Raw genomic sequence first — 144,179 nt, forward strand, 5'->3', positions numbered from 1 at the left:
CTCCATGCAGGTCCTATATTCCCAGTATAGTCTTTCTGGGAGGAGACTGGGCACCACCCTTCTCTCTGGGCTGATCTAATCCCATATAATTAATAATTTCTGCTGTCACATTTTCATAGTAAGAAATATCACTGTTTTGGTTCATATAGCAATATTCACATCTCATCGGATTGTTATCAGACAGGACTATATATTTACCACAATGTGTGTGTGTGTAAAGTGCCGTCAATTCACAGCCGATTTATGGTGACCCCTTTTGGGGGTTTTCATGGCAAGAGACTAACAGAGGTGGTTTGCCAGTGCCTTCCTCGGCACAGCAACCGTGGTATTTGTTGGTGGTCTCCCATCCAAATACTAACCAGGGCTGACCCTGCTTAGCTTCTGGGATCTGACGAGATCAGGCTAGCCTGGGCCATCCAGGTCAGGGCATTTATCACAATACTACTATATTAAGATTTTGGAGATGGTAGTGTATTGTTTGAGGCAATTTTATATTATACAAATTCAGTTTGCCTCTTTTCTATAAAGTTTTGCAAATAAGCAATGCATGGTCAACGTTCAAGCTGTTGATCTTATGAATCATATATTTTTGGCTTTTCTTATTCATTTGTTGAGATCTGCAAAGAAGACTGGGCTTCTACCCATAATATCAGATTGGTAGAGACATGAGCCCAGGAGATCCTCAGATGTGGTGCCTGCTCTGTGGGACTTTCTCTGGAGGGGGTTGTTTGAGCTCTTCCCTTAAGTTTCCTGGAGGCACACAAAAACTTTCAAGTTTAGGTCAATAGTCAGAATACGTTTGCTCTGCTCTATTTTAGGTTTATTCCATTTGTTGGCTTTTATAACTGTTTTATTGTATTTTTATCATACATCATCTTGGGAAGAGTTTTCTTTGGAAAGGGGGCTATTTGTTTAAACAAGTAACTAAACGTGGTGATTCAGTGGGGTTTTGCTAAGCCTATTTCACACTAATTTCCTAAGGTTAAACATTAGTATCTGGAAGTCAGTCCCAATGATTTCAATGGAAATTCATTGGGTTACAGCTGTGCTTTGGAGCGCAGTCTAAAATGCTTTAGACTCAGAGTTTGGCACCCTGATCCTAAATACATATATGTGGCATACAGTCCACTGAATTCATAGCATTTATTGCTGAACAAGTTGCAGGTACTGTACGAACACAGCCCTAGTAGGCACCCTATCTGAAACAAAAATCCCAGCAACAATGTAAATACTGCAGACTGGGCAGTGTTGACTAGACAGTCAATGGAAATAAGAACAGGAAAAACATGAGGCCATGTAAGTTAATGGAGCCCCTCCCCCCATGTTGTGTGAAATATAGAAAATCAGGTTGCAAAGTCATAAAAAAGGGAAACCTTAGTTGGCGTAAACATAACTCATAGTGAAATCAAATTGTGCTTATTTTAATCTGTTGAAAATCTGGACACTAGTAGCAGTAGTATAACAGAAAGGAAGTACAGCAACTTTGTTGATTGGATGGCAGTGCATTAAAACAGTAACGTTTATGCTGAACACATTTTGCAGATGTTCCTGAAAACATTGAATAATGTAAAATAGTTATTCAGTCCAATATATTTCTGATAGAGTCCTATGGCAGTGACAAAGCTGACATATTTAATCTGTAATTGCATCATGCAGGTATCACTGCTTTAGTAAAAGATCATTACAATATTCACAGAAAACTCTCTTGAAAATCCAATAGATTTATTTTTTAAAGCTGTATATATCTATCTCATGTAGAATACCAGTTGGAAAAGTAGCTACTTCCCTGTCAACACTTGTAAAATAAATTGGTATATGCATGATTTTAATGTAGATAACTTCAGATTGAATTAATCAGGCAAATTCCAATTGATGGGCACAAAAGAACAATTGGAAGCAATATTGACTAACATCTATTGTGAAACTTCTAAATGTACTGATGTAACCCGATCTGAGACTGGCCTTGGCCAGGAATAGAGGGCGGGCTAGAAGTCCAAATATAAATAAGATAAATGAAATAAATAAACTATTCATACAAATGAGCCTGTAAAAACAGTATATTTGTGCAACAGAATTTCTGTGCTTTCCCCTCCCCCTTTCTTGTCTGTTTCTAAAGTTATTTTGAGCACAAGGCTATAAAATACATAGCCATTCTTTTTAATAAATACCTTCATTGTAGCAGCATATCTTTCTTTACTCAAGAAACAAGTATTTTAATATGTTTTTAATATTGGTATATAGCAATAATATTTTAACTGTTAATCATGTTTAAAAAGACCCCCAAACCATGACTAGTGTTTATGTCATGTTTTAGACAGAATCATTTTATCTTAGTAAAGGCTCCGTTTACAGAGTTAAGATACTGCGAGTAATGTTGTTTCTACTGCAGTTTAAACCAGGCATTAGAAATAGTACTTTTAGCATGATGTTGGAGGAATACAAAGAAGGCAACTCATTCTGTTTATACTGGCTTCATGAACCCAATAGAAATATGTGCATTTTGACCTTAACCTTCCATATATGGTAGGTGTCTATCTCATGAATATTTTCCGGTGCAGAGCAACGTGAGATCCTAGGTGTATCATCTCAAGTCTGTCAGGGAAAAAAAACTTTGTGCTTAGTGGGACGTTTTGTTTAAAATATATTTTCATGAGAAAATGAGTCAGTTGGGTATTGCAGCTGCCAGAAGATACTTTGCATTTATAAAAATTGCTTTTATTCCCAAAATCTGTTTACTGAAGGTAAGACGATATAGTTAATTACAACAAAAATTAAGACAAAATTATAAACTTTAGCCCTAAATTAATCTTATTTTGGGCATTTGAACTGTCTGTTCAATGTCTATATAGAAGTCAAGGGATGTGCATTTGTATTTGTAGAGGAAGATGAACCAATTAGAAATGTTTCTGTGCATAATGATTGTATAAATAGATCAGTTTCCACATATCTTGGTCAGAGCTTTTCATGGCATTTATTTTGAGTTTTAGGTTGGTTATATTAATAAATCGTACCAAGTTACTTTTCGAATGATCAGATGTTAAATATTCCCAACCAAAATCAAACTGTCCCATCTATCATCTTGGCCTGAACTTTATGCACAAAAAAGGAACCAGACCAAAAAAAAAAAAAAAAAAACCCTTCAGGGGCTGTAAAGGGACCCAGTAACAAAGTCTGGAGAAGTCTAAACATCCAATGCAAACAGAAGCATGGTGAAAAAGATTAATTTTGCACGCTATCATTTGCATCTACACCTTAGGAACTGTTGAAAGGTTTGTGGTTATCGTGTCAGACGTGCTTGATGCTGGCACTGGGCTCATTGAGTGCAGGTTCAACATTTCCGGACTGGCTTTCCCTCTCCCTCCTCTTCTTTTGGCACGCAAGTGCCGTCGCTTTGTTTTACCCTTCCGTCGGCAGCTCGACCCAAACCTATTCCACGATCCGCTTCGGGCGCGAGCGCTGCCTGTTCCGAAGAGAGCCGCTCGGACCCCCAACCTGCCTCCGAGCTCCGTGGATGGGGGCTCGAATGGGTCGGATTCCGCGGCGGCCGCCTCGGGCTCCCCTCTCCTGCCCCGCTCCCCCTACCCCTTCCCCGGCTTGAGCAGGCTCAGGCTCGCTAGGGGCAAGGGAGGCTCTGCGGTGCCTGCAGCCCCAGCAAGCTATAAAAGGCTTGGCGGAGGTGCCGGAGAGAGAGAGAGAGAGAAGCCCGCCCGCTCGCTCTTCTTGACAGGGCGCGCTCGGGGCGGCATTCTTCCCCCACAGCTGTTGGTTCGCATACCGCGGGATCCTTCATTTGCATACCCCCAAAATCGCCCTCTCGCAAGTCCAGAGGTTGCTTCAGACAAGCCGGCCCCGAGGGCTCCGTTCGATGGTTCGCATTCTCTCTCCCCCTTTAAACCAATAAGGACAAGAGAATAGCTGCGGTTTGCATTACAAATAAACAAGGGGGGGGGGAGAAGGGAAGAGCGGCGGGGGGAGCCCCGAGGCGAGGCTGGGGCAGGCCGACAAGACCGGGCAAACAAACAGGCAGCCAGGGACGAGAGAGAGAGAGAGAGAGAGAGAGAGAGGAAGAGCCGTCCCTTTCTTTGTCTGCTCCAGCTCTCCTGCGATCCTATCTGCGGCCCCGTCCGCCTAGGGGGGATAGAGGGGAGCCAGAGAGAGCGCGCGAGGGCGCGCGCGCCTTGCCGGCCCGAAGTGGGCTTTGAGCGGGAATTTAGGAGCGGCGAGTTTGGATTTGGGTGCTGCTGGAGACGGAGCCCTCGGGGCCACTTCCGACTTTAAGCCTTCCTGGGAAAGACCTCGGTGGCTGGTCTTAATTTCTCCCTGAAGACCCATCCCCCCCTTCCCCTGACACACGCTCGCTCACACACACACACACACACACACACACACGTTTGGCAGGCACAGCCCGCGGCGGTAGCAGCAGCAGCAGAAGTCACTCACCCACGCTCTGCTCTCAACTCGGATTTGCCCTCCAGAGCGAGCTGCGCTTCTGGTCTGCTTGTTGGAGTGGGAAGGGGATTGCTGGGTGGTGGTGGTGGTGGTGGGTTTCCCCCACCCCCCCGCTTTACAAATCAGGGCAGGCCATAGAGCTCCCATCCAGGAATAAAACTATATGAGCCTCGGTGGTTGGTTGAGTCGGAGCGACCGCTCGGGGGATGCTGCAGAGCCCTTCACTGTAAGTACGAGCCCGGCTGTTTCGAAGAGTGCCTGGGGTTGGGCCAGGGTTGCCCCGTCTTGTGAAACCGTGGTGGGAGAGGACACGCGCTCGCGCTTTTCTCTTGGCCTGGGTTGAAGCTTTTCGACGACACAAAAAGCCAAACCGCCTCTCTGACCTGTTTGCAAAAACGAGGTTGTACTTTTCCAAAGATCTGAGTAATCTTCCACGACGGGATATCTACTGTACGCTTCTCTCTCTCTCTCTCTCTCTCTCTCGTCCCTATTAATATCTAAACTACGTCACCATTTTTTTTGATGGTTCGTGCTGGCTGTGTTTCACGGTTCGCTACGTAGGCTTCCCACAACTCAGATGTTACGTGGCTCGAAACCATTTATTTGTATCCAACTTGCCTTTTGCGACTTGTGTCTGGTTTTCTGAAGTGTCAGGGCGTCACGAAAAAGAATAAGTGATTTCTTGAAGCCTTGGTGTTGTTATTTTTTTTATTATTTTTTTACATACCTGAATAAAACTTACAGGCGTGCAAAGGGGGAAAAAAGCACCGTAAGAAATGTGGAGGAAGACATATGGCAAAGATTTGACAGCTCTTTTTGAAGCAGCAAATCCTGGTTAAAGTGTTTAATTTTTTGCAAATACCGGCAAGACTCTGCTGGATCTGAAAGGGTGGGGGCTTATCAAAATGTCAAAATAATCAACTCCACTACCATACTATGTGAAGTTTGGTTTTACAGAGAGCTGAACATTTAGAAGTAAGAAATGAAACCTCTTTGGGGTGTTACCATGCTTTATGTCACACTTATGGATCTCATTCTTTATGAAGTTTATTTCAATTTTTTTTGTTTCTTAAAGTTATTTTATAAATTTCAAAATACCGTTTTTAAACTCAGAAGCATCAAATCATGTTAAATTATCCCCAACTTCAAATTTTTGATACACAGAGAAAAACACCAAACCATAAAGTTAATATTGGAGCATTTTTTAAACTGACGCAATTTATTTGTTAATAAAAATGTATGTTGCAAAGATATAATTTCGTATTTAGATATAATTTCAGACTTTTTTTTGTTTCAGCAATTCTTGCTGTAAGCAGCATTTTAACATTCCTAAGTGACCTTCATTTAAGGGCAGATTATTATTATTATCATCATCATCGTTATCCTTATAATTAACAACATTTTTTTGGTAATATGTCAACTTCCACTTTTGGCTACTATTAACTCACACAGTGACAGATACAGAAAACCAGCCACTGTTTCATGTTTTGTGCTCACGTGGGGGCTGGGGAGTTCATTACAAATGAAACAGAAATAATTAATAGTACTTTGGTACATATATCAATACTTCACAGTGACTAGTGGCTCAAGAAAGTGTAACTTCATGCTTAACAATTACGTTTTCTTGTTCCACACATTATCACAGAATGGCACTTGTCTTTTGTTTAAAATTTCAGCATTCTGTCAAAACATTTCATAAGTGTTTAAACAACAAATAATCATAACGTGTTGTTTGAAGGAAAAGAGGGAGACGTGTTAATTACATTTTTTTACAAATTGATGGTTCCATTTTAAAATTAGTATTAATTTGATCTCTCTCTCTCTCTCTCTCTCTCTCTCTCTCTCTCTCTCTCTCTCTCTCTCTCTCTCTCTCTATATATATATATATATGCAGTAGTCTACATTGAAAATTGACGGAAGTTGGTAGTACTTTGAAGTTGTAGATAGGAGTTTCTTCCACTTAGTTCAAAGTTTGTGAATGTTTTATGGAGAAAATTAAAACTCCTTAGAGAAATGTTATGTTTAGAAAGTTGTTATTGTCTTCAAGATTCTGGTTTAGATCACAACTGCGGTTGAAAATAAGTTTCTATCTCACATGTGAGATATATTTGAATAAGCATAGTGTTTTTTACTTTCAAAATTTCCTTTCAGCTGAAAGAAATGTTTTAAATTATAGTCGCTTTATAAGAATTGCTTCTAGCAAGAGAAAAAAATGCCTGGAAAACCCATAATTTAGACAAGTACCTACATTTTATTTGCTCTGTGCTGCTGAGATTTAGAATCCCTTCCCATTTACAGTTTACTTTTCACGGAATATTATTAACTTTTTGGCTTCATACATGATTTTCTGTCAGATGCTTTTGATTTGTAATTTAGCAAAGTATAATAAACAGTGCAAAAGTCATGAATTTTCTCCTGCATCCTGAGCTCTGTGGTAGGGAAAATGTGATAAAATGTGTACCTTAAGTCTTGTTTGATGATCTCTCAAAGCAAGTTTGCCTTCTGGAAATAATTTCTGGGGTTGAAGAGCATGGTATTAACAGATTTAATGTGGCTATTCAGTGGATTGGTGGAGTACTATGTGAGGTTTAACAAAATGAGAGAGACAAATTGAACATCAACAATACTACATCTGTAAAGAATTATAAATTTAATTATAGAAAAAAGGCAAAATTAAAAGATTTCATTAACTAATCAGAGTTAGATGTTACTGGTTTAAGATACTTAAAATGTCATTTCGGTGTTACTTGTTTAAGATGCTAGTAACTCATCCTTTTTCATGATGCAAATACTAAGAGTTGCAGTATCTGTAGTATGTGTGAAAGTTTAGCATTTGATTAGTCTACAGTCACTTCCTAAATAGTGATCTTATAGTGACTATTTTAAGGAGGATCTATATTACTTGCCATTTAAAAGATAGTTGGTTTGTTTCAACTGTGCATGATATTCGCCTATTGCCCGCGTTTCCCACCCACCCGCCTCCATTTTATAGTGTCCGTTCTTGAATTAATTCTAATTATCACTTAGACCTTGCTCCTTGAGGTTAATTAATGAGCCATTAAACTATATTTTGAACATACTATAGTTTATGAGTAAGGTTGTGTTAGACAACAATAGATTCTGAAGCACCACCCATACACTTTCTCTATAAACTAGGCATCCTAAGTGCAGTTCATCGCTGCACTGCAGATTTGTATGCCACATAAAAAACTGAAAGCATATGAAGTGTAGCATTTTGTAAATTGTAACTAATTTCAGCAACATCTGTATCTAATTGTTGTATGCATTTGCATTCTTGAGAGTAGATTTATTTTTCCTGTACCACTATGTGGATTCAGTTGACCAGTCTAAGTGAAGATTAGTAGTTTTAAAGTTATTTTGATTAAAGAATCATTTTTAAATACCATAACACACAACACATGGTTTAAATAATTCTTAATAGGCAAAGGACTGTAACTGAAGCATGACTAATGAAAATGAAGATCTTGGACATGAAGTCTTACAGTTTATGGAGCATTAAAAAGGCATGCAAATATTTGCATCATATAAGATATCACCTATGCAAATATCTGCTAGTTGTAGCTTTAGGAAAGATAGCAGTGGTGGGATATTTTATTATTGTTTATTTTCAGAGCCAGGTTTTGTTGATTAGTGGTCTGGAATGAATAAATTATATTCTATATGTTATTATAATATCATCGTAAATAATATACAAAATTAATTTATGTTACTACTGCTTTGCTTTAAATTATTGTTTTTAAATGTTCTTCCACATTTTTAACCTGAGATAGTCCTTATGTATGCTTAGTTACCACCTATAATTTATTCAAGGTGTACAGGAGTAGCAAGAGAGAGCATATCCTGAAGGCATTCTACTGCAATGTCTAGGGTTAAGAGTAAAAAGTTTAAATCTTAACAGTTTTTCTCTTCATTTCTAAAAAAATTGGCTTAGTAGATACAAATACACAATTGATACTCCAGTTTGAGTTGGCTTGCTATGGTCTATTAAAAAACACACTATGGAGCATTTTAAATACTGTTCAGGAAAAACATAGCAGGGTGTTTTTTTCCTGTGTGTTACTGAGCACTTTTTGCCATTGTGTGTAACATTATATGTTGTCTGGCTGCTTATAGGAATGGTATACTCTGGCTCAAGCAGTAATTCTGCCAGTGATTAAAAATAACAAAAACTACAGACACGTAAGTGAGATTTGCCTGAATGACTTTTATGGCACTTAAAATGCTTCATCTCTCTTGGCTTTGTTCTGTGATCATCTAAGAGATGTCAGTTCAGGTTGAGTGGAATTCTGAATTCAGACATTTGGACAATGTATGTCCTAGCTGGGGAAGTTTTGTTTGGGCTTTCAAGCTAGCAGCCAGTCTTCACCTGGGCTTTATCACCTGCTGGCAGTGGTTATTGAGGAAACTGGTATCAAAGGCTATTTGTTAAATGCAGCCCAACAGAAAACATTTTCTGATAACAAGAAACCATGCAATATAAGTCTGCAAAATATTTTGGGTTTTTTTTTAAAGTTGCCCCTAAACAGCCCACATTTATTACTAAGAATGCACAAATGCTGTTAACGATCACCCTGTTTATCCAAATGATAACATGCAAATTTTTTGGTACGATATACATATTTTGAAACTTTTTTTGGTAAATGTTTTTCCATATTTGGTTATTTCTAGTTTTTACTTCTGTTAGGAGGGTGAAATTGGAGGAAGAGGCATTTCTGGCCTGGTTAAACCTATTATCTCAATTTATAGGTGTATAACCTTAGCATTATACTTTGAATCTGTCAGCATTGCTTTGCAGCCTTCCAAAATTGACTGGAGGCTGGACACACAAACATAAATGACAGTGAGTGGGGAAAGAAGATGAAAACCAACATGATTAAAGATAAAGAGACAGTCAAGAGTTAAAGGAGTGGGAGGGGAAAGTATTTCAGCCAGTGATAACAAAAGCTGAAAGATCTTCAGAGGCTACTGGGGGGGGGGGTAATGCTAGAGATTCTGCTTCTCTTCGATATGCCTTCTTGAGCTACCTTACCCAGGCACTTATTCCTAAACTACCTTAGCAAGACTACTTTACATGTTGATTAGGGGAGGGGTAATCCAGTGTGCAGCTGTCATAGGCGAATGATGAATCACTATCCCGTCATTTGGCTGCCTTCCTTATGACATGGGCAGGAGGGGGATAGACCTGCTGGAGGAAACAACAGTTGAGGCTTCAATTTAAAGACAATATGTCTTTCACTGCAGCAGTAACCCCCTCCTTCTCTTTTGGTTAAAAGACAGCATTACCTTCCCAAAGAAGATTTCTTTGTTTAGTTAGATTAAGACCTGACATGAAAATAGAATAACAGAGGCTTCTATTTGTGTCCCTGGTTTGCAGGTGCAAAAATCCCAAACCAGTTCAGATGTTGCTGTTTCCTCAGTTTGCAGGTAAGGATAAGATCAAGTTGGCTTTTCAGTGAATTTTTTTTAAATTTCAGGTGAGACATATGAATGATACTTGCTTGTAAACTTTAATCTGGAGAATGCGATTTTTGTTGTTTGGAGAAGTAATTTAGATATTTGCCTAATGTATAGACGGCTCTATTCAGCAACAAACATTTTTACATTGTGTGTATTGAGATAATTCCTTCTTTTTTAATTACCAGGAATTTTGTATTTAAATCTATTCCAGTTAGAACTTTAGAAAGTCAGTGTCATGTATGAAAACAATCGTAGCATGGAATACTACTGTTGAAGTAAAATATGTTTTCCTAGGAAAAAACTGTACAGTGTAAGCTCATCCATGTTTACTTGGAAGTAAATCCCACTGACATCCTTGGGATTTTCTCCCAGGTAAAGCTGAATACTTTTTCAGATGTAGTTGACCTGCTTCTGTAAACTTCATGTGTACTATATAAACCTTTACTAAGAATGTAGGACTTCACAACAAAATATTTTAAAAGTGTGAAATTCATTAGCATTTGGAAACCTTGGGCTTTTTCTTCATTCCTGAAGTGTTTTCAATCAGCATCTATATGCAGAAGTCCCATTTTTCTAGAATGTGTTATTTGACTATTGCCTCTTAATTGCCAAATAAGTATATTCTATTTAATAGAAATGGAAGTTAATATTTTCAAGTATTATTTTGATCAGGAATCGTTGTGTTTTATTTAAGCACAATTAAGATATAGAGAAATAATATAGTCAGTAAAATATTGACTTTTTAAACTAATTCTCAGTCATTTTATTTTGTTTAAGTGACAGTTCAAGTACTGCTAAGTGTGAAGGCATACTAATGCCTGTATAGATTCACTGTATGTTGGCCTTATCCCTTTTCAATTGGGCACGCTTTATGTAATCCACAAAGCAAACAAGAGAGCAGACATAATAATGTTTTAATGCTGCATTTGTTTCAACGGAAACAGAGGAACAATTAAGTAGTGTGCCAGAGTAAACACATACATCAGGAATATCTCATTCCTTGTCAGTGGACTGTAGATTCAACTATTACTTCATGTGTTTTGTTTGGTTTGGAAGCCCATTAAATTGCAATTGGGTGGTAAATTACATGCAAGCAAACAGTATATGTTTATTGCTCTTGGGCCGTAGTTTTTAATGCATTTTTATTTTTGTCACCCGTGCATACTTTATAAAAATATAATTTGGTATGGGTTGACAATATGTGTTTTTAGTCTGTTAGAGCTTGAATTTTATAAATATTAGCATTAATCATGAATTGATTATATGGAATTACCCAAAACAATTGAGACAGACTATTTTGAGAATGTAATCATGCATATAAAATAGTATAATTGGTCATATAGTTGATAAGTGGAAAGGCATAGGTTGTCCTTTAATAGTCAGATTGAATGCATTAGTCAAATTTGCTTCTTCTTCTTTTTTTAGGTCTATGGAAATGCAGGATCTAGCCAGTCCGCATAGCCGTCTAAGTGGTAGTAGCGAATCCCCTAATGGTCCAAAACTTGATAATTCTCACATAAATAATAATTCCATGACACCCAATGGCACAGAAGGTGAGTTCTTATTTGTCTCTGAATACTCCTAATATATTATTTTGAATACTTCTAATATATTAGGCCTAGTTCTGATGTCAAACCTGTGTCTAGTTAAGTACCACTTCATATAGCAAATGGAAGCCCCACAGGATGGAATGCTGTTCAATGTAAAAATATCTGAACATAAAAAACAACAGAATGGCGGGGGGGGGGGATAAAATCTTGTTCATTCCCTAACATCTCATTGGCTACGTGGAAAGTTTTTTTTTTTTATGGTGATAACATCCCCTCCCTCAAAGAGTCTGAAGATTTACCAACTCAGTGATGGTTTACTGTGCAATCCTATGCAGCATTACTGCTGAATTGAGTCATGCTGCATAGGACTGTTAGTTTTCTGTTATATATTAAGTAATTTGTCTAAATTCACAAAATGCTGATACTGTGTAGCAATATAGTTTAATGCAATATGGTGTCAAAAACTGGCAGCTGTCAGTATTATCAGTTTCCTTGGTTTGATTATAAACATAATTTATGGTAGATTGACTATAGTAATAACAGTGGCTTCAGGATCATATAATATATATTTACATTATGCTTTTCACTTTGCATTGTTATATCACTAATACGGCAAAAATTTGTGATACAGGCAAGTTAAGTAATACAGGCCTCAGTACTGTTGTCTCCCATTGTAGCATGTTTACCTCTCGGAAAGGTAGCTCAGTAGTGGAAAGTTTAAAGAGCTGTAGTTTGTGCAGTGCACATGTACTACACTGTGGGAGATGAGAATATAAAAGGTATGCTAAAAATGAGTAGGATGGTCTTGGCATATCAATAGTGACAGGACAATCCATCTGAGATTTTCTGAGGAATGTTGAAATGTTCGTATAATTATTTGTAATAAATGTCAGTTCTGAATCTAAGTAACAGAACATGTCTGGAATAAAAAACACTTTAGCATTTCTTTATCATTAGAAAGTATTGTATGTTAAAAACAAAAGTATTAAAATTAGAAGTTTTTGTTAGACTGGTTATGCATTTTGGTCTTCTAAGAAAATACATCAATCAAACAAATGATGTTGTTTGTTCACCAATTACTTACATGCACCTTCTTCCAAACATTTCTGCTCTTATTTCTTAATTGAAAAGAAGTTGAGATGACACATGTAATAGCAGTCTATCCTTCATTCCACCGAATCTGATAGAGCTACATGCTCTTCTAATTCCTTTTCTCAAAACTATAATCTGCACATTAAAGCAGCATTGTTTTGGTCAGATTAACTGCTTTATCTGCTCTTTTCACAAAGTATATATATTGTATTAATTATAAATGTAGTGATGAGTTTAGTCTTGTAATTTACTTTGAAACCTTTTACTTCAGGTTTTGAAACCTAAGCATACTTAACGCATCCTAGTGATCAACCCATAAGATTTGCTTCCTGTTCCTAAATAAACAGACTTAGAAGTTAAGTCAATGGAATGGATTGATTTAAGTGGAACTTATTTCCCAGTAAAGTGTGCTTAGGATCAGAGCCGGCAGTACTGCCTAGGTTAATGTCGTTTTTTAAAGGAAATAGTTTTTGATGGACTTTTTCTACATATGCTTATGGGATGTATGTAAAAAAGTACTAGCACTTTATTTTCTTTGTAATTTTCCTTCAGGTGACATGACTCTGCTCAGCACTGCAGACTGGTTGTTAAATACTAATACACAGACCACTGCAGGTTTGTGTAGCCTTGGTGAATGCACAATTGTTAGCATGCATGTTAAGGTTTTGCAAACTGTCAGAAAGTTCTGACTAAAAGTGTAAATGCTGTGAATTGTTTTCAATGGTGAGCCTGATTTTGGGGTGGGGGGGAGAGATATAAACCAGCTTTAATTCCCATGCGCTAGGGAGGCCAAACTTGCTTTACATATACAATTTTCACTGAATACAGTGGGAGCTGTTCTATCTCCTTAATGTGAATTAACGTTACTTTAGTTTGCAGAATATTGAAGATAGACTATAGCAACTTAAAACTAAAAGACAAACTATTATAAATACTCTTATAGTAGATAGTGTCTACTTTTATTTTCCATATGCTTGAATCAGACAGAGCTGCTGGTTCATTGCATGTGCAATAAAATATGTCATGGAAGAGACAGGTGGTCAGTGTTTGATAATGGCTAAGGATAGAATGGGCCAGATTCTTAACATGTACTGTGACCTTATCACTGCTACAGCATTGCAGTCATGTCTTAATTTAAATGAAAATAGGCCTTGCACTTTGTATGGGGTTGTTTTTGCATGTTAATGAATTAATTCAGAAGCAATTTTTACATTAGTAAGGAACGTTACTACACACTAAGGAACTTTTTTGTAGGGAAAAATGTGTTCTCTACGGTAAAAAAAACATACCAAAATGAAATGGCGCTGTGTCAAACCCATATTTACTTCTTTTCAAATGTGCCTCTTATTAATGTATTGCAGGAGGATGTGGTTGATAGATGTCTATCTGTTGTTAGCTAATATTTTTCCCTTCACACTTAGTGGTTAACCTTTTTAGAGCAAGGAATTTGAGTTTAGTTGTGTGAAGGAATACCTTGGTACAATTTGTTAGTACATTTTTATGTATTACACTGTTAGAAGTCTTTATGCTACTTACATGACACCCATATTTGTGGGAACAAAAGATCTACCCAGAAGTGACAGAATAGGTGAACCAAATTAATACAATACACCTTAACATTTTGTGGTACAATGGGGAGAAATGCTATTTATTTATGGTAGTTTAGGGGGGAATGCTATTTATTTATCCTGATGGTTAATATGTTTACTCAGAAAAAGTTCCAATCAATTCAGAAGGATTTATTTCCAAATTAAGTTTATATTTGGGATTACTGTTTATTATTTTATTTTAGTAAATTTCAGGATTTAATTTAGTATTCTTGCCTCACAAGTTACAGTTGTTGTTTTATGTCATACCTACATTCCTTCAATTCATGTTGGGGGGAAATGAAAGTATTGCTGAAGTTTATGACTTGTTACCTTTGTCCTAAACTCTGCTTTGATCCTAGATGGGGAACTACTATTAACAGATAAGGATGGGTAGGGAAAGGTAATCTTGACTGATAGCAGAACTGTTTAGGCACCTACCAAAAATGAACTGTTATCTACAAAAACAATTTTTATAGATCGTAATAGCAAATACAGTGTACCAACATGATTTAATGCTGTGACTGGCTCAAGAAACGTTAATTATTTAGCTATATAGTATTTTTCAATTTCAGTTTCAATACCTTTATTGGCATACCATCAAGCAGTTGATACATATAGTATTTTTGCAATCAGCACTGTTTCAAAGCAAAACAGAGGTTGCTAGCAAGGAAAAGTTAGGACTGTGCTGTGTATGACTACTGAAGTAAATAAGCAAATTCGATGTTTAGTCACATTTTTAATGATATCAAGTGTTTTAGGTTGCACTCATTTGGAGTTTTCCTTCACGTCATCTATACATTGTATATTATAAAGGTTTAAATTGTTATAGTACTGGGATATATGTGTTGGTATTAACAGGTGTCTGTCACTATAATAGAATAAGGTTATATGCTGTTGTGAAAGATGGCAGTGAGGTAGGTTTTTGTGTCTACTTTTATTTATTCTTTTTTCATATAAAACAATGATTTTATAGCATTCTTTTTTAATGCAGTAAGAAAGGTACAATGAACTGATTATCCAAGCATATTTCTGCAACTTTGGGTTGCCAGATGATGAACCCATTTGATGAAGATCCTATGTTAGGGCAGGAAGCTTGCTTATTGGAATTCAGAGTTTAATACCAATAAAGCCCTGTTCTGATATTAGTGAATTTGTGAAGTATTTTTGTGTCCTCTAATTTTGGAGAAAGTGTTCACATATTTGCATCTGTATAGGTGGCTGATATAGAAATACTTTATTTAATGTGGTGGAATTGTAGGTAGACTTAGCACCAATAACACAATCTACTGCAAAGATCATTTGGTAGAGGGTAAACTATCATGGCAGATTTGGCTGCCTTCCTTTTAAGTTTGTGCATATTTGAATTCAGGGTATATGTGTAATCTTTGCATTTTTGACATTTTGTGCATTGTTTAATCTGATTTTTTTTTTCATTTTGTTAATGGACTGCGAAGTTTGTGGTGTTGCGTCGTTAGCTGCCTTGAGTCTGAACAGATAAGGAAAGATACAAATGTATTAAATAAATAACAGTGAACACTTGGTAATGTGGGCAGGTTGTGTACTTATCACTGGGGCTTCTGAGAGCCCCCTTTTTATGAAAGCACTCCACATTGCCAAAACACAATTTCTGAAAGTGGGAGATCCACTGAAGTAGCATTCCAATTCTGTGCAAGGTGCTGCAACTGGAGGAGAAAACTGTGGAAGCTCATAGGTCTTACCTCATACATGGATCTCAGCCATTGGATAAAATCCAAAGAATGTCTGGGATATCTAAATCCTGTGCAAATTAATGGGCAATGTATTAGGTTTCTTATTTCAGTAGAATTTAAGAGCATCTAATTTCCTATGCTTTATATCCATTTGATTTAGCTTACCTTCAAGTGAGCACGTTTAGTATTATAATATTTCAGATAGCTCTTGGTAGGTTTGGGTTAGTTTATAAAGGAGCGAATCTTTTAAAATGATCTGGCTGTGGCTGTGAGAACGTTAATGTTCCTTATATGTACGCATTCTATGTGAATTGAACATGCTATATAAGCATTTTATTTGTTGCATTATGACCTGTCATTTTCTAAATGTTTGTGATGGGTTATGATTGGCTCAGATGTATAATGTTTTAGTGATCCTAATTTTTATACTTTACCTATTGCCAGTCTTTGATAACTTCAGTCTATCAATGCCATTTTGCATTTTTTTTGTTCACCTCTTCCGTTGGTTCTTTACTCTTCTTTCTTTGTTGTCTCCTGATTATCTTGTTTTATTAGATTATTCTTATGTTTCCACTTTAAAGGAAAAGAATTAAGAAACTCATTGTTCGCAAAACCTTTTCACTATCGTTTAGATGTGAGAGGGGTTGAATAGTGAGTAGATATTAGTTCTGATATGTCATGCAGTCATTAACTTGGGTGACAGTAAGATAACTCTTTGCTAAAGCAGTAACGTACTATTTCTGTCTTAGTAGAGCAGCTAGCAGGTATTTTCACACTTCCCACCTTGTTTAAATTGGGATAGATGAATCTGGAAGTCATTTTGCTATCAGGCAGTGGCCATACATGGGAAGAATTTGCTGAACAAGGAAATCTTGGGATCTTCATGGTACTCTGGATGGGTTGTTTTTTCAGTATGTTATGCTATATGAAAGACATGTCCCAAGGCCCATCTTTGGTTGACAGAAGACATAGATGCAGTGGTGGATCTACATTTTTGGGTACCTGAAGCTTGAACTGTTATGGGGCCCCCTTTGCAACCAGCAACAATAGGGCAACATCCAACAAGGTCCAAAGGGCCTTGCTGCCCTTGCAAGGACCTTTAGGCCCAAATGGTGGAGAACAGGGTGGTGGGGTGGAGCCCTTAAAAATGGGCCATACAGTGAGCCCCTTCCCACCAGCAACGAGGGCTCCTGGCACTAGGCCTCAGGCTAACTCACTTGTCCCTAGCCGTCTCCTGGCACTAGGCCTCAGGGCTAACTCACCCCTTCCTGGATGAGGGATCCCTCTGTCTGCAGCAGCCTCTCCCCAACCCCCTCCCTTTTCAGCTAAAGCCTTTTATTCCTTCTCCCCAGGCACCAATCCCTTACCCCCGATTGGCCCCATACTTCCCCCCAAATCCTCTTCCACCAGTCACAAGGCCCAGAGGGTACCTGGGAGATGTAGGCCAGGTAACTACTTTAATAGAGGCCACCCTGTAGGGCGCACTTGAGGCCTAGGATCCTGACACCTGCCCTGAGCCCGGCTTTGACTGGGAATGAGGGTGGGCTATAAATGTAACTAATAAATAAATAATAATAATAGGGAGGTAGAAGGTCATCAGAGGAGGCTTGTTAGGATAAAGAGGTGAAAATCTGATTTTTGGTGTTAAAATGTACAAGCGGGATGAGTTCAGCCTGAATTGAGAATTCAGATGTCTTTTTATGGTTCCAATTGGCTCTAGCCTAAGGACTGAGCTACAGAACTATTAAGCCAAACACCAACGAAGAATTCTAGGATCCAGCTGCCAAAATGTAGGCTATGAATAGATTCTGATGAGCTCAGTAAACCCTTACATCTGGGGGTTCGAGCACTGAAAGCCCCCAAGAAAATTTTAAAATTTGATCAATTACAGGGACATTTTGAGGCCATATGAAATGGGTATTAGAGCATATTCTAAAGTCAATATTAATTACTTCAGCCCATTAGTTTATGATTATATCCCTAAAAAACTCCCATCGATTTTGTTGAGAAATTCACTTATTTAAAAAAAAAGTTGCTTCAGGGGGCCCCTCCAGGATGGGGGGCCCTGAAGCTTAAGCTTCATTAGTTTCACAGTAGATCCGCCTTTGCACAGATGGTTATATTCTACTATGTATATTTAGGAAAAGGTAAGCCTGACATTTATTTTCACTGGAGAAATTATATTTTTGTAACAGAAGTTGTTCTTTTAAATTATCTACTCCAATTTAGAACCTGTATTCATGATATAGCAGTTAATATAGAGAAGTTAATAAGTCAAACAGGCTTCCTTGAGAGATGGTAGGCTCTCCTTTGGAGGTTTTTAAGCAGAGGCAATGCTGATTCTGTGAACGTAGGCAGTTCATGAGGGGGAGGGCAGGAAGGGTTGCGTCGGTGTCATGGCCCTTTCTTACAAGCCCAGGGTAATGCCAGTTGCCACTTTGGGGTCAGGAAACATTTTTCCTCCAGGCCAGTTTGGCCCCAGATCCTGGAGGGGTGTTTTTTTGGCCATCTTCTGCGCATGGAATAGGGGTCACTGGGTGTGTGTGAGGGGGGAGGAAATTGTAAATTTCCTTCATTGCGTAGGGCCGTGTTGGCGAACCTGTGGCACGCGTGCCGGAGTCGGCACGTTGAGCCCTCTCTGTGGGCACGCGCGGGGTTGCGTGAGAGGGCCGGGCGCACGGCAGCAGCATCCGCCCCCTCCCGAGCCTCCCGTCCTTCACTTCCAGGGCTCCAAAAGGCCTCCCGGGTCTGCTTCTGGGCCCCTCCCTCTCTTAGATGAGCTGCGGGTGCAGCTCAGCTGTTCCTCTGAGCCCGCTCGCCTCTCCGGCTCTGCCCCGCTCTTCCAGGGCTCCAAAAGGCGTCCAGGGTCTGCGTCTGGGCCCCTTCCTCTCTCAGCTGAGCTGCGGCCGTTGCTCAGCTGTTCCTCAGGGCCAGCTCGCCTCTCCGGCTCTGCCCTGCCCGTGTCCACCTCAGACGGGTGAGGCTGGGGCCGTGCGCCTCGGTGGGCAGCTGGGTCAGGAGTGGAGTGGACGAGCTGCAGGGGCGAGCAGCGGTGGGCCCGGCTTCAAGCCCTCCTCTGCCGGCCTGAGCAGTGCGCTTTGAGTGATGGCGCAGAGCCCTCTTTCTTCTCAGATCCCCCCCTTCCTGTTCGGGTTGGCGTGGGAGAGGCACCTTCGTCTTCCTCTGGCTTCCCTCTGGGCTGGGGGAAGTGGCCAGGCGGGCCCCTTCCAGTCCAGCGCTCTCTTTGCAAGCTCTCCTCTCTCAGTGGGGAAGGGTTGTCCTTAGCTAGTTCTCCGCTGTCCACTCTTTCCCCCTAAAGTTGGGACTGATTGGTGTGAGATCCGCCTCCTAGTTCAACTTGGATCCCTGCAGCAAGATGGTACAGGGGACACCCACACACACACACACACATTTTCTTGCTTCAGGCCCCTGGGATAGTAAATTCTCACTATGACCATATATGCATAGGAGGTTTTGCCGCTCTCTAGATGCACATTTCCCCCATCCGAATTCTGAAAACTCTGCATGGGACTTATTGTCGTGTTTTGAGAACCTGGGTGAGAAAAATATGCATCTAAAGAGTGGCAAATCCAAGGCAAAACCTCCTATGCATAAAAGCTTTCAAGCTATGATTGTCTTAAGAAAACTTCACATTGCTAGTTCAGCTAGTAACTAGTGGATGGCCTCTGTATTTCTCCTGATTAGATTTGAGCTTTTCAGAGTTGCATTTCGCTCTGTATGCCAGGGACCCCTCTTGGCTGAGCTAAGTGAGTACATGTTTTCTTCAAACCATAGTGAAGATCTAGCTGCTTGGTGCATCTAAGAAGCGGAGTTTTAGCCACAGGGGTTTCTGCTGAAATAAAATTTTGCTAGCCTGCAACGTGTTGAGCAGGGACTAATGTTTGCTTTTGCTGGAATAGACGGATAGGGCGACCCTTCTTATAGTTCTTTTCCATGTTCTTTTATTTAACGGTACCCTCCAAGATGGATTTATAGTGGGGTCTTGCTCCTTTCCTTTAAAAGCCTTTTAAAAAAGTTTTCTGCTACCAAAATTCTTCCTCTTCCCCTAGATTCCAGGTTAAATTGCCGTGTTGTCACTTTGCGATAAATAAGTGGGCTTTGGGTTGCAGTTTGGGCACTCGGTCTCTAAAAGGTTCTCCATCACTGGACTAGATGACCCTGGTAGTCCCACCTCTATGATTCTAATAACTGCAACTGTAGACCAGTTTTCACCAATAATTAAATTTAGTCCTTTCATTATTTATTCAGTTTTTTAAAAAGCATGAAATGTAAATATAGACTGCCTACATGGCCTCTTCAACTCTATGATTCTATATAACTAGATGTGGGAGGCCTCTCATTTCTCCTCCCTCACTTTTTACTTTTTCCCTTCCCTGACAGCCCCCATAGCTTATCCCCTTTTCCTGCTTCCTTCTCTCCTTCCCACCCACCAGCCCCCCTGTCTTCAACTTTCCCTCCTCCTGGCAGTCTCTACCCAGGAAAACTCTAGCCAAGTTATGCAGTACAGGTTTAGCTGATCTTAGTTGCATGATGGGAAAACTGCAAGGGCTTGTGGGTGTACTTTACTTTCCTCTGTATCTCCTCCCCTCACTATTTTGTCTTTCTTGGCAGCCTCCATATCCTCACATTTCCCTGCTTTCTTTCCTTCCCACCCACCCGCCAGCCTACCTGCCTTCTATCTTCAGCAACATTATTTATTTACTTCACTTGTGCCATGCCTTTTTCCACATCGGGGATCCAAATCAGTATACATGGTTCTCCTCTCCTCCATTTTATCCTCACAACAACTTTATGAGATAGGTGAGGTTGAGTATGACTTGTCCAAAGACACTTAGTGAGCTTCCAAAGTAGAGTGGGGATTTGAACCTGGGTCTCCCAGATCCTAGTCTGCAACTCTAGCCATTATACCACACTGGCTTTTTTGGCTGATGTTGGACAGTAGCAAGCAGCCAGAAATGGGCAAATCATGCATTGTAGCATGATTTCATTGTAGCATGACACCCTCGTGTTTGCTGCTGATCCTAGACTAGATCAGTCCTCCTTCAAAGGCCCTTTTCCCTCCCCCTGCCTTCTACTGACAGAAGCCAAGCCCGGAATACTGTTATGATTGCCTAGAAAGGGCCATTGAGAGGCATTGGTTTCTTAATGGTACAGGTGTTCCTTTTATCATTCGGGGGGGGGGAGTTAACCCTCCAATGTATTTTATTTTAGATTTCATATTTTTCTGAAAACCTGGGGCTTTTCTCATGTGCATAGAAAGTTTTTCTTGTCTGTCCATGGCCCTGGTCTCTGTATTAAGGTATCCACAGGTGGGGACATATCGAAAAATAGATATTTTTCTGTGTTGTATGCCAGAGTGCAATATTAATGTGAAACAGCAGACTTGAAAGGGAAATTCTGAATTTTCAAGAGGTTTTATGTGGTGTGAAGGCAAAGCCTTTTCAGTACAGTCTTACTGGTTAAACTCGCAGATAACAAGGAAAATATAGCACAATTATATTACAAATACGATATATATGATGCTTTCACTACAGAAATGTTTGAAATCATAGAAATTTATTATAGGTGGGCAAAATGTATGTAATACATACTATGCAATTCTGCTTAGTTTTCAGAAAATTCTTTAATGGTTTCATTGTAGTAACAACAGCAAAGACTCTTAGAGCAGCACCAATTTTCTACGATGAAACTCTAGCCCAGCTGCATTTTTTTGTTTCTTTGAGGTTTTTTGCACAAAGCATAGACAAGTGGCTCTACAACTTTTTTAGGGCACTGTCACCTATACATTAGTAAATAGTATCACTGTAACTTGCAGCTTATAGTTGAATATTGTCACTTGCAGCTTATAGTTTTCTTTCTGTAAACAAAAAAACACCAGGGTCATAAAACAACTTGGGGAAAAGACTAGGGTTGCCAACCTCCAGGTGGTAGCTGGAGTTTTCCTGCTATTACAAGCAATAGAGATCAGTTCAGCTGGAGAAAATGGCTGCTTTGGAAAGTAGGCTCTATGGCATTATACTCCATTGAAGTCCCCTCCCCTCCCTAAACCCCACCCTCCTCAGGCTCCACCCCAAAAATCTCCAGGTATTTCCCAACCTGTACCTGGCATCCCGAGAAAAGACTAATTTTGCATTGGGATGTTTTTTGTCCCTGAAAGTGTAACATAGTGGGAATATGGAGATAAACAAATGCACCATGAGTTTTTTTCAGAAAACATAGATCCAAAGAAGCTGGAGAAGGATTTCTTAAATACTCCGGAGCGATACAGCTCATCTCTCTTTTCACAGAAAGACAACCTCCTAACATTCCATAGAACTGACATGTTGGTAATTATGAAAAAGAGGGTGGAGTCTAAAGAAAAGGAACATTCTATCTCATGTTCATGAAGGCTTTGGGTGTTTGAAACAGGCTGTAGGTGTTGAAAGTTTCTTTGTGGGACATGTGACTACCCTGAGATACAATGGTCTTTGAGTTTGGGTAGTAAATACACCCAAATACAATTGGGTAAGGTGTTTCACAGAGATGTCATATTGGTTGAAATTTATTGTGGCATATGCTTTTGTGGTCGAGAGTCAGTTTATGCATCTCTAAGCTGCCGTAAGAATCTTTGTTGGTTTTTCTAAACACACTTGCAAGAGTATCTTCTGGGATTTATGTCAGTGAATTCAATCAATATGAAATCTATTTAAGATAATTGAATATAAAACAATAAATATTACACCCAGTACTTCAGTTTCACTTATCTGACCAGTGATCTTTATGAATGCAAAGGTCTGTTTGCATAAATTGTTCAAAGGTTGCTAAAACAAAACATATTTACATTACCTATAAGTATAATCCAAAACCTCAAGTGCCCATTTGTTTTGTTTTTTTGTACAAAATAATCTGTACTTACGTGTAAGAGGGATAATTATAAAATTCATGGATTTTCATATGGCCCTGTCTGTACACATGCATATTAAGCAAGATCACTTATTTTGAGACAAGTGCTAAATTCATTATGTCATAAACAAACAGGCTTTTGTGCTCCTTCCCTTCTCTCCCCTCAGTTTTCGCTACGAATGGGACACTGAAACATCCCATTAAGCCTCTGTTAAAGGGTCAGGACATTTTTCTCCAGGTTGTTGGAAGCCCTACTGACCTTCCCAACCATTTATGCTTCAAATTATGATTTCTAACTTTAATGAGCTATAGCCCATTTGACCATACCCCCCGCCCAGTCTCCTTCCACAAATGTACAAATGACCATGGAGCATTAAAAACAGCATCAAACAATATTCAGCAGCCTAAATTGAAAACAAAATAGCCTCTGGTTAAATGTAGACCATAAAAATACTTTTTAAAGATTGAATCTTCAATTAAAATCCTGGGTAAAGTGAAATATTTTGTGCTGAGATCTAAAGTACAGTAAAGTGGGGAGGGCATTCCTCTTCCTCTGTAAAGGCCCTGATTCTGGTTCCTAAAAAAAAAAAAAACACCTCTGATTCTGGTTGAAATACACTTTACCTCTGCAGGTAGGATACTGAGCACAGGGCTTGAGAAGAGGATGTTAACTGCCAGGCAGGACACTACAGAAGGACGCAGAACATCAAGTACCCTGGCGCCAGACTAGATCTGGGCAACTTCACTGTGCCTTCTTTTGCATTCACATTTTAGGCGTTCTTCTCTTGCCATCAGAATTGGCTTCTCCCATTACATTTTTCCTAAATACAAATAAGTTTATACACATATAGAAGCATATATTTATTATGGCTTATTGAATGAATAGGGATACAGACAGCTGTTCAGCTGTAAAAACCTGGCATTTACATGGCATCCCTACAATGCAAGCATGTGCCATTTTGCTGCAGAGGGGTAAGCTAACCTTCATGGAAAATATAATGTGATAAGTGATCCAGGCTGTTTCTTGAACAAGAGTTAAAGCTGTTGCTGTATCTAATATTGAGTTGGACTACCCTGTGTATGGGCAGTGAAAACAAAACAAGACTACCTAGAGAAAACATAGTGGTTTCTACATACTGGTAGAAGCCTATTCAGGTATGCAGAAAAATATAACTTTGTAAACAGAAAAGAAAAAAAAATAACCTGATGAGAACTAAATATGTTCCAGAAGGGACAGAATATTGAGAGCAACTGAATATCAGTTAAAAGGAAAAGGGGAGGGGTATGACTGATCAAACCTCTGAGAGAATCCAACATTGAGAGATTTTGAAGGGTGGGATGACACCCTTCCCCCCATGATTCCTCATGGTCCCCCACCTGTTACCAGATATAATAATAAAGATGACGGCCCTCATGCCAGTGCCAAAAGCAGAAATTGGACCCACCCACAAACAAGTAAGGGGTCTTCCTAGCCATGCAGAAAAATAGGTGTCTCCCGGAACAAAACATGTTGAGCACATCTGAAAGAGGAAAAATGAAAGGAGGGATGGAGAAATTGGCTTGTTCAAGTGCCCAGGAACTTAAATAATTCTGCAGGGGAGATTTTGAAGAGTGTTGGATTTCCAAATTGTTCTCTTCTTTGGTAGTTTCTCACAGGCGCACAATGTATAGTCCCGCTAGTTAAAGAAACAATTTCACAATACATTTAAATGTTAGTAATCAAACTTTAGTGATTTTTTAAAAAAGAAATCTAGTGTGACTGCTGCATAAAATTTTACTGAGTCTGGAAGTAACAAAAACAGATGCTGAGGAGACTGAAGAGTAAATGAGTGCTGATCTGTATGTTTTGATGGTTGCACAACTTGAAGCAGCCACAGCATGCCAATTGCTCCAGAAGTACATTAAAACATTAGTGGAGTTTGCTGGATCAGACCAGTGGTCCATCCAGTGACACATTCTGTTTCACACAGTGGCCAGCTAGTGGCCCCGGAGAGCCATACGTATAGGGCATAGAGACCAAGGTTTTCCCCAGATGCTGCCTGCCAGCACGGGCATTCAGAAGTTTGTTACCTCTGTATATGGAGGTTCCTTTTACTCACCACAGCTAGTAGCCATTGATAGACCTATCCTCCATGAATCTGCCTAACCCTCTTTTAAAGTCATCACTATGTACGCTTACATACAGTGATTTCAAAGTTTAATTACTCATTGAATAAAGAAGTATTTCCTTTTGTCTGTACTGAATGTGGCACTTGTAATGTATAACATAGCTTACCATATAGATTGCCCCAATATTGGGAGATTCTCCATCCTGCTGCCAAGAATCTGTTGGTACTGTGGCACTTTGCACATGTTGTAGATGAACCGCATCATGAGCTGCTCCCAATGTTAAGGGTGCAGGCTTGGATCCAACTATATGCAAGCAAAAGTATAAATGGACTTAACACAGTTTCACTTGTGTAAGATTTTGTGCAATACCTAGTACTTCCCTCCCTATATGTTATATTGCCCAGAAATTGATTGCACAAAGTCTTGTACAAGTAGGGACACAACAAGTTTCACTTAGCACAAGCGACTGTTGGAGTCTATCCACTGTATGGATAAGGTCCAAGCAGAATCCATGTCACATGACAATCGTAACAGGCAGAGTATGATAAGAGCCACAGAAATAGGCTTGTAAACCACTTAATATTCTAATGTTTATATTAATGAGATAGGTTTGGCTTGCATGATTGTCTAATTCTCTGACTCTTGCTACTGTCTATAAAATATACTGGCTTGAACAATTCTGTGCACACTAGTCTTCGCTACAGAAAACACCTCCTCTTCTGCTAAAACTTCCATTTGTGTAAGGACCCACAGAAAACCACTTATCTTGTACAAATGAAAATTTTAGTAGAAGAGGAAACACACTCTCTGTAGAGAGAGCAGAGACTACCATGAATGGAACTCATGCCTTCAGTAGAGGTATTTAGGTTTCTTTCTGCCTGTAAGTAAAGGTGAAGAAGTTTTCGTAGAAGTAAGGAGACAGCGTGCTCACAAAGTGAAAAAGTGTTCATGCATTTCTCTTTGACAGCGTTTCTAAAATTTCATATGGAATTATTACATTAGAAAAGAATGCTTTAATCATTTGGTGCTTGTGGGTTGTTTTATCACAATATTGCTATCATATTGTTTTAACAGCTCTACATATTTTATTTTATCATCCCATTAAAATATAACCGTACTTCGTTTTATTTTAAAATAAAAATGTGAAAATATTACATCTGATGGATTGGATCCAAAAAGTTGAGCTGCAAATGAAGTGGATCTTTCTTGCCTGCCTGTTCCTGTTGCAACCCATGGTGCTCCCAGAGGTACTGCTTCTGGGGGATCATTGAGGGGGTCTGTGTAACAGTCAGGCTGTGTAACACCCGCAGTCAAAGAGCGTGTGGGGGAGGGGGAGGGGGGGAAAGAAGATGGGGAAGCCGACAATGATGTATAACTTGTATAACGTGTAAAACTCTTCCTCACACAATGTCATTTCCCCTATTTTTTGTCCTGTTGGCAGAATGTGGGTTTGCCACTTAAAGGGCTTGCTGTTTTAAGCAAACTAGCAAACTGTGTTTGTGCACTTTTCATTCAAACCAGGATTACATACCTGAATTGAATTAATTCTTGGAGTCCTGGTCAAAAGCAAACCATAGTTTGTCAGTTTTGATATAATGGCAAACTAATTTGCTGCAAAACTGCATGTGGCACGAAAGTAAGATTTGTATGAGTATTTCTGAAACGCAAGGCTGATTGTGGCAAACCATGGTGTGCCATCTGAACCACACTAAAGATTCATGCTTCAGGGATCATTTACCTGGGAAACTGTTACTTCATTATCCTTAAGATCAAATTAATTTTCTAAAAACAATCAAGGGTTCAGTAAATACTTCATGAGTATAAATAATGAATTCATGCTGCAGAATATTGCGGAGTTAAAGTCACAGTGCCTTTTGCTCTTCACTATTGACAAACGGGGTGGTGATAGTGGTGAGATTAGGATTGTTCTGGCCACAGGGGCAGCTCCACTTGAGGAGGCAGTGGCTGCAGTAAACGCTTTCTCTCTTTGGAGTCACTCACACATTTAACTGGCAACCTCCCTTGCCTGTATCACAGTCTGAATGCCCTGAGCAACAATCCTGCTTGCTTGCCACTACAGCAACAACCACTGGAGTAGGACCATTGGCGCTGGAGGTGAGCCAGAAGTAGCTCCAGTTGATAACATCTCCATTCCAGGTTTGGAAAAAGGCCTACAGTTGTGCTCCATCCTGGACTGGCTTGATGACACCCATCTTTTTGGGTGGAACAATGGAACTACTGCATAAAAATGGTGTGATGTGCCGCCATTAGACTCATGGTTTAGCAGTTGCGTGCTCCTACTTGACTTGATCATTGTGTGGCCACCAATCAAGCAGCCTTTTGTTCAGTACCTTCTTTATTGGGATCCATTAATTCTCTTGTGATTCTTCCAAATGTTTAGTGTGGATGTTGTTGTCCAACTAGATCTTAAATAATTAGTTGTTCTTGGGTATGTTTGTTTTGGAAGGAGTGAATGAATTTTAGAGTGTCTTTCCACTTATGGTTGGTCCTTTGGGGTGAGTGCACAGCAGGTTAAATTTAATTACAATTCCTCGGGGAAAATACAGCAATGCACATGTGTGGGGAACCTTCAGTGTACATGCACCATCATTATGAGTTGGCAGAGAACTTTTTTTTTTTCAAGTGCAAACATTCAGGCTCAATTCTAGGCAGCTGTGTACATGAGCAGAGGAGAAACCTGCATATAGCCAGAGCAGTTTTGAAAATGCTTACTGCAGTCTGTTATCCAGCTGGACAGACAAGCTGGTTTTAAATGAAAAGTGGCTTTCCTAGCCTGTTGCAATAAAAACCTTCAAAATAACTCCAGCTGTACACAAGCCTTCCCCTCTGGTACTTACAGCTCTCTAGGATTATGGCCTTGTCTCAGAAGTTACATCCAAATTTGGTCCTTAGCATTACAGTTTTGTTCTATGCAAATAGAATCATGTTGAAACAAATGCCTCGTTTGGCAACTATCCGGATGCTCTTGGGGATTATGGATAAATGTCACTATAGGATAATGTTCCAGTCAGCAGCATTTTTGAAAATTGACAAGCAGTTGTGAATGAACCATGCCTTTGTATGTGAACCATGTGTTTGTGTCTTGCTTCAGTTATGAGAAACTGAGTGTTCAGCAGTGTGAGTGCTTGAGTCCTTAGCACTTTGAGCTAAGCTCCACACTTGTTTCTCCTACACGTCTTGCTACGGTATCTTGAATTGACTACACAATGAAGCAAAACAGACAATAATCAGTTTGGCAATTTGTTGTGTATTTATATGACTAGTGCATTTTGAAGGTTGCAGCTTCTATGTCTCCCCCCCCCTCGTGTATTGATGTCCAGTAGAAGTATTTAAGCAATAAAAAATGGCAATGCAAGCTAGTGATGTGGAAAGACTATAGAGAACTGGTAGGCCGATAGAGAAGAATTATGCAGAGATACGTCTGAAATAGCAAACAATGGCAACACAGAGAAAACATTATAGTGAAATATGGACCAAAGTCCTTCAGTGCTTTAGAAAAATTTCAGTATACTTGAATAGTGGGGTTTCTGAAGCACAGCAGAAGTGATTTCAATACACATTCATGGCATATGGGGGATCATTTTGACAGCTAGAACGAGAGGAACAGTGCTATCCTAAGCAGAGGAACACTCTTCTGTGGTGCATCACACAAATTAGGGAACAACCATGGCACATTAGTTTACCTAAACTTTAGATTCCAGAAAAAGATTTTTCTTGTCTCTAAAGCTTTCCATTGAGTTTGATTTCTTTGATTTGCTGCTGAGATTTTAAGAATTGTTTGTTTTCTCCCTTATAGTGTCTGTGTGTGTGTGTGTGTGTGTGCACGCGCGCACTCGCGCACATGTATTGAATGGAGAGAGAGAGAGAATGGGAGTTAAGTCTGACAAAACAACCTGATTGGGTTGAACTCCATTTAAAGTGTGATACGATCCCTTCTCATTATATGTGTTAGATGTTAAAACAAAGACTGACAGTGCAATCCTAAGGGGGAGGGAGCCCTCAGGAGGCAGCGTGACCCCGGTGCTGGCGTAAATGCCACTTGTTCTGGTGAAATGGACATTTATGTCGGCGCAGGGCCACTTTAAGCCGGCACTGGGGAGCGGCGCAGCAGAACATGCACGGGTGCCGGTGCAGCTGTGGTGGCAGCTTACCTCCGGCGTAGGGGCTTGCCAGGGCACTTTAGTCAGCTCCTTGAGCTCTTTCGTCCTGTGAACACCCACTTTTGCTGGTGCGAACTTACTCCAGCAAAAATGGTGGCACAGCTCATGGAATTGCAAAGAGCAGTTTCACAGATGTTGGGGGAGCTTTCATTTTTGCCTTGCTGGGTGTGGCACAGCAAGCCTCTCAGGGGGTGGCTTGGCTGCGCCGTGAGTGTGCCATCCCCAGCCACAGTGCAACTACCCCCTCCCCCCACACACACTCAGGATAGTGCTGCCCGGTGTACATTGTATACATTGTTTTTCATTAGTCTTGTCCAGATCTGGCAGTATATTCCATTTTGTTGTAATGTCTTTTAATTATTTTGTCAAGAAGTAAATGTTTTATATCTTTTCTAATGCCATATATATCTGTAAAATATCCAAAATAAGCTGTTTTAGATGAAACTGTTAAAAGGAATTTTATTTAAAGCCCTAAGCAGTTAAAATATTTATTTGTTTATTTAATAAAACATTTTGCCTCTCAGCCTAGAAACAGTTTACAAGGTGGTGTACAATATTAATTTAAACTATAACAAATCATCAAGGAAACAATTAAAGTATCACAGCATAACAATTGCAAAAAAAAAACCATAATAAGACGTTAAAATAACCTTAAGTAGAAAGAACAAGGGTTAAAATTTCATATAGTGTGTGTGTGTGTGTGCGTGTATGCATGCATGGGTATTAGTTCACATGCATTAGTATATATAGAACATATTTTATTTATATTTCTAGTTAAAACAGAGCCAATGAGCAGCAGTGAGATTGCTACTACCACAGCAGACGGGTCTTTAGACAGTTTCTCAGGATCAGGTAAGGAAAGAGGAGTAAAATAGCCATAAGAAAAATATTGAATTTTTATTTGTTTTTTTGTTTCTTTCAGCGTAAAGGCTACACTGCACTCAGTGAATTTTTATGTATATATTCGTTTTGCCAGCTGTTTCAACCTTCAGCTGTCAAATCTGTCTTCAAATTCAATTGCTTCATACTATCTAGCAGTTTTTCTTAGTTCAAATATAGGGATGTTATTGCTGGCATTTTACAAGCACTTTTTAGATCTAGTTCTTAAATCTGTACTTTCCTTTAAAATATTTTTGTCTCAAATGCATTGTTGTGAGTACAAAGAGACATGATATAGTAGTAATTATTTTTAAAAAAACACACATGTATTTTATCCATTTACTAACTATAACATTTTTAGTTAAAACAAGCAAGATTTTTTTAATTAACTGCTCCAGGTATTACAGGTGGAATTTTATTGATGAATATATGTGCACTACCCGGTCAGCAATAGCCATAGCAAATTTCTGCTGAAAATGTGCAGGACCTTTTCCCCTCATCAGAGCTCAGCCATGGAAAATAAAGGTGTATTTGGCTGGAACTTAATGAGAGTGCTTCCAAATCAGCCTTGTGATTATAAAATATCCTTAGAACATGATGTTGGGTCAGCAAAGAATTTTCCTGGTAACCTTTGGCTTATCGTGTCTACAGATTGAAGAATACTAAAGACAATAATAACGGACACTCCTCACCAAAAGACTTATGCCTTTTATCATTGAAAAAGGAAGAAATGTCACCAGTTAGAACATGATCATGTACTGAATGAAAGGTGGCCATGATGTAAAATGGTTCACTTTTTAACATTTTACCATTCGTAAAGTATGTAATCAGTTTGGGAATGGTGATGTCGAATGGCGCAGTTCTGTCAAAGGAAGAATTCCGCATTGGTTCAACGGGAACAAAAAATGAGAGAGATTGTTAAAAGGACCTTTAATTATGACATAGCTTTATGTATGACATATTTTACGAATGGTCCCTTAGGACCAATTTTAAAATGGCTAATTTGTAATGAAGAAATTGAAAATTGTTGTGCTAGTCTGGACCCAAATGAAATATTACTTGGCACTAATTTAATTTAATTAAACTTTGTTAAATTTCTTGAGTTCCCTTAGTAAAAATAATATTTAGATTAGATGTGTGTGTGTGTTTACACTTCCATATGCTTTCTTTCCTCCTCCATGCAGCAATTGGAAGCAGTGGCTTCAGCCCAAGACAAACTCACCAGTTTTCCCCACCACAGATATACCCTTCCAAGTAAGATGTCTGTTTCTTTAAGAAAATAAAAAGAAGTAAAGTAAAACTCTGTTTATAATTATAATTGAATCCATCTGTTAAATCCAAATTGAAATCAGTTTACCCTTGAGAGAGACTAAAGTATGAACAATCTGAAAATGTATTTTTAGACATAGAAAATTGGTTAATTAATTAATTAGTGTTGCACAGTGACCAAGGAATTTGGTTTAACCAAAATGGTTGCATGCTTCTATCTAATGCAAAGGCTTTCCTGTTTTCTGTCATTGTGCAACAAATAGCAGACCATACCCACATATTCTTCCTACTCCTTCTTCACAAACTATGGCTGCATATGGGCAGACTCAGTTTACTACAGGGATGCAGCAAGCCACAGCTTATTCAACATACCCACAACCTGGCCAGCCATATGGAATTCCATCATATGGTGAGTAGAGCTATTTGAAAGAGAAACATACATTTATGAAGTTACGTTGGACTAGGAAGTTAGTTTGCTGCTGGTAGTAGTATTATCTGTGATGACAGAGTTACATTTTAGTAGCAGTGCCTAATTACCAAGTTACTATGATAGGGCATAAATATTTTAGAAGACAGCTTAGGTCTGGAAAGTAGTAGGTCACTGTTCCAGGATTTTAGAAACATGTCATTGGATGTGCTGTGTGTCTACTTTTACTGGCACATCTCAGGAGTACTGTCCTAAAGGTTTTGAGCTGCCTCTCTGCTGATCTTACCTTTTATTTTATCAAAAGAACAGGGCCAGTTCCAGGTTTTCATGGGCCCCTGCCAACAGGTATAACTGGGCTCCCTTCCCCCTTTAGTGCAGCCCCTTTCTCCTTACCACGCCCCTTGCATTTGGCCCCTTTCCTTTGGCTCTTCTTTATCCACAACCTTTTCCATTTCAGTTTACTCAATCTTGTAGAAAAAAATCATACCAAACTTTTGCTCAGGATGATTGGCAGCAAAGACACACACACACACACACACACACACACACACATGCTTTGTTCCCAGCTGCCATCTCTCCATACCCTACAGTCACCTGATTCTTCCCTCAGCCTGTTCATTAGAAGCAACTCTTCAGTCTCCGCAGCCCAAACATGTAGCCCTGAGGTTTGGCTCCTACTTAATTTGCAGGCGTGCCAGTGTGGTGTCATGGTCAGAGTGTTGCCCCAGGAGGACAAATTCTGTGTCCAAGATGCCCCTGAGGTGCTGACCGTGCCACTGAAGCTCGGCTGGCTTATAGGGTGTTCTAGTCAAGTACAACCCTCATCTTTCTCTTTCACTTTTGTTTGTTGGCACACCAACATCTTCACAAGCTTTTACCTTGAAATGTTAGTTCATCCCTGGCTATAAAGCATGGTTATATAGCAACTGCTAGAAGAAGTAATTATGAATAAGTAAGTGGTCTTATTGTGTGGGCAGAACACATAAACAAAAGAAGTTGGAATGGTCACTTATCTTAGAGATATTTAATGTATAATTCATAATTTCAAGCTGAAAATTGAGTGTATCCAACCATCTATGGACTTTGCAGAGCAGCACTTTCCTGCTTCCCCCTCCCACTGCATTCTACTGCCCCCTCTGAAATGTTGTTATTGGTAGATCAGCATACCCTTAATAACAGCATCGGGGCAATGGGTGGGAATTGCTGCCTCCTCTTCTGAAGACTTAAGTGTCGTTAAGTCTTTGAAGCTGCATGGTTGGTTACACCCCATTGTGTTTTGCCAATGTAAGTTCACACAGTCTGCCTTTTCTCTGCATTATTTAGCAACATTTCTAAAATAATTATGTATGATTATGAAATAGTTCAGTCTATAGTTTATGGCAGTTGAACTACTAGGAGGATCATATTGTTTTAAATCCCAATTAAATGGAATATAGATTGGTATGACTCAGGATACTTAAAGTGCATGAATACATGTATGTGATATATTTAATACCCTGTCAGTGTTTAAATATGAACAAATAGCTTTGCTATCACTAACTGATTTAGGTGCATTGTGGGCAGGCATCAAGACAGAAGGTGGATTGACACAAACACAGTCACCTGGACAGACAGGCTTTCTAAGCTATGGTGCTAGCTTTGGCACTCCCCAACCAGGGCAAGCTCCATATAGTTACCAGATGCAAGGTCAGTATAAATAACTAGTATCAATTGGGTTTAAATATGATTTTAGTTTCTTTTATTTATTTTTAAAAAGCATGAATGAAAAATGTATGTTTACCAGCTGATGCTGATATCTTCTTTTAATGATGATATTTTTGTTTTTGTTTTTTTAAGATGTGTGTAATTCAGCTGATTATAAACATCTTTTAAAATTACTGTTGTGGTTAAAATTTAGTATTTTGTATTCTATGAATGATAACCTACAATTAACCCCTTCAAAGTAACATATTAATGTTCTTTCTTTAGTCAAAATGAACATTTTAACATAGAAATTCTATGTTTAAAATAATAGTTCACTGCTGTGATTGAAAACAGAACTGCATTAAATTTATATCAAGATTATAAATATAAACTGATGTAGTTTCATCTGTTAGGATTATGTTCTGTATCTGTAAATTTAAGATGACATCCCCTACAAGCTTGTCAGAATGATTGTCCCCTACTTGTCAGAATGATTTAGTTAATGTTTGCCGTATACTTGGGAAGCTGTATGAATGTTTAGATGTTATCAGTTGTAGATTACCCACCCCCCCAAGCAGTTTTGTTTACTTGATATTTCACATTACGGCTAATATATTTTATGTTTTTTCTCTGTCAGTACATCAGTAATCTAATTCTCCTTAGAAAGATTTTTAAAAGATTTAAAACTCACCAGAAATATAATTTCTTATTTTAGATGTGTTAGTGAAAGACATGGTTGCTGAGCCTCTGGAAACTTTAGAACAGATGTTATGAAGCAGACTAATGTTAATGTAGTAGATGGATCATACTTCATTGATACTGAATAGCTTTTAGGATGTATTGATCTGGTCTTTTGCTAGTAAGCGAGGGAAACTTTTACCTTTTGAATTGATAACAAAACTGCATGACATAGGAGACTATCTGACATAAGGTCTGCATTAAGACCAGCCATTTTACAACACAGAGAATGGGATTTTAAATAATCCGTTTCAGCTATGTGAAGTTTTTTTTACTTAAAATTAAGGCATTTTTAGAACAAACATAAGTGCTTTTTCAGAGTCTTTAATAGTCCCCTAAGTCTGCAGAAACATCTGTTGAGGGTCAGTGTCCCCCCAACTGCGGATTTAGGTATCCACAGGAAGGGGCACAGCTGGGAATTAAATATATAAATAGTAGGCATGCATGTATATATGCTCTGACCTGGATAGCCCCAGGCTCGCCTGATCTCTTCAGATCTTAGACACTAAGCAGAGTTAGCCCTGGCTAGTATTTGGATGGGCGATCTCCAAGGAATACCAGGGTATTGACACGGAGGTAGGCAATGGCAAGCCACCTTTGAACATCTCTTGCCTTGAAAACCCTACAGGGTTACCATAAGTCAGCTGTGACTTGACAGCAAACACACAAAAATGTGTATATAGAACTAGCAAGTTAGTGGTTCAGCTCCTATCTGAGAATGATACAGAACAGATAATAGATTCTCTTTTTTGTTGTTGTTTTGGTATTTTCATTCTTTGATTAGCTTCTTATTTAAGGATTTTTAGTATATTTCTATATAAATCTTCTGTATAACTTGCAACTAAGTGTTTTTAGGATTGCAGGCTAACAGTGCAGTCCTGAACAGAGTTGCACCCTTCTAAGTATATTGCAGTCCATTGACTTAGAAGGGTGTAACTCTGTTTAGGATTGCACTGTTAACTAATGACTCCTGTAAAAAATATCAAGGGGATTTTTTTTTTGAAATGGTGAACAAAACCTTTCCATGTGGAAACTGTCTCAATTATAGCATCATTTGTGAACAGGCTATTTCAGTATATTTCTCACATTTTATATGATACAGGTTTAATTTAGTTGCAGAGTTTATAATTTTGTGGCACTAATATTCTATGTACCATAATGTTAGATGCCAGAGTGATTACTATCTTTTTCTCTTTTTGTAATCTAATGCAATAATAGTGTGCCTTTGTGCTATGACATACCTTGTTAAAATGTTGTGAACTCTGAAGAATTTTGAAGCACTTCTAAGCTGGTGTCCCTGGGTGGCCCACATAACAATTTTCAGAAACCTGTTTCATGTTTGTTACGGTCTGAAAGACCCCAGTATTTCTCCAGAGGAGACAATAGTTACCATGAGATTAAAGAGATATTTCATATAATATGCTGGCCTAGATGCAGTAGCAGTTGGCTTGTGAACTTTCTGATAATATTTATGTGTACAAAAATAATAAGCACTTATTTTAAGTATGCTTTCTGCATTTCTATTAAAACTTATCAGATATACTTGTTACTTTATTTATATGCTATTGTTACTTTATTTATATGTGTGTATACAAAATACAAAAATAGTTAATTTTTTAATTAAAGGGAATATTGAAATATTATACAAAGTAGCTACATGTGTAGTGTGATTCTATGCATGCTTTCTCAGAAGTCCTTCAAAGTTTAGTGGTACATTCCTTAATAACTGTACTTAGGGTTGAAGTCTTAGTTCCAAAAGGTTTTCATAGCTGCAAATTCTGATCTGTAGTTTCAGATTTAATTTATTTTCCTGTTAGCTGTGTTTTCTTGCACTAAACCTCGAAAGAGATGCAAGTCATCTTGTTTAAAGGTTATGAACATCTCTTAACCCATCTCCCAGAATTTGTTTGAGCTAAAAATGGAAACCCCCTTCATGTTTGCCATGCTCAGCATATGAAGTCTGGCATATAATGAGGATATATGTATGAATCTTTCTTGGGTTGTTACACACACACAAAATGTGAACAAGGCATATTTAACTAGCTTGTGTCTTCCTTCATTACTTAAATATATTGCTTATTGCTATCAGGTGCTGGCACTCAGTTATGTGTGTCCAAAATCTTCGACCAAACACCTATTATAGAGAGACAGCATCTCAGAACAAATATTTAGTAAAGAGCAGCGTAGGACTACACAAAGCACTACCAAGTACAAAGCTAGACAGGGGTTGAAAGATCATAACACAAGGACCATTCCCCTGCTCCCCATGCTTTCCCCCTCCCTTCACCCCCTGGTGTTTCCAAAAAGACTAATTACAATAATATTAATAACAATGACAACCAAAGCAGAAATGTAGACGGGGTTTGACGGACACGGACACACAACAAATTGTACAACTTTCCCCAATCGGTCCCCCCAATTTTTTCCTTTCCTGTACCCTTTTCAAAAAAAGAATAAATATTTATTTTAAAAAAGCATCCAATCTGTATGTCTTGCAAAAATATTGATGCTTGTATCAAAGCTGTTCTTTGATACCTCCAGTCAATGGAGCTTACCTTAGTCAGTAGACAGTTCTCTTTACAGCTTCTTTACTAACCCAACTGTACATACTGTACAAAGGCTATTTTAAAGCATGACAACAAATAAGTTAGGCAATTTGAAGTTATGAATACAACAAACCTGACCAGAATGATTCATTTTCATTTTAGTCAGTCATATCTCTTGTTCAATCACTAATCATCCTTTAGCTCCTCTTTGCTTTTTATCATTCTTAAATCCTAAAACAAGCAACCGTGTCTGCTCTCTGCTCTAAGGATGTGTGCCAATAGGCTATCCCTTTGAAATAACTCTTCCTATGTCCCTGGCAACACTTTGTTTTGCTAAAACATTTCAGGCATGTATGTTTATAAATATTCAGAAAGCCAATAGATATGTACATTGCTCCAAAGAGGTTTTTCTTCCGGGAGCCATAGGCTGCAATCCTGAAGGAGGTGGGGGCGAAGCTCCTTAGGTGCCAGCATGATCCCATGCCGGGTAAGTGCCAATTTAATCCATGATAAAGGGGCACTTACACCAACACGGGTGGCATTCATGCCAGTGCCAGGACGTCGCAGCTCGGGACTCAGGCACAGGCACTGCCTTCTGGCAGCATTCCAGTGGAGCAAGTCCTCACGCCAGGATTCTGGGAGGTGTTCCTGAGGGTGGAGCTGCCTTTAGGCAGCTTCCTAACCCCTTTCGCCCGGGGATGCCCCTTCCCTCAGCAGCGTAGCTACGACACCTTTTTATGGTGTCGTATCCCCATTGGAGTCTATGGGAGCATTTTCCTAATTTTAATTTTTTTACAGAAGCTAAATTTCTTTCCGGTGGCCGGAAGCCTCTGAGAAGGCAGCGTGGCAGTGCCATTCCCAGCCACCATCGTAACACACGTCCCCTTAGAAATAGGCTGATAGCTCCTGAGATGCTTGGGAGGAAGGCAGCATATAAGTATTTTAAATACATATCTTCAGCTTTGAATGAGGTTTCTGCATCAATGTAGTGTTTGTAGTGGTGGATCATGGAGAGTACTGGTCACTGTACCAGGCACTGCTGTCTACTCTACGGCCACATGCCTGTACAGTGCACAGGCAGGGGCACCTACGACTCCAACACCTGTTGACGCCCTCCAGAAACAGATACCTGCTCCATTCAACAGTGCTAACTGTAAGAGTCCTGCAGTGAATGGCCATTTGAGCTGCTGCTGAGCTTTGGGTAGAAGAAGAGTTGGTTTTCTGTACCCTGCTTTTCTCTACCTTAAGGAGTCTCAAAGTGGCTTACAATCACCTTCCCTTCCTTTCCCCACAACAGACACCTTGTGAGATAGATGGGGCTGAGAGAGTTCTGAGAGGCATGTGACTGGCCCAAAGTCTCCCAGCAGGCTTTATGTGGAGGAGTGAGGAATCAAACCCAGTTCTCCATATTAGAGTCTGCCACTCGTAACCACTACGCCACACTGTATTGTTACATCCATAGGTATTTAAAATAAGAATTGATAGCCAAAGACTGCAGTTTTAGACATGGCATTTTAAAAATTATGGACAATTTCAAGACTGCTATGTATTTCAGGTTTTCTTTTTCCACTGCTTCCTAAAAAGCAGTTGTACACCAACAACTTAGAATTTATTAATGTTTCACAAGTGCTTAGAAGTTATTCTGTATCACTCAAATCACAGATAGGTTCATGGAGGGTAAAAGGTTGTTGCTCTGATTTCACCATTGATTTACAAAATTATTTTGAGAGAGACCAAGAGAGTTGGGAGGGAAACATACTTTTTTGGAAAAGAGACACAAGTTTGCGACACAGCAGGGAATGGAACTCTTGTATTCTGATCCATCACCTTAGGCCCATTTCCCACTCATCTTGTCTTTTTCTGTACCTCATGAACTAGTCTACTATTATCCCATAATGATGATAAATTACCGGGGCAGATTATGGCAATATTTTGCTATCTCAATGCATCTTTATCCTCCTGGCAATTGCAGCTTTTTGATTTCCCTTTGCCCTACCCCCTCCTCCACACAATTGCACTCTAAGTGTCCATATGTTCAAATTTGCTTTTGGGTCTAACAGGAGGTTGCTGCCCTTTCGAAAGTATAGCTTTTGTAGATAAAGGCATTAAGACAGAGGGCCCATCTGTCCATTTTGGGCAGCCAGGGTTGAGAGAGCATTGCAGTGTCCAGACACATTTAAGCAATGGCCTTTCTATTCAGATGTCATGTAATAATGCTCTTAGTGTTGGGGCAACAGCAACTTCATGCAAGAGAAAATTGCTGCCCAAGGCTGTATTTAAGGAACTGCTAAAGTACTATAATTGCATGTGACACTATTGGAGAAGCACATATGCTCCAGAGAGATTTGAGTGAAAACTTCCCTATTGCTTCTATAGCGTGAGGAAAATGTAATAGCAGTAGTACTCAGAGATGCACATTCTATATATCTTCAGTTATATTGAAAAGAACATTCAGATCTGAAAACTTTTTATAGTCTAGTACATGATCAGAAGAGACACTGTGTGCAGCTATTTCTTTGGACTGTACCTCTTTAGACAATAGGTGGTCAATCACATGCCTGTTTTCTGTGGGTTCCTCAAGCTCTTCATATAACAGAATATTCTGTCATGAATCCCTTACCTGAGGGCAGAACCCACGAAATGCACCATGTAGCTATTATGGTTATCTCAAAGAAACCTGAATGATTATAAATTTTAATTCTGCTCTCAATGTATTTGATTGGAACAACTTTGTAACCTTCATATAATGCAGAGTTCTGGCATCACTGGACAACCTCCAATGAGGCAGCAGAGTGAGCAAAAAGCACTTAGACTCATGAAAGGGGGGGGCTTTGATTTCTGCTATTTTTCTGACCAGCTATGGCTTTCTGTGCTGTCTCTCACAGTATTAGGGCTTTTATGGGGAGCAAGAGGTTGCAGCCAGAAGGAAGAGATGGAAAAGCTCCATTGCATGTGGAACTCTGCTTCTGGTTTTCTTAATCTCTTCCTCCATAGTGTATCACTTCATTCATACAATATGTTCATGACAACCAAAGCATGATTCATTTTTGCATTAACATAGAGAAAATATTTACAAATATATCAAGCCAACTACCATATATGTTCTTATTAAATACACTGTTTTGGTGATTCATACAAGCTTTGTATTTGTTTATTTCAGGAAGCAGTTTCACAACATCATCTGGAATATATGCTGGAAATAATTCACTCACAAATTCTAGTGGATTTAATAGTTCACAACAGGTAATTATATAAAAAAGTACCAAATGACAGTGTGCAAAAAAAAAAAAAAATGAGGAGGGAAGGTTTTCTCAGTAAGCAAATGTCATATGTACCCTCATTCTTCATAAAAAGTTGAGAAGTACTTTAATAGTACCATCCTATGCAGGATTACACTTTCCTAAACCCATTGACTTCAGTGGGTTTAGAAGAAGGTACTTTTGTTAGGATGCCACGGTAAATTTTGGGGTTTTGTTGCTCCCTTACTTTTCTACATTTTTCTTTTAAAAAAATCCAACAGTACAGTTATTTTACAGATTTATTTCCAACTTTACATTTTATCTAAAATTTAGTTTCCTGTTTATGCAAATGAATTCTGAGGGTAGTTAGGACATTCCAAAATTTGCATCCAATACTCATGATGTCTACTGAGCAAAATCCAAGAGGGCAGAGAAACTGAGGCATTTGTTCATATTTAGATTCTAGAACAGGGGTCCCCAACCTTTTTGAGTCTGTGGGCCGGGCACCTTTGGAATTCTGACAAAATGGTGGGTGCAGCCACAAAATGGTTGCCACAAAATGTCTGCTGCAGGAGACAGAGCCATCCACAAAATGGCTGCTGCATTTTATATTCAGTTACACATTGAAGATCCTGGTGCTTTGGTGACAGCTACTGCCAAAGTAATGTTTTAAAAAATTTGCACAGCCAATCAGAAGCCTTGCCAGGCAGAAGCCCCGTGTGGCCCAAAACTTTCTAAAAACACTTGGTAGGCACCAGGAAATGGGTTGTTGGCTGCCATGGCACCCATGGGCTCCACGCTGCTGACCCCTGTTCTAGAAATATACACTGAAACATAGCAGCATATTAATGGGAAAGTCTAATACAGCTTTTTTCCCCACTCTGTTAGGAATATCCATCTTACCCCAGCTTTGGCCAGGGTCAATATGCACAGTATTATAACAGTTCTCCGTATCCTTCACATTATATGGCAAGCAGCAATACCAGTCCAACAACCCCTTCCTCCAATGCGACATACCAGCTTCAAGAACCACCATCTGGCATTGCAAGTCAACCAGTTACAGATCCTACAGCAGGTAATTACACAGATTTTATTACCCCTGTGGGCCACATTTTTTGGTACTTGAAGGGTATTTTTAAAAGAATCCTGAATTTATGGTGCCACTAGCACAGTATTGACAAAGGGTACACTTAGGTTAAAAAATGAAGATCATTGAATTTTTAAGCACAGATTTTACTGTTATTTTAGTGAGAGCACAAAAAAAATTAAGAACACAAATGAGCTGCATGGAATTCTTTACAGGTTATTACTAAAACATTTCTAGATACTAGTTTACAGCATTGAGACATGATTGAAAGTTGAATTGAGAATCCTCATATTTAGGTCGTTAACTTGTTCTGTTTCTCTGTATGAAGAGAAATGTAGATTAGTACAGGTGGAGTATCCCTTATCTGGACTGCTTGGGACTAAAAGTGGTCCGTATTTCGGATCTTTCGATATTTTGAAATACTTTGGAATTTTTGCATAAATATAATGAGATATCTTGGGGATGGGACCCAAGTTTAAACATACAATTCGTTTATGTTTTATATATATGCACATAGCCTGAATGTTATTTTAAACAATATTTTTAATAACTTTGTGTACATTGTACCATCAATGGCGCTGCTGAGGACCTGTGAGTAATGCCTGCATGCCAGCTCAAAAGGTCCAATTTTTGGATCAGTCCAGATATCAGATGTCCAGATAAGGGATACTCAGCCTGAGAGCCAGCATGGTGTAGTGGTTAAGAGCAGTTGTTTGGAGCAGTGAACTCTAATCTGGAGAACTAGATTTAATTCCCCACTCCTCCACATGAGCGGCGGATGCTAATCTGGTGAACCACTCCTCCAAATTAAGCCAGCTGGGTGACCTTGGGCTAGTCACAGCTCTCAGCTCTCTCAGCCCTACCAACCTCACAGGGTGATTGTTGTGGGAAGAGGAAAGGAAGGTGATTGTAAGTGATTGTAAGCCAGTTTGATTCTTCCTTACGTGGTAGAGAAAGTCGGCATTTAAAAACCAACTCTTCTCCTTCTTCTAATAGTAATATTAAGCAATTGCAAAAAAACAAAATCAAAAAAATATTTCCCTATTGATTTTTTAAAGAAGTACTAAGTTTATTTTTGGTGTCCAATAAATACCTTCTTAGACAAAAAGATGTTTTATTTTTAAAAATCCTAGCCACACCTAGACATTTTACGACTTGCAGTTTTGGAAGGCCACTTCAATGGGATTTCATATAGTGACAGAGTTTGCCCCTGTGACTATAGGTCCATTGAGGACTTGGCCCACGTAACATCCCAGTGCCCAAGATTTGAAGTTGAGTGTAAAAGATTTCTGATAACCATTATAGCTCGTTTTCTGGGAAGGTCACATCAGGATAAATTAATATTGCTACTGGCAGATAAGGATAAATTTATTGCTTTCCAAATGGCAAGGTTTGTTGTTTCTGTCATAAAAATAAAGATGACGATGAGGCATGCCAATGTAAGTATGGTTGACCTGCACACTGACTGCTCTACTCTAGGTCATTAGCTGTTTGGATTGTAAGGAAGTTTTGTTTTGAGATATTTTAAACAATCATTATGCATTTTAATCTTTCTTGTGAAAATGGATTTTTTTTATTATTATTTTTATTGAATCATTGTTGCTAAGGCTTATTTGCTGATTCAGTAAAGACAGACTTGACTTAAAAATCCTGTCTGAATGAGTGCAGTAAAAAAAACATATTGAAGGGGAACAACCCAGCAGCCATGTTCAAAGGGAACTCCACAAAGCTTAACAAGCCCCTGTTTTATTGTGTTTCTTGGTTAGACAGATGGAATGGGTTGGGTAAGAATAGGAGAGATGTGCATAAGCTGCCAGTTTCTTCTAGTGGCCTACTGTGTACATGCTCTGTTAATGATCTACATGGAGCCTTGTTCACTGGGCACCACAGGGCAGAGGAATGGGTCAACCCAAAATTTTTATATCTTAAAAGCATTTTAATTTTTAGTTGTTCGATCAGCCATGAAGGGAGCGATGCTGGGCAGCTCTGCTCAGAATTATGTACTGTTTCATTCAATGGATCCTGCTCACAGGAAAGTGTTCTTTCAGGTTTAGTGATATAGCCCCAAACATTATTTGTTAAAGCTGAAGAAAGATGGTAACTCTTGTGTAAGGCATAGCACACATGTAGCCAGGTTTTGTATTGTTTTTAAATAGCAGGGCATCCCTTGCCTCTCCGTGTTGTACTTTTGAAAAGTACACAGAAAAGTTTTGAAAAGTACACAGAAGGGGTGGTGTTGTTCCAAGAAAATAGAAAAGCCTGGCTTCGCATACGTATCTGCAGGCACTCACTTTGTTGCATTGCAGCTCCTGACTGTTGCAACATTACCAAAGTGAACTCGTTTTCCTTTTGGTTTCTGCATGTGTGCCATGGCAAACACCCCTACCCACCCAAATACCTGTATGGGTTATGAGTGTGTTATGGAAGAAGTGAAATTAAAGTTGGCTTGATAAAGTTAAGCAATGGTTGTTAAAACACATGCAAACAAGAGCAAAACGATATGTTATTCTCTAAAATTAATTTGGTTTTTTTTTCACATTTTGCCTGTCTTGTAGTAACTGAGAGATATGAAACAATTTTAGTTCAGTTAAGTTCATCAGTAGTGATGTGCCACTGCAATAGCACAATAACAGTGATGCAGATGTACTTAATGGTGCACCCTATGCAGAATTACTCTAAGTTCGCCGAAATCATTGGGCTTTGACTAGAGTAGCTCTGCATAAGATTGCACAAGCATCTAAGTCTATATAATAAGTCTATATAATAAAGTCTATATAATAAAAAATCTGCAACCAGCAAATAAATAAAAAAGAATGTTATCTAAAATACAAAACTATTATTAAATGGAAAGTAATCTTTATTTTTATTTTTTTGTATTTCACTTGCCATAACAAAATTTAGTGTGAATATGAGAACCTATGAAGCTGCTTTATGATGTCAGACCAATATGTAGTGTTGCCAGGTCTGGGCTGGGAAATACCTGGAAATTTGGGGGATGGAGCCTGAGGAGGGGAGGGGAGGTAGGGGCCTCAACAGGCTATAATGCCATAGAGTCCACCTTTCAATGTGGCCATTTTCTCCAGGTGAACTGATCTCTGTCACCTGGAGATCAGTTGTAATACCAGTACGGCCTGCTGAACTCTGACTGGAAGCTGATTTCCAGTGTTTCAGACAGAAAAAGGTCTTTCCAGCATTCATTTTCTGAAAAGCAAATTAGACATGACCTTTTTAAATGAAGTGGGTCTAAGCCTCCCCCCCCCACCCCCACCCACCCCCACCCCGACCCAACATGCTTTCCACACAGCAGCAATAAGGACATTGTAGAGGAGGAGGAGGAGGGGCTTTTGCTTCCCCCGCCATCCTGTTTTCCCAAACCAAAATGTCCCAAGGGGTGTCATTTGCCCCATTTTGGAGCTGCATGGGCATGGAATACTGCTTTAATCCACAGCTGCCTATTGGCTGTGGGGAAAGTGAGTCAGGTCTGGGGGAACATGATTCGTTGCAAAACATCATGTCTAGTCTGGCCATAAATTCCTTTGATGCTAGGGATTAAACCTGGTAACCCCTTCATGCAAACCATTTAGTCACATTCTGTAGTCTACAGCTTTTATGTTTATGTTAAGTACCACTTCTACTTCTGAAGCTTTGGCATGTAAAATTCCTTTTCATTTGATTAACAGGAGCATTTCATGGCACATTTGAATATTTAGGGCAAAGCCTTTTTTGAGAAGTCAAGAATATTTGGAAAGTATCCATTTCATTTTATCAACTTTGTTTTTAATAATAGCCACAGTGATATTAATTAGATAAAATATCTTTTTCATATTCTTTGTTTTGGAATCTATATGCAAAATAGAATAGGGCTAGAGAAATTCTAGGTTTAGTGTTAACATGACCCACAGAAAAGTCACTACTAGCACCAGGAAATGTTTCAGGCATTCAGTGTAAGCACCCTTTTCTACCTTAACTGCATGTGGGGAAGTCGCATTCTTCTTTGCTACAGCATAGTTTAGATCAAAGCTTCTTAAACTGTGGGTCACGACCCCATATGGGGTCGTGTAACTGAATGTGGGGGTTGCGAAAAATTTGGCAACATTAAATGGTAAAATTATATGTATAACCAAGAATTGTTTTAAAATAAATTTCTTTGAGTTATTATCAGTAAATGTTTGATTTGTATACCTATTTTATATACCTATATACCCGGGGTCATGTAAATATTTCTCGGGCGAAAAGGAGACGCAAGTGGGAAAAGTTTAAGAAGCCCTGGATTAGACCATGAGGATCTAGAAAACAGTCTCTCAGGACTCACTACATGTGACATTGGGAGTTTTATAAAATTCCACATGCAGGGATCCAATTTAGATCAGAGGGGAAGTTGAAGCCTTCTCCTAGCCATTTTCCCAAGCTGAAATGGATACAGGCCGGGGAGCCAATGTATTCAAACACATAAGACCTGCATCAGAACCTGTATGTTTACCTCTAGAGGGGAAATAGCTGTTTCCAGGACCATTTCAGACTGGAAAAATGGCATGAGTCTTAACCTCCACCCCCATGACATCATGGGCTTGGATTGGGCCCGGGTGCATGTGATTTTTAAAAAGTGCTGCCCTCAGGCAATGTCTGCATTTTTCTGTTTGAAGAGGCTGATATTTTAATACACCAGAACAAATATGCACTGTATAGTAAACACAGTGTTTTCTCTAGTCCTATGATCTGCCTGGATAATGATGTCACTTAAAGTTGTAGAGTCTGAATGTTTGGCTTCTTTGCAAATATGGATAAAGGGCAGGGGAGGAGCTACTGCTTGCATGTACTCTTGGTTGGTCTGCGAGCCGTTAATGACAATAGAACATCAGACTATGTCCCTGATTGCTCTCCTGGGCCCATAGTTAGACTTGGACTCCTTCTTTTTCCCCACGCTTGCACGCTTTTGTGCTTTCAAACTGACATAAAGCTTTCCTTAACATTTATCTTTCTGCTGCTAAAAGCTTCAGAATTTAATTTTTGTGTATCAGGCAGCTTCTATAGGCATAGGAGAATCGCTGTGTGTGCTTAACTGGGATCAGTTGCTTAATTGTATTTCCAAGTTGGCTTTGCATGCTTTCTGTTCTCCATTGTCCATGTAGAACAGCATGTGCAAAGAAGTATCACTACTGCTTTCCTTGGAAGGTCATTGTGTGTTACAGTTCAAGATCCTTCCAGTTTTGCCTGTTGGGAGATTTTGGAAAACAAGCTTTGGAAGTACAGTCATTTGAACAGCCAACCTGGGCAATTCCCAAAAAGCCACTCGCTCAGACTGTCAGGTCAGAAGCAGGTAAACTTTATTGAAGAAGCAACAGGTACAGCTAAGGTAACTTGCAGGTTCAAAGCTGCTAATGAGGAGCCAGGCTACTAGGCATAACTTAAAAGCATGATTACATCACAGGTGCAGTTTCAAACGGCCTGGGAAATGACTAGATAACGGTGCTTGGCAGGAAGGAGGAAGACGGAGCCTAAATACGGTGCTGCTCGTTGGCCGCTCAAGGCCAAGGCAAGGGAGGGGGGAATGGACAGGGAGTGGGAATAACAGAGCAAGTGAACATCAAAGCAAAAATGCAAACACTGGCCTAACTCATGTCAGGAGCCTAACCGCTTGTACGGGTCAGCCCAAGCATGGCTAGGCAAGGACTCAGAAGACATTCAGTGAAGAACCAAAAGGCAATCGAAAGGCAATCTCTGACATTAGGCAACAATCAAAAGGCTACTTCTCAAAGGCAACCTCTGACATTCTGCCCCCCTTAAGACCCCCCTCCTCCATCCGAACTCGGTTGGGGTTTTAAAGGGTAGGCACTGTGAAACTCACGAACCAGCCAAGGAGCTGCAACATGAGGGGCTGCCACCCACTCATCATGGGCCGGTCCCAGATGTTTCCACCGAACCAAATAAAACAACTCCCCGTTTCAGTTTGGAGTCGAGAATTTTAGACACTTCCAGATGCATCTCCCCCACCCCACCTCTGGGGACAGGGATACGTTTCCAAAAGGACCAAATTCCCTGCCATATACTACCCAAAAGGGGCTGAACCCTGTGGACGAATGGGGAGCATTATTGTAAGCATATTCAGCAAAAGGTAACAAATCAACCCAGTTGTCTTGATGGTAATTCACATAACACCATAAATAACATTCTATCACAGCATTGACTCTTTCAGTTTGTCCATCCGGTTGAGGGTGGTAGGCTGACGGCAAACCTTGTTCCACCCCCATTAATTTCAGGAAGGCCCTCCAAAATTGCGCCACTGGAACCTTTAAGCGCCTCCAGATTTTTGTGATCAGTCCAGACCTCAAAGGGCACCTCAACCCCCTCAAGAAAATGTCTCCAGATCGTGAGAGCATGTTTCACTGCAGCCGCCTCTTTTTCCCAAATAGCCCAGTTAATTTCAGCTTGTGAAAACTTCTCAGAGCAGTAAGCCCACGGCTTTAAATGTCCCTTTTCATCCTTTTGTAATAGACCCCCCCCCCATAGCAACATCGGAAGTGTCCACTTGTACGATAAAGGGTCTTTCACAGTCTGGATGCTGAAGCACTGGTTCAGATGTGAACAACTGTTTGAGCATATCAAATGCCTGTTTGCATTCGAGAGACCACTGAAGCCGGGCGGAGGACAACGTGGCTGCGGGTCCCTTCCCTTTCCTTCGTAGTAGGGAGGTGAGGGGTAAGGCTACTTGGGCAAAGTCAGGAATACAATTTCGATAAAAATTAGCAAACCTGAGGAATTGCTGTAGCTGCTTGCGCGTAGTGGGGGCTTCCCACTCCACCACGGCCCGAACCTTTTCGGGATCCATCTCAAGCCCCTGTTGCGATACAATATAACCCAGGAAAGTTATAGACGGCTGATGGAAGTCGCACTTGGACACCTACATTTATGTAGGGTTCCCCTACATAAAGGCCCAGTGCTGCAATTCGGGGTTAAGTCCTTCACGGAAATATTGTACTCGGGTGGCCTCGCTCCAGTCCAGGATTTTACTTGAAAGCAATTGAAACTCGCTTGCATATTGCTGATGGTGTTTGGAAGAAGTATCAGACACCCCAGAGGCAAGTGAATACCGCAGAGACCAGCACATATATAAAAGTGCTATTTTATTTCACTGTGTCAAAGTGCTTCGCAAAGCAACCACTTCTCTCAACCCACAACCAAATACACACATAGAACACTTATATACATAACTGGCATAGTCTCCCAGCCAATCAACTGTTGGCAGCCTAGTTGCCAGGATCATCTAGCTCAGTCCAGTTCAAGCCAGTTTTTCTGCTCAGTCATCGAGCTGTCATGTGACACCACCTATCACCTGGCTGTCACTTAGATCTTTCCTATCTGCTTGCCATGTGCAGTCTTTCATGTCAACAATTGCACCACCAATTTAGTCCCCTGGCGCAGTTGCAGCAGAGCTGTCTTGGCCTGCTCCCCCCGGTGCGGGTCTTCGAACCGGTTCCGGAGAGCAATCATGAAGTCATCCAGACTCCGCAAAACACAAGAGCATAGTTCATACTGTTGCACCATCCACGCTGCGGCCTCTCCTTGCAGCAGCGAAGCAACATACTGAACCCGGCTTTCGTCAGAGGTGAAAGTTTCCCCCTGCTCCCGCATAAAAACACCCACTTGGATCAGAAAATAAGACAACAGGTCACTCGACCCATCGAAAGTCACCTTCAATTCCCGCCGGTGCGGCGGGACTTAAGCAGGATGGTCCCCCGGTGGCAGCAGAGGTACAACGGGCTGCCCTGCCCCCACGGGCTGTCCAGCCCCCACGGGCTGCTGTGGCCGCGGCGGTCTCTGCCGCAAGTCATCCAATTCCCGTTCCATGTCTTGCATCAAGGTGTACATGGCGCCCATTCGTTCTGCCATCTCCTGCCTCTCAAACTGCAGGTGCCGACGTTCTTCTTCCCACTCATGCCGTAAGAGGGACTCCCGTCAGGTCGCATCTCCAGCAAACTTCCAAACGAGACCGCTGGCTTCTGCCGCATGGTGATGACCCCCGACAGGGCCCAGGAGCGGGGGGAATCCAGCCAAGTACTGAGACGGGACACTTGCGGTTTGGCGCCCGTGCCCGCCCCGTCCGGTTTCTCTCCCATTGGCTTCTCTTTCTTGGAGTCAGGATGGGCTCACCCAGCGCCGTCTTGTCCTCCTCGTTCTTGTCATCCGCCATAGCCACCCGTGCATTAGGATGGGAGCGGAGATCGGAGTAAGAGGGATTAGCAGCTTAATGTCAGGTTCTCCAGCTAACCTGGGCAATTCCCAAAAAGCCACTCGCTCAGACTGTCAGGTCAGAAGCAGGTAAACTTTATTGAAGAAGCAACAGGTACAGCTAAGGTAACTTGCAGGTTCAAAGCTGCTAATGAGGAGCCAGGCTACTAGGCATAACTTAAAAGCATGATTACATCACAGGTGCAGTTTCAAACAGCCTGGGAAATGACTAGATAACGGTGCTTGGCAGGAAGGAGGAAGACGGAGCCTAAACACGGTGCTGCTCGTTAGCCGCTCAAGGCCAAGGCAAGGGAGGGGGGAATGGACAGGGAGTGGGAATAACAGAGCAAGTGAACATCAAAGCAAAAATGCAAACACTGGCCTAACTCATGTCAGGAGCCTAACCGCTTGTACGGGTCAGCCAAGCATGGCTAGGCAAGGACTCAGAAGACATTCAGAGAAGAACCAAAAGGCAATCAAAAGGCAATCTCTGACATTAGGCAACAATCAAAAGGCTACCTCTGAAAGGCAACCTCTGACAATTTAGTTTGTTCAGAAATGAAAGCTGTAATTTGTAAGATGATTTGCAGATAATTTCATTCTAATTTTAAACATTAGCATTCAGTGCAATTTTTGTCACTAAAATCCCTAATATTATATAGAATTCCTTTTCCAAGAGTAATTACAGATATGTGTGTTGCCAGTTTTCTAGACGGGGCAGGGAATGATATAAATCCTTGTCATGAGCCTTTGTTAAAGTTTATATATTCCTCATGGTGTGGTGTGACGTGTATTTAAATATAATGGGTTGGCTACCATTGAAAAGATCTGCATGCACAAGAGGTTGGGCAATTACATCCTCCTCCTGAATCAGCCCTCCTGTGCCCCCTCTTAGTGCTCCTGGTAGGGTTGCCAGGTCCCTCTTTGCCACCGGCGGGAGGTTTTTGGGGCAGAGCCTGAGGAGGCCATTTTCTCCAGGTGAACTGCTCTCTGTCGGCTGGAGATCAGTTGTAATAGCAGGAGATTGCCAGCTAATACCTGGAGATTGGCAACCCTAGCTCCTAGGGGCTCCCTTGTCCTCCAGGAGCAGCATTGCAAGGGATATTTTGGGATACTTTGAGAGGAGTGGGGTGGGAAAGTTGCACTTCTTTATACAGAATGTAGATGCAAAGCAACCCATTTATAGATTTATATTTAAATATTAACTTTGTGAGGAGGTTGAGTAAAAAGCTGTAATTTTCCAACTGAAAATTAATGATACTTATACCTGATAAACTGTCAAGTTTGGTACAACATATTGATGGGATAGGGACTAAGGTTGCCCCCCCCCCCAATGTACAAATGATTTCCAGATGACAGAGATCAGTTCCGCTGCAGAAAATGGCCTGCTTTGGAGGGTGGGCTCTATGTTATATCCTGCTGAGCTCCCTTCCCTACCCAAACCCTTCCCTCCTCTGGCTCTGCCCCCAAAATCTCCAGGAATTTCTCAACCCGGAGCTGGCAACCCTAAGGATGTCCCATAAAGTACTGCGGGTGTAAGAGAGAGATTATCATATTTCTGTTATGCTTAGACATTAGAGATAGTAGTATTTCAAAGATTTGTTGGAATGTGGTGGTTTTCCTGCACATTTCCCCAATGAGGTATTCAGCACACACATAGGTTTTCACACATAAAAATCCCTCTTTTCTTCCCCGCTCCCAGCTTGCTATTAGATTTCCTTCTTGCCTGAGACTCTAATATTGCTTTTCTTTTTCTCCATTCTCTTTTTCTCCATTTGTGTTGTTTCAACCCCCCATTTTTCATTGAAGCATTAATAAGGATTTTTAGTTTTATCCTCACAATAGTCCTGTAAGATAGGTTAGTCGGGTTAGAGAGTAACTGGCCTAAGGAAACTGAGAACTTCTGGAATAAACGAGGATTCACTCAGACACCAATTACTCTGTCTAGTACACCACCCTGGCTCACTTTGATTTCAACAGCAAAACATGAAAGGAAGCAAAGAGCATGCCTGACTCTTCCAGTTGTGTTTATATATAATAGGAAGAGTTCTGGCTTCCACGAATTAATTAGTGTTCCTGCTTTAAAAATACTAGATGTATATTGTAATGTGTTACTTCAAAACAATTCTGAGACTTTGTGTGTTTATATCAGTGAGTCATACTATTAGTAATAAAATTCAAGTAGTTACAATTAAAATATGAGCAACTTTTTCTTCTGCAGCAGAGTACAGTACAATCCACAGTCCAACGACTCCCATTAAAGATTCAGAGGCAGACAGGTTGCGCCGCAGCTCAGATGGCAAATCACGTGGCCGAGGCAGAAGGAACAATAATCCTTCACCACCACCTGACTCTGACTTAGAGGTATTGTATATACAGTATTATTTATCATCCTAACTTCCCAAAGAGGATTCGGGAGATTACGAAATACCAAAACCAGTTGATGAATAAAAGCACATTCTAGTACCTGCAAGCCCACAAAAACAAAGTAAATTATAATTCCCAGCTAAAACCCATGCCACTCCTTCCCACTCCTACTCTTTTGTGTATACTTCTTACCATTTTTTAATGAGGCCTTCCCCTCCATTTTTCCAAGGGAAAAATTAGAAATTTCGGGAAGTGCTGAAAAATTCCTGTGAATTTCTGCGAAATACCTTTTCTTTTAGAATGAGTGAAATGCTTTTAAAAGCAAGGTGGGCATGCTGTAGACATAGGTCTAAAATGCATGGTCCCTTAGCCCACTTACTTCCCTGTTTATTCCCTGTTTCTCCCAGGATCAAATCTTCATGAACGGATGGTACCTTATTTACTGTTGGCTCAGCCCTGTCTCAACGCCAAACGAACCCGGTTTTTGCAATTCCCGAGTCAAACCGTTATAAACTGAACGAGCGCACACATTACACGGGCTGAGTCTTCCCCCTCCCCGCGCAAGCTCTTCACCTTTTTTCTCTCTCTCTCTCATATTTATTTGAACTGACCGATCACCAGGGGGGCGGGGGCGTTGCAAACTTAACAGGAAGTATGCGTGTCCCGCATTTTCTGTTTTCATGGATGGATCAGCACACAGTTTCATCCCAGATCATTCAAGGTAATGTGTACAGTTCCCCACCACCCAGCCTGGGTTAATTTTATCCTGGCTGGAACGGGGAAGAAAGTGGGTTAAGGGACCATGTGTTTTAGACCATATACAACTCTTCAAGATGTATTGCAACTAGAAGGATACATACTCTTCATTAGGGGAACATAAAGGGCTTTCATTGATTCTCAACAGTTGTATGGCTTCTGTTGCCCTTTTGACCTGATGTGGTTGACCTTTTCACCTCCCCTCAAACCACTGTGTGACACATTCACCCACAGACTGGGTAAAAAGTAGCTTATTGCCCTACCTTACAGGAGAGAGAAAAAAGATCAGAAGGAGGTGGGGGAGAAACCACACCAAAGCCTCAGAGGAAAACTAGAGGTTTCATTGAGAATTTAGCTCCCTCTACCCAGATAGCAAAAATTAAGATACATGTGCTAACGTAGCACAGGGGGCTTTACGTTTTCTCTCTAGTATTGGGACTGTATGCAATTTTGCTTGTACATAACTAACAGCCCGTTACTGAGGGAAGAGGCTGTACTGGTGGCTGGAGGCAGCGCCACGGTGCTGCCTCCAAAGGAGGATTCAGCCCCCTCCCCCAATGAAGCCAAAATCCTGCCCTTTTGACACCTTTTTAGGTGGCGTATCCCCATGGAACCCAATGGAGCGGTTCCACAGGGATACGCCACCTAAAAAGGTGATGTATCTCGAGGTAAGCACAAAGGGGGCATACCCCAGCCCAAAAGGGCTTAAGAGGCTGCCTAAAGGTGGCTCCAGCCCAGGAACGCCCCCTGGGAGGACGGCACACAGACACCAGTGCAAGGTTTTGCCTTTGTCCCTGGGCCGGGCTGCCACGGCACTGCTGGGAGGATGGCCTGATGCTGGCGTCCATGCCTCTCTCGGTGGTGCATGTGGCCCGGGTGCCAGTACAGGGGGCCCAGATGCCAGTGTGGCCACTTCTGCACCTCATAAGCTCTTTCGGCCCCAGAGCTCAGGGATGGGCTGAAAGGCATTATAAGTTAAATTCCATAAATATGTTAAATACTGCAATTTTATATGCAAAGTAAGTTATAAATTATTCATTTTATGTTGTTAAAGCAGTAAAATTAGTTTAGATTTGATAGGACAGTAAGTATTGCATCTATTTCAATTTCCTCCAAAATTTCTGTTTTTTTCTGGGGGCGGGGGGACGACAGGAAAAAAACAGTTTTTTCTCATGGCTTCAAAATTTCTGGAAATTTGACATCTCTCTCTTTACCTCTAAAATTACCCACACACAGCTGCTCTAATTTAATCTCTCACATAAGGCAGCTGCATAACAATTGTACTTACCGTATTTTTTGCTCCATAGGACATACCTTTCCATAAGACACCTAGTTTTTAGAGGAGTAAACAAGAAAAAATCTTGTTTTCCTCCTCTAAAAACTTGTCTTATGGAGCGAATGCTGGCTGGGCGCGTGCGCGTCGGGATGGCGTGAGCCGGCATTCCCCGCCCCGACGGCCAGCTGGGAGGTGGGTGGGGCCACACAGAGCGAGCCGGCACACATGCCCAGCCGGCTCTGTGCGCCCCACCAGCCTCCCAGCTGGCGGGGCACACAGAGCCGGCTGGGCGCGTGCGCGTCCGGATGGCGCGAGCCGGCGTTCCCTGCCCCGACGGCCAGCTGGGAGGCGGGTGGGGCCGCACAGAGCCGGCTGGGCATGTGCGCCGGCTCGCTCTGTGCGGCCCTGCCTTCCTCCCAGCTGGCCGTCAGGATGGGGAACACTGGCTCGCGCTGTCCCAACGCACACGTGCCCAGCCGGCATTCGCTCCATAAGACGCATGGACATTTCCCCTCACTTTTGAGGAGGAAAAAAGTGCGTCTTATGGAGCGAAAAATACGGTATTTCACTTAGAAGGGAATCTTCCTAAATCTATTGCATAGTCAGTCTTATCCATATGTTCTGCTGTTTCACACTAGTTGTCTGATTCCCCCACACACAAACAAAGAGGAGCTACAGAAACCAAGAACCATAATCTCTACCAAAAATTTCTTAATGTCCCTTGAGGGTTTAAATACCTTACAGCTGAAAATGGAAAACGGTAGTGCCACATCCCAATCGCTGTAAAGTCCTGATGCCATTTCCCCTAAATATTTAACATCTAATCTATTTCTATTCCTGAAAATGAATTTGTAAATGTGGAGAACATAAATAGGGGAGGGGGATGAGACAAGCTATAATGGATTTAAATGACTACTCGCTTCTGGGGATGTGCAATATTAATGCTCCTGTACCACTCTGGCAGATTGTCTTGGCTGATGGGTAGCAAGTATAACTTGCTATCCTTCAGCCTGCCAGAAAGAACCACAAAATGAATTTTGAGCCAACATCCTGAGAGTTCTTGGGATCTGCTGCTGGAATTCCCAAGGTTCCCATGCTGCCATTTTCAGTAGAATGGCCATTGAGGGGAATCCAAGGCATTCCTGACACCATATATATCTCCCCATTGACTTCATATATGCCAGATTATGGGGGTACCATAAGAGGACTCCAGAAAGACCAAGCAACATATATCAAGTGTACTCAGGACATAGTGTTAAGCAACCCAGACATCTTCTCACTCACTGGATAAATAATTCTTTCTGTGTCTTTCCAATGGTCCCTATTTGTAATTAAATAAAGTATTCATGCGTTTAAAGGTATTGTAGTAAAAAAAATTGCTACAATTTTAATATGCTATATTCTTCTAATGAAATTATGCTTAATTATATTTCTAAAATAATATAAAAACATAGCTTTAATGCAATATGTCTTTTAGAACAATTTTCGCTATGTGTATTGATCATGTATTTTCTGTTTCACTTACTGACTTTAGAGTGGGGTCCATTGATTTGGTTATCTTTTCACAGAGAGTATTCATTTGGGATTTGGATGAAACGATCATCGTTTTCCATTCCTTGCTTACAGGATCCTATGCTAACCGATATGGGAGAGTAAGTACCATGATACTACTACTTATTTACAATAGTATACTGTTTCATAATGGTTTTTCTATATGCTGAAGAAATCTATAGAACTGTACAAATAAAAGGAATGATTTAGTATTAGTAGTAGAAGCCTAGGTAGATAGACTACCTCTCAAGAGTTGTCTAATGGTCTTTGAGGACTGGTTGCACAAGAATATTCAGTTGTACTATAGATCAGTGGTTCCCAAACTGTACTTGGTGCTCCACGAAACATCTCCTAGTGCTTCGTGAAGAGATTGGAAAATAAAATACTACTTTTGGTTTAGTATACAGGTGTGAAGTGAAAATTAGTGCTCCGTGATGAATTTCTCTCCTGAAAAGTGCTCTATGACTCAAAATATTTGGGAACCTCTGCTACAGATTATGAGCTATTCCAATGTATTTATAAAACTGGCCAAACAACAATTCTGTTACCAGAATTGTTTGATGTTTTTATAAACTAGGAATGATACATCATAGGAGTTACTTTTTTCTTTTTAAAAGAACCAAGTTTTTTTCCCATAAGAACATAAGAGCAGCCATGCTGGATCAGACTAAAAGTTCTGAGTCTGGCATCATATTTTCCATAGAGGTCAGTCAGAAGAAGGATAGCCCTCAGCGGCTTTTGCCCACAGTAACTCATATGCAGTGCCATATTAATCTTCTTACCAGTGGCTGTGAAAAATACCTCAGGGACAAAAATATTCATGAAATGAGTCTTTCTGATGGTTCAAGGGCAGTATCTGGGGTTGCAGCGCCCTTCAGAATTTCTGCAATCGAGCCTCCTGCGGTGCATCAGATCACAAGAAGGAGCTGAGAGTTAGTCTCATGCGCCTCTGAGTTGAGACCTGGCTCTGAGCTGAGACCTGGTTCTTTCTCCCCAGCACTCTCCTGACTCAACCTTAAAAAGCTCTCCTAGGGAAGGAGCATTCCCAGGCTTCTTTAATCCTCCCTCTGGCAGGGTTGGGCCCTCCTGACTGGCAGGGTCCCAGGCCAATGAGGCATTGGCCAGGGAAGCTTTCAACTGCTCCTCGTTAGGCATTATTGGGCCCAAGAGGGGCAGGGCCATTCCTCCTGCATCTCCCCCCTTCTCCCAGAATGCCGCATTCCTCCAATCTTGGGCCCAGCCTGCCATGTGCCTGCCCAGCCTCAACAAGAGTGGCAGGCTGCCAGCACCCTCCTTCCCCGTCCCAGGGCCACCCCCTGCCTCCAACATGGTGTTTAGGTGGGCCCCCTATTGCACCGCCACCTGAGTCACCACAGGCCACTGAGCCATCCTCCACGGTGTACTTGGGCATGGCCTCCTCTTTTTCCCACCTCACCTCCCCCACTACAGACAACCCCACCATGCTTTCCCACAGTTTCAGGCTGGCCTGCCTCTCTCCTTCTATTGCCATGAGCCATAGAGCTGTGTTCCTCAGTGGCTGGCCTGCCTCACTCCTTCTATTGCCATGAGCCATAGAGCTGTGTTCCTCAGTGGCTCCAGTGTCGGTGGCCTGGGGAGAGGTCACCGACATGGTGTCCCAGATTGGTAAGTGCGGGATGGGGAAGGGCTATCCCCTGACAAAGTCCCCAAGTTCACTGAGCACTAAACAAATAAGAATATTGCATGAAATTTATATGAAAAATGTATCAAAGATCTAGCTAAGTCAATGCACTGCATATACTCTTCAGTTTATGCTAGGTTTTACCAATACCAGAAGTCATTTTTGATTTGAAAAACCATGGATACAGTCCAGGATCTACAGAACTAAAATCTAGTCCTGCATATCCAAGAGATAAATAATTTCTCCAATTTGCTGACATATGTATGTCAGATTTATTATACTTTCAATAACTGGGCTGAAATTGAGGTTATTAACCGTATTAGGTTGTGGTAAGGCACTGCATATGAACCTTAAATATTTGAATCTCTGTCCCTCTTTCTGTTTGGTTCTTAAAATGAATTATAATTTTTACAAAACTGAGAGAAATGTGCCAAGGTATTATTAAGGCTTTTTCAATGTTTGATGGTATTGACTTGGTTTTTGTACTTCCTTAATTTGGTGTATTGCATTAGACCATATACAACTTCAGAATATTGGATACGTTGATTAGGAAATTTGCACGTGTCTTCTGAAAAGCATCAAGAACTTGCAATGCACAACATATATTTAAAAAAAACTTTAGTCGGAGATCAGATTTAAAAGTGATGCTGAGTATGTAAAAGAAATTTAGCTGTGTGGGGTTACATGCAGCTGGGATTGTATTTACACTAGGTCATCAACCACAGCATTAGAACACTGTAAATGCAGCATCAGTGCACTAAGAATCCACATGCTGGTGTTCTAATGCTTCCTATATGAACATCTGAAGCCTTATACTGAGTCAGACCATTGATCTACAAGGTCAGTATTACAGGTTGTGTATCCCTTAGCCGGACTGATCCAAAAACCGGACCTTTTGAGCTGGCATACAGGAATTACTCACAGGCCCTAAGCAGTGCCATTGATGGTTCAATGTACACAAAATTATTAAAGTATTGTTGAAAATTACATTCAGGCTATGTGTATGAAGTATATCTAAAATGCATATAAAACATAAATGAATTTCTTGTTTAGACTTGGGTCCCATCCCCAAGATATCTCATTATGTACATGCAAAAATTCTGAAATATTCCAAAATACGGAAAGATCCGAAATATGGACCACTTCTGGACCCAAGCAGTCTGGATAAGGGATACTCGTACTACCACTGGCAGTAGCTTTCCAGAATACCAGGGAAGGCATCTGTTACATCATTTACTACCTGATCCTTTTCAATGAAAATGCCAGGGATTGAACCTGGTATCTTCTGCATGCAAAGCAGATGCTCTAGCACTGAGCCATGGCTCCTCACCATACACCATTAAAACACAATACCTACCTTGAACATGTAGGGATTTTTTTTGTTTACACATTTCAGTCATAGACTGATTATCCATTTTCATGCCATTAGCCATAAGGGCAAAGCAACTCAGTAAATGTCATTGATTAGTTGAGGAGGTGGTGTGGACTGGCCATCTTTTAGCTTTCCCAAGGCCATTTTTATCATGGATATGGTGGTGAAGTGGTGAAGAAACCTTGGTTTGCCATTTTAAATTTGTAGACTCATATCTATAAGCAACTCACACTGATAAAACCAGTAATAACATAGTCAATAAAAACAATGCATTAGTTAAAAAAAAAAAGTTTCACACCATCCTTCTAGTTATTATAAATATCACTATTTATGTATTTGATTAACTATAATAACATAAACACGCAAGACCCTGCTGATATTATGGGCACCTTCGGTAAATGTCCATGAGATTCACCCAACCACATGGCAGTAAATAAGGGGATTTTACATTTTTTTTCAGAAGCAGAGTATTGCTGTTTTGAGTGTTGAGAAGAAGTGATTTCTCCCTATGAATGTGCTATTTGGAATAAAGATGTCTGGATCCTGTGCAACAAATGAATAACAGCTGTGTAGATATCATGCTAAAAGAGAGAGTCTGGAAAGACTCAGTATGTTCTTTGAATATATACAAAGGGAGGTGCCTTCTGCACATTTGTGGTTATTAATTATTTTACTGCTTACAAGATTAGCGGCTCAAACTGGACAGCACCAGTTACCACATGATTAACTCTCAGAAGCTTAAAAAGATTACTGCCAATGGACTGTAGATATTGCATGAAACAGGAAGGAAAGCAGTAAGAGTGCCACTGGATATTTTGCACTGTTGAATTGAAAAAGCAATTTTGCCTTAATTTTTAAAACCTGATTATCTTTTTGTGCTGTAATACTTACTGTAAAGAGTAAAGGAGAAACAACTCCCCCCTTTTTTGCATAAGATTTCAATTGTGGCTTTTCAGATTAACTGGAAAATAAGCCAAGACATGCATAGTGAGTAAACTTACCTGTTTTTCAACTTTTTTCTTGCCCACAGAACAAAGGGAGTGACTGGTGAATGTTCTAGAATGACATGCTGGTAGTGTGTGTTGCTTGACACCCTTGTTCTGTGCAAGAACGCGTGGTTCAGCCCATGTGGTAGTTCCCTTCTTAATTAAAATGAAGTTAATATCCCTCTGGGATTTGGACCTGTTCGGTATGGTTTTCTAGGCATAAACATTGAATTACAAATCATAGTAAACATGCAGCGGATTGCAGTTATTTCAGTACACTGATTATTTAAGAATTATGGTTGTGAATAGCAAAACAAGTTTCAGTCATAGTTAGGGTTGCCAAGTGCCCGGTGGTGGCGGGTAAAATCCTGCCGATCCACCAGGCTGCCCGCCGGCCAACTGATGGCCGATGGGCACCGCGTGCATGCTGCCTGCGTGGTGCGTCCACAGCCCTTTCGATTTTACCCGAAAATGACGTGGACGCTCTGGCAATCTTGAATAAAACTCTGTGGAAACCACAGAGTTTTGGCCGAGATTTCTAGAGCCTCCACGTCACGCAGGGGGGTGTGCGCGTGTCGCAGCCAAGTCCCTGGAAAGCTCTTGCCAGTGGATCTACGGGGCCTGGCAAGCCTAGTCATAGTATTTTATTACTTTATAGCGCAATCCAAAGGGGGGTAGTTTTGACACGGCTGGGAATGGCGCAGCCACAGTACAGCTGGGCTGCCTCCTGATCGGTTTGCTGCGCTGAGGCAAGCAAGCCACATAGGCAGATTCCCCAAACCCCTGAGGAACTGCTGTGTGCTGTTCTATGGGGCTACGCCACCATTTTTTCTGGTGCAAGTTAACGCTGGTAAAAATGGGTGATCCTGAGGCGAAAGGGCTTAGGGAACTGACTAATGTCAGCCCCGTCCCGGGAACATCCCCTTTAGCGGTGGTGTGAGACTCTGTATCAGAGGAGCACTTCTGCCGAGGCTGCACTGGTGCCCACAACTCGCGCTGCTGCACCTCTCCCTGGTGCCACTGTAAGTAGCCCAGCACTGGTGTTAGTGCCCATTCAGACAGCCCAAATGGCACTTAAAGCCTGCACAGGGGTCACACTGCCTCCAGAGGCCTTCCCCCCCCCCGCCCCCCTTAGGATTGTACTGTTCATTTGTCCACTAAAATCCAAGCCACCACTGTATTTGCATTGATTGAATAGTGGGGATTTCAAGCAGAAGAACGTTGTCAAGTTCTTTTCCTGTAGATTGTTTAGATTGAGTGCAGTTTGATTTGGGAATTTTTGTGCTAATTTGTAAATTAGGGTGGGGGGGAATGGAATTAATTTCCAGTACTAAGTCAATGCATTCTTCTTCATGGTGCATTATATTTTAACTGTGTTTTAATTGTTGTTTTTATGTTTTGTGCGTATTTTTGCTCTGATTTTAATTTTGTGCGTGTTGGTTTTAATGTTTTTTAGATGTGGTTTTATTATGTATGTTTTAATTTTTAGGCACTTTGTTGCCCCTTAAGAGGGCAGAAAGGCAGAGCATAATTTTTTTAATCGAGTTTTTATCAGGATACAGAAAAGGGGAAGGGCGGGGAAGTAAGAAAATAAAGAAATAAAGAAAATAAGAAAATAAACATCACATCTTGATCCTTGTCCAGTACAGCCACCACCTCTACCATATCCTGAATAATACACTGACCCTTATTTTGCTAATATTATTGACTATACTCATAATACCTATTTCACTGCAGTTTAAATTATGGTTATCTTACTATCATATTCTGTCCTACGTGTCATAGAGCATAAATTTTGTGAAATAAAATAAACTAAGAAACTGAGCTTGAAAACCCTGTCATGGACTCAGAATAACAGTTAACTATTATCTCGCTGAATTAGCCCATGTAAGAGTCATGTAATTTGCTGATTTCTATTCATCCACTGCCAGGGAATTATGCTAGCAGTCAGTTATAGTTTCATTGTTATTTGCCCATAGCTTTCCTGTAGAGGTAACAAAGGTGCTAGTGCACTGTCCCACTTTGGACTGCAGGTAGAAGATACCATTTTTACAGCTCCTCTATGATTAAAAAAAAACTTGAATCCTCTCTTAGGTTTTTTTTTTCAATTGCAGGTAAAATGTTTTACATAGAAAAGAATTTTAAAATTTGAACAATCCATTCTATTACCTCAGAACTCTACTCATTACTGGTGCATTTGTAAATCTAAACATCTGAACATGAACATTGTTTTTAATTATTATGGCTCAATGCAATTTATAAGTTTTTTCCCTATGCTAGACACCATCACGACATACTATGACAATGAATTTCATCAGTTGCTTATATGTTGCAAGAAGTCCTTTTTTTGGTTTCTCTATACATCTTCTGAATCTGAAGTATGCCAGAAGTTTCAGAGAGAAATCCTCTGTATCAGTAGTTCCCAAACATTTTTGTGCCACTGCCTCCTTGGTTCCATAAATTTATCCCCAGTGCGTCTATCCTACCCTATCAAAAAGCATTATTCAGAATAGCAGTTTGTATGATCCACTAAGGAAGATAACAATAGAATTCAGAAGAGTGACAATTTATTTCTCATGTATTCAAAATCCAATTAAAATGTTGTAATTTATTCAACAAAATTGATGAATGTGATCCAGTGATACCAGCTTTTCAAAGTCTAATAGTCATTTAGCAAGAATTTTAGATACCACATTTAGTAACCACTTGATGAAGGGATGCCAGGTTCCCAATGTTTGGTTTAAAGTCACTTAGCAGAAGTCTTAAATTACCACATCTAGTAATCTGGAGTTGATTTCTTTGCTTGGAGAGAAGTCATATAACCACACTAAAACCACGTTCCACCAAATATGATGTTGGAATGCAACAAAGAGCTTCTTAATAACTGTGCATAGAGCAGGATCGCGATCAGACATTTCCTTCTATAACCAAAACTCTTAGTACAATTTCTTAAACTTTGGCTTCAGCCCAATGTCATTTTGTAGCACAACTGGTTCTCCCCCCCACTACCCCAACTTCCTCAATATCTGAAAATGGATTTATCACCCAGTCTGGAATTTCCTTCAAAAAATATCCTCAAATTTCTCAGACATGTCTTCATGAAGCATATCCAAATGATCACAAAAAACTTGCTGATCATGATCTTGTATCCCACCTTTCTCTTCTAGCTCAGGCAGGCTCAGAAATTGGTATAGTTCACAATGACCTATATTACGTTTGAAGAGTGTTAACTTTGAAATAAATGTAGAGACAATAGATTTTGCCTTTAAAAGATTGACTTGAACACATGAACACATGAAGCTGCCTTATGCTGATGGAAGAAAAAAGAGGGGAATAAAACCCAACCTGAAAACATACATATATATATATTTTCTTTCTACCCAACCTTGGGTACCCAGCTGCCTTATACTGAATCAGACGCTTGGTCCATCAAAGTCAGTATTGTCTACTCAATCCTGCAGCGGTTTTCCAAGGCCTCAGGCTGAAGTCTTTCACATCACCTACTTTCCTGGTCCCTTTAACTGGAGATGCCGGGGATTGAACCTGGGACCATCTACACGCCAAGCAGATGCTCTACCACTGAGCCAAAGCTCCTCCCCTTAAATTTGTTTAAACTTCATTTCCTTGCAACTGCAAATTCATGTCACTGAACCTTGCAAACAGTTCTGATAAATAAGCAATATCATACCTGATCTCTTTGAGTTTATCAATGAGCAAAACATTTGTGTCTTCAAAACACTCCACAATGGTGTCAAAAAGGTCATAAAAATGTCTCACACAGTTGCCTTTTGATAGCCAACAAACTTCAGTATGAAGCAGTAAATGTTCAAAATCTTCATCATTCTCAAGACAGAGCTCCCAGAATAGTCGATCATTGAGAGCATGGGTTTTAATTTTATTCACTGCAGTAATTATAGTGTATGAAGACCTGTGCAGGCAATCACAGTTTTTTTACAACCAGATGTTGGTGATGAATGACACAGTGAATGGTAAAGGCATCTGGCACAGCCTGGTTGATCATAAATAAGCAAACAACATGGTCAAAAGGGCCCATCTCCCGTGCCTCCCAATGCTCCCTTGCTTCTTAGCACCCCCTAGGCATTCCTACCACCCTAGGTGGTGGTACCATCCACTTTGGAAACCAGTGCTATATATCCAGTCTTTCCATATCGTTCTTAATTTTATGAACCTCTGCTGTGTCTCTGCTATGTCTTTTTCTACCCATTCTCCTAAAGCCTCTTCATATCTGTTTTTACTGGTAAAATGCCCCATTAAGAGGACATTAAGAGCCACTAGCAGTGGTTCTCAATCAGTGGTACTCATACCCAGTGGGATGCAGAAGTAGTCTAGGTGGGATGCAGGTTTTTTGTAACAAGTTCTAAAAATTTGTTTTTTCTCAATCCCTCCCTACAAGTATGACATGCTGTCTCCTGCCGACTTTACCCACGACGGATTATCCATATGTGTTTTTTTGCATGTTACTTGTAACCTTGGACACTCGGTCTTATAATACCACATTCCTCCTGCCCACTAGTAAGTGTCTTTGATTTGCCACTTTCTACCAATCCTACCTGAAAGGGATTATCTATTAAAGCCATAGCAATAAAATTTACTACCAATATTACTATTGCAAAAAACTTTATCCTTAAATCTTACTGTAAATGATAAATATAGTAACAGAATGCATGTAAACATGTAAATGTCCTTGGGAAAAGTGGGCTTTTTGTTTTATATCATAATAAGACCAAGTTCTTTGATAAAGTGAGTGGTGTGACGTAGAATATGAAAGATTGAGAACCACTGCACAAGGACAGAGGTTATGATGCATTTATGCATATAGATCAGGATCCCCAATGTGGTGCCCATGGGTGCCACGGTGCCCAGCAAACCTTTTCTGGTGCCCATGAAGTGTTTTTAAAAGGTGAGTGGGCCAGGTGGGACTTTTGTCCATCAAGCTTTGGATTGGCCACTAAAGATCTCATTGGCTGTCAAGAGTCAAGAAAATAATTGCTTTTGGCAGCAGCTACCATCACAGCATAAGTATCTTCACTGCAAGCCTGAAGGGATATGCAAGAAAATATTTTAAACAACATGTTAATTTTAAAAGGCATCCTGTTAAACAGAGCCTCTGCCTGAAATATTGGACAGTTACGATTAAATTTATGCATGATTTCACTGACATTTTGTGGTTGTCTCTTGCTCTACTGGCAGCCATTTTGTAGTTGTGCTCACCACCCAGTGTCAGAATTCCAATGGTGCTCATAGGTTCAAAAAAGGTTGGAGATCCCTGATATAGATATATTCAGTACCATCAAGAAAAATTGTACCTTACAGAGAGAGTTTCATAGTCCCAGAATTTAAGGGCTTTTCAAGGTAAAATAGACAGGGGGAAACAAGGTGTAGGAGGAAGGAAGAGATATGAGTATGCATATTACTTAAATTTCATTTGATATCTTTTTCTTCTGAGAGTGAGTCATTGTTGGATATAAAGTAAATTGTAAAGATCTGAAATCTGAGTTGTTTGTGTTTAAAGAAGCATGGGACTGGGAACTGCTTTTAACAAAGTTTACAGGGGTGTATATACTTCCTTGATTCCTTAATATGTGTCCTTTATGATTCCTGAAGACACTCTGCACATACTCTGAAATATTTACTTACAGTGGTGGGAACAAACCTGACGCTGAAATAGGGTTGCCAGCTGGGAGATTCCTGTAGATTTGTGAGCCTGGGAAGGGTGGAGTTTGGGGAAGGAACTCAACAAGGATGTGATGCCATGAATCCACCCTCCAAAGTTGCCATGTTCTCCAAGGGAGCTGTTCGGTACTCTGGAGATCATTTGTAATTCCAGGCAAATTCCAGGCTTCACTTGGAGGTTTGCAAGTCTACTTCAAAGCAGGCTTGAGAATATCCATCATCATCTGCAAAGCCTTGCTGTGAGTAGCTGTTATTTTTTTTTTAAGTGTTAATTTGGGGGGGGGGTGTCACTACAGGCTTCTTCCGCGGTTTAATTTCTAAAGTAAAATATGCCGAGATTCTTCTTCTGCTTCTCTCCCTGATATGTGTATGGGATGCACAAATGTTCTCTTTTCTCAGGAAGTTAACTTTTGGAAATTACCATTCCATCCATTCATAGGACATAATTTTTTAATCTCCCCCTTCCCACTGCAGCTCAACATTCTGAAGCAGTATGTCAAGGAGCCTTTGGGGGCTGCCGTAGGAGGGAGGGAGGGAGGGAGAAAGTAGAACTCTTCAGGTAGAAAGCCTTCTGTCCATGGAGATGTTCTGTTGGATCCAAGCCATGGTTTAGCTTTGTGTTTCTTCCATTATTTAATATCTAAAATAAAATCTTGTGCTGGCACAGGATACCTGCTCCCCACCCTGATCACTTACCTCTATTCTGTTTGTGATTTGTCAGTAGTAAGTGATAGGATTTCTGTATATGTTCAGAGTCCTGGTTCCTGATTTGGCAGGCAGATTCAAATTACCCTAAAGCAGGGGTCAGCAAAGTGCAACTCGAGAGCCGCATGCGGCTCTTTGGCCCCTTGAGTGCGGCTCTCCGAACTTGGTTCGGAGCCCCTGCTCTCGTGTCCACTCGCTCCGCAGCCGGGCTGCGGAGCCGGCATGCCTGAGAGAGAGAGAGCAGGCGAGCGGGCACGCTGTCTCTCCCCCCCCCCCCCGCTGTGGAGAATGGCCGGGTTCCCCTTTCCCTTGCCCTCAATGGTTGGGAGGCTAAAGCCTCCCCTCCCCTCTAGCCGCACGATTGCTGGGCAGGTGGCTGGGCGGTTCCTGGCCCGGGCCCGCCCGCCTATCAGCTGTTGGGCAGGGCGGGCTTCCTTTGGCGGCACGTCCCCGGCAGCGGCGCTGGGCTGCAGCGCCCCGTCTTCTGCGGCACCGACTCCGTTCCCCCGTTGTCTTCTGGGCCTGCGGATCCCTGTAAGCTGGGAAGAGGCACACTTTGGAGCCAGTGCAGGGGCTTGTCTGTAAAGTGGAGGGTGGCAGGAAAGCCCCGGGGTGTGGGGTGGGGCCCCCGACCTGGGACACATATAATGCTACAACTCGGGGTCGTCTGCTGAAGCTGGAGGGTGGGAGATTCAAAACTGATAAAAGGAAGTATTTCTTCACACAACGCGTGGTTAAATGGTGGGACTCCCTGCCCCAGGAGGTGGTGATGGCTGCCAACTTGGAGGGCTTTAAGAGGGGAGTGGACCTGTTCATGGAGGAGAGGGCTATCCATGGCTACTAATCAAAATGGACACTAGTCATGATGCATGCCTATTCTCTCCAGGATCAGAGGAGCAGGCCTATTATATCAGGTGCTATGGAATGCAAGCAGGACAATGATGCTGCACTGGTCTTGCTGGTGGGCTTCCTGGAGGCACCTGGTTGGCCACTGTGGGAACAGACTACTGGACTTGAAGGGCCTTGGTCTGATCCAGCACGGCCTTTCTTATGTTCTCATGTGTTTACTGCGTCTGTGAATCTAGAAGTTTGCTTACATTGTTCACATTAAGTGTTTGTCAGTCATTGTCATGATTTAATTTTATGGATACCTTACTTACTTTTTTCCCTCCTCAGAGGCCATGTCTACCCACTGGCTTTCTTGTCAGTAGACCTGGACTCCGAGGAGGGGAAAAGTCCCCCTTCAGAGGCCAGGTCTACCAATTGGCTTCTATGGGCCTCCAGAGGTCAGGTCTACTGCCAAGAAAGCCAGTGGGTAGACCTGGCCTCCCAATGGGACTCAGCCGGAGGCCAGGTCTACCAATAGGCTTTTATGGCGGTAGACCAGGCCTCCAGACGAGGACTCTGTACAGGGAGGGGGAAATGGCAGGGACTTAGAATTTAATTTTTATCAATAAATAAGATTATTATTAAGTATGATATCAAGTTTTATTCAGTGTACCTATAGTTTAATTAAGACTTAAAACTTTAATTAAAGTTTATTAAGTTAATAAACAGTGTACCTACCTATATAATTTATGTTTAAGAAATTTGGCTCTCAAAAGAAATCTCAATCGTTGTACTGTTGATATTTGGCTCTTTTGACTAATGAGTTTGCCAACCCCTGCCCTAAAGGAAGAAAATAAATCATTTTTTAAAGAAAATCTCATTGGTTGTTTAAAATAACATACATTTAAAACAGCTATTATCAACATTGCATTTTTAAAGGATATGAAAATGTAGGAATTTTAAAATGTTTAATCTTATAATAAATTGTTAAAATGGGCATGTATGGAAAGGCAGATCAGTAAAAACTGATGTGAGTTTACAACTTCTATGGACTTGTTTGCATGACAGGATTAACTTTAACTTTTGGACCCATACTGCCCATACTAACAGAGGGCAGGATGAATTTAGCAGAAGAATTATTACAGCATTTCAGTTCTTTGTGCCTGATTCACATATGAAGAAGAGAGAGATTGTAGAATGCACTCAGCACTTCTGACCGTGTATAGAGGACCACATTTTGGAATTTTCTATTTAAAAAGCCAGCACAGCATGCAAAGAGGACATAGAACATTGTTCCTTGCTAGGTTTTTTCATGTGAAGCAACACCCTGAAATGCCAGAGGGGCCTTCCTCTGCCATCCCACTGGAGTAAAGGCCTGTGCCGGCATTCCGGGGGGGGGGGGCATCCCGGCATTTCAAATAAACACTGAAAGAATGAGTAAACATTATTAAAAAGGGGTGGCAAGACCTATAAGATTCATGGGAGAGGGAAATCACATCCATCCCCTGCCCCAATTTTTTCCCATAGTTCTCTATTTACCCACTCCCCAGTGGCCTCCCATCCCTCTTGCCAGCCAGATCCTAAATCAGGTAGACATCAGAGAGGATTGAAGATGATTGAAGCAGAAAGTGCACCTCATGGAGATAGATAGGAAAACCTATCTCAGCACCCCTGCGTCATCAGCCATCAAACAGCAGTAGTAGTAAGGGGCTTTCAAGGAGAAAGGACAGGAGATTCTTCAAACCTTCTCTGTCCATCCAGTTCACAACTTATTCATGGGTGTAAGTGTTGCAGTTGCTTGTCGTTCCTGCCCCTAATCATCATGCTTCCTCCCACCCCAGCCCTCCAACCATTCCTTTTCTTGTCTTCCTGCTGCTGCTATCTCCCCTCAGTGTTTTTTACAAATTTTCTTAATGCCGATCATATTCATATGAGGTCTCAGGCAGTATTTTTATTAGAATTCTCTGTTTGAGAGAGTTTTTAAAAATAATTTGTTTTAAAAACTTTTCAGATTTTTCTGAAAACCTAGAAATTATTCTGGGTTTGCAGAAACCCCCCTTCTCTGTACATGGCTCAATTATGCAGCTTTTTTGACCCACGTTATACATGTTCAGAATTAGATATAATGATACGGCTGCCAATCATTGATTTGAATCTCTAGATCACTTAAGTTGACTAATAACTAGTGTTAATGTGAAGTTAAAAATTAAAAATGATGAGGAATGTATTCAGATGGGAATCCTAAATGTAATGTTATGTACATTACTGTAAGTAACGGATTAAAATACAAAACACTCTTATTCTTATATATGTGTGAATAAATGACAGCCCAGGAGATCTTTTCACAGAAGTTTCAGAATTCAATCCCGATATTTAATTCACATGCAACAAGCAACAGTTTAAACTGATATAGCTACACTGGTAACTATTAGCGTAATGTCAAAAAATTCAAATTCCCAAAACCACACGAAATGCAGTATCAAAATCAGATGTGTAATTATATTTTAGAGACAACTAAAAGGCCCTGTTTGATATCTGGAATTTCTCTAAAACATTGTTTTATTTTGAAAGAAACATGTTCTGCATTATTTCTTAGCTTCATGAGATTTACATTGCATGGATATTCCATCAACTGATTTTTCCTCCATTTCTTTTTTCCTTCCCATAATTAAATTAACATAGTGCAGTTCATTAGCCGTTTTGGAGAGCTCACTGATTGTAAAATTAACTGGAACAAAACAGGCTGTTCTACTAGCGCAGGACACAAATCATCTGATAACTAGCAATTCCATTGGGTCTCAACATAACTTATCTGGTTTCTTTATTCTTAGAGATATCAAGAAACAGTAAGTATCAATGTAGGTAATTGCATTGCTTAATTTTCATAATGCATTTTTTACAAAAATTAAACATAATCAGAATCCATGTCATTCCCAAACATTCTATTTTAAGAGGATTGCCAACTTCCCGTTTGTGTGTGTGTGTGTGTGTGTGTGTTAAGTGACATCAAGTTGCTTCCAACTCATGGTGACCCTATGAATCAATGTCTTCCAAAATGTCCTATCACTAACAGCCTTGCTGAAGTCTTGTAGACTGAAGCCTGTGCCTTCCTTGACTGAGTCAATTCATCTCATGTTGGGTCTTCCTCTTTTTCTGCTGCCTTCAACTTTTCTAGAATTATTGTATTTTCCAGGGAGCCTTGTCTTCTCATAATGTGATCAAAGTACAATAGCCTCAGTTTGGTCATTTTGCCTTCTAAGGAGAATTCAGGCTCGATTTGATCTAGAACCTACTCATTTGTCTTTTTGGTGGTCCATGGTATCCGTAAAACTCTCCTCCAACACCACATTTCAAATAAATCAACTTTCTTCCTATCAGCTTTCTTCATTGTTCAACTTTCACACCCATACATAGTAATGGGAAATACTATTTCATGAATTAATTTGATCTTGGTTGCCAGCAACACATCCTTACACTTAGAAATCTTTTCTAGCTCCTTCATGGTTGCCCTTCCCAGTCTCAATCTTGTTCTGATTTCTTGATTGCAGTCTCCTTTTTGGTAGATGATGGAGCCAAGGAACAGAAAATCAATTACTTCATCATCAACCTTAAAGTTGTATAATTCCCCATTAGACATCACTTTTGTCTTCTTGATGTTCAGCTGTGGCATTTTCTGCTTTAGCCTTAATCAGTAGTTTTTTCAAGTCTTCACTGTTTTCTGCCAGTAATGGGGTGTCCTCTGCATAGCTCAAATTGTTAATAGTTTTTCCACCAATTTCCACTGCACCTTCATCTAAATCTAATCCTTATGATTTTTTCTGCATATAGATTGAAGACAGAGAGATAGGCCTGTTATGCACAAGTTGTTCCCGTCGCAGTCACACCAAACTACTTCAGGGCTTCATTTTAATTATGCATGTATTTTCCGACCTTCAAAAATTACCTCACTCTCCCCTCATGTTTCCCCCATGTTTTCAGTATGCTGTTTTACTCCAAGTTTAAAGTCTGTCTTGATCCCAAATCAAAAGCTGGTCCTGTGCATACTTGTCACTTCGGGTTTTTCTCCCCATGCCCATTCTCACTTCTCCTTCCTACGTGTCTGTCCCCCTCATCCAGCCTCTCCCCAGGAAGCCATCATTGAGGGTGCTAGCAACAGAAACCACTAGGCTGCAAATTTGATCAATTTCACAGTGAGTTTGGTTCAGTTTCTGATCAGTTAAGAGAATATTGAAATAATCACAAACAACCTACAGGGCTGCTTTTGGTCAGTTTCACAGCGAGTATGGGTCAGTTTCAATTCTCAGTAGGATGGAACAGAACTGTGCTGATTTGCCACCCTCTCCTTATACACATCTTATAAGCATGCAAGCCTTTTTTTTTTTTTGTTTGCTAGTGCAAGACTACTGATGGGACAATGAATGTCACAAATGACTGTGTATGTTGGTTCTTGTAGGTTATCCGGGCTGTGTAACCGTGGTCTTGGAATTTTCTTTCCTGACGTTTCGCCAGCAACTGTGGCAGGCATCTTCAGAGTAGTAACACTGAAGGACAGTTCAGTGTTACTACTCTGAAGATGCCTGCCACAGTTGCTTGCGAAACGTCAGGAAAGAAAATTCCAAGACCACGGTTACACAGCCCGGATAACCTACAATAACCAATGAACTCTGACCGTGAAAGCCTTCGACAATATTTTGACTGTGTGAGTGTTTTACATTCTTATGACCCCTGAATTGAGATAGCTAGAAACAAATTGGTCAGGGAGAGGGATGTCCGGACCCTTTGCTTTGGCTGTAAAATGGCCACTCGGTTCAGATCAAATGAAAGATTCCCTGCTGCAGGTCTGGCAGGGGCTGTTGACATATTTTTAAAAAACACACTACAGCCAAGTACAAAGCAGTGTTTTCAGGGGAAAGGGACTCACATGTGGTTCAGAAGCCCCTGGCATAGTGTTTTGAGAATTCAACTGCAAATACTGTGCAGATAGAGAGCAGCACATCCAGCAGAAACCGACCATGCATAAAAGGCCAAAAAATACATCCTTGTCTGACACCTTCCTTTTTTTGGAATTGGAATGTAAATTGAGTATTTCCAGTCTGTGGGCCATTGTTTTGTTTTCCATATTTGTTGACATATTCTTGTTTAGATTTTGATGGACTCTGTTTTTGTGGCTTTGAATAGCTCTATTGATATACCATATACTCCTGGTGATTTGTTTCTTTCAATTGCTCTCAGTGCAGCTTTCACTTCACTTTCTAAAACTGTAGGTTCTTTTTCAAAAGATTCTTTTTGGAAGGAATCTCTCATCCTTTCATCACTTTTGTGTAATCCTTTAGCGTATTGTTCCCATCTTTTCTTTTCTTTTGTCCTGTTCAGTTAATGTATTTCTATGTTGATCTTTCAGCATGCCTAACTATGCTTTAATTTTCCCTTTGATTTCTTGGGTCTTGTTCTTCCTTTTGTGTTGTTCTCTTCTATTTCCTTACATGGGTTATTGTAATAGTTCTCTATCTCTATATGTGAGTCACTGGAATGCTGCATTTAGACTTTTGGTTCTGTTTCTGTCACCTTTTACTTTTGCTTCTCATCTATTTTTAGCAATTTTAAGAGTGTCCTCAGTCATCGATCGAGGCTTTGCATTTCTTTTGGCTACAGGAATAGTCTTTGTGCATTCTTCCTTGATAATATTTCTGGTTCTCACCCATAGTTTTTCTGGTTCATATTCACTTGAGCTTAGTAATGCAAATCTGTTCTTTACATGGGCTTTAAACTCTTCAGGAACGCTGTTCAGATTGTATTTTTAGATTGGTTTTTTTCTTCAGCTTTATTCTAATTTTCGATATTCACGATTCATGGTCTGTACCATAATTGGTTCCTGGTCTTGTTTTGCCAGAGAAAGTAGGGCTTCTCCATCTTCTGCTTCCGATTATGTAATCTATTTGATTTTTACATTTGCTTTCTGGTGATGTCCACATATACAGTCGTCTATTTGGTTGCCTGAAACATTTGTTTGCAATGAACAAATTGTAGTCTTCTCATAATTCTGAGTTGCCAAACTGATTAAAAATACTAAACCCCTTGAGAGGTGCCATGGAGAGGAACTAGACACAACTGTGGATTGGAGCTGTGGATGTCAGAGACATCCGAGGAAGAGATCGGGGGTAGAGGATTGTGGGTGAAGCTTACATTTCTCTAGGTTTTCATGCTACAATATTGGGTAACTTTTCAGTAGAACACTTGCAAGCTGGCAGTTCTGCTACCCTCAAAAACTAGGCCTCTTACTTTTGTTAAGGACTCAGGCTGTTGTATGTGTGTCAGGCATATTGCTCAGGTAGATGTTCTCAGGCTTGCAACTTGTTGCATAGGATTGTTTCCTCCATTTGTTGGTTGTCACTTTCATCTATTTTATCTGTATGTGCTTCCTCTTAAGAGATCCAACTGTTTTGAGCTGACTCTTCTGCAGGATGTTCTCTAACTAGCCCTAAATCATTCTCTTAGTTATCGTTGAATTTCACTATGTGGTAGAAACAAAGCAAGTAAATGTACATTCACCTTGAAAATATCAATTTACCTTTTTTTAAGGGTTGATTTATAATGAAAGTTGCTTTGTATAGGATATTTATGTATATTTTTCTATATGGAAATTATTTCTGTGCAGGAAAGGAAATGTAATGTGTGAAGTATTCTGAATTGCAAGTTTTCTTTCTCTCTTAAGGATATGTAACTGTAATTGTGAAACATGAATTCATTATTTTTGTCACATCATTTTAAAATTTCTGAATATCTAGACTATTATTATTTGTGGCCTTCAATGTATTTTATGGAACATGACAGTCAAATTTTAAGGAAGACAAAAGATCTTCCTGAAAGCTCTCTGAACAGACAGAATAGGAGCAAAACTGAGAAGTAATCTTTATAGCTACAGTCTTCAGTTTCTGTGGTGGTTATAACAAATTGGCCTGGGAAGGACCGCCATTCATATAATTAAATAATATAAATTACAATGAGGTATAGCTCATTAGTCTTATCGAATGTTTTTGTGTTCACAACCTTGAGAAGACTTTTTAAATGATAAATTACATATTCCACATTAATATATTAGGCTTCTGTTGCAGTTTGTTGATTAAAACATATAAAACTAATATTAAACACAAACATCTGTAACGTATTTGGTAACCATAACACTGAACATATTCTATGCTTATTAGATCAATAAGAAGTTGGTTGTTAAAGTAATTTCTGCAGAGCAATTAAAGTGTGTTGTATATTAATAAGAAGCCACAGCTTTTTTCTGTGTATGGGTGGGCCATGATTAAATAATCAGCATTTTATTAGAGTTGTTTAAGAATTTTATGTTATTAAATCAGAGAACGTAGCTTCGTTATTGATTACATGCTTTGCCAGTAGAAGGTCCAAGTGTTAATTCCTGATATCATTCAGTAAAGCGTCAGAGATAGCATATATGTGAAAGATCTCTTATGAGTATTTTTGAGGACCACTGCCAGAAAGATCTTAAGAGCTTAAAGTACTGGACAAATGGTGTGACTTAGTATGAGGTAGCTTCATGTGTTCACATTTCTCTTGCATGACAGCAGTGACTTACAAACTGAGGTGTGTAGGTATTTGGTACCCATTAATTTGTTCAACAACCCTTTAATTTGTTCTCAAAAATCATTTCATAGTCCTTCATCCATTATAGCCCAAATTAATGCAGTCCATGTATCCACATCCAAAGTATCTCAATCCCAAACAATTGTACTTGAAATTCAGTACCTTCAGCCCCTACCAAGGTTACTAATTCCTGAAGCCAGAAATTCTGGTAGCTGAGTACAGGGTAACATTAGAGCAACTATCAGAGGGTAACCGTGTTGGTCTGCAGCAAAACATCTAGATTGGAGTCCAGTAGCACCTTAGAGACAAAAGAGATTTTCAGGGTATAAGCTTTCAGGAGTCAAAGCTCACTTGGAATCTAGAAGAGCCAGTAGTTTTGTGTTTGTGTGTATGTTGATGGAGCTCTCTAGTTTTGGAATATACTAGATCTAGAAACAGAGCCCAGTTATAAGTCCATTTTCCCCAGCCAGGCTTTACAACAACAATCCTGGCATTCTGAGCTTCCTTTATCCTGCTGCAGTTTTGTAGAGAAGAGTGCACACATATACACACACACACACACACACAAAACACGCACCACCCCATGGCCAGAATCCCCTTTTCCTTACCAGGAAACAGTGGTTCATGATGGATTCTACCATGGGCTTTTTTCACTCTCATTTCCAATCATGGATGTTTCACAAGACAAGACATCTCTCAAGTTTAAAAATATTGATATAGACCCTATCCACCCCAATCCCACTGTAATATCTTCCTTATCATGCTGGAAGTTTTTACAGTTTCTAGGAGAGTTTCAGAAACATGGTGGCGGCTTCCCATTTTCCATCTGTCCAAATGGTTTGAAAGATAGGATGGTCCACTGAACTGAAGTTTCTTAGTACAGGAAATGTTAGTCTGCAATGTCAGCTCTCATTATGTTACACTGTTTTAAATCTACATGCAGTACATTAAGAAAAGATACAGTACACTTCATACTTTAGTATTCATTCAAATGTTTGCTTGTGTATGTTTGCTTGTGTATCCTATCGATACTTTACTGACCATAAATTTTGTTTCTTTTTGAGGATCCCCCTACGTCTGTTTCACTTGGATTGAGAATGGAGGAGATGATTTTCAACCTGGCAGATACACATTTATTCTTTAATGATTTAGAAGTAAGTAATGATCACTTTAGCAGGAAAATATAGAATGTATTTAACATTGGTTTTATTATGTAGCTCAAGAAATTATTTATTTATTTTTATTTATTTTATTAGCGTTATTGCCCGCCCTCCCTGATCAAAATAGTCAAAACCATTTGAATGTGTTTGTTGCATGCATTAAATATGTATGGTCTTACAAATTTCAGTAATAATTTGTTACGCCCGTATTTAGTGTGTTTAAGATCTGGACATACTATTTTGTTGCTGTTCTGACTATCATTGATTCAGCTGTTATAATTATGTTCAATGCACGCCAGTTATACATATTACAATGTGATAGTTTGTGCAGGCTGTTGCAAATTAAATGTTGCCTTCTTAATGATCACTAGTGTTCTCCATTACGTCTCATGGTGAGGAAGCATTACCTCTGAATCCAGGGGAAATCATTAATGTTGCATAGGCTTATATTCTCGGCTTATTACTGTCTTCCCAGTTGCATATACAGCTTGGTATGCACGAAGGTTTCTTTGTTAGTCATGCATCTCTTGTGGTGTGTTGTGGTGTAAAGACTTTTGGCCAATTAGCACATTTACAGTCAGTCATTTATTTTCCTTTGTAGCTCACTGACGTGAGCGAGGAATTTTGTGCAGGGAATGGACTGTACAGCAGCCACCTACTTTCATGATCAGGGAAATCACGGTGTACAATCCTGTTGAAGCATTTTCCACATAAGCTGAAAAAGAAAAAATAGTTGGACCTTTTCCCAGCTCTTTTGGTGCTAGTGTTTTTGCGAATTCATCTTTAACTTTTTCTGGATTACTAAGGGCAGCTTTCAGTAAAGTGCCTGTTTCATCTTACAAAGGGAAAAGCTATTTCTGTTGATATTTTCATTTAAAAAATATGAAAACAGTCAAGCTTTGCTCCCATCATAATAAAGGCAGCTATTTATTTAAAATGCAACCATTAAACAAGCTTGTGGCAGGACTGCCAACAGGCATTAATCATCACGTTGTTGTTTTGTTAGAATTTATAAATGTATGTTATTCCAGACAGGCAAAAGAATCCAAAAGATTCAAATACAACTTTTGCTGATCAAAGTTAATTGGCAGCAATTGGCCTTTAAATATTTCCTGATGTTTCCTTTTCTCAAAAATCAAGCAAAATACACCTTATTTAATAGATGAGCCAATATCATTTGAAAAATGCTAGTGTGTGACGAACCTTAAATGTGGTTTCTCAAACATCTGTCCTATATTTTGATTTCTTTTCATCTGTGAAGAAACTACTCACAGATGAATTGGCAACTTAAGAATGTAATAAAATTATTTAAATGTGCTTTATTTTTTCTTCCATTCCTTAGTGAAGTATTTATTTCTTTCACGTATAAACTACAAGATTTCATATATTTGCAAGTGTTTTAAATAAGACAATTTAATGTTAAAGGCATGTATTGTTTAGTACAAATAGAGTAATTAGTGCTTGATATGCACTGGATTGCTATTCAGCCATTGAAGAAAATAGCAAGGGTGCTTATTTTTCAAGGTTGTATCTGTTTTCTGGTTACATTTAATTTTATTCAAAGGTTAAAAGTAGTATCACATCTTGTTCCTATGTCAAATAGTTTCTAGTATTTTCATTTGTTTCTCTCAGGCATAAACATTCACAAGGAGATATATAACATCTTATTATTGCATGCCTCTACAATTGATGTTAATGGAAATTTGCCATAAGTTTAGTGATTATGACAAAATACTGGCCACATTCCAGAGAAGTGGTATGACTTATTCAGCTTGCAAAGCAGGGTTTTTGATGTGTATTTCACAACTAGTTGCTTCTCAACCCACATAGGCTAGTGGGTTTTCAAATTATGGGAAATTTCAACAGCAGTTTGTGATAGGGTGTAGGGAGTCCCACTGAATGTGTCCAAAATAGTTCTCTGGACTATGGCCGCTTTCTTAAAACTGGAGTACTGAATAGAGTATCTCATTGAGTATTGAAAAATGTCATTTGATAATTCATTCAGTAAACTGAAAAAAAATTATACGTGTTTAAAAGTACCAATGAGAGTCCACTCTTGCCAGTTTTGCTCCAGTGATAGCATGATTCAGAAAATAATTAGGAAGGGTCTGTGTACCATGCAAAGCAGAAACTTTCAGTATTTTCAGATTAAAACTATGGCATGAAAGAATTCTTAGCTTAAATCAGTTTTATCCCGGGTAATCATATACTGATTATGAAAAATGATTTTTGATTACCTTATATTACTAGTAATTCTGTATCCATGAAGACCAACTCTCTGGTTACTACTTGTATATAACTGCAGAGGATCAGTTTGTCACCTGGGATGATCAGCAATTGCAACCCTTGGTTGAGCAACCACTGTTACTTTGCACTATTACTGTAATCTTTCTTATCAAGAACAAAAAATAATGCAATGCAAGATTAGCATAATACACTCATTTCTGCATCTTTAAGACCAGCTCCTTTTTTGGTCTGGAAAAATGCATTGTGGTTTGAGTGAGCAGGAAATAACCATTGGTTTTGTCATCTTTTAATTCCAGAGCAAAGGTGAGCAGCCATATCCTCCTGCACCAATCAGCTGAGGCATACAAACACTTATTGATCTTTCCTGTCCTCTAGCCCTGAAACAGACTGTTTTGAAATTAGACTTTTAGATTCATACCAATTTCTATCCCTCTCAGATAGGGATCCATACGTGGGAGGTGATCCCATTTTTTTATCCTCAGAATAACCCGTTGAGATGACTGTACCTTGGTTATCTATTGAAGTTCATGGACAAGTGGGAGTTTGAACCCAAGTTTCCCTGGTCCAAACCTAATACTCTATCCTCTGTGCCATATACATACAATAAGTTCAGGCAACCATCTCCCAGCCATTTATAGAAATGTCATTAACTTTCCTCATAGTTTGATAATTGATATATTTCCCTTTTGCTCATCAATGTAATTTACATGCCAAATTAATTTTTTAAAACTGTGGCATACAGTGAACCAAATTTAGAAGTCTCCCCCCCACCCCTGGGAACCGTTAATATGAAATGTATTTTTCAAGTACTGTAATTAGAATCTGTCTTCTTTAGTGTTTATTTGCAGTAGTCTTTTCTGATCATTTCTAAGTTTTTTTAAGAGGGGACAGTGATTTCTAGGGATGTGCATTTGGGTAAAACCGAGCTGAAAATATATCAGAAAAATACCTTATTGATATTTTTTGAGATATTTGGCTACCCAAATATATCCAGGATTTTTTGCGATACTGCAAACATGGGTCCCAATAAATTTGGGATTAACTGGGAATTTCAGGAGCTGGTGTCCGCCCCGCCCCCCCCATGTTTCTGTGTCTCTTGGGGCTTGGTATCAACGTCCTAGGCTACTTTAGGTAGGATTCTGCCACTTTCAAGTTTTTTGTTTTTTTTTTTAGTTTGTTCTTTGATGGAGTTAGTTTGTGTCGGGGTCATGTTTTTTTGGTGGATTGTCAAATTTTACATTGAAATTCTTGTTTTTACATAGTTTGAGATTATCACATTTTACATAGTTCACATTTCTTGGGTGTTACATAGTTTCAGATTCTCATACGTTACATTGGTTGGGCTTAGTAATAGCCTCAATAACATGCTATAAGATTCTCAAGTTTTACATTTTTGCGGGGGTGGGGTGCCAAAGGAAACAATGGAGGATGGCTGGGAACACCTTGTTCAGGGGCCCATAGAATTGCACCCCTTGGTCTAATTCACTTGGAATTTGTGGGTTATTTAAAGAACAGGCACCAGCAGCTCCCCTGAGATTTTGGTGCCAGTACTTTTAAAAACACCAGCCCCTCATAAAGATTCCCCATAGGGAATAATGGAGCTGAAAAATATCAGAAACCAAACCCCAGATCCAACCTTACTGGTATTTGGGAACCGGGAAACCAGAAATACCTTTTTTTTTTTTTTTGCTCCAATATATATGGATCTTGAAAATAGTGATTTTTTTTTTTAATTTTGGCTACACACCCCTAGTGATTTCCACCAAGTCACTGGATGTGTGATTGGATACAAGCCAGTAAAACAAAGGGAAGCTGGACAAGCTGATTTGATATTTCTTTAAAATTCTGTCCCAGTGTTTTAACATGCTTAAGAACAAACTACATGTACTGATGCCACAGTGCTTCTACTGAATCAGTGGCCCATGTCAAGTTATCCTCTGCCATAATATGTGGGGGAAATGTATGTGCTATTTGGATATCATTCTGGGCAGTTCGCTACCCTACTCAGCCCGCATTACTTACCTCTTCTGGTAAAGGTAGTAAATGTACTCTGTGATAATTTACCATACGTTATAGTGGGAAAGGGAGGCAATGTGACATTGCAATGGTATTCCCCAGTTTTCATCATATGGAGTTCAGTCTTCAGTAAATTATTTCACATTATTGTCACTCTTTGACATCCATTATTGGCCAAAAAAAGGAAGGGTGGGAATGAAAAATCTATGTGTTGAGAATAAATAACTAGTTTTAACTATGCAGTACTGAGTGTGCTTAATTAGCTCAGAAAAAAGTGTGTCCAGTGGTATTTCAGAGCAGAAAGGAATGTATTATTCATAAAATAGCAAAATATTTTAATTTGCAGTGCCTGCAACACAATAGGTAGTTAAAAAGTTAACTGAATAATTTTTGTTCCTGGAAAATGCACGTGAATTGTTCAATCTAATAAACTGTGGTGTGTGTGTGTGTGCGTGTGTATTCCTGGACAAGTAACAAAAAGTAGCTGAAAATGCAAAGTGACAGTTTTAGAAAAGTATTCAGTGTTAATGAAAAGTGTGAGCAGATGTTTTGGACTTGAAAACATTTCTGCTGTTCACCAGATTACCTGAGTTTCCTGCTGCTTGCTGGGTTATGACAACCCTCTTTATTAGAGCATTTTGGCACATCTGGTCTCAGAAAGAACCAGGAAGTGTAGATGTACAAAAAAATGTAAAACAATAGCATGGAAGATATCTGAGCCTCTCAGACCTCTTCATTAGATTTTGTTTTCACCCTTCACTGCATTATAATGAAAGTTTTGAGGCTGTTTTGATTTAACTATCAATGGATAAATCCTCCTTGGTGTACCTCAGTGATGAATTGTGTTATTCTCATTCTCTTCCCTCCACACTCCCACCACCCATTGTACTACTCCAGAAGCAGATATGCAATAAAATCAGAGAAATATATTTCATATCACCATTTAAATTTCACAGTGTACACTGCATTAATGAACAAACACTGAGGCTGGTGTAATGTTTTCGGCATTAGTTTCCTAGGCTGCCTGAAAGCACTGAATTATGTATGGATTAGCAACACAATATATCTGACCTTCTGGATTGTCAACTGTATTGCAAAAGGCCAGTATCTATCCATATTCATCTAGATTGACTTCTGCTGAGGAACTCATTGCCTACATAAATGATCTCTGGTCAATATGGAATGACATGAAATTTTACTTGCAACTACTTCTTCTTACCCAACAATGCTGCCATCCATTTTTATTCCTCTCTGCTGTTCCCCACTGGCCATGTTTAAAACTCTGTTTTTTATCATGAAGAAGCTTCACATTTGTTATATGGCCTAAAAATTGGAGAAGATTGCAATTTGGGTTAAAAAAAAAACACCTGCCTGATGCATGCATCTTCACAACGAAAGGGAGTTCATATGAACAGCTGTTTTCTTATTTTTCTCTTCACTCCTAGCATGTTTTACACCTCTAGTGTCATGTCTTGCACAGGGCCGAACTAAATGGAAGGTTTTTTTATAAAAAAATTGGGTCCGGGGCCTGGGTTTCCTGACCCAATTCGGATGTCCCGCATACACACAGCAGCTGTGAGGAATGGCCGTTAAAAAACAAAGCAGAGCCTGTTTGGTGGAGGAAGAGTTCCTGCCACTCCCCACACCATTTTCCATACCAAAACAGTGCTGTGGAAAATTTATTTCCCCATTTTTGCCACTCCACATAGAGTATTCTATACATCTAGAGCAGCAAAAACAGGGAAATAACTCCCTGCAGAAAACCCCGAGGAGAAGGCAGGAACCCTTCTGCACCCCATAGTGGCACTCTGAGCCCAAATAGGCTTTGTGTTGATTTTTAATAGCCATTTCCACGTCTAGCCATGTCTAGTTTGGCTCATAGTATGATAATGGTGCATTCACTGCAGTGCATTATTGTTTCTTCTTAGTGATATGTCCATCATCTAATTTTCAATTTAAAAAAATCACAAAGTCAAGTAATGTACTCAGCTTTGCATTTTGGTTTATAACAGAGTTATAAAGTTACTCCGCAACCAGAAGGCTGAGGAGTACAGCTAAACTTGAGTACCTCCTCCAGTTCTTGGTTTTTCTTTTGAATAATATATACCATAAAAATCTTATTACCTAATCTCCATTTGTCCAAAAGTTCCCTTTAAATGTATCAATGCCCCCCAAATTGTAATGACTGAAAAGGGCTCATATGTTTTTAGGTCCTGTCAATATGTTCAATTCTTCATGCTCATTCCAAATGTGTACATAATGAATATCTGACACCCTCTGGACATATCAGCTGACAAACTAATTCCAAGTCACCAAGTAGTTCTTGGCATTTAATGTTTTATTAGTTGGTTGACCACAGTCTTAGTGTACATGTGTTAAGAATGTGTTTCTAGCACTTGTGGTTGCAGAGAAACCCAATTTTCTTTGTGCTCTAACTTGTACTATTGAATTGAAGATCTGCAGCAAAATGAATTAAGGGGAGGTGGGGAGAGAGGGGGACACTGTGGCAAGAGGATGTTAAAACTGAAAAGGAGGGAAAGTAACACTGCCCAAACAACTGTGCAGACACAACTGATAGGAAAAAAATAGCCATATAATTTGTGCAACTGGTGGCTGAACAAGAACAGAACACCAACTATTGAATAGAATAAGAGCCCATTCCTGAGGTCGAGGGCCGAAACTGCTCAGGAGGCGATGTGACCCCACTATCAGCCTGTCTCTTATTCCTTGATAACTGCAGGGGCAGTTCTGTCGGCGCCTGGGTACTGCGGAGCTGCACGCCGCTCCCCCAGCGGCGCAGTCTCTCCGGGACCTAAATCCCAGAAGAGACATGCCGCACCAGCATGGGGGGAGGTCCCTTGGGGCAGAGCTGATGTTAGTCAGCTTCCAAAGCTTCTCCAGGCCAGGAATGTTTCCTCCAGCAACAGCGTTGCTGCATCAGGTTTTTCCTGGCACAGCCTCGCTGTTTTCAATGGGGGGAAATCCCCCATTTTTAAGATTTTAAATTTTAAAAGGCTTTTTTAAGCCTTTCACCAGCCTGGGAACCTCTTTGGAGGCACCGTGGCAATGCCTCGGCCTCGCCATCCCTGGCCGCCAAAAGGCTCAGGAATGGGCTGCCCATCAAGTATGAAGAATAGGGAGGAACAATCATGGAGATTTGTGCCCAATGAAGGAGGGTTAGTATGGTTAGCATATGAAACTAAATAATTTCAGTAGTGACTCCTCCCACCCAGGAAGTTTGCTGCAACCCAACCCTTCTGGCCTCTCAGAAATCTGTTCTACTGTGGTAGGCCTTTGATGGGTTTTATTTGTGGTCTAGGTACTGTTTTATTGCTATATTTTGTCATTGTGAATTTTCAATTAATATTGAATGCTGTTTTTGGATTATTTTAATTTTGTGTGGATCCTTTGCTGCTGGTAGTTTGTTCTTATACCACCACATTCTCAATTTTGTTTTTGTTTTATACTAATGTTTTAGTGATAAATTTTATGTTATTTATTTACATTTTTAGCTTCTGTGAGAGCTGATTTTGTTCAGCAGGAAAGCAGAATATATCTGTTCTTAAATGTTTTTTAATGTTTTTAATGTTTTTTAATGACAATTTCTGCTGATTTGCCCAGAACATAATGCTAATGGTCATGTAATTTGCTGGCTTCCCCTAGCTCCCTCTCAAAACCAATATTATGTTTGCTATATCCAAACCTCCAGAAAGAGCTTGATTTTAGTGACAAGTTGCATGGTAGAAGTTCAACCATTTCACAAGTTCTCTCAGATGAATACCATCTGGCCCTTGATGACTTGTTAATATTTAATTTTTTAATTAGACTTAAAACCTATTTTGTTACTTCTACTTGACAGTGCATTCCTGAGCTGCTGGCGGCCGGGGACTGTGGGGAGGAGGCACCACTGTGACGCCTCCTAAGCCGTTCCACGGCCACCAGCAGCTCAAAAAAATGCCTTTGAAAGGCTTTTTTCTCTTAAAATGGGGCTTTTCGCCCCATTGAGAAAAGCGAGGCTGTGCCTCCCAGGATGCTGGAACGCCCCCTGGAATGCCAGCATGGGCCTTTACACTGGTGGGACACCGGCAGAAGGCCCTGCTGGCATCCCGGGGTGGTGCTTGCCCAAAGACCAGCATCCAGGCCTCCCTGCCGGCATTGGGGCCACTAATGCCAGTAGCCCAGATGCCAGTGTGGGGGGCCCTAACGTCGGCCCGGCCACTTCCTGGCCTCCTAAGGGCTTTTGCCCTCGAAGTTCAGGAATGCGCTGTCAGTTCTTCAAGTGCTGCCTCTGCCCTGAAAAAGGTTGAGGCACAATTTGAAGAATCTGTTGAGCTGAAATCTCTAACTTCCTTCTGCAATCCTTTTACATATTTGATGTCTTACATTTCAACCACCTCCCTAGTTGTATTCCTAATTTTGGTGGTAAAGAATTTTTTTATTGGTTCTTGTGGGTTATCCGGGCTGTGTAACCGTGGTCTTGGTATTTTCTTTCCTGACGTTTCGCCAGCAGCTGTGGCAGGCATCTTTAGAGGAGTAACTCTGAAGGACAGTGTCTCTCAGTGTCAAGTGTGTAGGAAGAGATATTTTTTATTGTTTGTTTTAATGCTTTTAGCAATATGTTCCTCAGATTATTTCTTTGTTTTATTAATAATTTATACACGTGTTGCTAGACTTTGTGCTCCTCTTTATTATCCCCAATTTGTCAACTGTTCTAATTTTTATAGAAAATCTGTTTATAGAATCTGTTAAATTCTGGAGCTCCACAATATTCATTAATGGTGCTGGTACCTTCTTGTACCTTTTCTAATCCAGTCTTTTGAAACTGAGTATTGCCATCCTGGACTTTCTGGGTATCTATCCACTAATATATATGTTGTGTCAGCATGGGAAATGTTTGGGCATTAGATATTTTAGTGTGGTAGAGTTATTTGCATAGCTTATTTAAAACAATAAAGAGGGCTACTATATTGTTGAAGGCTTTCACGGTCAGAGTTCATTGGTTCTCGTAGGTTATCCGGGTTGTGTTACCGTGGTCTTGATATTTTCTTTCCTGACGTTTCGCCAGCAGCTGTGGCAGGCATCTTCAGAGGAGTAACACTGAAGGACAGTGTCTCTCAGTGTCAAGTGTGTAGGAAGAGTAATATATAGTCAGAAAGGGGTGGGGTTGAGCTGAATCATTGCTTTTTGCAGGACAATGATTCAGCTCAACCCAACCCCTTTCTGACTATATATTACTCTTCCTACACACTTGACACTGAGAGAAACTGTCCTTCAGTGTTACTCCTCTGAAGATGCCTGCCACAGCTGCTGGCGAAACGTCAGGAAAGAAAATACCAAGACCTCGGTTACACAGCCCAGATAACCTACGAGAACCAAGGGCTACTAAAATTCAGACTTTCAGAATGAATTTGAGATTCAGAGTCTGTAGAGGCTTCTTCTGTTTCAGGGGTGCTACAATAAGACTTCTGTTCAAGACTTCTGTTGATCAAAATTTCATGAGACCAGGAAGAGAATGACAGGAAAGAGAGTGTCTTTGTCACTATCTCTGTGTTACTTCCAAGTTAAACCACAAACTATCTTTAAAACTGAATCTAAACCCACATCAAATTAGAGAAGTGAGAAAAATCAGCAGTTATGTTGGGGAGCGATTTTCTTGTTTTTCATTTTAAAGGAGACTTGTTTAATTAGATAACCAAAAATTACATTTTGATGGTTTCTCTTAATAAAATATCATCATGTTGGTATTTGAAGAAATCTGTCTCAATAATGTATTTAACAATTGTTCAGTTTAATTTCATGCTTTTTTAAAAAAATGTTTGTTACGATTTCAAGATCTATTCTTTTTCATATGCCTCACACTACTAAAATTAAAAATAATCTTGCTACTATCCTTACTGTAGCATATAAAGTATCTGCGCAATCCTAAGTGGGGGGATGGTTAAGAAGTGCCCGAGGATAGTACAGCCGTGCCGCCTCCTGAGCAGCTTGCTTACAAGCACAGCAAGCCAAAAATGCCCTTCTCAAGAAAACCCTCTAAAACCTTTCATTGAGTTTCACGGGGCAACACTTGCCTTTATGCAAATTTAACTTGGTTAAATTCCCGCAAAAAAAGGTGTTCCCGGGCCAACTAAAGTCAGCTCTACTCTAGGCACGCCTTCTTTGACACCGGCGTGAGCCCTTGCGCCAGGAAAGCGCTGCCAGTGAGGCTGCACCGGCACCCATGGCTTGCACTGCATCACTGCTCCCCAGAGCCGGCATTAGTGCCAGTGTAGCCAGTGCAAATGGCACTAACACCAGGAGGTAATGCTGGCTCCTATTCCCTTCCTCCCTCCCTGCACCCCCCCCCTGTTAGGATTGCTCTGCATGTCTTTTAAAGGTAATGTTAGAATTCTATGTCAAAGCTTATACAATTTAGCTTACAATGTTATACAAATGCACTTACGTTAAATAAATTTTGATTTTTAAAAGCAACTTCAGAAAATAATTCTTTGAAATTATATAAATGTGGATTGTGCCTCTGTTTTTCTCCAGATTTCTTATTTATTTATTTGAGAGATACGTTCGTCACTTCGAGAAAATCCCCACATTCGGTGTACAACGAAATAAATATAAAATTTAATAATACATTGAAATCAATAAATAAGAAATACATTCAGTGTAGCAAGTATTTAATTTAAAAACACTAACAATTTAGGAGCATCAATCAAACAGCATTTAGCACAGTTCAGTAAGAGTCACATTGGGCGAAAATGCATGGTCGCTTTAGCCTCCTTTATTCCCTGTGTCAGCCAGGGTTCAGCCAGGATTGAACGCAAGCATTTCGCCAAATGTGCATTAGATCCTGGCTGAATCCTGGCTGAAACAGGGAATAAAGGAGGCTAAAGCGACCATGCATTTTCGCCCAATTCTCACCAAAAATACAGAGCAAGTAATAGAGTTACAATGGCAACAAGTTGCAATATACTAAATGATTCACAAAGTTACTTTGATAAATTATTAGGGGCCGTGATCTATACTATTGTGTTTCACTTGCTGACACTAGGATCCTATTATGTAATGTTTGCATCATTTAATGGTGTCATGTTAACTTTATGCTTTGTTTCAGGTCTGTTTCAAGATTTCTGATTGATTCTACAACCCTAAACCTACTGTATTGTTTATTGAATGACCCATCCTGTCAGTTGTATTGACTTGCTCTGTGTATTCTGCCTTGAGAAAAGTGGGCTATAAATAACATAAATAACATTCAAGTGAGAAAAGTAGACTATAAATAACATAAATAAATAAATGCATAAATAAATATAAAAAGTAATAAAATACACAACATAATCAGCAGAATGGCAGGGCAAATAAAAAGTTCTTCACTTGTCACAAATTCAAAAGACTTAGTAAACTACTGAAGAGAGGGCATTCATCTGTGTCCTTATTTTAGAACATTGCTACATAGAGAGCAAGGCTTCAGATGTCATTCTTGAGTGACAAGCAGCTTAATACAGAAGAAGAAAGGAGGTTTTTATGAGACATCAGTACTAAGACAAGTTTATAAAAGTTATGCATTCAAGTCTCATTTGGTGTCATACCAGTTGTATATTCTTAATCTGCCTACCAGCGATAACATCCACTGCATGAATAAATACATTTGAGATGTCTTGTACTGAATCAGACCATTAGCCCATCAAGGTAAGTACTGTCCACTCAGATTGGCAATGGCTCTCCAGGGTCTCAGGCAGAGGTCTTTCACATTACCTACTGCCTGGTCCTTTTAATTGGAGTTGTTGGGGGTTGAACCTAGGGCCTTCTGCATGCCAAGCAGATGCTCTACCACTAGGCTGTGGCCCCTCCTACAGGGGAACTCATATGCAATTAGAAGTACTGCTGGACTGACCTGAAGTACTGCCCATTCCTGACCTGAAATGATGAAATTCCTTTGAAGGCCAGGAAAGGGCTGCACCAGTGTAAGTTGCACGGCCGCCACCAGCCATGCCACTTATGCCATCCAGGCTGGCACGAATGTCGGCGTGGTGACCCAAATGCTGGTCTCCCGGCACTGCCACAGCAGCGCCACCCAGGGACACCAGCTAGGCCTTCCTATGGTGTCCCACCAGCACAAAGCCCTGCGCTGGCGCCCCGGGGCCTTCCAGGGGCATGCTGGGTGATGGAGCTGCCAGTAGGCAGCTTCCAGTCTCCTTTTGGCCTGGTATGCCAACGGGGAGAACAGTGTTGCTGCACCAGCTTTATTGCTGTTGCAGCCTCACTGTTCTCAATGGAGCAAAGTGCACCATTTAAAAAGTAAAAAGCCAACAAAAGGCTTTTTAAAGCCTTTCAGCAGCCAGGGAACCGCTTTGGAAGCGCCATGGCAGCGCCACAGCCATGCCATCCCTGGCCATCAGGAATGGGCTGTTATTGTGTTGAAGCATAAAAAGAGCCCTGCTGGATCAGACCAGTAGTTAGCCTGGAAGGGAAACAAATAGGGCTGCTTCCTAGGTATCCAGAAGTTAGCTGCCTCTGTATATGGAGATTCCTTTCAGTTACCATGGGTACTAACTATTGTTGGACCTATCCTCCATGAATGTATCTAATGCCCTTGTGGGGTATGCTTGTGGCTCGTGATTCTGGAATTCACTGGCAGTGAATCCACACTTTAATTACTTGTTGAGTAAAGAGGTATATCCGTTTGTCTATTGCCCATTAACTTCATTCTAGTTCTCTCTATTCATTTTCTCCATCCCTTGCATAATTTTATAAACCTCTATCAATCTTATGAACTCGTCACTGCTTCTCTTCCCCAGCAGCCTCTCCAAAAGCTCACTCTAGGGATTGAGGGGTCCCCCATAGGCATGGGGGCTGCCTAATTCCCCTTCCTAATTGCAGCTTCTTGTGCGCCATGACATTTTGTCCACAAAGGGCTCCCCATCTCTGTCATAGGCCTTTGGGGAGTCACAAAAAGCTGTGATAGAAAATAGGGTTGTTGAAAAAAAAATTGGTGAAATTCGGATTTGGCAAAATTTGGCCCGTTTTTATTTGGGAAATGCCAAAGTCCGAACTCCCCCTATTCGGATCTGTGGAATTCGGCATGAAATTCGGTGTTCCCGAATAAATTCAGCCGAATAAAGCTGGCAGTGCGAATCAGTTTAAACACCCACCCGCCCGCCTTCTCGGGGCTCCCGAGAAGGGGGGTGGGTCTTTAAACTGATCCGTGCTGCCAGCCTAGTTTAAAGACTCACCCACCCCCCTTCTCCGGGTTCCCGAGAAGGGGTGGGGGTGGGTCTTTAAACTGATCCGCGCTGCCGTGGATCTGTTTAAAGAGCCACCCACCTGCCTTCTCGGTGCTCTTTCCAAAAGGCGGGGAAAGGCAGATTGGGGATGCAGAATTTGCATGAATTTATTCGGCGTCCCTCCAAATTCACTGAGTTTGGCTCGTCTTTTTCCCGCCTTTTTTGAATTCGGCTCCATCCAAACTAGAAACTGCCGAATCGGGGCAAATTCAGCTGCTTTTCAGTTCAGATTGAACTGAATCGACAGCTCTATTAGAAAATATTGGTCTAAGGTGGTTATGTTAAACACATCAATCTCTTCTGCAAAACAAGATGCCCATGCTTGACATAGCTCCAACAGGCACTTTTCTTTGAGTTCAACCTATCTGGAGAAGAAGACTCAACATCTTGTTAAAGCTTAGGTGTCAGAAAATTCAGGCTGGAAACTCGCAGATCTGGGAAGCTCACCGGCACTCCCTTCTTTCTCCCTTTCCTACTTCAAAAGGTTTTTGTGAGGCAAAACACAACTTTGAACTCTCTGAAGAAAGAACAGGAGCTAAATGCATGAAATAAATGTATGGCATAAAATTAATGGGTTAAACTTCAAGAATGCAGTTACTGGCGACTCATTTTTGGAACTTTCTTGAAGCTTTCAAAAGGATAAACATTTATTTTGTTTGTATTCCATTGTTTCTCCAGAGAACTCAGAACAGATTTTATGTTATAATTGGTCAATACTGAACAGTGAACTATCCTTTCTGATTTTTAAAAAAAATATTTGAACTTTCCCCTTTAGATATGTTAAAATTCTAAAAATATCTAATTTTTCAGAGGGACCTTTTATTCCTTTGTAGCTCCCTTTCCACTTATGGGAAGTTTCTTGATTGATGGTACCCAACGGTGAACAGAGCTATACCATTAATTTCTGTGAATTTTAAAGTTGTACTCCTAGAAAAGGCTGCTCAACTGGGATACCAGTCCTTCCTCAACTGTGAACGTACATGACGATTTGCTTATTGTCTGAATTTTAAACTGCAATGAATGAAAGACATCTGATTAAATTTGAGATTAATAGCCTCTAGAAAAAGACTTTTGATGGAGAGCTATTGAAGATTTAAACTTAGATTGTTTTGCATGTCATTACAAAATAATTACAATGTAAATCATGTAATTTTCAGCTTACAACCAATAAAATACCATGCTTACTTTAAGGCTTGTATTATTGCTGCTGTGAATGAATAGCAAGTCTTGATTCCTGAAGCAGAAGAAATAATTTAAGCAATTGATGCCTGGGTTCTTAAAGCAGAAGAATTAATGTAAACAAAGAGTGAAAGAATAAAAGATTTCCTGAGCTCACTGTTTTTCCTAGGGTCTACCAGCAGTCTTGCAATAAAGACTGATTTTATTGGAATGTAGTTCTTCACAGCAAGACTACACTTGATGTCAGTATGAAGAATTCTTTTGTACTAGAGTGACTCAACAGGACTAGCAGATATGAATGAAAGGTAATAGAACCTATAAGAGTACTATGGCAAGAACCAAAGACACATCAGTGGTTGATTTTAACATCATTTTTAAATTGTTCCTTTCCAATGAGTTGCTTGTTAGTTTACAAAGACTTGGTACCAGGAATCTGTTTTTGAAATTATTTTTAAAACTACATGTATCCCCATTTCTTTGGACAGAGAAGTGCATATTTGAAAATCACACAATTTAAAAACTGTGTAATAATGTCTAAACTATAATGTCGATGCTACTATTGCTTACAAGACTGGTGGTGAAATTATTTGTTTATTTGACCCGCTTTCTCCCAGAGTGACCCAAAGCTGCTTACAAAAAGGAATAGAAAGGTTCCAAATTACAAAAAAGACAAAAGACAAAAATAAACAAATTGGGTTCCAAGTGTAGCAGTTTTCGTTGTTCCAGGCTTTGAGCCACATGCCCTTTGGCTCTGGCTCAAGGGCTCATGCCTCTGGCCCCATCTGAGTAGGGTTGTCAACCTCCATGTGAGGCCTGAAGATCTCCCCAAATTTCAACTGATCTCCAGATGGCAGCGATCAGATCACCTGGAGAAAATGGCTGCTCTGGAGGGTGCGCTTGATTGGATTATATCCTGCTGAGGTCCCTTTTCTCCCCAAACCCTGCCCTCCTCAGGCTCCTCCACCAGAATCTCCAGGAAATCTCCAGAGTTGGCAACCCTAAGTTAAATACCTGCAGACAGTTTGGGGGACAAATCAGTAGGGTTGTCAGGTCCCTCTTGGCAACTGGCGGGAGGTTTTACGGGCAGAGCCTGAAGAGGGTGGGGTTTGGGGAGGGGAAAGACTTCAATGCCATAGAGTCCAACTGCCAAAGCGGCCATTTTCTCCAGTTGAATTGATCTCTATCAGCTGGAGATCAGTTGTAATAGCAGGAGATCTCTAGTTAGTACCTGGAGGTTGGCAACCCTACAAATCAGCCTAGATGGCCTCCAGCTGCTGCTCCAGCAACCTAGCAAGATCTCCCTCACTTCCCTCCTCTGCCTGGAATGCATTCTGTCCCCTTCCAGATTAAATACTGAGGGGAAAGGGGAAGTCAGCCTAGTTGGATCGCAGCTGCTGCTAGCCTGCTGCAACAAGCCGGCAGGATGTTCCTCAGTTCCCTCCTCCGCCCATTGTCAACACTGCACTCTTTCTTTACAACCAGAAGAGTTGCGTATGTGTGTTTGTGTGTGCACGTGTAAAAGTGTTAAAGTATGATAGATTAGGGAGTGCAAAAGTGATGCAGTATCTAAATGAGCTCTTCCTTAGGGAGGGGCAGAATCTTTCCAGAGATGTGAGAGCACACCACAGTCTTTTTGCTTAGAGTCTGACCAAAATTTGCCCAGTTTATCTGAAAGGTTAACACTGGGACTGGCTAATTTTTATCCGGTAAATTATTGGTTTAAACTGTTTTTAAATTGTGATGTTTTTAGACAAGTGAGATCCTAATCTCTCACAGGTTGCACCTGGTCGTTTTATTCTGGCTTTTGCCATAAATAAATTCATTCATTCATTCTTATAATGGTAAAATAACCCTAGTTAATGTTTATTATCTATAAGAAATTAAATAGTTAGAATCTATCAATTTTTAGCCCATCCTTCTTCCTTCTTTCCTTCCTTTTTTTAATTCCCTCTGTTCTTAGGCCAAGGTCTTATTTAAGTTTTATGGTTTTATTGTTCAAGACCCATATCTAAAAATACCTCCCTTTGGTGCTTCTTCCAAGGAACTTTTGGTAGTGTCCATAATTCTTCCTCCTTTAATCTTTATAACCCTCCTGTGATGAGGTTAGGCTGAGAGAAGGTGACTAACCTAAAGTTGTTCAGTAAGTGTCATGACTTGTTTGGGATGTCTCCCTTATTGTATATTCATCACTGTTTGATCTCAGGAAGAAGCTTTAAGCTTGAACTCGTCTAGGTCAAGATATCCTGCTGTGCCTGTAAAATAACTCACATGGTGAAATTGCATTTAATTCATATAGTTTTCATGTTTTAATGAATAGTATCAAAAATAAATTCTCAATACGTTTACAAAATGATCTGGATAGTCAATATTTATGTATGTATGTATTCACAAACTTTTGTACAGAATTGTGTTAATCTGAGAAAAGACCCTAAACCAAACGATGTGCCTGTAGGAGATGTGTCTTTGTGTTCAGTTTGCTGAGAAAAATCTTGATTTTTCATAAATAAAAAGGCGGGCTTTTTCATCTAATTTCCGGGGCTCTGCCATATAGCACTGATATCTGCATTAACCTTTATTTGACAAGTATTGCTGTAGTAATTTCTTTTGTGTGAATGCAATCTATGAAGGCCTATTCCATCAGTTTTAAATGGAAGTATTTTGAAACTCTTCAACGTCAGTTTTAATTCCTTGACTGTTAATCCACAAATTGTCAAATGGAATGAAATGGATTTCAAGAGTTCTCTTTGTTCTCTATATCTCGTGCCTGTCCCACAGGTAATATGCACCTTTCTGTACCTTTTGCACAGAATAATTATTGTGGGAAAGTGGAGGAAATGTTCAGGTCACAAAGTGCAGCCTAGACAGGGATGACAGGTTCTGCCAATTATGTGCCCGTATTGAGAACCTGCGAACCATAGTCTCTCCCTTTTCACATGGATTTGTTGTACGTTAACAGGAATTTTGTGATGATGGGTTAGACTGTTCACAGAAGCACTTAAGCTTTTTATTATCGTTAGCTGAGAGGCAGCCCTTACAGGTTTGTAAAACAGACAAAGGAAGTACAATTTTTAAAATCTGGAATGACTTTTTAAACATAAAAATGTTAATTTCTGAAAATTGGTTTTGTATTAAAGTTAATAAGAGCTGGAGATTTAGATACAAAGCATAGTAACAATTAAAAGTTTCTGTAACTTTTAAAAGTGGAATACAGGTCTTTTCCAAACTTTTTTTGGTAAACAGAAGTGGGTGTGTGGTTCCCTCGCTGTACCCAAGGAGATCTTCATGCTGACTTCCCCCGCGCCCCCCCATGCTCACTGAACTTATCCACTCCAAGGAATTATTCTGTCCCATTTTTCCTTGTACTTAGCTATCTTTAGTACATTCTGCCAGCAAGCAAGAGGCAAAATGTACTATAACTCCTTGGAGAGAATCTTCTTAATAGTGGCCTGCACCTGTGAATGTTCCTGTTACAATAATCCAGTTAGCCTCTGAAGTGCCATGGAAATTACTGTATAGATATATGAATACATACAGCCAACAGACATCACTTTTTTGTGTTTGGTAGCTGGTTTAGGACTTCAGGGGTTCGGGTTGGAATATGAAGTCTAGTAAAAATTTCCACGTGGTCAACCAATTTTTTTTCAAAAGTATGACCTGGAGCCATTTCCATCTTCTCTAAATTGATTGGGTGGCAGCATGCAAAATAAGCATGTGAACTCATTACAAATTGTTTATTTGGGAGTTGCTGCAGCATAGAATAAGCTTTCCCCTAAAGCTGCAGTTTGATATTCCCCCAAGCCATTCCAGCTGGGTGAAATGTCCCATACATTAAAAAATGGATGGTAATGGAGTTCTGATTGGGAGTGATTTGCTGTATGAGGATAACCAGGATATCATTCATAATTTTAAAAAATCTTGATGATTATTTTGGTGCTGGCTTTTCAAAGCAGGGAATTTATAGCCCAACAGTAAGCTGTTTCTGATAAATGAAACAAGCAAAGGTTTTCTAAACCCTTCTTTTTATATTATATTTTTTATGGTAAGCCAACAAGGAGAAAGGGTGGAGAGTTCCTAGCATTGTTGCTCTTCAATGTCTCTATAGACATTAATTTGTTTAAGTAAATGAAAACATAGACATTAATAGGATAACTACAAAAACACAGAGAATACAATTTTGGATCCAAAATTTTGGATGCAAAAATATTAGCAAAGTAAGAAGTTGGTCTATTACAAGTAACACTGCTATAATAATCAAAACAATGTATTACACTTTATTACTCACAATACATTCACTAATAGTACTTGTGCGTGTAATAGAGCATGGTTTTCTGAATAGTTGTGCATACTATGCTAGAAAATATAACATTCCCACAACAGAAACACAACATTGAGGAAAGAACCTCACATTACTAATAAGTGTACATTTGTTAACTAAAAACTGAGCATGTTAGAGAGCCCACCCACCCCCAGTATTTTTGTGATAACTACAATCCAGTGACCCAGATATGTACACAAGGGCTCTGACATATGTGTTTGGTTTGTTGTTGTTGTTTTCTGCAAGGAAGGAAGTATTTCATTAAATAAAAATCTTACACTAAAGCAGTTATATTACACTGAACCATTCTGAGAGCCAGTGTGGTGTAGTGGTTAAGAGCAGTGGACTCTAACCTGGAGAACCAGATTTGATTCCCCACTCCTCTGCATGAAGCCTGCTGGATGACCTTAGGCTAGTTTTCTCAGAACTCTCTCAGCTCACCTACCTCACAAGGTGCCTGTTGTGGGGAGAGAAAGGGAAGGCGATTGTAAGCCGCTTTGAGACTCCTTAGGGTAGAGAAAAGCAGGGTATAAAAACCAACTCTTCTTCTTGTTCTGTTGTTGGTGTGCCAGTAGTACAAGTACTGTTACTACTACTACTATTACTGTTACTGCTGTTACTGTTCATGGCACTTCACAGACTGACATAAGCCTTACCTGCTTCAAGTTGTTTACAGTCTAATTTTGACAATTGGAAAGATAACTCACAGTGCATTCCTGAGCCTGGCGGCCGAATGGGCTTAGGAGGCACCCAGACCCCAACGCCGGCATCTGTGCCACTTGCACAGTGCAAACTGTCATGGACGCGGCATCTGTGCCACTTGCACAGGTCCCCCAGAACTGCTATGGCAGCACGGCCCTCGGATTGCCAGCTTGGCCTCCTACTGGCATCCTGTCGGCGCAAGTCATTGTGCCGACATCCCAGAAGGTGTTCCCGCTGTTCTCTATGGGGCTTTCCCCCCTTTTTAATTTTTTACTTGAAAAATGCCCCTTTTTCCCCCTGCAGTAGTCACAAAACCTACTTGGATGCACCTCAGCAGTGCCGCAGCCACACCATCCCCAGCCACTGCAGGGCTCAGGAATAGGCTGTAAGGCAGAAAAGAGAATGTAAACTAATAGAAGTTACATAAATTAAGCTTTGTTTCAGTTGGAGATGATTAGGTGTACAGTTCAAGTTCCTTGACATTTGTACTGGGTCACATCTAACAGATTACCGGTATGTCCATATATGAAATGGTTCGGTATGGATATTTTATTGTTTCTGGAACAAAATAAAATGTACATTACAAACCTAAGGTAATATTTATGTAACTGGGGGATCTTTTCTCTCTATATGTGTGTATGTATATATATTGAGGCTTGTACCTTAAACGTCTTGTTCTCACACGTACTTGGACCAAATTTCTCTACCGTCCATTCAGTAAGAGGAAACGAAGCAGTGAGGATAATTGCATAGTGACAGATATGAGAGGAACAGAGAATCTACTGATCATTTCCTGTGAGTTGGCCATCGTCCAGCAAGTCTCAAAGGACACCCTGATGTAAAGGCTGAAGGAAAAGGGCTAGTTCTGAAGGGGTTTTTTTTTTCCTCAGCTCATTTTACTTTGTAAAGCAAATCACTGAAACAATTAGTTGACAGCATAGTGTTGGTTTTCTCACGGTAAATTAGAAAGATTAAGCAAACATGGAAGTGCATTTTAACTATAATGAGCAGATTTGGAGCAGTGGCCTGTAGTACTTTAGCATTCTCAGAGGATATATTTATAATGTTATTCATATTGTCCCTTTTCATTATGCGCAACCTTGTCCAAAGCATTTGTAAACACCATTCATTCAGACTACAGAATGACTTGGTTTTACTTTTTTGAATTTTTGAAGCATACAAATTTGGCCATTACATCACTGCAGCTGACGTGCTTTTGGCAAAGTTGAGAAGAACTGTTGATATAGCTTTATTCCTTTGATTTTCCTAAACTTTCCTGAATAATGAAATGTATTTTCTATTCTCATGGCGCTTGAGCACCTTGAAAAGTGACGAAAAGTACAAAATGAAGTGTAGATAGTAAACATCTTCCTTGCTTTAATGTTTACGTATGAACTTTGACATGGCTACTAATTTATATTGTGCCTAACAATAAATACAGACTTGGGTATTTTAATTTTAATTGGTTAAAAAACAGGAGCTGCAAACTTTAATTTACTTATCAGTGCAACTCTTTCATTAACATTTCCCAACCTGGCTCTTATTCACATCAAGCTGTAAAAGAAAGGAGTGTTGTGAAAGAAATATTGTCTGCGTGTAAATGTGAGTAGAAGAGTATTGACAAGAAAGACCTGCATGGCCAGGCACATATCAGTAGCAGCCACCACTGTAGTTAGGGTTGCCAACCTCCAAGTGAGGCCTGGAGATCTCCTAGATTTGCAATTGATCTCCAGACAACAAAGATCTGTTTCCTTGGAGAAAGTAGCTGGTTTGGAAGGTGGACTCTATGGCATTATGGTCCTTTCCCTCCCCAAACCCTGCCCTCCCCCAGGCTCCACTTCCAAATCTCCAGGAATTCCCAAGACAGAAGCTGGCAACCCTAGCTGTAGTACTTAAGGGAGGCAGCACCTGTTTGCAATCCATCTACCCACTTTGATTGGGAAACTTGCCACTGGTGCCTCCTTCTGATCCCTTTAGGAGAAGCTGCAGGCAGAATCAACTCTCTGATTCTTGCCTGCCCACTGGCTTCACTTTGTGTGAGGCTGGTGTCCTTTGTTCTGTCTACCCTGTTCTCTAGCAAGATGAGAGACCTGCTCAAACGGCCACTGCATTATTTTCTATTTGCATAATAGTTCTATGATGATTGCAAATGGGTACCCATGATAGTCTGTCGTAGCAAAGTAAAACAAAAGTCTAATGGTGGTTTAAAGATTAACAACATTTATTTCAGTACGAGCTTTCATGAATCATAGCTCACTTCTTCAGATAGATCAAGCCTCTTTTACATAATAATTTCCTGAGCCATTTGAAAATCAAATTCAATCTGAGTACTGTAGTTTAATTTGAAGGAGCAATGATATATGGCAGATTCTCTGTAAAGGAAGGAAGTTTGATTTATAATCCTAATTTATTTTTTCAAAACTTTACTTTCTCTAGTTCTATCAGTACAGTACTATTCAGTTGCTTATGTGAATTACTTGAATGAGTGAAAAAGTGATTACTTTGTCCTGTAGAGATTTGACTGTAATCAAAGGTATGGAGAGAGAACTGGACATGCTGAGTTGTTGTGGTGGTTGTTACTTAAAAAAAATTCTCCCTGTCTGAATCCTGATAAGCAAAGAACATTGGGGGGATCCATTTATAAACCTTATGTCATGGTTCCAACTAAAGGAAATTTAATGCAACATACATGAAAATAAAAGCAATAACATGTATAAATGAAATTGGTGAATTAGTTTTTCACAATCACACTACATTATTAAAAAGTTTTCCACTGAACAATTCCGTTTTACTCATTATGTGGAATGATAGAAGTGTGGATCCCTTCCTGACCTCATTGGGAGACCATTCCACCACATAATGCTCTGGTATAGGGATCTGTTGCAGGATGGCACCTTCAGAAGGCTTTGCTCAGATAAGCAATTTTAAGCCATGTGAGCAAATTATTAACAGTGTCTCTTCAGATACACAGATTCTTCAAGGCAATCTGTGCATTCCGTTGATAGAGATACAAGCAGAAAAAAATATTTGATTTATCTTATTAAAATGTGAGTTGTTGTAAATAAGGTAAATCACACACACATAATTGTGTGAGATTGTATTTGTTTATATAAATACAACACAGAATTTGTTTATAGTTATTACATTTTTATCTCTTCCTCCAAAACGCTCAGGATAGTATGTCTAAAAAGGTGTTCTCAATATACAGTTGCAGGTATTAACTTTAAAAAATAGCGCTGTAAGATTGACTGAGAGCATTTGAAATTGTTAGTAAATAAAAGGTTTTCAAAAGTATACGGATGGAGAGGTAAGGTAGGCAGACTGTCACTCCACCAAAGTTCATTTGAATCGAATCCCAGTTGTCGCCATTCAACAAATTAAGATTTTCAAAACTTAAGTCTTGTAAACCTGTTGACACTTAATTATACCTAACCAAGATACCGAACAGTGCTTCAAATGCTTCCTTCTGCTTAGTGACAAAAATCCCCCAAAGCCAAAAACAAACACAGGATGTTTAAAGAATAGATAGAATAGATTCATTAACAGTTAGAGGATAATTGGATTCTGTCAGCAGAATTTGCTGTTAAATTATTTATCTTTTCCCAGGCTTTAAAGAAGTGTTTTTCTTCTCCAGTATTCAGGAATTACCTCTAAACCTTCTGTCTTTTTCAGTGCCTTTTAAATTAGAAGTCTCTTTCCTTCTTGTTTACTTTTTCATTATGCCTTCTCCTCCTTCATCTCCTGAGCTGGTCTTGGTGCTTTTTCTTTTTCTCTTTTGTTCCCATCTTGATTTATCTGTCTGTCTCTGTAGCATTTTTTCCTGTAGGTTTTTCCTATCTTCCTTTCCTAGTCATCACAATCCCCAAAACAGTGCTCTTCTAATCCACCTCACTTGTCTTTTTCTCACTCAACACTTGAAGTGGCATCAAAGAACATAAAACGTTTTCACTCAAAAGGTGGAAAACATTCAGATAAGTTTTATTGCCTATCAAGATGGTGTTCTTGGCTGTACTTCAGAGAATGCATTCATCTCTAATGAGGCCGATGCAGTTTCAGTTTTAGAACAAAGACAAGAAGACCTGGGTTCAAGTCCCAGCTACAACATCCATGAGTGGCCATAGACAAGTCATTAATACAGTGTATAAAAGGGGATAATTGCTATTTACCTAACTGCATTTTAAAACTAAATGTGGAGGAGGAGTAATAGTACTATTAGAAATAGTAGTTAATAAATTGAAGAAATAATTTAGGTAGTGACTGAGTACTTTCAAAAGGCAATCCTAATTATTACATTTGAGTTCACAGAAAAGAAGTATTTTTCCTCCTTGTTTAATAGCTTTTTAGAAATATATTGGGAAGCATTATCTATTTTTCTCCTTCATCGGGCAGCTGATGGTTGTAATGGATTGGACTTGCTCTGTTCTTGAACATTTCATGCTTGCCATTCCCCCCTCTCAGTGTCTTGGATCATACAAGCAGAAGAGATTTCTGTCTACAGAGAACAACTTTTTTCTCCCATTCCTATTACAGCCCAAAATTCCCCAATGTTTCTGTTGGGAGGCAAGCAGATTTTGGAGAACAACAAAAGGGAGGAGTTGCAAGTCTACAGTGGGGAAGGAGAATCAGCAAAAATCAATCCCCCTTTCATCTGTGGAATCCCCTTCATGGGTCTAACCCATTCACTGTTCAGAAGTTAAAATTAATAATATTGAATTAATCACTGCCAGCATCAACGTTTCTCTGCTTTGAGAAGATTAATTTACTTTCAGTGTTGAGTAACAGAGTATGTACTAAAGTTGTGTCTACGTGGATTAAGGCAGACAGTGCTTCATCTATTAATGTATTCCCTTTTGAAAGCTTACATTCATGTTCTTTTATAATGGTTTTTTTTTTTACATAAGTTTGTTCAGCAGAGACTGAATAGCCTGAGTCCCAAAATTTTGCCATGGAAATGAATTTCTATTATTTATTTATTTTTGCCCCTTTGTTTACTTTTTATTTCAGATTTAGCTGGATATAAAGTCAGGTTCAGGTTTAAGAAGGAAGAATGCACGGAATAGTTTACATAACAAAAAAATGGAGTTCTGCTCATGTAATTAAAAAAAACGTTTTCGCATTTTTATTTTCATTTAACTCTATGCCATTGGACAGCACCCTTCAAGAAAAATTTGCACCGAACAATAATAATTCATTTTCCTTTGCTACCCCCATCCAGTACCTCCATGCCAAGGCTGCGTTCAGCTATTCTGTGGTATGATCTCACAAGGCAATCTGTGTTCAAAAGACTTACACTCACAGCCATCATGTGAGGCCACATAGACTTTTTGCCTTTTTTTTCTTATCTAAGGTTGTTGACCTCAGGAGAGCAGGAAAAGGTTATGAGGTCAAAGTCTTTTCCTCCTTGGAGCTTGCTGCTTGCTGGGAGAAGGTTGGCTGGAAAATAGATGTTTTAGAACAGGGGTTAAGGGTCACAATTTTAATTCTGTTAGGGAACAGCTGTTTTGAGTTTCTTTCCACTTCTGTCTCTCCCCCCCCCCCCCACAAGTCTATGGAGAGAAAGAAATTTGTTCAGAGGTAACCAGAAACACAAAAATATGTGGCTCCAGTGTTTTAGCTCTTTAAAAAAAATGAATCGTCTTTAATATTGGTCTTCCCATTAGGAAAGGATTATTTAAATAAAATATGTAGTGCTTTTAGACCTTGGGATCTAATTAAACTGCCATTCTGGAGGTGTTCTGGCTGCTCACCAAATATCAAATGCTAATAATAATCGATGCTCTGTTGCTCAGTATTGAACCACCCAGTGTATTCCCTAGAAAAATTTCAAACAGATAAACCTAAATAAACATGTGAAATTTAAGTTAAGTGGAGAGGTTTCTCGGAGACGAAAAAATAGTATGTTCTAGGTTTTTAATGTGCTTCTGCTCTCTGGGCTTGCTCTTTTCATGCATTACGGTGGATGTGGGGGGATAGGAAGGGAAGGAGAGAAGCTTGCAGTTCTCAAATGAATGGAAAAAAGTAACAGATTTTGTCTGCACAACTCTGAAAGATTGGCCTCAGGCTGTGTTGGTGTGTGGCTCAACAGCAATCAGAGGTCGTAATTTCATTGGTGGTTAGCATCAGGTTTAATTTTTCTATTATGTTACATTTACCAAAATGTCTGGTTTTAGTTATACACATGCACTGTCTGAAACAGCTTTGAGTAGCTTGACATCTGAAGGTATCGGAAAGGGGACAGGAGTATACATGGAACACACAAGCTAATTGTTTTTAACTGCCTTTCTCTGCAAACATGAAAATCTGTTTTTTCCACAATAATATCTAACAACATGTTTCTTCTGTTACAGCAATATAAGATAGAATATACGTACTGGTATATTTTAAAAATAAATTCCCAGTGATATAAATGTTTGGTGAATTAGAGTTGACAGATGAAAGCAAACACAATGACAACTTTCATTCATTGTAGGAATGTGACCAAGTTCACATTGACGACGTTTCATCAGATGACAATGGCCAAGATTTAAGGTAAGCCTAAACTGATTCAGATATCAGTGTTATTGCCAGCTGAATCTTGAAAGGTGATGCCTTATTTTTTTTAACAAAAAAATTCTAAGCCAGGCTTGTTTTTCTGTCCTTGCAAGTCATCTAAACTTCCTCAGTAACACTAAGAACACAATCCACAAGCGTGGCGGGGGGACGGCTCTGGAGACAGCATGACCCCAACGGTGGTGTAACTGCCACTTATGCTGGCGTAAGGGGTCCGAACAGCAGCACCGAGGCACTTAAGCGGCGTGGCAGTGCCCAGGCATTCCAACACACCTCCAGCACAGGGGCCCATGCTGCCACTGAAGGCTTCCTGAGCCCTTTGGGAACGGGAATGCCCACATTTGCTGGCGTGAACTTATGCTGGTGATAACATAGGTGCAAGCCAGCATTCCTAGTCTATGGGGGTTGGGGAAATGTCCCTCCCTGGAGGCGGTTTGGCTGCACTGTTACTGCACCGTCCCTGGCCACAGTGCTTGCTCCCCCCTCCTCAGGATTGGGTTGTTGGTTAACCTGGTCTGGTACATTCTGTTGATATACATATTTCTTAATTTCTTACACCTAAATCAGCACCTATAACTTCGGAACAGATGGCTTCCCTGCAGCAGCCACCAGTGCTAATTTATGCCTAGCAACGGGTGTGCGTGGAGGAGTGGACTGGATGAGAAAACTGGCTTTCCGTTACCGACGAGTAAAAGAAATCTACAACACCTACAAAAACAATGTTGGAGGCAAGTGTCCATCACACTGTGTCATTGCTTTTTGAACCTTTTCACCATGACTGTGTTTACTCTGCTATTTAGAGCTGCTCTACAGAGTCATCGGATGTTGTGGTGGTGGAAAGCGCCATCAAGTCGCAGCTGACTTATGACAACCCCATGGGGTTTTCAAGGCAAGAGACATTAAGTGGTTTGCTATTGCCTGCCTCTGCATAGTAACCCTGGACTTCCTTAGTAGTCTCTCATGCTAGGACTAACAGTGGCCAACCCTGCTTAGCTTCCAAGATATAATGAGATTGGACTAGCCTGGGCCATCCAGGTCAGGGCTGGCAAGTGAACTTTACTCAAAAGCTAGCACTACAATGCTTGTTCTCTTTCCACAGGTCTTCTGGGTCCAGCAAAGAGAGAAGCTTGGTTGCAGCTCAGAGCAGAAATTGAAGCCCTTACAGATTCTTGGTTAACACTTGCACTGAAAGCACTCACACTAATTCATTCTAGGTAAGTAGAGTCAAGTTAAGGTGGCAATACAGAATGACATCAAATGAAAATAGGATACTTTATAAATGATGCTTTGATCCTCCCTGAAATATTATACTGGCATTGGGTACATTCAGACATCACTAACAATCCATAAAATTTATGGTTTGATTGTGATTGTGTTTGATTGTGATAAGCCTCAGAAATCCTCAGTCTTAATCCTAGATAGGAATCTTTGTCAGTTGTCATGAGAATTTGTCATTTTTTTTAAGCCAGGAAGATCTCAGTGTGGTGTGCAAGGGAAAGAGGGGAGGGGAGAGGAAGCACATGAGCCAGATACCTTCCTGTCTCTTTCTCATTGTGAATAAATTATGGTTTGGTTCATGATGTCTGAATGCTGCCCTTGTCTTACAGGTGCATAACAGTAATTGCATTTTAACCTCTTGCGAAACTTAGCCTCTTCAATGCTAGAAGAAACTGAAAAAAAGGTTAACATTAACATTAACAGGATAGCAGCTGCAGGCAACTGCAGATTTGCCTCAGTTATGTGTAATTTCAAAAGGCACCCTTGGCCCCTTCACCTCACTGTGCCCATTGCAACTGTTTTATTGCACTCTGCCTGGTGATGCTGACTTGTACTAATTTAGCAGCACCAATCCATGCTGTTTTCCCAACACAATGTACTAGGTGGCTTCTCATGCTAGCACCAACCCTGGAACAAAGATGTACCATTGGGCTGTTGTGAAAATACCGTTCTCCATCCTGAACGTTTTCTCTCCAAAATTTATGCTCATTCCCTTTACAGATTTTGAGATTGGGATTAGAACACTCTTCAAAAATATATCATTCCTTTGGATTTATGAAGGTATCTTTTTCTCTTTTTTAGAACAAATTGTGTGAATATTCTAGTGACGACTACTCAGCTTATTCCAGCTCTTGCAAAAGTCTTGCTATATGGCTTGGGTGTGGTATTTCCAATTGAAAATATTTACAGTGCAACTAAAATAGGTGAGTTGCTTTTTTTACAGTGAGCAGAGCTGTTACTTGAGGCAGTAATTGCAGAGGAGAAGTGAAATTCTTGAGGTATCTTTTTTCTAATGCACAAATATAGTTTTAACTTATTCTGTATTTATATGCACAACAAAACTGCACAATATGCAGCATTTCTATGCATGCAGCTTTTGACACTAATAGTAAACTAAACTTTAAGATTAGGACTCAGTAGAATTAGTTTAGTAGATTCAGTACGCTCCATTACTCCATTTGTCATCTATGTGCTGGTTTTTGCCACTCGTTATTTTTAAAATATTTTTTCTACATTCATAATTCTCTAATCGCCAGGGTATACAACAAAAGATAGAAAATAGTAAAATATCAAAACAGCAAGCAAGATTACCATACAAAGAAGAACAGCACTGAAACTGTAGATTGATTACAACACTTTGGAACCAAAATCCCAAGCAAACATTGCTTTTATTTTTTCCATAAAATACACAATAGTAATGCTAAATAAGTATCTAAAGGAAGGTTTGCATTGATGTGGTTGTATAGAAAAACACCTGTCCCTGACTGTCACCTTCTAATTTCTAAAACTGAGGCCAGCAAGAACAGATCTTTTGATGAGCATCTTAATGGATGGGCAAATTCAGATAAGAGAAAATGATCCTTCAGGTGCCCTGGGTTGGATCTCAAGGGCATACAAGGAGGAGCCTTAACCACTGGCATCACACATTCCAGTTTGTACATCCTAGTTAATGGCTGCCATATTCTGAACCATATGCTCTTTTCTGACTGCCTTCAAAGGTAGCGCGCTGTAGTATGTCCAAAGAATATTTAATTTTATAAGATCAGTTTTATTAATTAATGCTAGATTTTTGCAATTGTACTTGTATAGCTGTTCACATACTGGTAGCTTTGATGGTGCATGCAGAAATGTTATTGTTGTGCAGGAACCTTAAGATCTCATGAAGTAGCTAAGAATATGCAAAGCCAGCAATATCCTGCCCCTCCCAAATGAAATTAGGAGAAAAGGTTCAGTGAAATATCTATGAAACAAGATAAATTTGCTAAGATCATATAGGAGAGCATCAGTAGCCTGTATGAAGATCCTTTGCTAGACACTGTGAGATTCTTAGGACCTCTTTAGTGAAGAAAAACAGCCACAACACAAAATATCTGTGAATAGTTCTTCCATTGTTTTTAAAAAGTTAACTCATAGCCCCAGGTGGCAGCTTTGAAGGCTGGGAAATGGTGGGTTAGAGGGTGCCTTAGTCTTGCTTCCCATGTCTTGTACATTATTTAAAGTGACCCTCCAAAGCTACATTTAGCTGTGGGAAGAAGACAGGTACAATCAATCGAACCTATGTGTTTTTTTCACCACACCAAGCTAATTGCACCTTTGGAGGGGCATTTTAAATTGTGGAAGATGCATGAGAGGAAAGGGTTAAATATTCCCTGAATGAATTGGGGAGAGCAAATGAGACAAAAGGTCCGTATTCTATCTTGAGTTGAAACACAGACCTTTGATATAACTATTTCCGATTGTCAAATGCTTGCAGCTCTGTTTCTTTGAGTCCTTAATTCAAAGACAGAATATGGTCCCCTACCATTCAGATTAGATTGCATCACTTCAGTGGCACAGTCTTTAATAACGTATGCTTGTTTTCAGGAAAAGAAAGCTGTTTTGAGCGCATAATTCAAAGGTTTGGAAGAAAAGTAGTATATGTTGTTATAGGGGATGGCGTGGAAGAAGAACAAGGAGCCAAGAAGGTAATGAGGCAAGGTTTAAATTTCCATAACTACAGCTATAGTTGGATTAATTTTTAATTAAATTGCCTTCAGATTTTAAGTGGTTTCACAATCAAAGCACCGATGGCTTGCTTTTAAATAAACATATGTCATACCTGAAAATTTGAATGTTTTAATTTATTTAAATTCATTCACATGTATAGGGTATTGGTTGTATCCAATCACCCATTGCACTGTCACCAGAAGGAGGGGCGATCTTGTCCAGTTACCCTCATAACGTGTTCTATAATCCCCAATATAGACTTTTGGGGTTTGAAAAGTGTCCTTTACCCTCATGCACCAGCAGATCTAAACTAACTCATGAGAGAGAAATATGTCGCTAAAGTCTCATAATTAAATAAATATGTAGACAAAATACAAACATTTACTCAGGTCAGATCACCTCCTGTCAGAGGTGCCATGTGGACAGACGAGAGAGGAGGGGCAAATTTACCCCCTTCTCACCTCTCACTGAAGTCCCCTATCAACCCGACAGTGGATAATAAAGCCCAAGGAATAATCTTTCCAGGGGTCAAAAAGGACTGCAGGCAGGAAGAGGGACACAGGAAATCACTAGTACAAAACACTCTCTCTAGAGGCATTGCTTTCATGTTTTCATTGTTGCCGGAAGGAATTTCCAGTCTAGGACACAAGGAAATAGCCAAATTTTTGTCCTGGCAAAACTACAGTGAAATCAGTGGAATTATATCAACAAGGAATTTAGTAACTATATGTATTCATGCCTAGGAAAAACATCTCCCTGGGTCTATAACCGTTCAGATTCTTACCTCACCTCAAAAATACTACTTTTCAAGTTCTCCGTAACTATATTTATATGCCTTCAACTTAAAGGTCTCAATTGTGGCTTTGCCCCAAGGCCAAAATAATAAAGGACTGCCTATGGTTGTGTTGCTCCCATAGCAGCCAGCAGGGAGGTTTTTCTCCAATTTCCCCTGTTCTTTTGGGGAGAGAACAAACTGTGCTGGCTCTGTCCACGACAGCAAATGCACTTTCTCTGTATTGAATCAAGCCAGCCTGTGTTGCAGGGAGAGGTGAGCCAAAGTCAGTGCTGCTACACACTTTGTAACATATCTACAGTGCATGGCTGGTGTTATATAACTACAGAAAGGCATATTTCTTTTCTAGTGCAGGTCTTGCAGTCAGTATAATCACAGCCCAAACTAAAATTAAAAGAATAGACTTTTGGTGTGAGCTACGTTTACATACTAATTTTACATAATCCCAGTTGTTACTGAGGGTCAAGTCAGCTTTCCATCCCTTCCAAGCTGCCAGACAAGCATCCAAGCGGTCATCTTCAACTATCAGCTATTCGTTAAGTGGATCTGTCTAATTCTTCATATTTCTTCCCACATCCCCATCCAGTGCTTGAGGCAGCACAAAGATGATGGTCAAAATATTGAGCACTACCTTGGAGATTTAGCGTAAATGCAATGTAATGGATATCATCTTATATTCTAATAGTGAAGTTGCCAAATCTTTGGATCTGAATAGGCAAGACAGATTTTTCTACAAACTGAAAAGGGACCCAAGTTTGCAGAAAAATCTGAAATCTAAATACACTCTCTCTCTCTCTCACACACACACACACACACACACATTGGGGCATTTAAAAAATCCAGAAATGATAAAAGGAGCGCCTGTAGCTTTAAGCAATGGATTTCCTCAGTTGCTGTTGCTAGGTAACCACCGCATTCCAAGATTGGAGTTTCTGTGAATAAAAGGCAGCGGGAGGGGGCAAGGACCTTTCCAGGGCTCTTTTGGCCTTTGAGGGAGACTTACTGGGTCCAGGCCTGTCTAGGGTTACCAGTTCCAGGTTGGGAAATTCCTAGACATTTTGTGGAGCAGTCTGAGGACAGGGTTTGTAGAGGGGAGAGGCCTCAGACAGATATAGTGCAATAGAGTCCACCCTCCAAAGCTGCCATTTTCTCCAGGGAAACCGATCTCTGTAGTTTGGAGATCAGTTGGAATTCCAGGGATCTCCAGGTCCCACCTGGAGGTTGGCAACTCTAGGCCTGGCAGCAGCTTCTGAGTGACTATTTGCATGACTCAACTAGGACTGGCTGCTGGCTACTGTTCAACAGCAGCCACCCCATGAAAGCCAGTGTGGTATAGCAGATTTTCTGAGTAAGGTCTGGGAGACCCAGGTTCAAATCCCCATCTTGACATAGAAGTACACTGGGTGATTATGGACCAGTCACCTATTTTCAACCTAACCTACCACACATAGTTGTTGTGTGGATAAAAAGGAAGAGAGGAGAATAATGTAAGCTGCTTTCGTCCCCACTGTGGAGAAAGGGGGGATATAAGTGAAGTAAATAAATATAGCTGAAGATGATGGGCAGATAAATGGTAGGTTGGTGAATGGCTAACAAGGAGAGAATGAGGCAGGGGAGAGGATATGGAGGTTGTCAGGGGGAGGTAAAGAGGAAATAATGTGGGGAGGGGGATCCAGGGGAAAGGGATGTGCCCCCCCCCCACAAATCCTTGGTTTCTTACCATGCAAGTGGGCCTGGCCCAGCAGCTGGCACCACAACTGGGCCATAATTTTCTTAGGTAGGGGCTGCGGGGAAGGCAGGAGGGAAAGCTGAAGACAGGGACAGATAAAGGTAGGTTTGCTGTTTGGTGGGAAGAAGAGAAGGAAGCAGGAAAAGGGGAGAGGCTATGGGGGCTTTCAGGGAAGGGAAAGGGAATAGTGGGGGAGGGGAAATGAGATGTCCCCCAAGTCCTTGCAGGTTCCCCCCCCCACACACTTATGGAAGACATAATATCCAGTTATTCACAAGCGTTCCAAAACTGTAAGACTGACAAGTGGTCGTATACAGTTATCATATGTTTTTCCAAGAGCTTAAAGTATGACATCAGCCAACCCATTTTACCAATCTGCTTGGGTTTGTGAAGGCACTTACACTGGCGTTTATGAAGTTTAGTGTAAATGCCAATATTCCTTCACAAACCCATTTGTGATTGCAATAGATTGTCTTCGCAGCTTATTGAGAAGATGTGGACAAATCATGTACATTTAATTTTATATGTGAATTCCCTATCCTTGATTCTCTACTAATAGTCCAAAGGCAGATAGGGGCAGGGAGAAAACCTTACTAATCTCCCATTGTTTAATACATCTCCATATAGCGGTATCTACTACTGGATGTATTCTCTAAAATTTAGATGTGCAAGTCCTCCTTTACACGTGGGAAACTGGTAGTACATATATGTAAGAAAACTAGAAGGACCATGCTGGATCAGATCAAAGGTCTGTCTAGACTAATCTCATGCAGCAGCTAACCAGATGTTTCTAGGAAGTCCACAATCAAGGCATGCCAAAGCTTCCCCCTACTGTTTCTCCATAGCATTCAGAGCTACACTGTTTCTGATCAAATAAGTTCTATTTAGCCATCATAGCTAATAGTCATTGATAGTCCTAATTCCCTTTCACTGCCATCTAAGCTTGTGGCCATGTCTACCTGTGGCAGTAAATTCCACAAGTTAATTATGCATTGTGTAAAAACGACTTCCTTTTGTTTGTCCTGATCTACCATCCATCAACTCTTTTGTATGTCTCCAAATCTAGTATTATGGGAGATAGAGGAAAAAATCTATCTACTTTGTCCACAATATCCATAACTTTATAAACTTCTGTTGTCTCTTCCCTTATGTCATCTTTTTGCTAATAGTCTTTCCAGTAGGAATGCTGCTGCAACCACTTGATCATCTTGGTAGATTTTTTCGAGCTTTTCTAATTCTACTATAGCCTTTTTGACATGGGATAACCAGAACAGTACATAATGATCTAAATGCAGCTGCACCTTAGATCTATACAATGCCATTATGATACCTGCTGCTTTCTTTTAAGTGACTGTTGTATTAGTCCCTACCATGGATTTTGCCTTTGTCCTTCTAAAATGACCAACTTCTAAGTGTTTAAACCAGCTGTGAGTTTATTACAGAAAATCTCTTACCCCAAATATTCAAATACTTAAGAAACTGATGTTCTGCATGTACTGTTAAAAACAGTAGTGAACTTTTGCATAGGCTGAAATTAAAATTCGTATTTTAAACTGCCAGATTTTATGTTGCCATAACATGTTACAGTGTATTTGCTACAAACTGAAGAAGCTGAATCTGCATATCACAAAAGCTGAATATCATGCAGTATACTTGTAAATGAACTTGTCAGTAGAATGTATGTCCTTTAACAGACCACTTTCACAATGGATTTTTTAAGGTATCCCTGTTGATTGATTAAAATAAATATGATCCACACAGGTTGCAACACCCTCTTACATTTCACTCAGATTGGATAAGTCATGGCATTGTCACCTTCCCATAAGCTGTTATATTCTGCAGACTCGTTTTATAACACAATTAAAATATTCAGGCCAAGCAGTAATGGTAAATAGAAGAGACCTATCTGGAGGAGAACCATTTATGCAGCTGAGATTATAAGGAGTCATGGTCATGATATATTAAATTCAGTGTCTTTATATGTTTGGGGAAATTCATATCTCTGAATGCTATTAAAATTACATATAGAATGTGTTTAACAGAATGCTTGGTTATTGACCAAATTACAATTTTTCTATTCTTGATTTATGAACAGATTTAAAGACAACTGGGATCATGATTTTGCTAGCATTTAAAGTTTTTAATCGCCACATTGTCATATAAGAACAGAAGACCTTACTTAGGTCCACTCAATCTGATCAGGGAGGGGCCACTCTGAGTGTTTAAACCTTTCCTTTCTTGCCTCTTCCATGATTTAACTAGAATTGCCCCTCTAAAAGCTGTTAATTATCTCTGTATGTGCAGGGCAGGTCTCTTAAACATGACTCTTAAAACATAGACTGGGTACCTAACTAATTTATTTACTTAAAATACTTCTAACCCTTTCATACTTTGGTCACATAATGACATACTTTCATACTTTGGTCACTGGAAAAGTTGAAGCCAGCAGGAAAAGAGGCATACCCAACATGAGATTGATTGACTCAATCAAGGAAGCCACGGCCCTGAGGACTTTTTGGAGGTTATTAATTCATAGGGTCGTCAGAAGCAACTTGATGGCACACACACTTCTAACCCGATTTTCTCCTGAGGCTTGACCAAGTGCAGAGTGTTGGCCAAGAGATATTTACTAAATATGATGTGCAAAAGGCATTTTATGGTTGTTGTATTGAAATCTGATGACTGTTCTGTTCCACTTCCTGCCTAACTGGTTGGAAAGTCTACGGAGGTCCCAAGATCTGAGGGCATCGTCTTGGAGCAGTAGGTGCAGCTGCTACTGGATCCTAGCTACTGCTTTCTGCCACATTAAGAGTAATTCCAGTAGCTGGTATCTGATATAAGCGTACGAGGATGCTTTATGTGGAATCAGACCACTGTCCACCTAGTCCAGTATTTATGCAGGAAGCAGCTGTCCAAGGTCTCAGGCAGCAGTTTACCTGAGCTCTGTTAAAGAAGATTCCTTAGGAATTTCAGATTGTCACTTTAAGATCTAGGCTTTCTCTTACATAAGCCTTTTTTAAAATCCCAGGGGCAAAAAGAGAGGAAACCTTCATGAAATTACTTTTCCCTGACAGAAATTATCATCAGGAATTGTTTCGTTTCTGGATCTCACATTTATATTCTTAATTTATACTCCATCTTTCTCCCCAATGGGCTTACATCATTTTCCTTTGTTTTATCCTCACGACAATCCTGTGAGGCTGTGAGACGGGCCCAAGGTCACCCAGTAAGCTTCCTGGGATGGCTTTTTAATAGATGCAATGAATTCATGTCGGATAGGTTTATCAACATCTATGAATCAGCTAAATGCAGCCTCCAAGTCCAGAGTCTCTATGTCACAAGTGTTGGAGATCATGCGAGGGCTGTTGCTTTTGTGCCCAGTTGTATGCTTCCCTCAGCTATTTGGCTGGCCACTGCTACAAACAGAATGCTGGAGCAGATATAGTCAGCAGGGTTCCTCTAATGTTCTTCATTTATTTTGTTATGAAACTATTTCTGGAGGAAAGACAACATCCCTGTCAAGCAGTCATGAGGGCCAAGGTAGACGAGTCGCTATCTCTGACTTCCCTCAGGAATGCATCTCCATATAGTAAAGTCCTGGAGCGTCTTTTAAGAGCATCATGGGTCCCTAATTCTAGACAGCTCCTGCCCCACCACACCATTTTTCTGACCAAAGTGCTCATGGGGCATTAGTTGACTAGTTTGGTCCTCAGAAAGCCATTCTTTTTTCTTCAAGCCCAATCTTTTGATGTTTTCCCATATAATCACACCAGAGCATGAAACTGGGAGTGAGCTAATTCTGATCCATAATCAGTATTATTGTGTCAGCTCCAGCAACAACCCCCTTACACATGTACAATGGGAATTGTTCATTACTTGTACATTTTAATGTCTAGTTTTTTTTCCAATGACTTGAATGTTTTCTGCTTGAAATATGAGTCTTTTATCTTCATTTGTATAAAAGATGTTTTGCTGACATTAAAAGGCCTGCTTAATGAGAACAACTTTTCACAATCAAACCATCGCCCTTTATAGATGATGTAATATGTGTTTTTTCCTGATATTCCTGTCTCTGGTTTATACAGGTGTCTTGTAAACATGTGTATGGTCTGAAGTTCAGATCCACTCTTTATTTAGCTAGTGGAATGAAACATAAACATTCATCTTTTTAAAAAATCCATATGGGAAAGTGTGAACCATGGCTGTTATAATAAGAATCACTACAAAATGATTACCTTATATGTTATCGGGACATCAAAGTGATATATGTTGATTCTTCATTTTGAAAGCTGCTTTATTCACCTCCCAGCAAGAGTTTTAAAAGAATATGTTTTGATAGTGGACAATATCTGATCCTTATTATTGTCACCAAAAGTTATATCATTTAGGAGATACATCTCTGTGAGCGCAATCCTGAATGGGGGGGATGTGGATCCACGGCAGCCAGGAGTGTTCCCAGGGTGAAAGGGCTGTGGAAGCTGCCTAAAGGCAGCTCCACCCCAGGGAACGCCCCCCCCCCATGCCGGCATGGGCATCCTCTTCCAGGAAAGCCCTGCCGGCATGGCTGTGCTGGGGGCGGGGGTTGGCAGCACTCAGACGCCAGCATGTTTGCCCCTGCAGCGGCATAGGTGCCACATTATTCTGTGATAAGGTGGCACCTACACCACCTTGGGGTCACGCTGGCTCCTTCAGGAATGGGCTGCCCATGTGCCATGCAGGTTACAAGATCTTGTATATTCATGTACATTTATTCAAGAAACTATACTTTTTCAAAATCATTTTCTCCACATTGTTTTATAAACAAAGGCAATTTAGCTGCATATTTGCTGGGATTTTAAGGTTATTATACTGAGTAGTTAGAGAGATCACTATTAATGAGAAGAAAAAATTAGCTCACCTAATTATTTTTGAAAATTGACAATTGAATTATTAATGATAGTGCAGAATTACATTGGGGGGGGGCGTTGCTTAAATGCCCAGACACCATCTGCTTGTGGGGTTCCATGTGCAATTTTTTTCCCAGCCTACTTCCTTGTGGAACTTTTCATGCCACTAAAGATTTGCTCTTCAAAATCAAAATCTTCCAGTGGGATGTGATGAAATACCAAGTGCTTCATCTGGAAAGAGGAGATATGAGTCGAGTAATATTCAGTTAGGATGGTGGTAGAAAATGTAAAATGTATCTAGTTGCAGCCAACATGGCTACTCCATAAGGTTTTCAAGGAAAGAGACAAACAGAGGCAGTTTGCCATTGCCTGCCTCTGTATAACCACCCATGACTTCCTTGGTGGTCTCCAATCCAAATACTAACCAGGGCTGACCCTTCTGAGATTTGATGAGATCAGCTAGTCTGGGTCATCCAAGTAGTGCCATCAAATAAGATGACCAGAGTTAAAATGACCCTCAGTAAGAAAGCTCACTGGTTGACCTTTCTGGCCAATGACTCTCTCAACCTAACATACCTCACAGGATAAAATGGAAGAAAGAAGAACACACATATGGCACTGTGAGCTCTTTGAAAAGAAGGGCAGGGTAAAAATGAGACAGAGGAAATCTTCTCATTCCATATAAATGAAAGCTCTTTGTACTGACGGCGAAGAGTCTTTCGATTCCAGCCCCTGTTTTTCTATGAATTTTAGAGAATCAAGTGTATCTAATGCTGGCATTATTCTGTCATCCTGACAGAAGTTTCACTTCTGTTGATGTTGATACGCTAAACAAGCACAGCAAATCTGCTCATAAAGGCATTGATCCAAGGAGCCTTGGATCCAACCACAGAATGCTTGGGGGGGTTGTTCTAATTTATCCCTTATTTAGTGTACTCATTGTTTATTGCATTCTTGAAGTCTTTTTGGGGGGGGAAGGGACTATAACATCTTCAAAAAATCAACCATGAAATTATGGTCAGAGGACACTAGCAGAGAGAGCTGGGCTGTACAGTGGTGTACAGTAGCAAACTTTCATCTTGGTATGACTTTATATATCATAGATATTTTTCTGTACTTCTACACAAGGGGAAAGACATATTTCTGTACAATCTGAGTTATTCCTCTTTTCTCTTGGGAATTGTCAGAGTATGAGGAGGGTAGAAAGCTTGTCTATGTGGAGGTGCAGATACTGAATATATAGTCTGAATGTCCTGTAACAGCTTTTATCTCCTGATCACAGGGGGCACATGACTCCAGTTTTAGACTCAAAGTGCATGTTTATTGTCTCAGGCTAGAATTCTTAATAAAGAGTAATATTGAAATAGCTTCCATTTGAGGCTATCTTTGTAGTCATGTAAAAAAACAATAGCCAGAACAACAGTTAAGCGCTATGATGATGCATTCATTTTTAGCTATTCGGTTTTAATATAGGAGCCTCGTGGTGCAGAGTGGTAAGCTGCAGTACTGCAGTCCAAGCTCTGCTCACGACTTGAGTCTGATCCCAACAGAAGTCGGTTTCAGGTAGCTGGCTCAAGGTTGACTCAGCCTTCCATCCTTCCGAAGTTGCTGGAGGTAAAGCGTAGACAACTGGGGAAGGGAAACCACCCCATAAACAAAATCTGCCTAGTAAATGTTGTGATATGACACCACCCCATTGGTCAAAAACAATCTGGTGCTTGCATAGAGGACTACCTTTACCTTTCATTTTAATATATTTTATCTCTGTAAACATTTTAATGTTTTACTTCACCTCTTACACTTAATTGCAAACTTTTAAAACCTTGAATTGATCCATTTTTCTTCTCTTACACAGTCATTTTGCTTGCCTCTCCCATTTTAAAATTATTCGATGCAACTGTCCTCATAAAGTAACATGTAGCTTTGTCTCTTTACTTTGCTTTTGTATTTTCATAGCATGCCATGCCGTTCTGGAGGATCTCAAGCCACTCTGACCTTATGGCCCTTCATCATGCTTTGGAACTGGAGTACTTATAGTAGCACTTTGTAACCCCAGAACTTTCCTCATGTCTATGGACAGTGTGCCTAAGTCTTGTATCAGCGCTGGCCTACAGGAGAACTTTGTGATTTCATCATGTTGACGTACAGCTGCAACTGGTCTTAACCTTTGCCCTTCCAGTAAGCAGAGGAACATGTCTCTTTCTTCAGTAACAGCTGTTGATTCTAGTGCTGTGAATCCAATGAAAACAAGCCATGATGAGAATGTTTTAACAATGTGTCCTTATCACATTTGCTACATTGAAAGGTTCGTACCTGTGAAGAGACTGGGGGGGAGGGGCTTTGAGGTTTCCGAATCTTCAGTGTGGCACACACAGCTTCTTAACTTCAGCAAACTTGATTGCACATCAAAGACTGCGCTTTTTAAAAACAAAATCCCATGGATACATTTCTTGAAAAAAAAGGTTTACTTTTTTTTGTTTAGTTTCTCAGACCCAGGGTACTCTGTAAATCTTATTACTTATTTATGAACAGACTCTGTTTTGACATCATCACCTAAATGTGGATATGTATGATAGATGAAAGGCTATACTGAGTCCTTGCCTTCTGATAATTAAAAAAAATTTTTTTTTGATTTTAGCACATGGCAAAGTAGATTAAAGTATGTCTAATTTAAGCAAATAGGTACATCACTGAGACAATCGTGTACAGGAAGAATGTTTTTTGTGTACATTTGTAATGAATGGATAATGTTTTACATATTGTTTAGGCAATGCTATTGAAAGGTAGTAATGACTTTCTGGTGAAGTACGAGGCAGCGTGCGCACAAGCTGTTGTGCTGTGCCTTATTGAAAGTATTGTGTATAAATATGTAGATAAATGGAATTTTTTTTAGATCAATTTGTCAAGACCAAAAGCATGGATGTCAAGTGTCAATAAGGAATTGCTTTTTATGCTTTCTGTTCTTTTCTCTTTTTTCCCCCACCTTGGCAACTCTACTATATCAAAATAACGATTACTCCTTTCTCTCTTTACACCCTGCCCATCATAGAGTGGCTTCCCGTCTACATTTTGTGCACAGACTTCCAGGTACAAAATATGTACACTTCCTGTCAGTAGAAAATAGTGCACATGTTTAATTCGTTACTTTTCTTGTTAAAATATATTCAGGCTTAATATTTCACTGTTTCAACGTTCTTTGCCAAGAAAAGCAGAAAATTGTATATATAAATCATTGAGTACAATCTGTGCAGTGAGAAGTGGCCCTTAGAATCTGCACATCTGCAAAGTAAGAGCAGTGCTCTGCTCTTTCATTTTCTTTACTGTCAGATATTGAACATGGTAGAAGTTAATCATTAAATGTATTCATTTTTCCCCAAAGGGCAAAGGATTGGAAAAATACAGTTTATGCAAGAGACGTTTTATTCAATGTCTCTTGCCTTTTAAAATAATAAAAGTGTTCATAAACTGGAAAAAAATAAAAATGAAAGCAAATAATGTATTTTAAAGTTAAATGCACAATAACTAGTGATAGGCTGAAACAGTTCTATTTCGTTCCGTCTGTTTTTTTAAAAAAGAAGTAAAATGTTTTGGCAATTTTATTTCTACTCCAAATGAACAGTGTTTTAAAAGTTTATTTCTTTGCTAAAAGCTTAGAACTGTTGAAATAACACAGAGAAGTTTGTTAAAAGGGGGAAGGGCAGGTCATAGTGAGAGTTATAGGTTTTGTGGTACCAAACTTACCGAAGATGACCCTGGCATAACACAAAGAAACATCTTGATGATGTTTAGTTTAATTTTAACTGCTGACATTCACAAAACTTCCTGTCACTTACTGTGAGACCATAATGAAAATTGTGGGTTTAGTGAGTCTGAAACTACAACTCAGCCCAAAATTAAAGAAATTGGTATCACGCCTGCTTCTTCAGACTTTCAAGCTTTGGAAAAATGTGAGCATTTTTAATTGAAATTTCTTTTTAAACCTACAGGCTGGTATGAAATTAAAAACTGTTGAACAACAGGTGCAACTCCAATTTTAAATGTCTCACCACAGTAACCAGATTTTTCTGTTGGTCCATTGCTGGCAATGGGCACAGTGAAATAATTATTGCCAATTTTGATCGACTGCATTAACGTTTGTAACCAGCTTATACTGCATTTGAACTGTACCTGTCTTCTGTCAAATATGAAGACCATGAAAAATCCAGTCCATTTTACTTTAGGCCAGTGTACTGGAGTGGGAATGTTTTAACTGTGGTTGATGTGCACACCCTCCTCTCAGTCCATCCCCTGAGCAAGCTTCTCCATCCCATCTTAACTGTACTGAAGGCATACATTGACATTTCGATACATTGACACAGATACAGCTAACCAAGTACAAGTTAACCAATATTCTTCTGCAGGAGAATGAGAAGTAGAAATTTAAAAAGGGGGAGGTCTGGGGGGGGAGTGAATACACAGTCACACAACCTCCTTCCAATTTTTTAACCACAGGCGAGAGGCCCATTGTTATGTCTGCACTGGATTCATGCGTCCAAATGATTGGTCTGAAGCTTGGTATCTTCTTTTCACTGATGTCTTCATAAGAAATAAACCTCAACTCTTCTAGTTCTTTTTCCAATTTCTTAATTTTTATTTTTATTTTTGCAAAATACACCAGCTTTTAAGCCAGCTACTAGCGAGGCAACAACAGTAGCTATGAGGCAACATCCTCTCTTTGTGAAGGATGTATACTGCTGCTACAGTTTATAATAATTTTGTGATTTTTTTCAGATTGTTTGTCTATCAAATATGGCCCCTTATCTTCATCAACCATATTCATCTAGAGAATCCAATTCAGGGACTATTCACAGTCTATGAAGTTCAGCACATACGCAAGTTCTTTTTTAAGATAGGGGCTATAATTAGATTTTTTTTTTTTTTTGCTTCAAGCAAAATAATGATGGACAATTATTTTTGTCTTTGTTTTATTTTTTGTAGTCATTATGTGACTAAAAAAAGTTTGTCTGGGCCTTATGTACAAAAAAGTGTGTTGTGTCCACAATTCTGTACAGAAATTTTCCTCCATTCATTTTGTGTTTAAATTAATAAAATTGATTTGTGACGTATTAAAGACTTCTCTCCTGGATGGATTTGATTTTCTCCATCCAACCACCACATCCTCCCATCAAGTGCATAACTGTTTTATTTCAGTGTTCATATTGGGAGTCATACGGTGCTGAATGGTTGAATGTATGAAAGAGACCAATCTACTAGAAGGTTCACTGATGGACTTTTGACAAATCTTTCACTCTAGAAGTACCTACAGTAACAGAGTTATTGTAAGGCAGTTTTTACTTCCTTGGGGAAGGGCAAGATACAAATTAACAACAAAATAATAAATTACATTCCTTCTGTGAATATCACAATTATCAAACTCAAACTGCCCCCTGAGAAGCAGCAAATTTCTATCTTGAAAGGATGTAAACATTCAGATTGGTTGTGTGGTTATAGCCTATCCTTGCAGCTTGGTAGAACAGCTCTGTAGTCCATATGACATGGCCATCACTGTACCTGAGGTTACACCTGTGTACCTAGCCTTCTATTGTGATTCTATTGCTAGAAGAAATGTCAGACGTACAGTAAAAGCAATAGAAAAGGCATAGCAACTACAGTGGCCGCTCATACAGCATTCATAGCTACACGACTGTAATGACAGCCACATAATAGCAGCGCATAGAAGACCCTTCTCAACATGTAGCTATGGGAGGAGCACTCAATGCTGCATGTATTTTATTTATTTAATAAACGTTATCCCATCCTTCCTCCAAGAATCTCAAAGTAGCACATATTGTTCTCCCCTCCTCTATTTCACCCTCGTAACAACTCATGTGAAATTGGTTAGGCTGAGAGTGAGTAACTGACCCAGCAAGTTTCATGACAGACAAGATATTTGAACCTGTGTCTCCCAGATCCTAGTCCAACACTCTAACCACTATACCACATTGGCTGTCACCAGTCAATAGAACCCAAAATTCAAGGGAGTCATTGGGGAGGGGCCGTGGCTCAGTGGTAGAGCATCTGCTTGGCATGCAGAAGGTCCCAGATTCAATCCCTGGCATCTCCAGTTAAAGGTACTAGGTAAGTAGGTGATGTGAAAGCCTCTACCTGAGACCCTGGAGAGCCGCTGCTGGTCTGAGTAGGGTTTGATTCAGTATAAGGCAGCTTCATGTGTCTGCCTCCCACCATGTACCATCTCTGCTTCTTTCCCCTTGGTTCTGCATGATATCTTTGCACAACAGTGCTATGCTTCCTATGCAACTGGCTAAAGAATCACTGACCTGCAGTGGGGTACTACTATGATGATTTGCTTTTCTTCATGATGCCATAAGTTGCTATACCACATTGGCACAATGTACAAGATAAGTACATTGGCACAATATACAAGATAAGTATAAGATAAGACCCCTTCTAAACCCTTATTCGCAAGCATCTGTAACTGTTAGCTTGTAATTAATTAATATGTGCAAATGAAACTTTCAAAATTAGTTAAAGTATATTTTTTTAACTTGAGAGTAAGGCATCATTTCAAGCTATTTCTTTAAAGGCATCACTAATCAGTTTGTCATCTGGATTTTCAAAACCATGTGCTCTCCTGAGTTTGGTTTACCACCAAGAAGCTAAAGGCTTGCAAATTCCACATCCTTGTCTTCTTTAGAAAGAATACCACAAACATGTAGTGGGAAGCCACTGGCTGTGTATATGTTGAATGGTCCTTTTTTACCAGCATGTTTTGAGCATTACTGCTACGGTTAAAAAATATATACAACTGACCTGAGACCATTGTAGAGCTTAAAATCAGGCCAGATACTCAACACAAGGTTTAAAGTTCACATTCTGTGCTGCAACAGATTGAAAACATCTAGATTTAATGGTCTTTCTTTACATTTCAAATACTTTATCGGCATCGTAGAATGGGAAAAGGGCGTCTGTATTTTGAAGTGACAGACATATTAAATTGCTATTGTATTAAATATTAGCAACAATATATGAGCTGGGGCTCATGGCCCCTCCTCCCTCTTTGTTCTTAGACAGAGAGAAGATAGCAGTCCTGGGGGAGCAAAGCCTGTCAACTGACCATCCAATTATTAAAAATTGGGGGAGCGAGATGGAATGAAACAATAAGGAAAATGACAGCAACTACATGTTGTTTTTTGTCTTTGAGCATTGCTAGCTGGCTACAGCATGTGCTCATGTTTTTTTTTAATTGTATTTATTCCCCAGACAATGACATTCTCAGAGATCAGTTCCCCTGGAGAAAATGGCCGCTTTGGCCATTGGACTCTATGGCATTGAAGTCCCTCCCCTCCCCAAACCCCACCCTCCTCAGGCTCCGCCCCAAAAACCTCCTGCCAGTGGCGAAGAGGGACCTGGCAACCCTACTTGCAAGGGAGGAGCACAGAGTTCCCTTTTCCTCTTTCCTTTGTGGGGGCAGAGCCCTTCTTTGCAAGTACAGTGGCTGGGAAAATAGAGTGCTGGGGACACCTCGTTCAGGGGCCTGTCAATTCAACCCTGTGGTCCAGTTTGTTTGAAACTTGGTGGCGTGGCAGCCCTCACTCCGTCGTTTCATTTCATTGAAAAACAGCCACTCCAGCCCCCATAGGGAATCATGGCAGACCACCGGAAGGGGTGGGGTGGGATCTTCAAAGGAAGCTGCTTTTACTTGGTGAAAGGAAACAAACAGATCACAACAAGGAAGCATGGAAGCAATGGAAAGGTAATTTTTTAATTGTCAGTCAGTCACTGTAAGAATAGGAAAATGAAATGGATTCAAACAAGGTTTTTTGTTTGTTTGTTTTTTAATGCCGTGGCCAGACAGAACCGGTAATGAATGTCCTACCCAAAAATAAGCAGTCAACCCCTCCCCCACAAACTCTGGATCTGAAATTGTAACAATTTTTTTTCTCAGCACATACCCCTAATGCTGTATGTGTATAGAATGGAGGCATCCATAATAAAACTGCATTTTATTGTGTTGTGTAAGCTACTTTGGGGACCTTTCTGGATCAAAAGGTAGGGTAGAAATCAAATCATATAAACATTTGTCTGCTTGAATTAGCAAGTTGAACCAAAGAAGAGGTTAAAATGGGAAGGCAATTATGTAAAGTTAAAACACGAGAAAAGAAAATTTTACAATGTAAATTATCTTTTGTTTAGAAAAGCACTTGAGTTGTTGTACAGGAGAAAGGAGAACATGAAATCCTGTTCTCTAGTAAAATAGCTTGTAGGCCAACTGAAATCTAATAAAGCAATAGCGGCTTAAAGATTTAGTCTAATTATTTTGTAGCATCCAATAAAATAGTTGATCCAAACATTCAGCAAAACTTCAAGACTCCAAATAAAGATAGCATCTTTATACCCCGTAACGAATACAAATATCCTTAATCCCATTGTACTTCATCTATCTCAGGTTCATATTTCCAGATTTGGTTGATAGCCACTGTGGTGACATCAGCAGCAGCAGAGAATCTCAAAAACCATCATGGGGGCAAGTATTTGGAAATTACTCATCTTTTGAATTTAGGAAATGCCTCAGTGAAAAAATGATGGAAGTGAAGTGTGCATTTTTTACTGGAACCACCAACACTTAACTTTATCTCTGTTGATAGAGAGACAATACAGGATCATGATTACAGGATTATGCATGGCTGTTTTCCTCGAGGTCACCCCTCCGACGACTTCAGATCTTTGTTTTGATTATGCATGTTGCCTCGCTCTTCCCCTGTGTTTCCCTGCATTTTCAAATAAAACAAGTCTCTGAAAACACAGGGAAATGCAAGGAGAGAGTGAGGCAAACTCTGATGGTTGGAAATGGCATGCATAATCAAAACAAAGACCTGAAGTCACCGGAGGGGTGATGGTAGGGTTGCCAACCTCCAGGTACTAGCTGGAGATCTCCTGCTGTTACAACTGATCTCCAGCCAATGGAGATCAGTTCACTTGGAGAAAATGGCTGCTTTGGCAATTGGACTCTATGGCATTGACGTCCCTCCCCTCCATAAACCCCACCCTCCTCAGGCTCTGCCCCAAAAACCTCCCACTGGTGGCAAAGAGAGACCTAACAACCCTAGATAATGGCAAGGGAAACAGCCATTCATAAAAGGCCTATGATATTTTATTGCACTAGGTGTACTTTGCCATTTATTTAACTGGATATGTGAGAGTAGACTCTTGTGCTGGTGAGAATAACTTTTGCTATTCTCACTGGCACAAAAATACTGGCTTGGATCTAAACCTGGCCTTGCATGAGCAGATGGGCCATAACAATTTCTTCTGATTCTGTCTTCCCCTTGCAGACCCCAGGTCTGCATTCTGCACCATTCCCACGGATTCTCCCTAAAAGGAGAGATTTCTTGGGGCCACAGGAGACTTGGGGCGTTTTCACACATGCTGAATGATACACTTTCAATATACTTTGACGACCATTAGCAAGTGGGTTTTGCCATTTCACGCAGTGAAATCCAGCTGTAAAGAACCCTGAAAGTGTACTGAAAGAGCATTATTTGGCATGTGTGAATGTTAGGGTTGCCAGGTCCCCCTTTTCCTCAGGTGAGAGGCTTTCGCGTTTAAGTGTGTGCACGCGCCGACGCACGCACGGCACTTCCGGTTTAGAACAGGAAGTGCCGCCTCGCAAAGGGCCTTTACCTCTTAGTTTGAGTGGTAAAGCGGCCCTTTACCACTCAAACCAAGAGGTAAAGGCCCCTCGCGAAGCAGAATTTCCAGTTCTAAACCGGAAGTGCCCCGCACGTGCACGTTTGTAGAGGGGGCAATTGCCGGGGGTTTGCCTACCCCCAGTGGGCACCTGGCAACCCTAGTGAATGTGCCCCCAATTGGTCAGGAAGGAAGAGATCAGAAAGTTATGTTCAACAAGTAGAGCTCTGTTAGTCGCTTCAAAATCAAAAGAAAGCATGGAAAGAAAGATCTGAAAAATTATTCCGCTTAAATTGCCAATGGATGTGGCTTAGCAATATCCAGCAAACAATGCAACACACACGCAAGGTTGAGTTCTATTAGCTGTGACTTAATAACAGAAAATGAAGGGGGAAAGAGAAAGAAGGGGGGGCATAACAGAGTCATGTTCCAGTTTCCCAAGGGGATTGCGGCTTGTGAATTAGGCTTCTTATGGCTATCTGAAGAAATTACAGGTTACGCTGCAATGACACAGAGGGAACACAAAGAGAAGCAAAGAAGCCAGGAAAGGGAGTGACAAGGAACCAGCATAGCCGTATTCATCAGAACTTACAAAGTCTGGAAAACCTGTTTATTCACTTTGCTTGCGTATCCTGCTTTCTTTAGTGTTGCTTTCTTTAGTGTTGCTGCAGATATGACATAGAAATCTACAGATAAGCAAACCCACGGAAGACATACCTTGTCTGTTACCCAAAGATGTTATGTATTAGCCGATAGGCCTTGAACTAGTTTCCTGAAGAATGTTGGGAAGTCCTGTACCCCTCACTATGCAGCTGTAGTCAATGGATCTGGTATGCTAAAAGCTACCCCTTCACGTTTTTTCAATCTTTCCCACCCTCTGTTTTTACCTCATCCCCATGTCCTCAGCTTCACAGGCTATATGTCTGACAATGCCATTTACATGTATGTTTTTAATAAAGATATGTATCCCCCTCCTTTCCATAAATGAGGTAGGCAGATAGGTAGATGACTGACAAATATACAGACAGATAGATACAGAAATAGAGAGATAAAGCTACATGGCCCCATTCAAGTCAGAGTCATTAAGATAACAAGTTGGGTCAAGCTGGGTTAATTTGTCAATTTCTATTCTCTGTCTGTAAAACTGGAATGATAACCTGCCCCTCAGAGTCCTCATTAGGGCAAACAGTAAAGCTTCTGATGCACCTTGGTTATTAAATACTTAGAGAATATAATGGGAGCAGTCCTAGAGACGTCTCCTCTTGGAAAGTGCTCTTACAGCGCATTCCTGAGAAGAATCCGTGCGCCGGGCTTAGGAGGTTGCACCTCATAGGGTTGCCCCAAAAAAAGGGGTGTTCCCAGCCGAAACCACCCCCAGCCAGCACCGGAACTACCCAGGAATGCCCCAGGAATGCCTCCCGGGATGCTGTTACACCCCAGGAATGCCTCTTGGGAAGCTGCTGTGACCAATGCTGGCGTCTGGACGCCGGCGGCAGGCTCCGTTGGCATCTGGGCCCCACGCTGCTGCAGTAGTGGCCGGAGACCTGCATCCAGCCCTGCACACCAGCGCTGGGGCCACCAACGCTGGCATGCACCTCCCGGACACCGGCACTGTGGGCCCTTGCATGGCATGGGCCACTGCCAGCCTCCAAAGGGCTTTGGGTGCAGCTGCCAGCGCAGCTCAGGAATGGGCTGTTAGGGGTCATTTCTACAGCTCTGTATGAAAGTTTGAAGTCTCTGTGTTAAGCTTCAGACTAAAGGGGGGTAATTCTGAAAAGGTCTGCCTTCTACCTTCTTCACTAAAAATGGGCCTTTTTCAGAAAAAGCTCATATACTTAATATTATTTCAGTGATACTGTTTGAATAATCAATCTGTACGCAGTCTGTTTGGAAGGATTACTTGGGTCTGCATGATTATTTAGGACCCCATCTGAAAATATCATTTATTTAAATAAACAATAGAGGCTGAAATAAGATTCCATCAATGTTTAACCCCCATTGTGGTTTTGAAAAACCTTTCTTCTCTAGCCAATCTTATGTTACATACTTGATGGTCTTTGCTCTGACCACCTCATAAAAAGACTCATAAATACTTTTCATGTGTTACGCAAACTAGCAGTAGTCCCAAATGCACACTATGCCATTTTAAAAGAGATATATATATATATATATATATATATATATATATATATATATATATATATATATATATATATATATATATATATATATATAAGGCATTTCTAAAACAGTAGCAAAGGCAAAGCTATGTTGATGCAGGAAAACAGTGCAATGATACCACCATGTTACAACTTTGGTTCCTTCTCTTTGTTGATACAAGAAAAGATCTGTTAAAAATGCCACCTGAGAGCCAGCGTGGTGTAGTGGTTAAGAGTTGTGATATGGAGTGGTGGACTCTAATCTGGAGAACCGGGTTCGATTCCCCACTCCTCCACATGAGCTGTAATCTGGAGAACCTGGTTTTAGAGCTGTCGATTATGTTCGTCCCGAACTGAAAAACAGTCGAATTTCCCCTGATTCGGCGGTTTTTAGTTCGGATGGAACCGAACTCAAAAAAGGCGGGAAAACGGGGAGCCGAATTCAGCGAATTCGGGATGTTCGGCAAATAATTTCAGCAAATTCGGTGTTCAGCACAGCAGCATAACTGTCCGTTAGTAAGCAGCATTCTCCCCCGGCCAATCGGTGGCCAAGCTGGGTCTTCTTCTGGCCAATCAGTTTGAGCGATTGAGTGCATGACCCCAGCTGCTGCGCGGCCCGGGAAAAGAAAGAGTATCTGTTTGTGTGTGAGAGAGAAATTCCCGTGGGGGGTGCTTGTGCACATTCGCTCCTTTCCGTGGCTGCAGGGGGCGCATTTTTGGGGGTAGAGACCCCAAACTTTCAGCAGAGCTTCAAAGGACCCTTCTTGCGAGACCCCCCAAGTTTTGTAAACATTGGGTCAGGGGGTCCCGAGATATGGGGCCCGAAAGGGGTCCTCCCCTTAATGTGCATTTTTATTCCAATTAAAGCACACATTCGCTCCTTTCCGTGGCTGCACGGGCGCATTTTGGGGGATAGAGACCCCAAACTTTCAGTGGCGCTTCAAAGGACCCTTCTTGCGAGACCCCCAAAGTTTTGTAAACATTGGGTCATGGGGTCCCAAGATATGGGTTCCCCCCCTTTTCCCTATTGGGATGAATGGGATCAGCCAATCCTGTGTGCATCTCGAGAGCAAATCCAAGGCAAAACCTCCCGTGCTTAAATGGAATCGTATTGGATTATCCAGTCCTCCCAGTTTCTCCTGATGGAACAGAAGACATCCACAGTAAGACCCCTTTTGGGGCTTTAATCTATAATTTTTCTCCTGTGTGTGTGTGTGGGGGGGAAGCAGAGTCTGTGTGTATGTGTGGGGAGGGAGCAGTTTCTGTGGGGGGGGGGAGCCAAAGGGGGCTTTCGCCTGTTCTGCCTGGGGGGGTGCCCCCTGGAGTCTCTCTCTCCCTGGTTTGAGGGGGGGCTTCAGTTGTGTGTCCTCAGGCTTTCCCTCATTCATAAGATCGGTTAAGTCTATTTTGATGCTTGCTCAAAACTGGTTTTCAACTTGTGACTTAAAGAATGCATTTGCCTGGTCCCGAGTCCGATGCAAAAGGGGAAATTCCACCCCCTCCGGCTCCTGCTCCTTATGCTTAGCTAACATGCCTTTGTCCCTTTCCATGGTTTGCAAACTCCCAGGCATCACCTGTTGCTTTGCATGGTTGCAAACGTGTTGCTTTGCATGGTTGTGTCGCTTTGCATGGTTTGCAAACTTCTTCTGTCCCTTTCCATGGTTTGCAAACTCCCAGGCGTCAGGTGTTGCTTTGCATGGTTGCAAACGTGATGGTTTGCATAGTTGTATTGCTTTGCATGGTTTCCAAACTTCTTCGCACCTGCCCCGCCCTTGCTCCCCGCAGCTCAGCTGTTTGTTGGGGCTGGGAGCTTTGAGTGGGCGGCAAGCTCTGCTAATTGCAAATGCACATTGAGGGGGAACCCCTTTCGGGGCCCATATCTCAGCCCCCGCTGATCCAATCTTTACAAAACTTGGGGGTTATTGCAAGAAGGGTCCTTTGAAGCTAAGCTGAAAATTTGGGACCTCTACCTCCAAAAATGCCCCCCCGGAGCCACGGAAAGGTGCGGTTGTGATTTTAATGGCTTTATTTGGCCAAATTTTTCCCCGAACTCTGGACCTCATGCCGAATTGCATAGACCCGAAGCGGGGTAGTTCGGACTTGGCATTTCTCGAATAAAAACGGGCCGAATTTTGCCGAATCCGAATTTGACCGAATTATTTTTTTTTCCAACAGCCCTACCTGTTTTGATTCCCCACTCCTCCACATGAGCAGCGGTCGGACTCTAATCTGGTGAACCGGGCTGGTGTCCTCACTCCTACACATGAAGCCAGCTGGGTGACCTTGGGCTAGTTACAGCTCTCTTAGAACTCTCTCAGCCCCATCTACCTCACAAGGTGCCTTTTGTGGGGAGAGGAAGGGAAGGAGATTGTAAACCAGTTTGATTCTTCCTTAAGTGGTAGAAAAAGTCAGTATATAAAAATCAACTCTTCTTCTTAACATACTTTCTTTTGAAAAACCACTGATGCAAAACCATATTGTCCAGCCCACCAGTTAAGCTCTGTCTCATCAGCCTTGCTCACCTTCCCCATGCCTTCAGAGGTGAGGCCAGGGGCAACTAGAGTCAGGGCTTTTCACTGGCATCACCTTGCCTATGGAATGCCTTTCTCTTAGGTCCTTGCCTATGGAATGCCTGGTACCAATACTATTCTGTTTTAGGAGCCAGGACAAACTGTTTGTTTATGCCAGCACTTAAAGGTAAAGGTAGTCCTCCGTGCAAGCACTGGGTCATTACTAACCCATGGGGTGACGTCACATCCCGCTGTTTACTAGGCAGACTATGTTTATGGGGTGGTTTGCCATTGCCTTCCCCAGTCGTCTACACTTTACCCCCAGCAAGCTGGGTACTCATTTTACCAACCTCGGAAGGATGGAAGGCTGAGTCAACCTTGAGCCGGCTACCTGAAATCAACTTCTGCCGGGAATCAAACTCAGGTCATGAGCAGTACTGCAGCTTACCACTCTGTGCCATGGGTAGCACCATTTTATAGTGTGTTTTTAGCCTGACAACTGCTACGTTCACTTTAAACTTGTCAGTGATTTATGCTTTTATGTTGTGGCTGGTTATAATGCTGGGTTTTAATTATTAACTTGTAATATGTTATTGTTGCATTATGTTTTATTTTATAAGCTGTCTCAGGCAGGTTTACTGGAGAGGCAGCATAAAAATGTTCTAAAATAAATAATAAAAAATGTAAAAAACCCAAAATGTATTGCCAACTTTTTAAAATGTTTGATTTTATTTAATTCCAATATCTTTAATGTTACAGCATAATTGATACACACTACATTTAACAGATATCAATCTATCTGTGACAGATCTTTTTCACTGAAACAAGAATTGATATTGACAACAATTAATAACCATCAATAAATGGATCAATATTCCCTACAAAACATCTCATATATTCATCCTTAAGCTTAAGAGCATGGTGCCAGTCATACTGATTGATCTACACTCAATATTCTTCAACTAGATAGGCAGTTAGCGGAGACCTAAAAATGCTGTAATGGAACAGTATGGCGAATGTAGGTGATGAACAGCATAAACCCATGCAAAGTTCCTTCAGTCTGAACCCATTGACTTCCAAGAGCTTACTCTGAAGCAATTCTGCAAAGAATTGCACTGTAACTCAACACAAGTCCTAGAACATCTAGACAAACTGCAAACTAACAAGTCACAGGGACCAGATGGTATTCATCCTAGAGTCAAATGGGAAATTGCTGAACTTCTAACAAAGATATGTAATATGTCCCTTCGATCAGCCTCTGTACCAGAGGACTGGTGAATGGCCAATGTAATACCCATTTATAAAAAAGGTTCCAGGAGGGACCCAGGAAATTACAGGCCAGTTAGCTTAACGTCTGTTCTGGGTAAATTAGTGGAAAGCATTATTAAAGATAGAATTGTCAAGCATATAGAAGGGCAAGGTCTGCTGGGCAAAACCCAACATGGCTTCTGTAAGGGTAGGTCCTGTCTCACTAACCTATTAGAGTTTTTTGAAAGCGTCAATAAGCACGTGGACAGGAATGAGCCTGTGGATATTGTGTATTTGGATTTCCAAAAACTTTTGACAAAGTCCCCTACCAAAGACTGCTAAGCAAACTTCATAGTCATGGGATAAGAGGACAAGTCCTCTTATGGATTGAGAGCTGGCTGAAAAATAGGAAGCAGAAAGTAGGAATCAATGGTCAGTTCTCCCAATGGCGGGATGTGAGCAGTGGGGTGCCTCAGGGATCTGTGTTGGGACCGATGCTTTTCAACCTGTTCATCAATGACTTGGAGTTGGGGTTAAACAGTAAAGAAGCCAAGTTTGCAGATGACACCAAATAATTTAGGGTGGTTAAAACAAAATCGGACTGTGAAAAGCTCCAGAAGGATCTCTGCATACTGGAAGAATGGGTATTAAAATGGCAAATGAGATTCAATGTGAGTAAGTGTAAAGTGATGCATATTGGGACAAAAAATCCCAACTTCACATATACACTGATGGGATCTGTGCTGGCAGCAACAGACCAAGAAAGGGATCTTGGGATGGTAGTGGATAGCTCAGTGAAGATGTCAACCCAGTGTGCGGCTGCTGTAAAAAAGGCAAATTCCATGCTGGCCATAATTAGACGATGAATAGAGAATAAAACTGCTGATATCATACTGCCCTTGTACAAATCTATGGTGAGACCACACTTGGAATACTGTGTACAGTTCTGGTCGCCACACCTAAAAAAGGATATTACAGAGTTTGAGAAGGTGCAGAAAAGAGCAACCAAAATGATTAGGGGACTAGAGCAACTGTCCTATGGGGAGTGGTTAAGACGCTTAGGGCTGTTTAGCTTGGAAAGAAGGCGGCTGAGGGGAGACATGATAGAGGTCTATAAAATCATGCATGGTTTGGAGAGAGTGGACAGGGAGAAGTTTTTCTCCCTCTCCCATAATACTGGAGCACGGGGTCATCTGCTAAAGCTGGAGGGTGAGAGATTCAAAACAGATAAAAGGAAGTATTTTTTCACACAATGCATAGTTAAATTGTGGAACTCCCTGCCCCAGGATGTGGTGATGGCTGCCAGCTTGGAGGGCTTTAAGAAGGGAGTGGACATATTCATGGAGGAGAGGGGTATTCATGGCTGTTAGTTAGAATGGATACTAGTCATGCTGCATACCTATTCTGTCCAGGATCAGAGGAGCATGCCTATTATTTTGGGTGCGGTGGAACACAGGCAGAATGGTGCTGCTGCATTCGTCTTGTTAGTGGCTTCCTAGAGGCACCTGGTTGGCCACTGTGTGAACAGACTGCTGGACTTAATGGGCCTTGATCCAGCAGGGCCTTTCTTATGTTCTTATGTAAGTTATGGCTACTCATTGAACTTTCTGTTGATTAGGCAAAGAGTCATGTTATCCCTAACCCTTACCAGAAACATTAAAAAGCAGAATTTTAAAGTTGATTTCAGTGTATTTTAGAATTTTTTTTCTGTTTAGTTTTTTATAGCCTGCCTTTCTCACTGAGACTCAAGGAGGATTACAGAGTACAGAAACTGGTGGGAGGGGGGGAAGCAATCATACAGTATAGGAAATCCAGTGAACAATGCAACAAGACTGGGAGCACAAAATTGAATGACAGTGTGAGCAACAATATGAACATACAGAATACGGTATACAATGAACAATGCAAATGAACAGTGCAATATTCCCAATACCAATGCAACAGGACTAGGAATACAAGCCTACCCATGACAATGTGAACAGCCAACTGCCCAGGTCAGGATAGTATGACCAATGCAGAGTCTGGGATTATAAAGGTACAGGCAATGCAGTATCCACTCCCATACATAAGAAGATGCCCTTCTGGACCATTCAGTCCCTCCACAGATAAATTTCATGACAAGAATATCCTCCTGAACATTTCAGTTTTGCATGTTTTGTGGAATCATAAGTACTTTGTGAGCTTTCCTGACCTCAGGCAGGCTGTTCCTCAAGGTGGGAGCCACCACAGAGAATGTACGTTAATGGGAATGCAATTTCAATTTTTTGTATGTAATATACATAAGTGCTCCTTTTCTTTTTTTTTGGAACAGATTCAGAATTCTAATAATCTTGACAGCCCAGTTGACAATCTAGTTGTATGATTAGTCTGACATACATAGCAGGAGAACATGTTGGTGAAAGATTTGTTTTGCATTTTGCATGATGTTGCCCTAAATTATTTTATTTAATTGCCATTGTGGTAGTAATAGGTTGCTATATGGGTGTATTTATTGATTTCCATATTTTATCGTGCTGTGCAGTCAAAATGTGGCCATTGGGGCTGCTATTGAAGGAGACAGCACTTGCCTAAGCCTACAAAGGGTGTGGGACTAGTGAGGAGGAGGACCTCAACAACAGGAATGGGTCCAGATGTTGGAAAGGACCTTAAAAGAAGTAGCCAGGAGAAGCCTCGGAAGGATGAAGTGAGGCAGGTAACCACAGACCAAGCAGAAGCCAGAGAAAATGGGAGTGAGGTAACTCCATACTGGGGCCACAATGGGGAACTCCCCATTGTATGAGGTCAGAGCACCTGAATAAAAGTTGAAGCCTACAAAGCCCGTGTCGGGGAGATTTTGTGCAGGCTGGAATTAGGGTTGCCAGCTCTGGTTTGGAAAATTCCTGGAGATTTGGGGATGGTGCCTGGGGAGGGAAGATAGGGTTTCCAGCTCTGGGTTGGGAAATACCTGGAGATTTTAGGGGTAGAGCCTGAGGAGGGCGGGGTTTGGGGAGTGGAGGGACTTCAGTGCCATAGAGTCCAATTGCCAAAGCAGCCATTTTCTCGAGGTGAACTGATTTCTGTCGGCTGGAGATCAGTTGTAATAGTGTGAGATCTCCAGCCACCACCTGGAGGTTGGCAACCCTAAGGGCAGAGCTTGGGGAAGGGAGGGAGCTCCGCAGGGATGACATTTCATACAGTGTACCCTCTGAAACTGCCATTTTCTCCAAGGGAACTGATCTCTGTAGTCTGGAAATCGGTTGTAATTCTGGGAGAACTCCAGGCCCCACCTGGAGGTAGGCATTCCTAGCTAAGATGAACTACCAAGCATGCTGTGCATGCCATTGCTCTAAGGCTCTCGGGTTCCTACAGCCCTTCCAACATATTCCCAGAAACATAAAATCTGCCCTACCCTGCTCTCAAGCGTTCAAAGTGCTTCACTCATCTCAGTAATCCTGGAAAAAAATCCCTTTAAAATAGATCAGTATTATTACCTCCATACTGCCAAGAGTGAAGGTATTCAGTGGTAATAAAGATAATTAATGCACCGAATTTTGCCACCTAGTGAAGGCTGCCTGACAAAACTTCTTTTGAAAGGAGTGTTACCCTCCTTATAGTTCTCTGCATATATATTGTACATGAAATGAGGGGGGGGGCAAAGGCTTTACAAATGTGCTGCACTGATAAAGGGGGGAAGTGAACAGCTGAGAAAAAACACATTGCAAGGCCTATTGATTATATGTCGTCGACAGCTGTACCACGGAGCATTGTCAGGTGTGATGCCAAGGTTTTCCAGGATCTTCCTAAAGGCCTTATGAAATAGACTGTTGTACTGTATTAGGACACCAGTGAAAGGAATGGGTTTTACACAATAGCCCCTTTGTGACTGGTCTCTGTTTATTATTAATGTTGATTGCACGTTTGTTATACATTTAGTTCCAAAGTTCTACGGCTACTGCTCTCAGACTCATCCCAATACAAGATTAAAAGCAGACTTTTTGGTTCAAAGGGACTTAATTTTAATGTTCAGATACTCCAGACCATGAACACCATTTTTATCTGCTTAGTCAAGTCCAAGGCACATCTCCAACCCTGTCTGAACAATCACACACAAAAACCCAGCTGTCTATTAATGGTTACTTTTACAAAGCTATTAAAACCCAAGAGAAAGGCTGCACAAGCTGATGCACCCCGTAAAGAGACAGCTGATGTTTTATTTAATGTGATAATTAAAACTTTTACAAGATGCTCCCCAGGCTTGTTCTATAATAGCTGAGGTTCAGCTGAATCCCCAAAGCAACAGGTTTAGTAAGTGTTCAGGAGATAAATGTTTAATATAAGCAATAAAGTTTTTAAAAAGATTTAAGTGTGGACTTTTAAAATTAGGTGGAAAGATTCTAGAGTGTTCAGAATGGATTGCTTTGTCCTTTAGCCATAAGTGAACTAGAGCCTTGAAAACTATTTGCGTGCTTAAACTGTATGCCAATACCCTATTCTATTAGATAAACAAATACAACAAATGCTTCATATTTATGCAGAGGCATAGGTGTGCATATTTCTTTTTTTTCTCTTTTTCTTCCAGATTAATCATTTGTAGGGTTACCAGCTCTGAGTTGGAAAATACCTGGAGATTTTGGGGGGCAGGGTTTGGAAAGGGGAAAGACTTCAATGTCATAGAATCCAATTGCCAAAGTGGCCATTTTCTCCAGTGGAACTGATCTCTATCACCTGGAGATCAGTTGTAATAGTGGGAAATCCCACTCCAGCCACCACCAGGAGTTTTAATACTGGTATAGAAACAGAAGAAATCGACCACAGAGGGTTCAGCACTGCTTGTCCTGAGTACGAGCTCAGGGACAAGCAGTGCTGAACCCTCTGTGGTTGATTTCTTCTGTTTCCATACCAGCTGTAAATTGGAGACGTAAGTTGTAATGTCAATCAAGGATTTTTATGCACGAAATCATAATTGAAGATCCATCAATTGCTTTATGGCAAGCTGAAGAAGGGGAGTCAAAACGTGGTGACTCTCCGGAATCCACATTCTTGCTGGATTCTGCGGGGATCCACCTAACAGGATCTTTTTCTTGGAATCTTGGACTTTCTCTGTGGTCTTCACTCATTGTTTGGTGGTGTTGCAATACACTTGGACTCTTGTGGTGACAATTGATGGTATGTGGTTGTTTTGTATATTATAGGATTTATTGTTGTCAGTTTCTGTTAATAGGTCTCATGGTTGTTTGTCCAATATTACATGGAAATTTTTGTGTATTGAGCCTCCATGCTGCCTTCTTTATATTTAGAGTTGCTATTGCAGCATAGGCAATCTTTTGCTTTTTGATACCACCAGGAGTCTGGCAAGCCTAATCATTTGAAAAACTAGTAAACATGAGTTTACCAGTTGACTGAGAAATCATTAGCATGTATTGCAGATGTAACGTTTGATTAGGTAGACTGCTTAAACTAGAAAACTGAAATCGCATAATGTTAAAATGCCTCTTTTGTGTATATTACGCTCAGGGTGGGTGCCAGGCTTTTTTGCGCCCTAGGCAAGGCTAACTACTTGCGCCCCTATTGCAAAGCCATTTTCAAAAATAAATGGTCTTGTAGAAAAAATAAAAACACAAAACTTGAAACTGCTAATTTAAAAAAAAATTGCCCCCCAGGTCAGTCCTGCGCCCCTTTGAGGTCTGCGCCCTAGGCAACCACCTTGTTCACCTAATGGTAGCACCTGCCCTGATTACAGTACAATCCCATGGGGCGAAAACGCACAGTCTCTTTAGCCTCCTTTATTCCCTGTTTCAGCCAGGATTCAGCCAGGATCGAATGCACGTTCGGCGAAACGCATGCGTTTGATCCTGGCTGAACCCTGGCTGAAACAGGGAATAAAGGAGGCTAAAGAGACCATGCGTTTTTGCCCCATCGTCTGGAGCACAACTGTTGGAGTAAAGTCTGGTTCTAGTAGTCTTTCAGAAGGTGAGGCCTGATGAAGTGGACAAGCTGCTTAGAAATGTGCAGCCCGACATGTAGGTCTGCTAACTCCAAATTTGGAAATTCCTGGAGATTTTGGGGTGGAGCATGGGGAGGGAAGAATCTGGGGAAGGAAGGGACCTCAGTGGGACATGATGCCATAAAGTCCAACCTCCAGAGCTTCCCATTTTCTCCAGGGGAACTGATTTGTGTAAATGGAGATCAGTGAAATTCCAGGAGGTCTCCAGGCCCCACCTGGAGGTTAGCAATCCTACCTCAATGTCTAGACATCACCCTTGACCTTCGTGGCTGTGGAAGAGTGTAGCTCCAACTGCTTTGAAAGAGGTGGTTGTGAGATCTATCCAAAGAAGGCATCCCTGGACCCTAATATGCCACGGAAGCTTATTGGGTGACTTTGGGTGAGCCACACCCTCTCAGCCTAGCCTACCTCACAGGGTGGTTGTGGGGATAAAATGGAGCAGAGGAGAACAATACGAGGTACTTTGGGTCTCCAAAGAAAGGTGGGGATAAAATGGGCAAAACCATGTATAGTGTCTTGAACTCCTAATAGAAACTTAAAGGTAGGGAACAAGCTCTGCAGATAATGTTTGTGTGACAAACCTGCCTTATATCTCATCAGCCAGCATGGTGTAGTGGTTCAGAGCAGTTTGGAGAGGTGGACTCTGATCTGGAGAACCAGGTTTGATTCCCTGCTCCTCCACATGAGTGGCAGAGACTAATCTGGCAGACTGGATTTGTTTCCCCGCTCCTCCACATGAAGCCAGCTGGGTGACCTTGAGCTAGTCACACTCTCTCAGCCCCACCTACCTCACAGGGTGTCTATTGTGGGGAGGGGAAGGGGAGGTGATTGTAAGCTGGTTTGATCCTTAAGTGGTAGAGAAAGTCGGCACATAAAAACCAACTCTTCTTCTTCATCATCACCATTTGAGACATCACATAAATTTTCCTGGAATGTTTAATCTAATGCATCACACATGGGTATCTAAATATGTACAACAGTTGCTTGATTTTGAACAACACTGAGCACATTCTGAAGTTTACATGAAAATGACCTCTGAGTTCAGGTAGCTCACTTTATGTAAATACATGAAGTTAATCTGGTCACAGGCCTATCATGCAAATTTGCTAAGAGCATCTCACATCCCTTAAGGTATTAGCAGCATGAGTTTGCTCTTTACCACATAGTAAGCTGACTATGGAGTGACAGAGAATGTTGGTGGATTTAGAAAGGAAGGAAGGAAGAAAGGAAGGATTTTTAAAATGTCATCAATTCCAGAAGTGGAAACAAGCCTAATGGGCCCAAATGTGGAACGTTACATAGCAGTAAAGATGCGATTATTTTGAGTTAGAATCCTTCCCGCCAATCATTTCCACATGTTTCTCAGGGCCCCCACACGAGAGCTAACAGTGCATTTCTAAAGAGAGTTACTCCAGTCTAAGCCCATTGAAATGAATGGGCTTAGACTGGAGTAACTCTCCTTAGGAATGTACTGTAAGTGGCTTATATACAGCACAATGTCTAGATGGGCTATACATCAATGTTTACATACAGCTCTACCACCATCCTCAGGTTTTATACTCCAGCAGGTATTTGTCCCCCCCCAAAAAAAAATCTAAAGACAAAAACAATTCAATTAAATGGATATATTGAAAGCCTTACAAAATTTTAAAAATGTAAAAACCCTTTGGCCCAAATCCAATTAAAGTTAATTCTAATTGGAGTCCCATCAAAACCAATTATTTATCAGTGACAAGCAGCCATTGCGGGGGGCAATATAGATCAGGTCATCGTGCTGGGAAGGAGGGGAAACTCTTCCACCACCATTCTGATCAAAAATGTTTTTAGCGCCGCAAGGGGAGTGGTGACCCAGGCCTCTGGAATTTGGTATCCATAGTTCACCCTTCTCTGTGGCCCCACATATAGTGTTTATGATGGAACCAGTGGGTCAGGAGATATGTTTCTAAGGGGGTTGGTAATCTTATGATGTCCTTAAAATAATGCTACTCACTCCACAGATCATGGAAAGCCACACTGGCAATTCCCATCACTGAAAGAGCTCCCCACCACCGATAGAGCTACATAACTCACCACCCCACACACATACACAAACAACAATATATAACTATAATACAACCCTTTCTTAATTACCAGAGTATGCCTGAGCACATAGGGTTATCTCTTCCCACTACTGCTGAAACTTCACCAGCCCTTGTGGGGAAGGACTTACAAGTAGAAGAGAGAACATGAAACAGAATGCAATCTTCCAGATTCTCTAGTAACTCTTTCTTAGACTGGATGGTAAAAATAAATGCTAACAATAAATGCTGCTTCTAAATGAATGTTAAACGTTCCCTTCCAATTTTACTCTAGTACTACCGAAGAACAGGTGGGTAGTTGCTAAGTTTTCAGCTTGAAATGGGGTTTTGTTTTATGGGTTAGCATTCACCAGTATGCCCCATTCTATCATCTCATTCAGCTGCAAATGTTTAGCCTCATACACAGAGCTACACAGCCTTGATATAATCACCATGGGCAGGCTGTATAGTGTTTTTAAAAACAAAACTACTAGTTTTACCTTGGACTGCCTTTAATTATGAAGCTATCCCAGTTTCTAAAGAAACTGCCCACTTTCCTGGAACATGGGGTTAGGTACCACCTAGAGAACAAAATAGGGAAGAAGAGACACAGGTGGTTTGTTAAAGAGCCACATACAGCTCCTGCGCCACTGAATATCACTGCCCTAAGATTTCCTCTCCTAGGACTAAGCCCCATTGAATCAAATGGGGCTTAATTCTGAGTAGACCTGCTTAGGTGTGCTCCCTGTGGCACCTATGCTACCTTAACTCACTGGTATAACAAACTGTAATTGGCAGAAAAAAGACAATGCTGTTCATGCTCCAGTACCACAACGGAAATAAATGCAATTTGTTGTGACACCACCACAAAGCAAAAAGGTGCAGCTTGATCCTGCAGTCTGATTTGTTTTTCCTCCACAGCCGTGTCTCCTTTTACGAGTCCTTTTGAATCCCAGGAGCAATTAAAAGGATTTGTTCATCTTTTCACTTTCTTGAAAACTCCACCCAACTGTATATATTTACGCACAGATATGTGAAAATAAAATGGTTCCACTAATTCTTCCTTGAGAAAGATTTGGCTCTTACTCAGAGGTGGCATTTTAATTATTGCTGCATTTCTGAAACATGATCTCAGCCAAGTGTCACCTTCATTCCTCTTTTTTTTATTTAATTTTCAACATGATTAAATGGCATTGGTATTTTAAAATCCTTTAAAATCCTTTCACTGCTTCCTTGCCAAAATTTGCTTAAGGATTAAGCAACCTAATAATTTAAATCAGATTTCCCAGCTCTGTCTTGGCCTTCAATAGCCACCCACACCTGTGTGGAATGGCTGAACTTCATTTGAGCCGGGATTCAGCAGGACTCACTCACGACTGAGGATGTATGTTCCTTTCTAGCCTCGGCCTGGAATTTGTGAAGTAGTGAATCCCTCTGAGCCTGTTCCAGGGCAACTTAACCAAAACCAGGTTAATGGCAAAGCCATGAATCTCAAGTTCTAGTAACTGAAATTAAGAAGTACATATTATAGGATTTCTACTTTCCCCCTGTATTAGCAGCAGGGGGGGATTTGCAGTGGATAAAGCTTTACCAGTGGGTAAAGCTTTTCTCATATTCAGATAGCATTATGGGAAAGACTTACCAATGAGGTTCCTCTCTTTCTTGTGGCTGTTAAAGATTAGAGAGCTCCTGTGGCTGGGTGGGGAGGGAGGGATCCTAGCGCAATCAAAGCTTTAACCCCTACTAGATTCAGTGCATAGTTAAATTGTGGAACTCCCTGCCCCAGGATGTGGTGAAGGCTGCCAATTTGGAAGGCTTTAAGAGGGGAAAGGACATGTCCATGGAAGATCGGGCTATCCAGGGCTACTAGTCAAAATTAATACTAGTCATTATGCATTCCTATTCTCTCCAGTATCAGAGGAGCATGCTTATTGTATTAGGTGCCATGGAGAACGGGCAGGATGCTGCTGCAGTCGTCTTGTTTGTGGGCTTCCTAGAGGCACCTGGCTGGCCACTGTGTGAACAGACTACTGGACTTAATGAGCCTTGGCCTGATCCAGCATGGCTTTTCTTCTCTTCTTAGATCCTAATTCTGCTGATATCCTTCACTTTGCACCCCTTTCCACAAGTGTCATTATATTTGCATGTAGAGCAGATCTAAGGTCCTGAACTGCCTAATCATCTTCTTAACCTAGCGCAGAATACAGCGGTTCACAGTCTATGATTCCATCACATATAGTCTGGGAGAGACCACTTTCCATGGCACTTGGCCAGCCTTTGTAAACACCGGAGTTTGTGAATGCAGAGACTTGCTTGGTTTATATCTTCCACCAGCATTATTTAGAACATTTCTGTACCACCTCTTCAGAGAATCATTAAAGGCAGCTTAAAGTAAAATATGATAAACAGACCAGAAGCCAGTAGAGATCTTCCAGTATGGGGGTAATATTTCCCTGTGTCCAACTCCTGTTAATAGCCGGACCCCCCACATTGTGGATGAACTAACATTTCCAGGCAGTTTTCAAAGGTAGCTCCTTGCAGAGCACATTACAGTAATCTAACCTGCATGGGATCAGAGCATGGATCACTAGGCCCAATCACACTTGCTGAGGAAATATCTGCATCAGGATGTTTTCACTTTCCTTGATGTGACCAGAGCATGTGCTCCTCATTCAATACCCATTATCTTTAAAAACAGCAATTACTCTTTCTGCCTGTATCTTTTCTGATCTGCCTCCTTTCGCCATAGCCTCTTCCATCTTTTCCACCTTCTATCCAGTCTGTTTTCTTTCATTCTTCTTGTGGGCTGAAATTGGCACAATCCCTCCAGCTTCCCTTCACATTTGCTACTTGCCCCAACTGAACTTTCATTTCTGTTATATTTTAATGGAAATATGGGAATCTGAATATCAAGGAAAGAGATTTCCATCTCTTGTATAGCTCAGTTCCTTGCAAACATGACATGATGATGAGTGGATACTTCTAGAACTAGGTCAGTTGCTTAACAAACATGGATAGTTGGTGGCTACCAGTTATGATGCTTTCTCAAAATGGAAATTTAGCGAACCAGTTTGGAATCAGAATCCAGTTGGGGAGAAAAAGACAAGTTGCATGCATGCCAGAGCCTAATATTCTGTCACATTCCAACCCATGGGCTAGGACCCTCAGGGGAATCACAGAGCCCCACCTGCTAGATTTGGTGCTCTGTGGAGCTGTCATGTTTTTGCAGAGTTTGAGGAAGACCTGCTGCTATTGCCCACACATAATGCCCATTCAAAGCCTCCTGCTTCTTATTGCATATATGCTGAGCAAAGCAACATGATAGTGAGGCAAGGTAATGCAGAGGTGGGGAATATTCCTTTGTAGCAGGGTAGGTGCAGAAATTTCTCACACCCTTACCCTTCTCGCTCCCTCTTCTGACCCAGATGCTGCACACTCCACCAGTGCTCCTTCCTTCAGCTTGGTACTTACCTCTGTTTTCATGGGTCTCTTTGTACATTCTTCACTATGGTATACCTACTAGTGCTTGCCTTGCATTCCCTGTACCCAGATCTCTTAATCTGATGCCTACAGTCCTGAACTTGTCACTAGCAAATCATAATTCTTCCTATCATGTCATTCTGATGCCACATGACTTCCTGTCATGTGCTAGAAGCTCAGTGGGTCCGATACTACTTCTCAGCTGTTAAAGGTGGGTCCACTGATCTAGACTACCCAAAAACATAACTCCAGATGGACTATTCAGGAGAGGAGATGCTATGACTCAGCATCTAGGTAGAGATAATGTTTTGCATGCAGAAAATCCCAGGCACAGTTCCCCAGCATCTCCAATTTAAAATATAGGTAGTGGTAGGTGATATGAAAGACCTCTATTGAGGCCCTGGACAGTTGCTGCCAGCCAGTGTAGACAATACTGATTTTGGTAGACTAATGGTCTGACTTAGTATAAATAACGTCATGTATTCCTACAGCTCTGTGCACTGCAGATCAGATCAGTTTGGATTTTAAAAGTCCACAGTCACTAAACGTAGGGTGCAGGTTTACCCTAAGCCCAAGTGGTATTGTTAGGCACACACTTTGTTTTTCTCCAGTGTGAGTGAATGGATGTAATTAATCTTGATAGGAAAACTAAAGTGAAGCACTTAAACACTTTTGTGGCATGCTTTACACTGTGTCCCAGCTATTACTGGAAGTAACGCTATACAGAGAGAAAGACTGATTTCTCAAGGGACCTTGCAGTACACAAATCTCCCTCAACATTTCCCTTATCCTCATAATGACAAATATTTGTATAGCTTGTAAATAAACAAAGATCACTAAAGAGCTGTTCTTAACACTGACGGGGATAGGGCAGCATTGTTTGCAAACAGACATTGCCTTTTTATCTTTGTGGGTGCCGCATATAACTGTCCATTATTTTATTTTACTAGTTAGTTTATGTTCCACTATTCTATCTCATCTGAGAGATCAAAGGCAGCTCTCATCTAAAAATATATATATTAAAATATAGATGATCAGCATCACAAACAATTTTTACACATGGATACTTCCTATTTCTGACTAGGGTTGCAAACTCCAGGCTGGGAAATTCCTGGAGATTTGAGGGTGGAGCTTGGGGAGGTGAGAGTAGAGTATAATACCATAGAGTTTGCCCTTCAAAGCAGCCATTTTCTCCGGGGTGCGAGGGTGGGAATTGATCTCTGTAATCTGGGCATCAGTTGTAATTCTGGGAGATCTCCAGGCCCCACCTGGAGGTTGGCAAGACTATTTCTGACTTGGGACTTAGCAACCACAGAAGTGACTGTAAGCCCCACTTTCCCCTCTTTTTTAAAACAATGCTCTAAACCTGGACTTTGTTGGTTAGTCAGGGCAAGTGACTTCAGGACTTGTTCCTGAGAGTATGCTGGGAGGCATGATAAATGAAAGCAATTAGTCTCTCCAACTGTGTAAATCATCACAAGATAGCCTCTTGGTCTCAGGGAACAGTAAATCACACAGAAGAGATCACACCTCTCTGTGAACTGCCCTTTTATGGATGCTGCTGTAAGCAAACACCACATCAGAAGATCAGCATTCTTAATAATATTCCTTATCTTCCAGTAACAAAACTTCTGTTTACTTGACCAAAATAGTTGTGATATAAAGTGGATTAAATGCATTTGTCATTTGTTATGCAAGAGAACATCCAGAAGGCATTTTAATATGGATGTTTTTTTGTTCATATATCCAGGACGGTTAATGAACATTAGTAGGGCAGTTGATGAACAAGATAATTCATTTAGTAATCCAGTATTAAATCACAGGAAATATGAATGTTCTTATAAATGTGTTCTGGGAGATGGGAGCAAATCCAGACCCCCCCCACCCCAATTTTAAAAATCACCTTAATAGCCTCTCCACATTTTAGGCTGTACGCCCTCATTTGGATTTTGCTTTCATACTTTTGTAGTTTTATGAGCAATGAATGAAGTACAGTCAAGAAGGAGCGCTGTAATTTCAAAGTTAACATAAATCATTATCTCTGGCTATTTAAACATTGATTTAGCAGGTAATCCTCTCTTACTGTTCCATCTTCTTCAGCTTTTCTTTAGTGATAATAACACTGATATAGAATGCAGGTCCTCCAAGAAGTAGTATTTTAGAGCATTTATGTGTGTTTCTTATTTATTTACTTATTTCTATTTATTTATTACATGAATGCTCTCCTGAACTCTTCTCTTTAACGCATTTTGCAAAATGATAGCATTCTGGGACCCTTCCTGACCTCCTCCAACAGGCAGTTCCACAAGGCAAAAGAAGAAGAGTTGGTTTTTATATGCCGACTTTCTCTGCCACTTAAGGGAGACTCAAACTGGCTTACAATCACCTTCCCTTCCCCTCCCCACAACAGACACTCTGTGAGGTAGGTGGGGCTGAGAGAGTGTGACTCACCCTGCTGGCTTTGTGTGTAGGAGTGGGGAAACAAATCCAGTTCACCAGATTAGCCTCTGCCACTCATGTGGAGGAGTGGGGAATCAAACCCGGTTCTACAGATCAGACTCTACCACTCCAAACCACTGCTGTTAACCACTACAGAACACAGGAACCACCACAGAGAATGTATGTGAGTATACAGTTGTCAATCTTCCAGTTTGCAGGGAGGAACCTTTAAAAGATTCTGAACAGATGACCTAAGCTGCCATGCTGGACCACAGTAGGAGGCAGTCCTGCATGTCTATGGGTCCTAGGCCATGAAGGGCCTTGTAGGCGACACTCAGTACCTTGAATTGAGCCTGATAACTGATCAGTAGCCAGTGCAGCAACCACAGAATGGATCGTGTGGCATGCACAGTCTGCCTGACACCTACTAGTAATCAGGCTGCCACACTTGGTGCCAAATGGAGTTGCCAGTGCCACCTCTCCAGAGAACCTGTTCAACGTGACTTTGGTTCTAGGACATCCAAATGCCTACAAATGGTGAAATTTTCTTTTCTTTGAGTCTTGTGATTTTATCTACTCTAATTCTGGAAAATCATGGGTTGGATCCAACCACTGCTTTCCACTGGCACCAATATGTTGCTCCGGTGCAGTGAGCATTCTGCTGGGAAAAAAATCCCCTCCTGCATCAGTAGCAGGATCCTTGCACCAGAGAAACACATTGGTGCCAGCAAAGCATACCAATAGTATCCAATTCTATAAGGTCCCAAGATGCCCCTGTGCTTTGTATTGCCAAGTCGGCTGCTTTTTGATTCTGAAGGATTTCAGTCCAGATGCTCAATACAAAAAAGATGAGGAAATGGAAGCAAAAGAAAGACAGATGGGCAGGTGTAGAGTGGTGTAGGATATATATTGACGTTAAATAACCTGCTTGGCATATCTCACTTATCAGATATGAGCTACCAACACACTGTAATCAGTTTTCATTGCTGTGACAAGAGAATGGAGTAATGGGGGAGGGAGTGACTGGTAGGACAAAAAATGATTTGGGGGGATTTGACCTAAGTATATATCAGAATACCACATGGTGTTTGACTTCCTGTCATCAATATTAGATTCTCAGTTGCTCAACACTTTTCATGTTCTATGGTGCTGGTACTTTAAAGCAGGAGACATAGTTGCCTCCTTCACATCAAAAACCATTCTCAACATTCCCAAGTGCTCAACATGGTCCCAATTCAACTTGCTATATTATTAAAGGGGGATTTGCAAAACAACTGATGATCTAACGCAATTCTCCTCAGTAATCACAGAGCACAGAGAGAAATATCTACTGTGTATCAGGTTACAAGATGAGAGGTGCAATCGGCTTTGTTTGAATTTAAATTCTGATGAAGATGTATGAGCATGGCCTAATCACTCCATTGAGCCAACTGTTCCTTTATGGTTCTTAAGCCATAAAGTTCTCGCATAAAAATATTGTTAGTAGAGCTAGAGACAGCAAATCATTTTGAGGTGTTGAAGCAGGTGAAGATTTCCTGCTGGCAAAAGGCAACTGCAGATTAAGTAGTACCTGAGGTGACTGAAGCAAGAGCGATTTACTTTTGTTGAGAAAGTCATTAACATGTTTCTACCACCAATATTATGACTGAGTCACATTAATGGGCAATACAGGATCGGCCTAGAGCATCCCTGACAAGTGTTTGTCCAGCCACTTCTTAAAGATTGCCAGTGAGGGGGAGCTCACCATTTCCCTAGGTAGCCGATTCCACTGCCGAACTACTCTTACTGTAAAAAAATTCTTCCTAATGTCCAGCTGGTATCTTT

The 144,179-nt window shown here is 40.6% G+C and overlaps 1 protein-coding gene across 1 annotated transcript; it reads left to right on the forward strand.

Moving 5' to 3' along the window:
* Positions 1 to 9,579: 9,579 nt before the first annotated feature.
* On the forward strand, positions 9,580 to 115,833 carry EYA1 (EYA transcriptional coactivator and phosphatase 1). Its single transcript, XM_056854234.1, has 18 exons — positions 9,580 to 9,894; positions 11,353 to 11,480; positions 13,122 to 13,184; positions 29,835 to 29,912; positions 31,124 to 31,193; positions 31,472 to 31,617; positions 33,184 to 33,321; positions 39,763 to 39,845; positions 40,730 to 40,916; positions 51,376 to 51,518; positions 55,122 to 55,205; positions 75,022 to 75,111; positions 101,321 to 101,379; positions 101,968 to 102,128; positions 102,500 to 102,614; positions 103,480 to 103,601; positions 105,262 to 105,362; positions 114,749 to 115,833. The coding sequence occupies exons 2-18, from the start codon at positions 11,357 to 11,359 to the stop codon at positions 114,827 to 114,829; spliced, it is 1,845 nt and encodes a 614-aa protein (XP_056710212.1). The 5' UTR covers positions 9,580 to 9,894; positions 11,353 to 11,356; the 3' UTR covers positions 114,830 to 115,833.
* Positions 115,834 to 144,179: the final 28,346 nt, after the last annotated feature.

This window comes from Euleptes europaea, chromosome 8 (genome assembly GCF_029931775.1).
Source record: "Euleptes europaea isolate rEulEur1 chromosome 8, rEulEur1.hap1, whole genome shotgun sequence".
In the NCBI taxonomy this organism is placed as follows: domain Eukaryota; kingdom Metazoa; phylum Chordata; class Lepidosauria; order Squamata; family Sphaerodactylidae; genus Euleptes; species Euleptes europaea.

Excerpts from the sequence above, each read along its gene's own strand:
- EYA1 (XM_056854234.1), top strand. The coding sequence starts at position 11,357 with ATGGAAATGCAGGATCTAGCCAGTCCGCATAGCCGTCTAAGTGGTAGT. Across the intron at positions 101,380-101,967 it reads GACAATGGCCAAGATTTAAG|CACCTATAACTTCGGAACAG; the intron begins GTAAGCCTAAAC and ends CACCTAAATCAG. Across the intron at positions 102,129-102,499 it reads CTACAAAAACAATGTTGGAG|GTCTTCTGGGTCCAGCAAAG; the intron begins GCAAGTGTCCAT and ends CTCTTTCCACAG.